This window comes from Heterodontus francisci, chromosome 19 (genome assembly GCF_036365525.1).
Source record: "Heterodontus francisci isolate sHetFra1 chromosome 19, sHetFra1.hap1, whole genome shotgun sequence".
Lineage (NCBI taxonomy): Eukaryota > Metazoa > Chordata > Chondrichthyes > Heterodontiformes > Heterodontidae > Heterodontus > Heterodontus francisci.
This window is the reverse complement of record NC_090389.1, coordinates 92,333,371-92,477,549: the sequence shown is the minus strand read 5'-3', so window position 1 is coordinate 92,477,549 and position 144,179 is coordinate 92,333,371. Positions and strand designations below refer to the sequence as shown.

At 49.7% G+C, this 144,179-nt stretch overlaps 3 protein-coding genes across 4 annotated transcripts; 2 read left to right on the top strand and 1 right to left on the bottom strand.

Moving 5' to 3' along the window:
* The first annotated feature begins 16,230 nt into the window (after positions 1–16,230).
* LOC137380308 (mitochondrial-processing peptidase subunit beta-like) lies at positions 16,231–63,283 on the top strand. Its single transcript, XM_068052226.1, has 13 exons — positions 16,231–16,338; positions 29,619–29,759; positions 30,934–31,020; positions 34,141–34,270; positions 36,024–36,222; positions 41,427–41,506; positions 43,380–43,495; positions 47,054–47,197; positions 48,168–48,328; positions 48,869–48,954; positions 54,145–54,233; positions 60,797–60,872; positions 62,981–63,283. The coding sequence occupies exons 1-13, from the start codon at positions 16,285–16,287 to the stop codon at positions 63,043–63,045; spliced, it is 1,428 nt and encodes a 475-aa protein (XP_067908327.1). The 5' UTR covers positions 16,231–16,284; the 3' UTR covers positions 63,046–63,283.
* A 7,482-nt stretch (positions 63,284–70,765) lies between these two features.
* ndufaf3 (NADH:ubiquinone oxidoreductase complex assembly factor) lies at positions 70,766–89,768 on the top strand. The gene is made up of 5 exons (XM_068052225.1): positions 70,766–70,882; positions 72,614–72,806; positions 82,000–82,066; positions 89,074–89,174; positions 89,600–89,768. Exons 1-5 carry the CDS (start codon positions 70,800–70,802, stop codon positions 89,696–89,698), a joined length of 543 nt encoding a protein of 180 aa, XP_067908326.1. The 5' UTR covers positions 70,766–70,799; the 3' UTR covers positions 89,699–89,768.
* A 1,246-nt stretch (positions 89,769–91,014) lies between these two features.
* On the bottom strand, positions 91,015–143,896 carry LOC137380306 (inosine-5'-monophosphate dehydrogenase 2). 2 transcript variants are annotated; one of them, XM_068052223.1, is made up of 14 exons: positions 143,670–143,896; positions 136,965–137,013; positions 134,483–134,584; positions 132,315–132,389; positions 128,431–128,637; positions 127,526–127,613; positions 125,494–125,693; positions 111,065–111,155; positions 109,133–109,228; positions 99,783–99,926; positions 93,411–93,555; positions 92,724–92,867; positions 92,477–92,560; positions 91,015–91,878 (listed from the first exon to the last, which is right to left on the bottom strand). In XM_068052223.1, the coding sequence occupies exons 1-14, from the start codon at positions 143,855–143,857 to the stop codon at positions 91,857–91,859; spliced, it is 1,635 nt and encodes a 544-aa protein (XP_067908324.1). In that variant the 5' UTR covers positions 143,858–143,896; the 3' UTR covers positions 91,015–91,856. The 2 variants fall into 2 exon arrangements, with proteins under 2 accessions (XP_067908324.1, XP_067908325.1); XM_068052224.1 differs by having other exon boundaries at positions 143,736–143,896.
* Between the last annotated feature and the right edge of the window lie 283 nt (positions 143,897–144,179).

Here is a 144,179-nt window from a genome sequence, read left to right as displayed (position 1 = left end):
TATGGGCCAAGTGCTGGAATATGGGATTAGAATAGTTGGGTGCTGTACGGCCGGCACAGACACGATGGGCCGAAGGGCCTGTTTCTGTGCTGGATAACTCTATGACTCTATAGATGAGATGGGGTCTGAGCAGAGCTATTTACAATGCTACACCTGCTCCAGGCAGCTTCTCACACCTCAGAATAAAAGAACCTTTTAAACAATCTCATTAAACATGAGATTGTGAAAGGCGTTATATTAATGCAAATACTGTGCCTGAGGCACAGTGTGGCTTTCGTACAGAGAGATCCACCATTGACATGCTGTTCTCCCTTCGTCAGATACAGGAGAAATGCCGCGAACAACAGATGCCCCTCGACATTGCTTTCATTGATCTCACCAAAGCCTTTGACCTCGTCAGCAGACGTGGTCTCTTCAGACTACTAGAAAAGATTGGATGTCCACCAAAGCTACTAAGTATCATCACCTCATTCCATGACAATATGAAAGGCACAATTCAACATGGTGGCTCCTCATCAGACCCCTTTCCTATCCTGAGTGGTGTGAAACAGGGCTGTGTTCTCGCACCCACACTTTTTGGGATTTTCTTCTCCCTGCTGCTTTCACATGCGTTCAAATCCTCTGAAGAAGGAATTTTCCTCCACACAAGATCAGGTGGCAGGTTGTTCAACACTGCCCGTCTAAGAGCGAAGTCCAAAGTACGGAAAGTCCTCATCAGAGAACTCCTCTTTGCTGACGATGCTGCTTTAACATCTCACACTGAAGAATGCCTGCAGAGTCTCATCGACAGGTTTGCGTCTGCCTGCAATGAATTTGGCCTAACCATCAGCCTCAAGAAAACGAACATCATGGGACAGGACGTCAGAAATGCTCCATCCATCAATATTGACGACCACGCTCTGGAAGTGGTTCAAGAGTTCACCTACCTAGGCTCAACTATCACCAGTAACCTGTCTCTAGATGCAGAAATCAACAAGCGCATGGGTAAGGCTTCCACTGCTATGTTCAGACTGGCCAAGAGAGTGTGGGAAAATGGCGCACTGACACGGAACACAAAAGTCCGAGTGTATCAGGCCTGTGTCCTCAGTACCTTGCTCTACGGCAGCGAGGCCTGGACAACGTATGCCAGCCAAGAGCGACGTCTCAATTCATTCCATCTTCGCTGCCTTCGGAGAATACTTGGCATCAGGTGGCAGGACTATATCTCCAACACAGAAGTCCTTGAAGCGGCCAACATCCCCAGCTTATACACACTACTGAGTCAGCGGCGCTTGAGATGGCTTGGCCATGTGAGCCGCATGGAAGATGGCAGGATCCCCAAAGACACATTGTACAGCGAGCTCGCCACTGGTATCAGACCCACCGGCCGTCCATGTCTCCGTTATAAAGACGTCTGCAAACGCGACATGAAATCGTGTGACATTGATCACAAGTCGTGGGAGTCAGTTGCCAGCATTCGCCAGAGCTGGCGGGCAGCCATAAAGACAGGGCTAAATTGTGGCGAGTCGAAGAGACTTAGTAGTTGGCAGGAAAAAAGACAGAGGCGCAAGGGGAGAGCCAACTGTGCAACAGCCCCAACAAACAAATTTCTCTGCAGCACCTGTGGAAGAGCCTGTTACTCCAGAATTGGCCTTTATAGCCACTCCAGGCGCTGCTTCACAAACCACTGACCACCTCCAGGCACGTATCCATTGTCTCTCGAGATAAGGAGGCCCAAAAGAAAGGAAAGAAAGAAAGATACTTTATTCCAGTTACTTTATACAAATCGCAGATACTTTCTCAGTAAATCTTTATTCAGTTTGATCTTCCAGTGAGTGCGTGAACTATTAATTGGTTCACTAGGAATGTGTTAACTCCTGCTGGGTGTGACAGAACAACACACCATTGTTCCAGAAGTAATCTATAATTACATGAGAGTCAAAGGATCAGCAGAGCTCCAACATCAGACAATCCAACTTTTGTTCCAAGGTACAGAAGTAATTGTTTTCCCTCATGCATTTTGGCGGCAATCCCAGGGCGTTGGCTGAAATTGCACAGGCCTTTTGGAATATTCTAGCAGGATATAGGTCAAGACAGGCTGTACCTCAAGAGTATCCCAGCGCAGAGGTGAACTACTGCTGTGGGGGAGGGTATAAACTAATTTGGCAGGGGAGGGGAACCAGGATGAAACATCAGAAAGGAGAAACAAGGTGCCGAGAGACAAACAGCATGAGAATAAAGAGTTCAGGAATAGGGGAGTTCAGAATGGGGGTGAATTTTTTTTATTCGTTCCTGGGATGTGGACGTCACTGGTTAGGCCAGCATTTATTGCCCTCCCCATCAGATCCTTCTTGCACGCCCGAAGTCTCGCCCCCTCCGCGCAATGCCCCCGCGGTGGCTGTGGTGGGGAAGAGACGGTCGCCCACCTCCTCCTGGAATGTGTCTTTGCAAAGCAGGTGTGGAAAGAGATGCAGTGGTTTTTGTCGAGGTTCATCCCAAGCAGCTCTGTAACACAGGAGTCTGTGCTCTACGGGCTGTTCCCAGGGACGCACACCAAGACAAACATCAACTGCTGCTGGAGGACTAAGAATTCGGTGAAAGACGCTCTTTGGTCTGCCCGAAACATGCTGGTCTTCCAGTGCAAAGAGTTGTCTGTGACCGAGTGTTGCAGACTGGCACATTCCAAGGTCCAGGACTACGTGCTGAGGGACGGACTAAAGCTTGGGGCAGCCGCATCAAAGGGTCAATGGGGAAAGACCACAGTGTAAGGTCCCCCCACCAAGCTGACCTGAGGGGCTGGATCCATGGGAAACCCCTCGAACTGTATCGGAAAATTTTCATTTGCTGTAAAATGTAAAAATGTTCATGGCATGACAAATGAAATGGAAGGGTTGTGAGGCAACTCATGATTGTAATGAAGCAAATGGACCGCCTTTACACTGTTTGTATTTTTGACTTGGTGCTGTCTGAAACTGTTTGGCAATGTATTTTTCACAGATTTTTATGAATAAAGTATATTTTGGGAAAAAAAAATTATTGCCCATCCCGAGTTGCCCTTGAGAAGGTGTTGGTGAGCTGCCTTCTTGAACCGCTGCAGTCCATGTGGGGTAGGTACACCCACAGTGCTGTTAGGAAGGGAGTTCCAGGATTTTGACCCAGTGACAGTGAAGGAACGGTGATATAGTTCCAAGTCAGGATGGTGTGTAACTTGGGGGGGAACTTGCAGGTGGTGGTGTTCCCATGTATTTGCTGCCCTTGACCTTCTAGGTGGTAAAGGCTGTGGGTTTGGAAGGTGCTGTCTAAGGAGCCTTGGTGCGTTGCTGCAGTGCATCTTGTAGATGGTACACACTGCTGCCACTGTGCGTTGGTGGTGGAGGGAGTGAATGTTTGTAGATGGGGTGCCAATCGAGCGGGCTGCTTTATCCCGGATGGTGTCGAGCTTCTTGAGTGTTGTTGGAGCTGCACCCATCCAGGCAAGTGAAGAGTATTCCATCACACTCCTGACTTGTACCTTGTAGATGGTGGACAGGCTTTGGGGAGTCAGGAGGTGAGTGACTCGCTGCAGGATTCCTAGCCTCTGACTTGCTCTTGCAGCCACGGTATTTATATGGCTACTCCAGTTCAGTTTCTGGTCAATGGTAGCCCCCAGGATGTTGATAGTGGGGGATTCAGCGATGGTAATGCCATTGAATGTCAAGGGGAGATGGTTAGATTCTCTCTTGTTGGAGATGGTCATTGCCTGGCACTTGTGTGGCGCAAATGTTACTTGCCACTTATCAGCCCAAGCCTGGATATTGTCCAGGTCTTGCTGCATTTCTACACAGACTGCTTCAGTATCTGATGAGTCACGAATGGTGCTGAACATTGTGCAATCATCCGTGAACATCCCCACTTCTGACCTTATGATTGAAGGAAGGTCATTGATGAAGCAGCTGAAGATGGTTGGGCCGAGGACACTACCCTGAGGAACTCCTGCAGTGATGTCCTGGAGCTCAGATGATTGACCTCCAACAACCACAATTATCTTCCTTTGTGCTCGGTATGATTCCAACCAGTGGAGAGTTTTCCCCTTGATTCCCATTGACTCCAGTTTTGCTAGGGCTCCTTGATGCCATACTCGATCAAATGCTGCCTTGACGTCAAGGGCAGTCACTCTCACCTCACCTCTTGAATTCAGCTCTTTTGTCCATGTTTGAACCAAGGCTATAATGAGGTCAGGAGCTGAGTGGCCCTGGCGGAACCCAAACTGAGCGTCACTGAGCAGGTTATTGCAAAGCAAGTGCTGCTTGATAACACTGTCGATGACGCCTTCCATCACTTTACTGGTGATTGAGAGTAGACTGATGGGGCGGTAATTGGCCGGGTTGGATTTGTCCTGTTTTTTTGTGTACAGGACATACCTGGGTAATTGTCCACATTGCCGAGTAGATGCCAGTGTTGTAGCTATACTGGAACAGCTTGGCTAGGGTCGTGGCAAGTTCTGGAGCACAGGTCTCCAGTACTATTGCCGGAATATTGTCAGGTCCCATAGCCTTTGCAGTATCTACCGTCTTCAGTCGTTTCTTGATATCATGCGGAGTGAATCGAATTGGCTGAAGTCTGGCATCTGTGATGCTGGGGACTTCAGGAGGAGGCCGAGATGGATCCTCAACTCGGCACTTCTGACTGAAGATTGTTGCAAATGCTTCAGCCTTATCTTTCACACTGATGTGCTGGGCTCCCCCATCATTGAGGATGGGGATATTTGTGGAACCACCTCCTCCAGTTAGTTGTTTAATTGTCCACCACCATTCATGGCTGGATGTGGCAGAACTGCAGAGCTTAGATCTGATCCGTTGGTTATGGGATCGCTTAACTTTGTCTATCGCATGCTGCTTACGCAGTTTGACATGCTAGTTGTCCTGTGTTGTAGCTTCACCAGGTTGACACCTCATTTTGAGGTATGCCTGGTGCTGCTCCTGGCATGCCCTCCTGCACTCTTCATTGAACCAGGGTTGGTCTCCTGGCTTGATGGTGATGGTAGAGTGGGGAATATGCCGGGCCATGAGGTTACAGATTGTGGTTGAGTACAATCCTGCTGCTGCTGATGGCCCACAGCGCCTCATGGATGCCCAGTTTTGCATTGCTAGATCTGTTTGAAATCTATCCCATTTAGCACGGTGATAGTGCCACACAACACGATAGACGGTATCCTCAATGTGAAGGCGGGATTTCGTCACCACAGGGACTGTGCGGTGGTCACTCCTATCAATACTGTCATGGACAGAAGCATCTGCGGCAGGCAAATTGGTGAGGACGAGGTCAAGTATGTTTTTCCATCTTGTTGATTCCCCCACCACCTGCTGCAGACCCAGTCTAGCAGCTATGTCCTTTAGTACTCGGCCAGCTCGGCGAGCAATGGTGCTACCGAGCCACTCTTGGTGATTTCATGGAGTCCGGAGTCGATGTTGAGGACTCCCAGGGTAACTCCCTCCCGACTGTATACCACTGTGCCACCACCTCTGCTGGGTTTGTCCTGCCAGTGGGACAGGACATACCCGGGGATGGTGATGACAGTGTCTGGGACATTTTCTGACAGGTCTGATTCCGTGAGTATGACTATGTCAGGCTGTTGCTTGACTAGTCTGTGGGACAGCTCTCCCAACTTTGGCACAAGCCCCCAGATGTTAGTAAGGAGGACTTTGCAGGGTCGACAGGGCTGGGTTTGCCATTGTCGTTTCCGGTGCCTAGGTCGATGCTGGGTGGTCCGTCCGGTTTCACTTTGTAGCAGTTTGATACAACTGAGTGGCTTGCTAGACCATTTCAGAGGGTATGTAAGAGTCAACCATATTGCTGTGGGTCTGGAGTCACACGTAGGCCAGACCAGGTAAGGACAGCAGATTTCCTTCTCTCAAGGACATTCGTGAGCCAGATGGATTTTTACGACAATTGACAATGGTTTCATGGCCATCATTAGATGGTCATCATTAAACTATCTTGTTAATTCCAGATTTTTATTAATTGAATTCAAATTCCACCTTCTGCTGTGGTGGGATTTGGACCCATGTCCCCAGAGCAATACCCTGGGTCTCTGGGTTACTAGTCCAGTGATAATACCACTACGCCACCGCCTCCCCTTTCAAAACAGGCTAAGGCAAGGTTAGAATACATGTGCATAAATGCATGGAGCATGACGAAGATAGTGAGGGAGCTGTGGGCCACATGGAGCTATGATCTTGTAGCAATAACAGTGAGCTGGCTCGACAAGGCCAGGAATGGGTACTTCATAATCCCCTTCTGAAATAGATTCAGGAGGAAGAAAGAAACTAAAGGAGAGGCGTTTCTGAAGAAGGGTCACTGACCTGAAACGTTAACTCTGCTTCTCTCTCCACAGATGCTGCCAGACCTGCTGAGTATTTCCAGCGTTTCTCGTTTTTATTTCAGATTTCCAGCATCTGCAGTATTTTGCTTTTATATAAAGGAGAGGCAGGACCAGTATAGATCAAATAAACTGTTACAGCCCTGGAAAGGGCTGATGTGCCTGAGGATTCAAAGATAGAATCTATCGAGCTAGAGTAAAGGAGCAGGATAGGAACTATTGGTGTATAATTGCAGTACAGGAGGGGTGACCTGACCTCTTACTCCATCCTGTCTGCAGCAGAAATGTGTCCATTTTTTGGAGTTTATTTCACCAGTTCATTTTAACAGTTCATGATTGCTCCAGTTCACTTTAGTTCATCACTGTTCCTTTCATGAGTGTGACATCACTGTTTCCTAAATGTTCCCCCACTGAAACACACTCCACTTGCCCAAAATGGGATTAGTTTGGACGGGTGCTTGATTAATTATTATAAAATATACAGTATTTATATAAAAAATATAAAATGATCACTGTCAGGAATCTAGTAGTACAGTCCTGACAGTGATCATTTTATATTTTTTATATAAATACTGTATATTTTATAATAATGAATCACTCAGGACCTTCCTGGTCTCTGCATCTCAGCTGCTCACTGCATAAACTTGCAGCAAGTATTTCAACCTGTAAAGCAGGAGTCTAGGTAATGTATAATTATATTTTCTGAGCCTTTGGGCAATTGCTGTGTTTATTTTAAGCAAAACAGACACTGGTACAGTGTGGCACAAACTGTCTGCACAAGTTGTCGAGCGAGGGAGCCGTGGTTTACTAAAGAAGTTGAAGAGCTTGTCAAGAGGAAGAAGAAGGCTTATGTTAGGATGAGACGTGAAGGCTCAGTTAGGGCGCTTGAGAGTTACAAGCTAGCCAGGAAGGATCAAAAGGGAGAGATAAGAAGAGCAAGGAGAGGACACGAGAAGTCATTGGCGGATAGGATCAAAGAAAACCCTAAGGCTTTCTATAGGTATATCAGGAATAAAAGAATGACTAGAGTTAGGTTAGGGCCAATCAAGGATAGTAGTGGGAAGTTGTGTGTGGAATCGGAGGAGATAGGGGAAGTGTTAAATGAATATTTTTCGTCAGTATTTACAGTAGAGAAAGAAAATGTTGTTGAGGAGAATACTGAGATACAGATTACTAGGCTAGATGGGATTGAGGTTCACAAGGAGGAGGTGTTAGCAATTTTGGAAAGTGTGAAAATAGATAAGTCCCCTGGGCCAGATGGGATTTATCCTAGGATTCTCTGGGAAGCCAGGGAGGAGATTGCAGAGCCTTTGTCCTTGATCTTTATGTCGTCATTGTCGACAGGAATAGTGCCGGAAGACTGGAGGATAGCAAATGTTGTCCCCTTGTTCAAGAAGGGGAGTAGAGACAGCCCTGGTAATTATAGACCTGTGAGCCTTACTTCGGTTGTGGGTAAAATGTTGGAAAAGGTTATAAGAGATAGGATTTATAATCATCTTGAAAAGAATAAGTTCATTAGAGATAGTCAGCACGGTTTTGTGAAGGGTAGGTCGTGCCTCACAAACCTTATTGAGTTTTTTGACAAGGTGACCAAACAGGTGGATGAGGGTAAAGCCGTGGATGTGGTCTATATGGATTTCAGTAAGGCGTTTGATAAAGTTCCCCACGGTAGGCTATTGCAGAAAATACAGAAGTATGGGATTGAAGGTGAATTAGTGCTTTGGATCAGAAATTGGCTAGCTGAAAGAAGACAGAGGGTGGTGGTTGATGGTAAATGTTCATCCTGGAGTATAGTTTCTAGTGGTGTACCGCAAGGATCTGTTTTGGGGCCACTGCTGTTTGTCATTTTTATAAATGACCTGGAAGAGGGTGTAGAAGGGTGGGTTAGTAAATTTGCGGATGACACGAAGGTCGGTGGAGTTGTGGATAGTGCCGAAGGATGTTGTAGGGTACAGAGGGACATAGATAGGCTGCAGAGCTGGGCTGAGAGATGGCAAATGGAGTTTAATGCGGAAAAGTGTGAGGTGATTCACTTTGGAAGGAGTAACAGGAATGCAGAGTACTGGGCTAATGGGAAGATTCTTGGTAGTGTAGATGAGCAGAGAGATCTTGGTGTCCAGGTACATAAATCCCTGAAAGTTGCCACCCAGGTTAATAGAGCTGTTAAGAAGGCATATGGTGTGTTAGCTTTTATTAGTAGGGGGATCGAGTTTCGGAGCCACGAGGTCATGCTGCAGCTGTACAAAACTCTGATGCGGCTGCACCTGGAGTATTGCGTGCAGTTCTGGTCACCGCATTATAGGAAGGATGTGGAAGCTTTGGAAAGGGTGCAGAGGAGATTTACTAGGATGTTGCCTGGTATGGAGGGATGGTCTTACGAGGAAAGGCTGAGGGACTTGAGGTTGTTTTCGTTAGAGAGAAGGAGGAGAAGATGTGACTTAATAGAGACATATAAGATAATCAGAGGGTTAGATAGGGTGGATAGTGAGAGTCTTTTTCCTCGGATGGTGATGGCAAACACGAGGGGACATAGCTTTAAGTTGAGGGGTGATAGATATAGGACAGATGTCAGAGGTAGTTTCTTTACACAGAGAGTAGTAGGGGCGTGGAACGCCCTGCCTGCAACAGTAGTAGACTCGCCAACTTTAAGGGCATTTAAGTGGTCATTGGATAGACATATGGATGAAAATGGAATAGTGTAGGTCAGATGGTTTCACAGGTCGGCGCAACATCGAGGGCTGAAGGGCCTGTACTGCGCTGTAATGTTCTATGTTCTAACTCCATGGGTTTCTGTTTAACTCGTGACCAAACAATCAATGACTTTGTGGCTCCAATCTTCATCTTTTTAAACAACTTTTCAAGTCCAATTACAGTCTTTGTTGCTTATCTGCACAAACTGAAAAAGTGAAAAGCGGATTCAGCATCGGAAGGCAGGTAAAGTGAACATTCCGTGGTCGGGTCGGATCGGGCTCAGGTCGGGTTGCACGCGGGAAAAAATGGAAGAACTCGGGCCGGGTCAGGCTCGGGTCCGACGTGGTTCTGTTGGGTCCGGGTCAGGTTTTTTCTTCCTGACCTGAGCAGGGCTTTATTTCCCACTTGTCCATAGCAGTGATCACAATATCATTTAGTTTAGAGTAGTAATGGAAAGGGACAAGGAATAATCAAAGGTAGTCATCTGGAAAAGGGCTAATTTCATGTTGAAAAGGGATCTGACCCAAATGGATCAGAATCGGAGACTGGTAGGTAAAACAGAAAGGAGATATTTCAGGTACAGACTAAACACATTTCCACAAGGGGAAAAGAGCTTCCAAAGCTAGAACTCCCTGGATGATTAATTATATAGTGATTAATATGAAACAGAAAAAGGAAGCTGATGATAACTGTCATACTATAATGCAGAACTAAGCTGAATACATATAGTTCAAAGCTGCTAATCTTAGGCAGGGTCCCTTCTCTTCCATGGCATTGATGGATCTCTTTTGTCAGCCCAGAATATAACCTTTATTAAAGCTTCTTATCAGAAACTTAGATTCTGTCATGTGACCATAGTGTCTTTTTCCAGTGTTCCCATAAATGGTTTCTGATGGTGAGGCCCTTGTTAGACAATAGAGTCCGGGTGACATTCATCCTCACCTCACCTTGATAAACTAGGGTTCTTCACACCCGTTCTTTGGATTTTGAGTTTGGAGACAATGACTGTACATGGCCTTTTTCAACCTCACGAAAGCCTTTGACTCCATCAATCGTAAGGGTTTATGGAGCGTCCTCCTCAAATTTGGCTGCCCTCAGCAATCTGTCACCATCCTTCGCCTACGACATGACATGCAAGCCATAATCTTTACCAATGGGACCACCACAGACCCTATCTCAGTGAAGACTGGCATCAAACAAGGTTGTGTCACCGCACCAACCCTCTTTACCTTCCTCGCCACAGTTTTTCACCTCATCTCCAGCAAGCTCCCCACAGGAGTGGAGATAACCTACAGGACGGATGGAAAATTATTCAACTTCTATCGTCTCCAGTCCAACACAAAGGTCACTCCAACGTCAGCCATTGAGTTTCAGTGCGCAGACGATGCTTGTGTATGTGCTCATTTGGAGACTGAGCTCCAAGTCATTGTTGACTCCTTTACTGAAGCATTTGAGAGAATCGGCCTTACTTTAAACATCTGGAAAGCTAAGGTCCTCTTCCAACCCACTCCCGCAGAACAACATCATCCTCTGTTGATCAGGATCCACAACAAGACCCTGGAAAACAGGGACCATTTTCCATTACTCAGGAGTCTCCTCTCAACAGACATAGGTGATGAAATCCACCACCAGCTTCAATGTGCCAGCTCTGCCTTCAGCCGACTGAGGAAGGCAGTATTCAAGGACTAGGACCTCAAACCCAGGACTAAGGTCATGGTCATGGTGTGCACCGGGCAGCAGTGATCCCCACGCTCCTATATGCTTCAGAGACTTGGACAATCTACAGTAGGCACCTCATGGCACTGGAGAAATACAACTAACTCTGTCTCCACAAAATCCTTCACACTCATTGGCAGGATAGGCAGTCTAATGTCAGCATCCTCTCCCAAACCAACATTCCCAGCATCGAGGTGCCAATCACCCAAAACCAGCTTCCCTGGGCCACGTCACTCACATGCCTGACACCCGGTTCCCGAAGCAACTGCTCTACTCTGAGCTTCGCCACAGCAAAAGACTCCCAGGAGGACAGAGGAAACGCTTTAGGACATTCTCAAGGCATCCCTGAGGAAATTCAACATTCCCACTGACTCTTGAGAGTCCCTGTCCCTTGACTACTCAAAGTGGAGAAGGAGCATTTGGGAAAGTACTGAGCACCTCATGAGATTTCGACAGGAGCATGTGGAAGCCAAGTCCAGGTAACGGAAGGAGCGCACAGCCTCCCAAGGAGCTCACTTATCCAACTCTTCAAACACCAGCTGCCACACATGTGGTAGAGTCTGCGGTTTGCACATCAGACTCTTTAGCCATGTTAGAACTCACTGAATAGTGCTGAGGGACTGCCTAACAAGAAGAAGAATGGAGGAGGTAATAGAGAAATTGGAGAGGATAAAAATAGAAGAGGTATTTAAAAGGCTGGCAGCGCACAAAGTAGAAAAGTCCAGATGGGATCCATCCCAGATTGCTGAGGGAAGTAAGGGTGGAAATGGTGGAGTAAAAACAAGAAATGCTGGAAATACTCAGCAGTTCTGAAGAAGGGACACTGACCTGAAACGTTAACTCTGCTTCTCTCGCCACAGATGCTGCCAGACCTGCTGAGTATTTCCAGCATTTCTTGTTTTTATTTCAGATTTCTAGCATCTGCAGTATTTTGCTTTTATGGAAATAGTGGAAGTTCTGGTAAAGGCCCGCTTGGGTATGCAATTGAAACCCGACCCGGGCCCGGCCCAACCCGACCACATCCAACCCGACCCGGGCCCGGCCCAACCCGACCACATCCAACCCGACCACATCCAACCTGATGTGGGCCCGGCCCAACCCGACCACATCCAACCCGACCCGGGCCCGGCCCAACCCGACCACATCCAACCCGACCACATCCAACCTGACCTGGGCCCGGCCCAACCCGACCACATCCAACCCAACCCGGGCCGGGTCCAACCCGAACACATCCAACCTGACCCGGGCCCGGCCCAACCCGACCACATCCAACCCAACCCGGGCCGGGTCCAACCCGACCACATACAACCTGACCTGGGCCCGGCCCAACCCGACCACATCCAACCCAACCCGGGCCAGGTCCAACCCGAACACATCTAACCTGACCCGGGCCCGGCCCAACCCGACCACATCCAATCCGACCCGGGCCCAGCCATAACCGACCACATCCAACCCGACCACATCCAACCCGACCCGGGCCCGGCCCAACCCGACAACATCCAACCCGACCCGGGCCCGGCCCAACCCGACCACATCCAACCTGACCCGGGCCCGGCCCAACCCGACCACATCCAATCCGACCCGGGCCCGGCCATAACCGACCACATCCAACCCGACCACATCCAACCCGAACACATCCAACCCGACCCGGGCCCGGCCCAACCTGACCACATCCAACCCGACCCGACCCCGGCCCAACCCGAACACATCCAACCCGACCCGAGCCCGGCCCAACCCGTCCACATCCAACCCGACCCGGGCCCAGCCCAACCCGTCCACATCCAACCCGACCCGGGCCCGGCCCAACCCGTCCACATCCAACTTGTCCACATCCAACCCGTCCACATCCAACCCGACCCGGGCCCGGCCCAACCCGTCCACATCCAACTTGTCCACATCCAACCCAACCCGGGTACGAGTCCTTTGATTTTTTTCCCATGCCCGACCCGAATACCGGAATGAAGTAAATTATTATTTTATTTTGTAGAGATACAGCATTGAAACAGGCCCTTCGGCCCACCGAGTCTGTGCTGACCATCAACCACCCATTTTTATACTAATCCTACACTAATTCCATATTCCTACCACATCCCCACCTGTCCCTATATTTCCCTACCACCTACCTATACTAGGGACAATTTATAATGGCCAATTTACCTATCAACCTGCAAGTCTTTTGGCATGTGGGAGGGAACCAGAGCACCCGGAGAAAACCCACGCAGACACAGGGAGAACTTGCAAACTCCACACAGGCAGTACCCAGAATTGAACCCGGGTCGCTGGAGCTGTGAGGCTGCGGTGCTAACCACTGCGCCATTATAGCAAAGAGATTGTGTTCTACCTTGGATGCAATGGAGACGCTCATTTGCTCACTGCAGACTAGTGTGGAGCCTGGATGCCTGTTTCTCACCTTGACGTCCTGGCTGTTCACATTTTGAAGCTTTCTTCCCTTTTGCTCCCTGAGCAAAAAGCAGCACTGTGTCTGACCCAACCCCGACCAGGCCCGAGACTGACCTGGCCCAAGACCGACACCGAGTTGGCCCAAGCCCCAGAACGACCCAGCCCAAGGCCGACCTGGCCCGAGACTGAATGCCGGACCCAGGAGAGACTCGGCCCGACATAAAATAGATCTTTAAAATGCCATGAGCAAATGCAGAAAATAATCAAAAAGGCTAATGGAATGCTAGCCTTTATATCTAGAGGATTGGAGTATAAAGACACAGAGGTTATGCAGCAGCTGTACAAAACCCTGGTTAGACCCCACTTTGAGTACTGTGAGCAGTTCTGGGCACCACACCTTAGCAAGGATATATTGGCCTTGGAGGGAATGCAACGTAGGTTTACAAGAATGATACCTGGACTACAGGGATTAAGTTACGAGGAGAGATTACACAAATTAGGCCTGTTTTTACTAGAATTTAGAAGGTTAAGAGGTGATCTGATCCAATTTACAGTAGAAAAAGAAAATGTTGCCGAGGAGAATACTGAGATACAGACGACTAGGCTAGATGGGATTGAGATTCACAAGGAGGAGGTGTTAGCAATTTTGGAAAGAGTGAAAATAGATAAGTCCCCTGGGCCAGATGGGATTTATCCTAGGATTCTCTGGGAAGCCAGGGAGGAGATTGCAGAGCTGTTGTCCTTGATCTTTATGTCGTCATTGTCGACAGGAATAGTGCCGGAAGACTGGAGGATAGCAAATGTTGTCCCCTTGTTCAAGAAGGGGAGTAGAGACAGCCCTGGTAATTATAGACCTGTGAGCCTTACTTCGGTTGTGGGTAAAATGTTGGAAAAGGTTATAAGAGACAGGATTTATAATCATCTTGAAAAGAATAAGTTCATTAGCGATAGTCTGCACGGTTTTGTGAAGGGTAGGTCGTGCCTCACAAACCTTATTGAGTTTTTTGAGAAGGTGACCAAACAGGTGGATGAGGGTAAAGCCGTGGATGTGGTGTATATGGATTTCAGTAAGGCGTTTGATAAGGTTCCCCACGGTAGGCTATTGCAGAAAATACGGAAGTATGGGGTTGAAGGTGATTTAGAGCTTTGGATCAGAAATTGGCTAGCTGAAAGAAGACAGAGGGTGGTGGTTGATGGCAAATGTTCATCCTGGAGTTTAGTTACTAGTGGTGTACCGCAAGGTTCTGTTTTGGGGCCACTGCTGTTTGTCATTTTTATAAACGACCTGGATGAGGGTGTAGAAGGGTGGGTTAGTAAATTTGCGGATGACACGAAGGTCGGTGGAGTTGTGGATAGTGTCGAAGGGTGTTGTAGGGTACAGAGGGACATAGATAGGCTGCAGAGCTGGGCTGAGAGATGGCAAATGGAGTTTAATGCGGAGAAGTGTGAGGTGATTCACTTTGGAAGGAGTAACAGGAATGCAGAGTACTGGGCTAATGGGAAGATTCTTGGTAGTGTAGATGAGCAGAGAGATCTTGGTATCCAGGTACATAAATCCCTGAAAGTTGCTACCCAGGTTAATAGGGCTGTTAAGAAGGCATATGGTGTGTTAGCCTTTATTAGTAGGGGGATCGAGTTTCGGAGCCACGAGGTCATGATGCAGCTGTACAAAACTCTGGTGAGGCCGCACCTGGAGTATTGCGTGCAGTTCTGGTCACCGCATTATAGGAAGGATGTGGAAGCTTTGGAAAGGGTGCAGAGGAGATTTACTAGGATGTTGCCTGGTATGGAGGGAAGGTCTTACGAGGAAAGGCTGAGGGACTTGGGGTTGTTTTCGTTAGAGAGAAGGAGGAGGAGAGGTGACTTAATAGAGACATACAAGATAATCAGAGGGTTAGATAGGGTGGATAGTGAGAGTCTTTTTCCTCGGATGAGGATGGCAAACACGAGGGGACATAGCTTTAAGTTGAGGGGTGAAAGATATAGGACAGATGTCAGAGGTAGTTTCTTTACGCAGAGAGTAGTAGGGGCGTGGAACGCCCTGCCTGCAACAGTAGTAGACTCGCCAACTTTAAGGGCATTTAAGTGGTCATTGGATAGACATATGGATGAAAATGGAATAGTGTAGGTCAGATGATCGGCGCAACATCGAGGGCCGAAGGGCCTGTACTGCGCTGTAATATTCTAATTCTAAAAAAAAAAGTCTTCAAGATATTAACAGGAAAAGACAGGCTAGATAAAGATAAACTATTTCCACTGGTTGGAGATTCTAAAACTAGGGGGCATAGTCTAAAAATTAGGACCAGACCGTTCAGGAGAGATGTTAGAAAGCACTTTTTCACGCAAAGGGTGGTAGAGGTTTGGAACTCTCTCCCACAAACAGCAGCTGAAGCTAGAACAGTTGTTAATTTTAAATCTGAGATAGATTTTTGTTAAGCAAAGATATTAAAGGATATTGGCCAAAGGCAGGTATATGGAGTTGGGCCGCAGAGCAGCCATGATCTCATTGAATGGCAGGACAGGCTCGAAGGGCTGAATGGCCTACTCCTGTTCCTATCTTCCTCTGACCGGAACCCAGTATGTGTCATCAGGTCTGGTTGGGTTCGGGTCAGATAGCCATGCTCTAGGTTCTGGCCACAATCTTCCTTGGGTATGGGGTGTTGCCAGAGGACTGGAGCTTTGTAAATATTGCACTTAAATTTTCATCCGAATGTTTTCTCGGTGGCGCTGTGGCCAGTGCAATGAAACCTCCGGTGCGGAGGGTGGAGCTGTGGCCGGTGCAATGAAACCTCCGGTGCGGTCGGTGGCGCTGTGGCCGGTGCAATGAAACCTCCGGTGCGGAGGGTGGAGCTGTGGCCGGTGCAATGAAACCTCCGGTGCGGTCGGTGGCGCTGTGGCCGGTGCAATGAAACCTCCGGTGCGGAGGGTGGAGCTGTGGCTGGTGCAGTGACACCTCCGGTGCGGTCGGTGGCGCTGTGGCCGGTGCAGTGACACCTCCGGTGCGGAGGATGGCGCTGTGGCCGGTGCATTGATACCGCCATTGCGGAGGGTGGCGCTGTGGTTGGTGAAGTGATACCGCCAGGACGGAGGGTGGCGCTGTGTTGGTGCGCGCGCATCCTCCCGCTGACTCAGGACGGACAATGGCGGCGGTGGCTGTTTATCGCGCGGGGACCGCGCTCCTTCGGGCCGGCAGAGTGAGTACCCGAGCTCAGGGCGGGAGGTGGGGAGCTGCGGCTGGGAGGTCAGCCGTTTCCGGAGCTTGCGGTCAGGATGAGAGTGAGGGGAAGCGGCCTGGCGGCAGATGCTGTGTCCGGACAGCGGGAAGGTCAAACGGACACGGAGCCCGTGAGGGGAGACCCCAACCCCCATCCCGTGAGGGGAGACCCCAACCCCCATCCCGTGAGGGGAGACCCCATCCCGTGAGGGGAGACCCCAACCCCCAACCCCCATCCCCTGAGGGGAGACCCCAGCCCGTGAGGGGAGACCCCAACCCTCATCCCCTGAGGGGAGACCCCAACCCGTGAGGGGAGACCCCAACCCGTGAGGGGAGACCCCAACCCGTGAGGGGAGACCCCATCCCCTGAGGGGAGACCCCAACCCCTGAGGGGAGACCCCAACCCCCATCCCGTGAGGGGAGACCCCAACCCCCAGCCCCCATCCCGTGAGGGGAGACCCCAGCCCCCATCCCCTGAGGGGAAACCCCAGCCCCCATCCCCTGAGGGGAGACCCCTGCCCCCATCCCCTGAGGGGAGACCCCTGCCCCCATCCCCTGAGGGGAGACCCCAGCCCCCATCCCCTGAGGGGAGACCCCAACCCCCAACCCCCATCCCCTGAGGGGAGACCCCAACCCCCATCCCCTGAGGGGAGACCCCAGCCCGTGAGGGGAGACCCCAACCCTCATCCCCTGAGGGGAGACCCCAACCCGTGAGGGGAGACCCCAACCCGTGAGGGGAGACCCCAACCCGTGAGGGGAGACCCCAACCCGTGAGGGGAGACCCCAACCCGTGAGGGGAGACCCCAACCCCTGAGGGGAGACCCCATCCCCTGAGGGGAGACCCCAACCCCTGAGGGGAGACCCCAACCCCCATCCCGTGAGGGGAGACCCCAACCCGTGAGGGGAGACCCCAACCCCCAGCCCCCATCCCGTGAGGGGAGACCCCAGCCCCCATCCCGTGAGGGGAGACCCCAGCCCCCATCCCCTGAGGGGAAACCCCATCCCCTGAGGGGAGACCCCTGCCCCCATCCCCTGAGGGGAGACCCCTGCCCCCATCCCCTGAGGGGAGACCCCTGCCCCCATCCCCTGAGGGGAGACCCCTGCCCCCATCCCCTGAGGGGAGACCCCAGCCCCCATCCCCTGAGGGGAGACCCCAGCCCCCATCCCCTGAGGGGAGACCCCAACCCCCAGCCCCCATCCCCTGAGGGGAGACCCCAGCCCCCATCCCCTGAGGGGAGACCCCAGCCCCCATCCCCTGAGGGGAGACCCCAGCCCCCATCCCCTGAGGGGAGACCCCAGCCCCCATCCCCTGAGGGGAGACCCCAGCCCCCATCCCCTGAGGGGAGACCCCATCCCGTGAGGGGAGACCCCATCCCGTGAGGGGAGACCCCAGCCCCCATTCCGTGAGGGGAGACCCCAGCCCCCATTCCCTGAGGGGCTCTATCACCCCTCAATTCCCCCTCCCCCGCCGCCCCCGCTCACATGTGAGCAAACTTGGACCTCATGGAATAAAAGGGATGGTCGCAACATGGATACAGAGTTGATTGAGAGACATGAAACAGAGAGTAATGGTTAATGGATGTTTATCAGGCTGGAGGAAGGTTTCTAGTGGAGTTCCCCAGGGATCAGTGTTGGGACCCTTGCTCTTCCTGATGTATATTAATGACCGAGACCTTGGTGTACAGGGCACAATTTCAAAGTTTGCAGATGATCTGAAACTTGGAAGCATTGTGAACTGTGAGCAGGATAGTGTAGAACTTCAAAAGGACATAAACAAGTTGGTGGAATGGGCAGACAGGTGGCAGATGAAGTTCAATGCAGAGAAATGTGAAGTGATTCATTTTTGTAGGAAGAACATGGAGAGACAATATAGAATAAAGGGTATAATTCTAAACGGGGTGCAGGAGCAGAGGGACCTAGGTGTAGAGCATGGCTACCCGAACCCGACCAGACCTGACGATGTGCCGGGTCCAGCATTCAGGGTCGGGCCGGGTCGGACACAGTGCTGCCTTTTGCTGAGGGAGGGAAAGGGAAGTAAGCCTCAAAATTTGAACAGCCAGGACATCAAGGTGGGAAATGTGCAGCCGGGCTCTGCACTAGTCTGCAGTGAGCAAATGAGCGTCTCCATTGCATCCAAGATAGAACACAATCTCTTTGATATAATTTACTTCATTCCGGATAATCGGATAGGGTCTGGGAAAAATCAAAGGACTCGGGGCCCAATTCGGGTTGGATGTGGTTGCGTCGGGTTTCAGTTGCATACCCGAGCAGGCCTTTACCTGGGTGTATATGTGCATAAGTCATTGAAGGTGACAGGACAGGTTGAGAGAGTGGTTAATAAAGCGTACAGTATCCTGGGTTTTATTAATAGGGGCATAGAGTACAAGAGCAAGGACGTTATGTTGAACTTGTGTAAGACACTTGTTCAGCCTCAGCTGGAGTATTGCGTCCTGTTCTGGGCACCGAACTTTAGGAAAGACGTGAGGGCATTGGAGAGAGTACAGAAAAGATTCACAAGAATGGTTCCAGTGATGAGGAACTTCAGTTATGAAGACAGATTGGAGAAGTTATGATAGTTTTCATTGAAGAGAAGGCTTAGCGGAGATTTGATAGAGGTATTCAAAATCATGAGTCTGGACAGAGTAAATAGGGGGAAACTGTTCCCACTCGTGAAAGGATAAAGAATGAGAGCGAACAGATTTAAAGTATTTGGTAAGAGAAGCAAAAGCGACATGTGGAAAAACTTTTTCATGTAGCGAGTCGTTAGGATCTGGAATGCACTGCCTGAGAGTGTGGTGGAGGCAGATTCAGTTGCTCTGCCGGCAGGGAAACCGCACTGCGTTTCTGGGTACGCTCGGTCTGCAAGTAAATGGAGTCTTTTAAGTATGACCCTAGTAAAGGCCTTCCCTGAGACGCTCAGGAGTGAGATGCCCCTGGAGTTGTTGCAGTCTCCTCTGTCACCTTTTTTTTTGTGTAGTGTCATGATTTTGGCATCACGCATCTCCTGTGGAACAGAGCCTACTTTCCAGCAGAGAAGGCGAAGGTCACAAAGGTGTGGCAATAGGGCGGCACAGTGGCGCAGTGGTTAGCACCGCCGCCTCACAGCTCCAACGACCCGGGTTCAATTATGGGCACTGCCTGTGTGGAGTTTGCAAGTTCTCCCTGTGTCTGTGTGGGTTTCCTCCGGGTGCTCCGGTTTCCTCCCACAAGCCAAAAGACTTGCAGGTTGGTAGGTAAATTGGCCATTATAAATTGCCCCTAGTATAGGTAGGTGGTAGGGAAATATAGGGACAGGTGGGGATGTGGTCGGAATATGGGATTAGTGTAGGATTAGTATAAATGGGTGGTTGATGGTCGGCACAGACTCGGTGGGCCGAAGGGCCTGTTTCAGTGCTGTATCTCTAAACTCTGAAATAGATGGGGGCATTCCGTGTTCGGCTGGGATTCCATTCTTGCCGGGTGTCCTCTGTTCGCTAGGTAGTCTATGGCCTTCTCGAGCTCCAGTGATGAGTTCTTTATCTAACTCGTTCATGTATCTCCCGTGCCTGTAACGTTCTCCTTGACTATAAGCATCAAGAAAACCGTGGTCATGGGACAAAGTGTTGCATCTCCGCCCTTGATCACACTAAATAACATCCCGTTTGAATTGGATAGCAGATTCTACTACCTTAGGTCCACGGTAACAGACAGTTGGTCCCTTGAAGCAGAGCTCGATACATGCATGGGAAAAGCAACTACCACCTTTGGCTGACTTACAAAACACACATGGGATAACACCAAGCTGACCCTTAGGACCAAGCTGATAGTTTATAAAGCCTGTGTTCTCAGCACCTTGCTGGATGTCTGTGAAACATGGGCGACCAGGAAAAGCAGCTCAATAATTTTCATCTTCGCTGTCTGGGGCACATTATTGGTATATCCTGGCAGGACAAAATCACAAATGCGACAGTCCTCTCAAAGGCAGAGCTCCCAAGTGTTGGCACTAATCAAACAGAGGCAGCTTCAGTGGATCGGAGATGTCCACAGGATGGAAGATGGTTGCATACCCAAGAACCTTATGTATGGTGAGGTAGCCAGGCCAGGCGATCAATGAGATGCCCAAAGCTCAGCTTCAAACATGTTTGCAAGCGTGACCTGAAGGCCCTAAATGTCGACTTTCACACCTGGGAGTCACTAGCTGCCGAAAGAGGGAAATGGTGACACATCCTGCCGACTGGTGTGCACTGCCATGACGACCAGTTGCTAGAGCAGCTTGGCGACAGGTGCCAACGTCAAATACAACAACTCAGTGTCACTTGGCAGCTTCACGTTTGTGGCAGAACCTGCCTCTCAAGGATTGGCCTTCACAGCCATCAGCAACAGTGCACCAAGAGAAGACACCCCACCTAAATAGATTGTTTGCTGCGTGTCCATCATCTTTCATAGATGGGAGGATGCCTGCCAACCAACCAATACTCCCCACTTGCCTGGATGGGTGCAGCTCCAACAACACTCAAGAAGCTTGACACCATACAGGACAAAGCAGCCCATCCATCACCTTCAACATTCACTCCCTCCACCAACAGCAACACAGTGGCAGCAGTGTGTACCATCTACAAGATGCACTGCAGCAACTCACCAAGGCTCCTTTGACAGCACCTTCCAAACCCGTGACCTCTACCTCCTGGAAGGCCAAGGTCAGCAGACACATGGGAACGCCACCACCTGCAAGCCACACACCATCCTGACTTGGAACTATATCGTCGTTCCTTCACTGTTGCTGGATCAAAATCCTGGAACTCCCTTCCTAACAGCACTGTGGGCGTACCTACCCCACATGGACTGCAGGGTTCAAGAAGGCAGCTCACCACCATCTTCTCAAGGGCATTGAGAATGAGTAATAAATACTGGCCTTGCCATGAACAAATGGGGGGGAAAAAGCTAGGGAGAAAGTTTAACTGCAGCTATACAAAATGCTGGTTACATTTTTTTTATTCGTTCCTGGGATGTGGGCGTCGCTGGCTAGGCCAGCATTTATTGCCCATCCCTAATTGCCCTTGAGAAGGTGGAGGTGAGCTGCCTTCTTGAACAGCTGCAGACCTTGGGGTGTGGGTACGCCAGCAATGCTGTTTGGAAGGGAGTTCCAGGATTTTGACTCGGCGACAGTGAAGGAACGGTGATATAGTTCCAAGTCAGGATAGTGTGTGACTTGGAGGGAAACTTGCAGGTGGTGGTGTTCCCATGTATTTGCTGCCCTTGACCTTCTAGGTGGTAGAGGTCACGGGTTTGGAAGGTGCTGTTGAAGGAGCCTTGGTGTGTTGCTGCAGTGCATCTTGTAAATGGTACACACTGCTGCCACTGTGTGCTGGTGGTGGAGGGGATGCCACTCAAGCGGACTGCTTTGCCCTGGATGGTGTCACAGAATCACAGAATAATACAGCGCAGAAGAGGCCCTTCGGCCCATCGAGTCTGCACCGATGCATTAAAGACACCTGACCTGTCTACCTAATCCCATTTGCCAGCACTTGGCCCATAGCGAATGTAATGACGTGCCAAGTGCTCATCCAGGTACTTTTTAAAGGATGTGAGGCAACCTGCCTCTACCACTCTCCCAGTCAGGGCATTCCAGACCGTCACCACCCTCTGGGTAAAAAAGTTCTTCCTCAAATCTTCCTTAAACCTCCCGCCCCTCACCTTAAACTTGTGACCCCTCGTAACTGACCCATCAACTAAGGGGAACAGCTGCTCCCTATCCACCTTGTCCATGCCCCTCATAATCTTGTACACCTCGATCAGGTCACCCCTCAGTATTCTCTGCTCCAGTGAAAACAACCCAAGCCTATCCAACCTCTCTTCATAGCTTAAATGTTCCATCCCAGGCAACATCCTGGTGAATCGCCTCTGCATCCCCTCCAATGCAATCACATCCCTCCTATAATGTGGTGACCAGAATTGCACACATTACTCCAGCTGTGGCCTTACCAAAGTTCTGTACAACTCCAACATGACCTCCCTGCTTTTGTAATCTATGCCTCGATTGATAAAGGCAAGTGTCCCATATGCCTTTTTCCCCACCCTATTAACCTGCCCTTCTGCCTTCAGAGATCTATGGACAAACACACCAAGGTCCCGTTGTTCCTCGGAACTTCCCAGTGTCAGGCCATTCATTGAATACTTCCGTGTCACATTACACCTTCCAAAGTGCATCACCCCATACTTTTCAGCGTTAAATGCCATCTGCCACTTTTCTGCCCATTTGACCATCCCGTCTATATCTTCCTGTAACCCAAGACACTCCACCTCACTGTTAACCACTCGGCCAATCTTTGTGTCATCTGCGAACTTATTGATCCTACCCCCCACATAGTCATTTATGTCATTAATATAAATGACAAACAATAGGGGACCCAGCACAGATCCCTGTGGTACGCCACTGGACACTGGCTTCCAGTCACTAAAACAGCCGTCAGTCAGCACTCTCTGTCTCCTACAGCCAAGCCAATTTTGAATCCACCTTATCAAGTTACCTTGTATCCCATGAGCTTCTTGAGTGTTGGAGCTGCATTCATCCAGGCAAGTGGAGAGTATTCCATCACACTCCTGACTTGTGCCTTGTAGATGGTGGACGGACTTTGGGGTGACATGAGGTGAGTTATTCACCAAAGGATTCCCAGCCTCTGACCTCTTGTAGCCACAATATTTATGTGACTGCTCCAATTCAGTTTCTGGTCAATGGTAATCCCCAGGATGTCGATAGTAGGGGGAACTCACCAATGGTAATGTCATTGAATGTCAAGGGAGATGGTTAGATTCTCTCTTGTTTCAGTTGGTCACTACCCGGCACTTGTATGTTGTGAATGTTACTTGCCACTTATCAGCCCAAGCCTGGATGTTGTCCAGATCTTGCTGCATTTCAACAAGGGCTGCTTCAGTATCTGCGGAGTCGTGAATGGTGATGAACATTGTGCAGTCTTCTGCGAACATCCCCACTTCTGACCTTATAATGAGGGAAGATGAAGCAGCTGAAGATGGTTGGGCCTAGGTCACTACCCTGAGATATGATTGAGGTATACAAAATTATGAGGGGCATTGATAGGTTAGGTAGGAAGAAACTTTTTCCCTTAGCGGAGAACAAAGAACAGTACAGCACAGGAACAGGCCATTCGGCCCTCCAAGCCTGCGCCGATCTTGATGCCTGCCTAAACTAAAACCTTCTGCACTTCTGGGGACCATATCCCTCTATTCCCATCCTATTCATGTATTTGTCAAGATGTCTCTTAAACGTCGCTACCGTACCTGCTTCCACCACCTCCCCCGGCAGCAAGTTCCAGGCACTCGGCACCCTCTGTGTAAAGAACTTGCCTCGCACATTCCCTCTAAACTTTGCCCCTCTCACCTTAAACCTATGTTCCCCAGTAACTGACTCTTCCACCCTGGGAAAAAGCTTCTGACTATCCACTCTGTCCATGCCATTCATAACTTTGTAAACCTCTATCATGTCGCCCCTCCACCTCCGTCGTTCCAGTGTAAACAATCCGAGTCTATCCAACCTCTCCTCATAGCTAATGCCCTCCAGACCAGGCAACATCCTGGTAAACCTCTTCTGTACCCTCTCCAAAGCCTCCACGTCCTTCTGGTAGGGTGGCGACCAGAATTGCACGCAATATTCTAAGTGTGGCCTAACTAAAGTTCTGTACAGCTGCAACATGACTTGCCAATTTTTATACTCTATGCCCCGACCGATGAAGGCAAGCATGCCGTATGCCTTCTTGACTACCTTATCCACCTGCGTTGCTGCTTTCAGTGACCTGTGGACCTGTATGCCCAGATCTCTCTGCCTGTCAATACTCCTAAGGGTTCTGCCATTTACTGTATACTTCCCACCTGCAATTAGACCTTCCAAAATGAATTACCTCACATTTGCCCGGATAAAACTCCATCTGTCATTTCTCCACCCAAGTCTCCAACCAATCTATATCCTGCTGTATCCTCTGACAATCCTCATCACTGTCCGCAACTCCGCCAACCTTTGTGTCGTCCGCAATCTTACTAATCAGACCAGCTACATTTTCCTCCAAATCATTTATATATACTACAAACAGCAAAGGTCCCAGCACTGATCCCTGTGGAACACCACTAGTCACATCCCTCCATTCAGAAAAGCACCCTTCCGTTGCTACCCTCTGTCTTCTATGACTGAGCCAGTTCTGTATCCATCTTGCCAGCTCCCCTTTGATCCCGTGTGACTTCACCTTTTGTACCAGTCTGCCATGAGGGACCTTGTCAAAGGCTTTACTGAAGTCCATATAGATTACATCCACTGCCCTTCCTTCATTAATCATCTTTGTCACTTCCTCAAAAAACTCAATCAAATTAGTGAGACACGACCTCCCCTTCACAAAACCATGCTGCCTCTCGCTAATTTCGTTTGTTTCCAAATGGGAGTAAATCCTGTCCTGAAGAATCCTCTCCAATAATTTCCCTACCACTGACGTAAGGCTCACCGTTCTATAATTTCCTGGATTATCCTTGCTACCCTTCTTAAACAAAGGAACAACATTGGCTATTCTCCAGCCCTCTGGGACCTCACCTGTAGCCAATGAGGATGCAAAGATTTCTGTCAAGGCCCCAGCAATTTCTTCCCTTGCCTCCCTCAGTATTCTGGGGTAGATCCCATCAGGCCCTGGGAACTTATCTACCTTAATGCTTTGCAAGACACCCAACACCACCTCCTTTTTGATAATGAGATGACTGAGACTATCTGCACTCCCTTCCCTCGGCTCATCATCCACCAAGTCCTTCTCTTTGGTGAATACTGACGCAAAGTACTCATTTAGTACCTCGCCCATTTCCTCTGGCTCCACACATAGATTCCCTTCTCTGTCCTTGAGTGGGCCAACCCTTTCCCTGGTTACCCTCTTGCTCTTTATAATACGTATAAAAAGCCTTGGGATTTTCCTTAATCCTGTTTGCCAATGACTTTTCATGACCCCTTTTAGCCCTCCTGGCTCCTTGCTTAAGTTCCTTCCTACTGTCTTTATATTCCTCAAGGGATTTGTCTGTTCCCAGCCTTCCAGCCCTTATGAATGCTTCCTTTTTCTTTTTGACTAGGCTCACAATATCCCGCATTATCCAAGGTTCCCGAAACTTGCCAAACTTATCCTTCTTCCTCACAGGAACATGCTGGTCCTGGATGCTAATCAACTGACATTTGAAAGACTCCCACATGTCAGATGTTGATTTACCCTCAAACAGCCGCTCCCAATCTAAATTCTTCAGTTCCTGCCTAATATTGTTATAATTAGCCTTCCCCCAATTTAGCGCCTTCACCCGAGGACTACTCTTATCCTTATCCACAAGTACCTTAAAACCTATGGAATTATGGTCACTGTTCCCGAAATGCTCCCCTACTGAAACTTCGACCACCTGGCCGGGTTCATTCCCCAATACCAGGTCCAGTATGGCCCCATCCCTAGTTGGACTATCTACGTATTGTTTCAAGAAGCCCTCCTGGATGCTCCTTACAAATTCTGCCCCATCCAAGTCCCTAGCACTAAGTGAGTCCCAGTCAATATAGGGTTCAATAACCAGGGGGCATAGATTTAAGGTAAGGTGCAGGAGGTTTAGAGTGGATTTGAGGAAAAAAATTTTCACCCAGAGGTGGTTGGAATCTGGAACACACTGCCTGAAGAGGTGGTAGAGGTAGGAACCCTGACAACATTTAAGAAATATTTAGATGAGCACTTGAAACGCCATAGCATACAAGGCTACAGGCCAAGTGCAGGAATATGGGATTAGAATAGTTGAGTGCTGCATGGCCGGCACAGACATGATGGGCCTGTTTATGTGCTGTAAACTCTATGACTCTAACTCCTGCAGTGATGTCCTGGGACTGAGATGATTGACCTCTAACAACCACAACCATCTTCCTTTGTGCTAGGTATGGCTCCAACCAGCGGAGAGTTTTCCCCCTGATTCCCATTGACTCCAGTTTTGCTAGGGCTCCTTGATGCCATACTCCGTCAAATGCTGCCTTGATGTCGAGGGCAGTCACTCTCACCTCACCTCTGGAGTTCTGCTCGTTTGTCCATGTTTGGACCAAGGCTGTAATGAGGTCAGGAGCCAAGTGGCCCTGGCGGAACCCAAACTGAGCATCACTGAGCAGGTTATTGCTGAGCAAGTGCTGCTTGATGGTACTGTCAATGACACCTTCCATCACTTTGATGAGCGAGAGTAGACTGATGAGGCGGTAATTGGCCAGGTTGGATTTGTCCTGCTTTTTGTGTACAGGACATACCTGGGCAGCTGTACTGGAGCAGCTTGGCTAGCGGTGTGAAACTAGCTCTGGAGCACAAGTCTTCAGCACAATTGCTGGAGGGTTGTCAGGGTCTATAGCCTTTGCAGTATCCAATGTCTTCAGCTGTTTCTCTATCATGTGGAGTGAATCAGATTGGCTGAAGACTGGCATCTGTGATGCTAGGGACCTCAGGAGGAGGCCAAGATGGATAATCCACTCGGCACCTCTGGCTGAAGATTGTTGCAAATGCTTCAGCCTTATCTTTCGCACTGATGTGCTGGGCTCCCCCGTCATTGAGGATGGGGATATTTGTGGAGCCGCCTCCTCTTGTCAGTTGTTTAATTGTCCACCACCATTCACAACTGGATGTGGCAGGACTGCAGAGCTTAGATCTGATCCGTCGGTTGTGGGATCGCTTAGCTCTGTCTTTTGCATCCTGCTTCCACTGTTTAGCATGCAAGTAGTCCTATTTTGTAGCTTCACCAGGCTGACACCTTATTTTGAAGTATGCCTGGTGCTGCTTCTGGCTCCATGGGCATGTTGGTGAGGGCCAGGTGGTCTGAAGATGCATGACTCAGCAGACATAACCCTTTAGGAACGATGTAGAGGAGATTTACTGGAATGGTACCAGGGATGAGTGATTTCAGTTATGTGGAGAGACTGGAGAAGCTGGGATTGTTCTCCTTAGAGCAAAGAAAGTTAAGGGGAGTTTTGACAGAGGTGTTCAAAATCATGAAGGGCTAAAACAGAGTAAATAAGGAGAAACTGTTTCCAGTGCAGGAGGTTGGTAACCAGAAAACAGATTTAAGGTAATTGGCAAAAGAACCAGAGGTTAAGGGGAGGTTTGATAGAGGTGTTAAAAATCATGAGGGTTTTTGTTAGAATAGATAGGGAGAAACTGTTTCCACAGGTAGGAGGGTCATAGATTTAAGGTAATTGGCAAAAAAGGGGGAGATGAGAATTTTTTTACACAGTGAGTTGTTGTGGTCTGAAATGTGCTGCTAGAAAGGGCAGTGGAAGCAGATTCAATAGTAACTTTCACCAGGGAGTTTGATAAATACTTGAAAAGGAGAAATTTGCAGGGCTATGGGGAAAGAGCAGGGAGTAGTGGGGCGAATTGGATAGCTCTTTCAAAGAGACAGCACAGGCACAATGGGCTAACCGGCCTCTGTGACCCCCGCAAAATGAGAATTGGAGCCTGGCAGGACTTGTGAGATGCAGATAAGGTCAAACAGAGAGTCAGACCCACAGCATCTGAAGAAACAAAGACCTGATAACAGGCGGTGAGAAAACTCAGGATAGTATTCTGAGAAAATCTTTCAGCAAGTCCGTGGTCCAAGAATTCCCCTCCCATATGTACACACACATATTGGACATTGGAGCCCAGTTACGTGCCTTTCCTGGGATATATGTTAATGTCACACAGATCATAGTGGTTTGCTGCAGTTTCACGCTGGTAGCACCAGCAAGATTGTCGGTGACGGCAGCAGTCACAGCTTTTGTATCCACAGGTTTGGAGATTGTGCTCTGAAGTCTGCAACAGAATAACTGGAACAAGCTGACCAGTGGGTTCTCTAGATTGAGGCCAATTAATTGCAGGATTTTATCCAGGAGCTCCAGGATTGGCCTGCTGAGTCACCTGAGACATACAAATCATGAACCCTGGCTGACGTCATCCTTGTTTTCGAGGGACCGATGACAACAAAAACTGGGCCTTGACTTTGATTCAGCCCTTGTAGGAAACCAGGGGCTGCAGAGTCTGAGAGAAATCAGGTGTAAACTAAGCAATTTCATTGGAAGAGGCTGTTTATAAAGCTAATCCTATAGCGAGGGGTTAGTGTGTATAGGGGGAGGTGCCTACTCATTGGTAGGATGCGGGCATCACTGGCTAGGCCAGCATTTTTTGCCTATCCCTAATTGCCCTTGAGAAGGTGGTGGTGAGCTGCCTTCTTGAACCACTGCAGTCCATGTGGGGTAGGTACACCCACAGTGCTGTTAGGAAGGGAGTTCCAGGATTTTGACCCAGCGACAGTGAAGGAACAGCGATATAGTTCCAAGTCAGGATGGTGTGTTACTTGGAGGGGAACTTGCAGGTGGTGATGTTCCCATGCATCTGCTATCCTTTTCCTTCTAGTGATAGAGGTCAAGGGTTTGGAAGGTGCTGTCTAAGGAACCTTGATGAGTTGCTGCAGTTCATCTTGTAGATGGTACACACTGCTGCCACTGTGCTTCGGTGGTGCAGGGAGTGAATGTTTGTAGATGGGGTGCCAATCAAGCGGGCTGCCTTGTCCTGGATGGTGTCGAGCTTCTTGAGTGTTGTTGGAGCTGCACCCATCCAGGCAAGTGGAGAGTATTCCATCACACTCCTGACTTGTGCCTTGTAGATGATGGACAGGCTTTGGGGAGTCAGGAGGTGAGTTACTCACCACAGGATTCCTAGCCTCTGACCTGCTCTTGTAGCCATGGTATTTATATGGCTACTCCAGTTCAACTTCTGGTCAATGGTAGCCCCTAGGATGTTGATAGTGGGGGATTCAGCAATCGTAATGCCATTGAATGTCAAGGGGAAATGATTAGATTTTCTCTTGGTGGAGATGGTCATTGCCTGGCACTTGTGTGGCTCAAATGCTACTCACCTCTTATCAGCACAAGCCTGGATATTGTCCAGGTCTTGCTGCATTTCTACACGGACTGCTTCAGTATCTGAGGATTCGCGAATAGTGCTGAACATTCTGCAATCATCAGCGAACATCCCCACTTCTGACCTTATGATTGAAGGAAGTTCACTGAAGCAGCTGAAGATGGTTGGGCCGAGGACACTACCCTGAGGAACTCCTGCAGTGATGTCCTGGGACTGAGATAATTGACCTCCAACAACCACAACCATCTTCCTTTGCGCTAGGTTAGTGTGTATAGGGGGAGGTGAGAGTGTATTTGGGGATAAGTCCATGTCGAGCTCACTGCTGAGTTTTTCCTCTGTTTAGCCGACTCTGGTTGAAGGCAGGCGTTTTCAGAGTGCTCTCTCCTATGCTCAGACCATCGCGAATATTCCGGAGACTAAGATCACAACACTGGACAATGGGGTGCGAGTTGCCACGGAGGAGTCTGACCATCCCACATGCACGGTGAGTGTAGTTGCTGCTGTCCCATTCTTCAATACTGTCTCCTGAAAGCACTGAGTTTCCTTGGGGTGCGGGGGTTGTGAGTGAGAGGGCGCTGTTCCTTGGAGGGTGTGTATGCCCCCCCAGAGGGGGGGGCAGGAGGGGTTGTGCTCCTCAGGAGGGGGGCGTATTGGGGGGTGGGGTTGTTGATTCTGTGGGTGGGTTAGTGGAGGGGTGGCAAATGGGGGTGGTGTTTCTAGTTGGGGTGTGTGGAGGGGAGGGTTGTTAATTCTATGGAGGGGGTGTCCTGTTCCTGTGGGGGGTTGTTGATTCTGTTGGGGGCGGGCGCTGTTATTGTCTAGGGTGTGGGGTGGTGTGAACCAGCTCTCCTGTGGCTCCTCCTCAAAGTTAAATTCATTTAATTATGCCACAGCAGAATTCTTTTTCCCTTTTCTGGACAATGTTTCCCTCCCTCCTGTCCTCTGCATGGTGCCAACTCCTCACTTGCACCGAGCTCCACAGGCCCCGCCACCCTCACAATCCCTTTCACAAATGTTTGGGAGTTCAGACAATGAATTTCAGTTTGACTGTGAAGGGCATCGCAGCTGACTGATGGATGCTAACCTCATCCGAGGCCCACGTGCTGCTGCGGGACAGTGGGCAGCAGCCTTGGCAAATTTTTATGAATAAAGTATATTTTGCGGGAATAAAGAGGCTCTGCCAGGCTCAGTGGGGAAAGGCCACTGTGTAAGGCCCTCCCTCCATAGTGAACCGAGTGGCTGGAAACTGTGTAGAACCCTTTCGGCTGTACGCACCAAAATATGTTTTCTGCTGTGTAATGCAAATGTACATGGCAATAAAATGGAATGGCAAGAGTTGTGAGACAACTCATGTTCTGTATTGAAGGAATCTGATCACTATTGTACTTTTAGAAATGTCAAATTTGAGCAGTTTTGTCATTTTTTTTTACAAATTTTTATGAAGTATATTTTTGGAAAAAAGAAGCTACCCTTCTCAGGCCAGAGACATGGTGATCACTGTCCTCCGCTGCAACCCTCCTGGCCTGTATGGCCAACAGCTCATTGTGCCTTCGCTGCAGCCTCTGAGCTCAGCTCAGCCAATGATGTTCCCAGTGTGATGGTGAGGCCCAGCTTTCCTGTTTCAGAATTGCTGCTCTCACTTTGCTATTCCTGTGTAGGTTGGTGCATGGATCGAGGTCGGAAGCCGCTATGAAAACGAGAAAAATAATGGCGTGTCAAACTTCCTGGAACATGTGATTCTGAAGGTATGATACAGGGTCCGAGTGCCTGCTCTGTGTGCTTGTACGAGAGAGAGACACACACACACAGGGTCCAAGTGCCTTCTGTGTTTGTGTGTGAGAGAGGGGTACACAGGGTCCTAGTGCCTGCTTAGTGTGTGTGTGTGAGATACACAGGGTCTGAGTGCCTGCTGAGTCTGTGTGCGTGAGAGAGAGAGATACACAGGATCCGAGTGCCTGCTCTTTGTGAGGGGTACACAGGGTCCTAGTGCCTGCTGCATGTGTGTGTGAAAATATTTAAATCAGCTGAAGTATTGTGCACAATTCTGGGCACTGTCGTGAAGGCGTTGGAAGGGGTGCATCTAGCAACAGTAGCTTTCGAAAGAGAATTGGATAAATACTTGAAGGAGAAACAATTGCAGAGATATGGGGGTGGGCGGGAAACTGGGACTAACTGTTCGAAAGAGCCAGTGCAGGCCTGATGGGCTGAATGGCCTCTTCCTGTGCTGCAAAATTCTATGATAATTGTTGTTCTAGCCATAGTCCCAAAGGACCACAGGCATCTCTCTCCATTAGAGAGAGACAGTGGTAATGTATAGCTTGAGAGGCATCACTCCTCAAGCAAGAACAAAGAACAGTACAGCACAGGAACAGGCCATTTGGCCCTCCAAGCCTGTGCCGATCTTGATGCCTGCCTAAACTAAAACCTTCTGCACTTCCGGGGTCCGTATCCCTCTATTCCCATCCTATTCATGTATTTGTCAAGATGCCGCTTAAACGTCTCTATGGTACCTGCTTCTACCACCTCCCCCGGCAACAAGTTCCAGGCACTCACCAGCCTCTGTGTAAAGAACTTGCCTCGCACATCCCCTCTAAACTTTACCCCTCTCACCTTAAACCTATGTCCCCTAGTAACTGTCTCTTCCACCCTGGGGAAAAAGCTTCTGAGTACCCACTCTGTCCATGCCGCTTATAACTTTGTAAACCTCTATCATGTCGCCCCTCCACCTCCGTCGTTCCAGTGAAAACAATCCGAGTCTATCCAACCTCTCCTCATAGCTAATGCCCTCCAGACCAGGCAACATCCTGGTAAACCTCTTCTGTACCCTCTCCAAAGCCTCCACGTCCTTCTGGTAGTGTGGCGACCAGAATTGCACGCAATATTCTAAGTGTGGCCTAACTAAAGTTCTGTACAGCTGCAGCATGACTTGCCAATTTTTATACTCTATGCCCCGACCGATGAAGGCAAGCATGCCGTATGCCTTCTTGACTACCTTATCCACCTGCGTTGCTGCTTTCAGTGACCTGTGGACCTGTATGCCCAGATCTCTCTGCCTGTCAATACTCCTAAGGGTTCTGCCATTTACTGTATACTTCCCACCTGCATTAGACCTTCCAAAATGCATTACCTCACATTTGTCCGGATTAAACTCCATCTGCCATTTCTCCGCCCAAGTCTCCAACCGATCTATATCCTGCTGTATCCTCTGACAATCCTCATCACTATCCGCAACTCCACCAACCTTTGTGTCGTCCGCAAACTTACTAATCAGACCAGCTACATTTTCCTCCAAATAATTTATATATACTACAAACAGCAAAGATCCCAGCACTGATCCCTGTGGAACACCACTAGTCACATCCCTCCATTCAGAAAAGCACCCTTCCACTGCTACCCTCTGTCTTCTGTGACTGAGCCAGTTCTGTATCCATCTTGCCAGCTCCCCTCTGATCCCGTGTGACTTCATCTTTTGTACCAGTCTGCCATGAGGGACCTGTCAAAGGCTTTACTGAAGTCCATATAGATAACATCCACTGCCCTTCCTTCATCAATCATCTTTGTCACTTCCTCAAAAAACTCAAATCAAATTAGTGAGACACGACCTCCCCTTCACAAAACCATGCTGCCTCTTGCTAATAAGTCCACTTGTTTCCAAATGGGAGTAAATCCTGTCCCGAAGAATCCTCTCTAATAATTTGCCTACCACTGATGTGAGGCTCACCGGCCTATAATTTCCTGGATTATCCTTGCTACCCTTCTTAAACAAAGGAACAACATTGGCTATTCTCCAGTCCTATGGGACCTCACCTGTAGCCAATGAGGATGCAAAGATTTCTGTCAAGGCCCCAGCAATTTCTTTGGAAAGAGATATCTGAAACAAAAACAAGAAATGCTGGAATCACTCAGCAGGTCTGGCAGCATCTGTGGAAAGAGAGTTCCGAAGAAGGGTCACTGACCCGAAACGTTACCCCTGCTTCTCTTTCCACAGATGCTGCCAGACCTGCTGAGTGATTCCAGCATTTCTTGTTTTTGTTTCAGATTTCCAGCATCCGCAGTATTTTGCTTTTATTTATCCCAGCAATTTCTTCCCTTGCCTCCCTCAGTATTCTGGGGTAGATCCCATCAGGCCCTGGGGAATTATCTACCTTAATGCTTTGCAAGACACCCAACACCTCCTCCTTTTTGATAATGAGATGACTGAGACTATCTACACTCCCTTCCCTAGGCTCATCATCCACCAAGTCCTTCTCTTTGGTGAATACTGATGCAAAGTACTCATTTAGCACCTTGCCCATTTCCTCTGGCTCCACTCATAGATTCCCTTCTCTGTCCTTGAGTGGGCCAACCCTTTCCCTAGTTACCCTCTTGCTCTTTATATACGTATAAAAAGCCTTGGGATTTTCCTTAATCCTGTTTGCCAATGACTTCTCATGACCCCTTTTAGCCCTCCTGACTCCTTGCTTAAGTTCCTTCCTACTGTCTTTATATTCCTCAAGGGATTCGTCTGTTGTGTGGGGCAAGGTGAGCAGGCAGGTCTGCATGAACTACCACAGCTGGTATGGGGTTTGAACCTGTGCTGTTGGCATCTTTCTGCATCACACTGTAGCTGCCTAGCCAACTGAGCTAACCGGTCCCCTAATAAATGTGAAAGTGCAGCATCAAGTGATACTCGGGCCTGAGTATGAGCTGTTTGTTGACCATATGTTGCTGATTGTGGTGTGTATAGTTTGTGTTTCGTGTCGGGCCAAGGAATGAATATTTGGGACACGAGCAACAGTGTTCAGGCCAAAAGGGTAAGAGGAATAGAATTGGAAATAAAATGTTTTGGAAACATACCTTGAAATGTTAAATCTTGCTGCTTTCAGGGAACAAAGAAGCATTCTCAGCCAGTCTTGGAGCAGGAGGTAGAGAGCTTAGGGGCTCACCTGAGTGCATACACCTCTCGCGAGCAGACTGCCTACTACATGAAATCATTGGCCAGGGATTTGCCAAAAGGTGCTGAACGCTGCCACAGTATTTTTAGGGATAAGCAGAATATTCCTGTGATGCTTTTATCTGTAAACTGGGATGTAGGATTTGTATTCTTAGTATAAACTCCATTTCCTTTGCCCAAAAGCTGGTGTGAATATATCACAAGACCTTGCAGCACAGAAGGAGGCCATTTGGCCTATTGTGCCTGTGCTGGCTCTTTGAAGGAGCTGTCCAGTTAATTCCTTTCCCATATTTAATTATGTGTATTCTTCGGCATTTTAACATGGCATTTTGCCCAAGATTCATTTGAAACATACAGAATATAATGGGACAGTTGAATGGTCAAATGCAACAGCAGTTAGCTGAAGTTTCCAGTTGTGATTTCTAGTCTATGCTGAGCTCACTGGCCTCATCCCCTCGGTCAGTGGCTCCACAGTCCCCTGGGATCGCATACCCTAGTTCTGTAAAAAATCTCAGTGAAAATGAACACGAGAGAGAATCGGGCCCAGCTATGCTTCCCTGACACCCCGTCCCCGACCCACCCGACATCCCTGACCCCCACCTACCCGATTACTACCCTTGAGGTCCGACTCCTTAACTTCCTCCCTATCTTCTGAAAATCTGACTGTAGGACCTCAATACCTGCTCTCTATTGTGTTGGTACTGACGTGTATCCAACTTCTGGCTCACTCTCTTCCCTTGCAGAATATTCTCCATGATGTACTATACCCTGGCACCAGGGAGGCAACACACCATGCAGGACCCATAACGGGTACATAAATGCCTATTGTCCCCCTGACTATGGAATCACCTATAACTATTGCATTTCTGCACCTGCTGCTCCCTTCTCCACAGTCCCATGCCCATTGGTGCCATGGTCTGGACTGCACTCCTTCAAAGTGTCATCACTCCAGCAGTCTTCAAAACTGAGTACTGGTTTGAGAGCGGCACACACCCTGAAAACTCCTGCATTCCTGCCTCTTCCTACTCTTCCAGATGGCCACCCACCTACTGTCCTGAACTTTCATTGCGTGTGGGGGTGACCACCTCCTAGAACGTACAATGCAGGAAACTCTCCTGCTCCTTGATGCGCCGCAGTGATTCCAGTTGTCCCCCAAACTTGGAAATCCTGAGCTCGAGCTGAAGCAGCTGGAGACACTTCCTACACGGACCCCCAAGACACGTGAAGTGTCCTGCAGATCAAAAATCTATCTAACTCAGCTTGAATATATTCAATGACCTAGCCTCCACTGCTCTCAATGCTAGAGAATTCCAAAGATTAGCGACCCTATGAGAGAAGAAATTGTAGATATATAGAGATACAGCACTGAAACAGGCCCTTCGGCCCACCGAGTCTGTGCCGACCATCAGCCACCCATTTTTATACTAATCCTACACTAATTCCATATTCCTACCACATCCCCACCTGTCCCTATATGTTTCCCTACCACCTACCTATACTAGGGGCAATTTATAATGGCCAATTTACCTATCAACCTGCAGGTCTTTGGCATGTGGGAGGAAACCGGAGCACCCGGAGGAAACCCATGCAGGCACAGGGAGAACTTGCAAACTCCACACAGGCAGTACCCAGAATTGAACCCGGGTCGCTGGAGCTGTGAGGCTGCGGTGCTAACCACTGCACCACTGTGCCGCCCATTTCCTGACTCTGTTAACCTGGTCATACTCTGCTAGTTACTGCCCCTGTTAAACTGCTTGTGTGCTGCTAGTTAAACAGGTCACACACTGGTTAAACTGATAAATTTCCCTTTCACAGCCGTGGAACTCCTCGGTGACCTGGTGCAGAACAGCTCGCTGTCAGAATCTGAAATAGAACGTGGGCGTACACTGATCCTGCGGGAGATGCAGGAGATGGAGAGCCGTCTTGAGGAGGTGGTGTTTGATTATCTTCATGCCACCGCTTTCCAGGGAACACCACTAGGCTATACTGTGGTGGGGTCTACTACGAACGTCAAGTGAGTGGTTCGGGTGAGAAAGAGGAATTTGCGTGAATATATGCCGCCTTTTGCATCCTTGGGACATCCCAAAGTACTTCACAGTAAATTTTGAAGTATAGTCACTGTTGTAATGTTAGGAAATCAGCAGCTCATTAGTATTCAGCAAGATCCCACAAACAGCAATGCGATAAATGACCAGCTAATCTACTTTTAATGTTGTTTACGGGAGAAACCATTGGCCTAGGACACTGGGCGCACTTCCTGCTCTGGTGTAGACTGACCCTGTGCTGTAGAATTCAGACTCGATGCTTCTCGCCTCCTCCATGTTACAGTGTCCTTAAAGTGGCTTCATATTTTAGTACACAATTCTGATTTGGCTGTTCGCTTTACGATGCTTTATTTTAATTAGCTGATGATTTGAATTTTTTATTCCAACGTTAGACTGAATCATCAGGAATGGAGTGGTGCACAGAAGAATTCAATCTGTGAGGAATGGCTGTAGGACACAAGACCCTCCACTGTCTTCCAGCTTGATAGCACTCGCTCCAACTTGTACCTAGTGCAAACTTTTCTTTCTCACTCTCGCTCCAGTTTTCTTCTCCGAGGTGTTGATCTGGCCATTCTCCATGTGTGAGGCCAGGCGGTGAGCATCAGCAGCAATGTTCCCTTTAAAATTTAGTTATGTGTGGCCCTTTAAATATTTTTGCACAGCTTTGCACACACGTTGTTTCTCACAGAACAAGGCCTGCGCAGTACCTTTTGGGCTTCTGCGCAACTGCACAATTTAGTGGGAGCATTAGTCAGCAGGCTATTCAGCCAGAGTGTATCGCAGTCTGAGGCTGTCCTTGTCTAATGCCCAGCAAGGCTGACTAGATTGAGCTGAGAGCAGGACTCCTGCCTGACTGCCCCTCCGTAACACATGGCACTGAGGCCAATTGGAGCATCTTTCCTACCTTGTGTGAGCACAGGAGTGTTGCGCTTCTGGCACTGATGTTGTAACCCAGAAACTTAGAATTCAGATCATACTGTGGCAATTTATGAGATTGATTTCAGCAATGTCAAAGCCCTGAATCTATATTGCAACCTTAACATAGAGAAACATTCCAAGATACTTCACAAGAGGCGTAATCAGACAAAAGTCTGATAACATGGACTGGCGTGCAGACAGGAACTATGAAGGTTGTCAGATTGCTGTACAAATGTAACTCCTGCCAGGGTCAGCAAGATGGTTTTTTAGACCAATACGTTGAGGAACCAACTCGAGAACAGGCTATCCTAGACTGGGTACTGTGCAATGAGAAAGGATTAATTCACAATCTTGTGTGGGGTCCCTTGGGGAGGAGCGACCATAACATGACAGAATTCTTCATTAAGATGGAGAGTGAAGTAGTTGAATCCGAAACTAGGGGCCTGAATCTAAATAATGGAAACTACGAAGTAGGAGGCATGAGTTGGCCATGGTAGATTGGGGAACTTTACTTAAAGGGTTGACTGTGGATAGGCAATGGATAATATGTAAAGAACGTGTGCACAAATTACAACAATTATTCATTCCTGTCTGGCGCAAAAATAAAACCAGAAAGGTGGCTCAACCATGGCTTACAAATGAAATTAGGGATAGTATTAGATCCAAAGAGGAGGCTTATAAAATTGCCAGAAAAAGCAGCAAGTCTGAGGATTGGGAGCAATTTAGAATTCAGCAAAGGAGGACAAAGGTTGATTCAGCGGGGGAAAATAGACTATGAGAGTAAGCTTGCGGGGAACATAAAAACTGACTGTAAAAGCTTCTATAAATATGTGAAGAGAAAAAGATTAGTGAAGACAAATGTAGGTCCCTTACAGTCAGAAACGGGGGAAATTATAATGGGGAACAAAGAAATGGCAGAACAATTAAACACATACTTTGGTTCAGTCTTCACAAAGGAGGACACATATAACCTCCCAGAAATGTTAGGGAACCAAGGGTCTAATGAGAGGGAGGAACTGAAAGAAATCAGTATTAGTTAAAAAAAAAATAGTGCAAGGGAAATTAATGGGGTTAATGGCTGACAAATCCCCAGGGCCTGATAATCTACCTCCCAGAGTACGAAAGGAAGTGGCCCTGGAAATAATGGATACATGGCTACATTGGTGGTCATCTTCCAAAATTCTATAGACTGAAGCAGTTCCTACAGATTGGAGAGTGGCAAATGTAACCCCACTGTTTAAAAAAGGAGGGAGAGAAAAAACAGGGAATTACAGACCAGTTCGCTTTATATCAGTCGTGGGGAAAATGCTAGAGTCCATTATAAAGGATGTGATAGCAGAACACCTGGAAAGCATAAACTGGATTAGACAAAGTCAGCATGGGTTTACGAAAGGGAAATCATACTTAACAAATCTACTGGAGTTTTTTGAGGATGTAACTAGTAGAATAGATAAGGGAGAACCAGTGGATGTGGTGTATTTGGATTTTTAGAAGGCTTTTGATAAGGTCACACATAAGATGTTAGTGTGCGAAATTAAAGCACATGGGATTGGGGGTAATATACTGGCATGGATTGAGAATTGTTGACAGACAGGAAACAGAGAGTAGGAATAAACAGGTCTTTTTCTGGGTGGCCGGCAGTGACTAGTGGGGTACTGCAGGGATCAGTGCTTGGGCCCCAGCTATTCACAATATATGTTAGTGACTTGGATGAGGGAACTAAATATAACATTTCCAAATTTGCAGACAACACAAAGCTGGGGGGGGCGGGGGGGGTGGCGGATGTGAGCTGTGAGGAGGACGCAAAGAGACTCCAATGTGATTTGGACAAGTTGGGTGAGTGGGCAAATGCATGGCAGATGCAGTATAACGTGGATAAATGTGAGGTTATCCACTTTGGTTGTAAAAACAGAAAGGCAGATTATTATCTGGTGTTGGATTGGGAAAGGGGGCGGTACAACGAGACCTGGGTGTCCTTGTACAACAGTCGCTGAAAGCAAGCAGTTAGGAAGGCGAATGGAATGTTGGCCTTCATTACAAGAGGATTTGAGTACAGGAGCAAGGATATCTTACTGCAATTACACAGGGCCTTGGTGAGACCACATCTGGAGTATTGTGTGCAGTTTTGGTCTCCTTATCTGAGGAAGGATGTTCTAGCCATGGAGGTAGTGCAAAGAAGATTTACTAGGCTGATTCCTGGGATGGTGGGATTGACGTATGAGGAGAGATTGAGTCGACTAGGCCTATATTCACTAGAGTTGAGAAGAATGAGAGGGGATCTCATAGAAACCTATAAAATTCTAACAGGACTAGATAGGCTAGATGCAGTGAGGATGTTCCCGATGAATGGGGAGTCCAGAACCAGGGGTCACAGTCTCAGTATACGGGATATGCCATTTAGAACAGAGATGAGGAGAAAATTTCTTCACTGAGGTGGTGAACCTGTGGAATTCTCTACCGCAGAAGGCAGTGGAGGCCAAGTCAGTAAATATATTCAAAGAGGTGATAGATATATTAATGCCAAAGGGATCAAGGGATATGGGGAGAAAGCAGGAACAGGGTACTGAATTAGACGGTCAGTTATGATCTTTTTTGAATGGCGGAGCAGGCCCAAATGGCCTATTCCTATTTTTCTATGTTTCTGCCTAGTCTGGCCTGTTTATGGTTCTGACAAGGCCTAGCAAACACTCAGGTGAGGGATCGAGCCTGGAGCTTCTCTGCTTTGTGTGGCTCAGCTGTTCACTTGACCAGATTGCTGAACCTCACGAATGTGGTGGGGGGAATTGGGGAAATGTTTGCTGCTCAATCGATAAAGATGCTGGGCAGGGTCCTTTTGTGATGAGGTCTGATATAGTGTTCATATTGCCTTGGAAGTTGTTGCATTTGATTTTAACTCGTGAATTTGATTCAACATTTGCATTGCAATAAAATGCCCTGATCAAAGAACAAAGAAAATTACAGCACAGGAACAGGCCCTTCGGCCCTCCAAGCCTGCGCCGATCCAGATCCTCTATCTAAACCTGTCGCCTATTTTCTAAGGGTCTGTATCTCTTTGCTTCCTGCCCATTCATGTATCTGTCTAGATACATCTTAAAAGATGCTATCGTGCCCGCGTCTACCACCTCCGCTGGCAACGCGTTCCAGGCACCCACCACCCTCTGCGTAAAGAACTTTCCACGCATATCCCCCCTAAACTTTTCCCCTCTCACTTTGAACTCATGACCCCTAGTAATTGAATCCCCCACTCTGGGGGAAAAAGCTTCTTGCTATCAACCCTGTCTCTACCTCTCATGATTTTGTACACCTCAATCAGGTCCCCCCTCAACCTCCGTCTTACTAATGAAAATAATCCTAATCTACTCAACCTCTCTTCATAGCTAGCGCCCTCCATACCAGGCAACATCCTGGTGAACCTCCTCTGCACCCTCTCCAAAGCATCCACATCCTTTTAGTAATGTGGCGACCAGAACTGTACGCAGTATTCCAAATGTGGCCGAACCAAAGTCTTATACAACTGTAACATGACCTGCCAACTCTTGTACTCAATACCCCGTCCGATGAAGGAAAGCATGCCGTATGCCTTCTTGACCACTCTATTTACCTGCGTTGCCACCTTCAGGGAACAATGGACCTGAACACCCAAATCTCTCTGTACATCAATTTTCCCCAGGACTTTTCCATTTACTGTATACTTCACTCTTGAATTGGATCTTCCAAAATGCATCACCTTGCATTTGCCCTGATTGAACTCCATCTGCCATTTCTCTGCCCAACTCTCCAGTCTATCTATATTCTGCTGTATTCTCTGACAGTCCCCTTCACTATCTGCTACTCCACCAATCTTAGTGTCGTCTGCAAACTTGCTAATCAGTCCACCTATACTTTCCTCCAAATCATTAATGTATATCACAAACAACAGTGGTCCCAGCACGGATCCCTGTGGAACACCACTGGTCACACGTCTCCATTTTGAGAAACTCCCTTCCACTGCTACTCTCTGTCTCCTGTTGCCCAGTCAAGTGAGGAGGAAAGGCTAAGACCCTGTTTGATGAGCGTGTCCAGCACAAAAATAGATCTAATGTCACCCCACCAACATGCTTGCATCCTATTGGCACAAACTTTCCAGTCTCCCAGTGCCATTAGAACAATCCTTTTGCCAAACTGAGGTTTTAATGTTTGCAACCTGCCTTTGAACATTCTGATTAACTGGGATGATTGTTTCTTTTGATTAATGCATTTTCTTTTTTCCGTTAAGGTCTCTGAGTCACAGCAATCTTGTAGAGTTTATGACCAATCATTACAAAGCTCCCCGGATAGTTGTGGCTGCATCAGGAGGTGAGAAGTAACCCCAGCTGGAGTATTGTGTCCAGTTCTGGGCAGCATCCTTCAGGAAGAATGTCAAGGCCTTAAAGAGGATACAGAGGAGATTCACTAGAATGGTACCAGGGATGTGGGGCTTCAGTTCCATGGAGAGACTGGAGAAGCTGGAATTGTTCTCCTTAAAGCAAAGAAGGTTAAGGGGCGATTTAATAGAGGCATTCAAGTTTATGAAGGATTTTGATAGAGTAAATAAGGAGAAATTCTTTCCGCTAGCAGGAGGGTTGGCAACCAGAGGACACAGATTTAAGATAATTGGCAAGAAAAGATTGTAAATTAGAATATTGTTTACACAGTGAGTTGTTGTGATCTGGAATGCGCTGCCTGAAAGGGCAGTGGAAGCAGATTCACTATAACTTTCAAAAGGAAATTGGATAAATACTTGAAGGGGAAAAGTTCACAGGGCTATGGGGGAAGAGCAGGGGGAGTGGGACTAATTGGATAGTTCTTTCAAAGAGATGGTGCAGGTATGATGGGCGGCACAGTGGCGCAGTGGTTAGCACCGCAGCCTCACAGCTCCAGCGACCCAGGTTCAATTCTGGGTACTGCCTGTGTGGAGTTTGCAAGTTCTCCCTGTGTCTGCGTGGGTTTCCTCCGGGTGCTCCGGTTTCCTCCCACATGCCAAAGACTTGCAGGTTGATATGTAAATTGGCCATTATAAATTGCCCCTAGTACAGGTAGGTGGTAGGGAAATATAGGGACAGGTGGGGATGTGGTAGGAATATGGGATTAGTGTAGGATTAGTATAAATGGGTGGTTGATGGTCGGCACAGACTCGGTGGGCCGAAGGGCCTGTTTCAGTGCTGTATCTCAAAATAAAATAAAATAAATCAAAAATAAATAAAATAAAAATATTCTCTAATTGTATAATTACAGTGTAAAGTGTGTTACGACCAAGGCGGGAGGAGTGCACTGTCTTTTCTAGTTCCACTTCTCCACAGGTCACAACATATATTTAAATATTTACCCAGTTATAGATACAGTCAGTCACTGACTCTATTCTTTATCCCAGATAAAATACACCAACCAGGTTTCGTTAATAACCAGTAATGAAGTAAAGCATTAACACAGAGTGAAATATGGAAGTTCCCTTTTACCTTAGCCCCTCACACACGCGCACACTGAAAAAATAGAGATTTTCTGTAAAGCTCTGTTACAAAAAAGGAGAAAAAGAATACTTTGTCCAAATACTTGCTAATTCTGGAAGAAAAAAGAGAAGATATGGTTTTGGTTTGGCATCCCAAATACGCGTAGATGGCTGTCACTGGGATCTTTCTAGACAGTTCTTTTCGGGCCAAGTTGAAAATCAGTTTGGCAGGCTTTCCAGGAGAAATGCAGCAACAGTTTCTCTATTTCTTACACTTGATTCTCAGAGATGGAAGAAGGTGCTGATGGTAACTGCTCATGGCTGATTTTCTCCAACTGACTGTTCAAAGTGAAACCAAAACAATATCTCGAGTCAAGCTCCTGACTCCTATAAATCGTGACCTGTCACTTCTCTGTAAACATCTTCCCCAAGTCAAAAAGCCCCAGCTGGGTATTTATCTGAAGACAGGTGACTTCCAGTAAATGTTGTTTTCAAACAAGACTTCTCTGTCCATTCAATAACCCCAGTGAAAACACCATCCATGGAATCCTTTTCAGTTTTCCCAAATAAAACAATGTTAATAACTCTAAAATACTAATCCTCAAAATAAATACTTAACAAAAAATATAGAAGCACCATCATAACAAGTGGGGAAATTGCAGGGCTTGTGAAGTAACTGGAGTGTGTGGGATAATTACGATATCTGTGGGGTAATTACAGTGTATGCTGTCCTATCCCACTCAGGTATTCGACATGATGAGGTGGTGGGATTTGCTCGCCAGCACTTTGGGGGAATTTCCTTCAAGTACAAGAATGACGTGATCCCAGTACTTGCCCCGTGCCGTTTCACAGGAAGTCAGGTTAGTATCGGTGTGCCTTGTGGTGTCACTAACCGGTTAGTCTACTCTTCCATTAGCCTGTAGGGTCATTTCTCCTGTTCCCTGCCTAGAGTTGTACTGAGCCCTATGGAACAGAAAGATCCCAGGTTCCATCTGCACGCTGTGCCACATTAGCTGATTTAAGCAGAGGCAACAGTTGGGGCATTGCATTTGACCCCTGCCCTGGTTGAGGGAAATGCCAGCTAGTGTAAACTTTTCGATGAAAGAGAATGCAGCTAAAGAGACAGGCCTAGGCGGTCAGACTGAGAATAAGGTGGAAGCCCTGTTAGTGGGGGTGAGATCTCTGGGGAAGGGGTAAGGAGAATAACTACAGACCCCCAATCGGGAAGTGGGGTTGGACCCAGAATCATCTTGTAAAAGTAGGGAAAGGTGCACAGAAATAAGTGTGGAGAGGGGAATGAGCTTGGATTGGTTACTGGGGAGAGGGTAGGGAGCTACAATTGGTTACTGAGGAGAGGGTGGGAATACAGGATTGGTTACTGGCAAGAGGATGAGGAGGAGCTGGGATTGGTTACTGGAGAGAGGGTGAGGAGCCAGGATTGGTGACTGGGTTGAAGGGGGTGGGTGGGGAGAGCTGGGATTGCTTTTTTTATTCATTCATGGGATGTGGGCATCACTGGCTAGGCCAGCATTTATTGCCCATCCCTAATTGCCCTTGAGAAGATGGTGGTGAGCTGCCTTCTTGAACCGCTGCAGTCCATGTGGGGTAGGTACACCCATAGTGCTGTTAGGAAGGGAGTTCCAGGATTTTGACCCAGCGACAGTGCAGGAACAGCAATATTGCTCCAAGTTAGGATGGTGTGTGACTTGGAGGGGAACTTGCAGGTTCCCATGCATTTGCTGCCCTTGTCCTTCGAGGTGGTAGAGGTCGCGGGTTTGGAAGGTGCTGTCGAAGGAGCCTTGGTGCATTGCTGCAGTGCATCTTGTAGATGGTACACACTGCTGCCACTGTGCATCGGTGGTGGAGGGAGTGAATGTTTGTGGATGGAGTGCCAATCAAGCGGGCTGCTTTGTCCTGGATGGTGTCGAACTTCTTGATTGTTGTTGGAGCTGCAGCCATCCAGGCAAGTGGAGAGTATTCCATCATACTCCTGACTTGTGCATTGTAGATTGTGGACAGGCTCTGGGCAGTCAGGAGGTGAGTTACTCACCGCAGAATTCCTAGCCACTGTATTTATATGGCTACTGCAGTTCAGTTTCTGGTCAATGGTAACCCCAGGATGTTGATAGTGGGGGATTCAGTGATTGTAATGCCATTGAATGTCAAGGGAGTTGGTTAGATTCTCGCTTGCTGGAGATGGTCATTGCCTGGCACTTGTGTGGTGCAAATGTTACTTGCCACTTATCAGCCCAAGCCTGGATATTGTCCATGTCTTGCTGCATTTCTACATGGACTGCTTCAGTATCTGAGGAGTCACAAATGGTGCTGAACATTGTGCGATCATCAGCGAACATCCCCACTTCTGACCTTATGATTGAAGGAAGGTCATTGATGACGCAGCTGAAGATGGTTGGGCCTAGGGCACTACCCTGAGGAACTGCTGCAGTGATGTCCTGGAGCTGAGATGATTGACCTCCAACAACCACAACCATCTTCTTTTGCGCCAGTGTGACTCCAGCCAGCAAAGAGTTTTCCCCCGATTCCCATTGACTCCAGTTTTGCTTGGGCTCCATGATGCCAGACTCAGTCAAATGCTGCCTTTATGTCAAGGGCAGTCACTCTCACCTCACCTCTGGAGTTCAACTCTTTTGTCCATGTTTAGACCAAGGCTATAATGAGGTCAGGCGCCGAGTGGTCCTGGCAGAACCCAAACTGAACATCATTAAGCAGGTTATTGCTGAACAAGTGTCACTTAATAACACTGTCGACGGCACCTTCCATCACTTTACTGATGATCAAGAGTAGACTGGTGGGGCGGTAATTGACTGGGTTGGATTTGTCCTGCTTTTTGTGTACAAGACATGGTTACTGGGGAGTGGGTGAGTCCAATTATTCTAGAATGGAAGAGCTTTAAGGGAATTAATAAATTGAATGTGTAATCTTTTTGGACATTGAGGCAAGACCCAGAATCAGAGAAACTGCCTCAGGCTGAAGGTGCACGGAGAGCGTGGGTTTATCAGCATTGGACAGAGGGTGGGGAATGTGTGGAAAGGACGATCCGAGCAGCTCTGAGTGAGACTGATGTACCGGAGAATTAGGCCAACATTGGGGGATTGGGTTTTCCCATCTCTCGGGTGTGCATGGTCACTTCTGCACCTGCACCTTACTCATTCTCACGGCTGGTAGTCATCCAATCCTTTCTGTACAATGTGGACTTTGGGTGAGGGTAGAATCAGGCTCACACTGATGATCTTCACATAGAAAATAGGAGCAGGAGCAGTCCATTCGGCCCTTCGAGCCTGCTCCACCATTCATTTTCACCATGGCTGATCATCCAACTCAGTAGCCTGTTCCGGCTTTCACCCCATACCCTTTGATCCTTTTAGACCAAAGAGCTATATCTAACTCCTTTTTGAAAACATACAATGTTTTGGCCTCAACTGCTCTCTGTGGTAGTGAATTCCACAGGCTCACCACTCTCTGGGTGAAGAAATTTCTCCTCATCTCATTCCTGAAAGGTCTGCCCCATATCCTTAGACTATGACCGCTGGTTCTGGACTCCACCACTGGAAACATCCTTCCTGCATCTACCCTGTCGAGTCCTGTTAGAATTTGATAGGTTTCTATGAGATCCCCCCTCACTCTTCTGAACTCCAGCGAATATAATCCTAACCGACTCAATCTCTCCTCATACGTCAGTCCTGTCATCCCAGGAATCAGTCTGGTAAACCTTCGCTGCACTCCCTCTATAGCAAGAACATCCTTCCTCAGGTAAGGAGACCAAAACTGCACACAATATTCCACGTGTGGCCTCACCAAGGCCCTGTATAAATGCAGCCAGACATTGCTGCTCCTGTACTCAAATCCTCTCGCTATGAAGGCCAACATACCATTTGCCCTTTTTACTGCCTGTTGCACCTGCATGCTTACCTTCAGCGACCGGTGTACGAGAACACCCAGGTATCACTGCATATTCCCCTCTCTCAGTTTATAGCCATTCAGATAATCTGCCTTCCTGTTTTTGCTACCAAAGTGGATAACCTCACATTTATCCACATTATACTGCATCTGCCATGCATTTGCCCACTCACTCACCCTGAAGCCTCTCTGCATCCTCCTCACAACTCACCCTCCCACCCAGTTTTGTGTCATCTGCAAATTTGGAGAAATTACATTTAGTTCCCTCATCTAAATCATTAATATATATTGTGAATAGCTGGGGTCATAGCACCAAACCACTAGTCACTGCCTGCCATTCGGAAAAAGACCCATTTATCCCTACTCTTTGTTTCCTGTCTACCAACCAATTTTCTATTTCACTCACAGTTGCATACCCACTGTCACCCTGGCAATAGCCAGGGGTTTTGGTGCATGAAGTTGAAAACTTTTTTTTGTGACGTCCTTTTCCTTGGTTTCAGATTCTTGTGCGGGATGATGCTATGCCGTTGGCACACATTGCGGTTGCTGTGGAGGGAGTTGGATCGTCCAATCCTGACATGGTCCCTCTCTTGATTGCCAGTACACTCATTGGAAACTGGGACCGCACGTACGGGGGCGGCGCGGTAAGTAGCTGTGTACAAATGAGTAAGTGGGAGCCTCTGCTTTGTTCCTGGAGCTGGCAGCAGGATGCACTTTGAAACCCAAAGTCAGCTGCTCGTCACATTGGTGGTCTTTCATTCCACAAGCATCATGGGGATGGGTAATCACAGCCACATCTTCTCCGACCTGTCACAAGTGAAGGAAAGTCTCAATTTTATAATTCTCATCTTTGTTTTTAAATCGCTCCAAGGGCTCACCTTTCCCTATCTCTGTAACCTTCAGTTTTACAACCCTCTGAGATATGCAATCATCTAATCCTGGCCTCTTGAGCATTCCTGATTTTAATTGCTCCATCATTGGCAGTTGTGCCCTTAGCTGTCTGGGCTCTAAGCTCTGGATTCCCTCCTAAACCTCTCCACTTCTCAAACTCACTCTCCTCTTTTATGATGCTCCTTAAAACATGCCTTTTTGACCAAGTTCTTAGTTACCTGTCCTAAATATCTCCTTAGGTGGCTTAGGATCAAGTTTTGTTTGAAAATGCTTCTGTAAAGCACCTTGGGATGTTTTACTACATCAAAGGTGCTATAAAAGTACAAGTTATTGCAGAGTGTGGAATAGTGTTTGTAAAGTCCCTGATGGATCCTTGGAACAGACACAGTTATTTGATAACTGAAACAGTCAGGCCGCCAATACTCTTGGTGGATAATTGACCAGCCAGCCTGGCTCACTAATAAAACCTGAGTGAACTCAGTATCTAACCCCCGTGCTGTACCTGTCCTGGGAGTGTTTGATGGGGACAGTGTAGAGGGAGCTTTACTATGTATCTAACCCCGTGCTGTACCTGTCCTGGGAGTGTTTGATGGGGACAGTGTAGAGGGAGCTTTACTATGTATCTAACCCCGTGCTGTACCTGTCCTGGGAGTGTTTGATGGGGACAGTGTAGGCAGCAAATAATTACAGTCTTTATTTATTCCTCCTTTTTTGTCTCTGCAGAATCAGTCGAGTCGCTTGGCCCAGATTTCAGTTGAGAATAAGCTGGGCCACAGTTTCCAGTCCTTCAATACATGTTACTCTGACACAGGGCTCTGGGGGATACACCTGGTGTGTGATGGGCTGAGCATTGAAGACATGCTGCATTTTGCCCAGGGAGAATGGTGAGTGTTCTGGCTTTGGGGTGTCTGGACCCTCCAGTAACCACTACTATAATCTGATAACCCAAAGTGCCATGAAAATTTAAAGTTATCCGATAGTTCAAATTAAGCATTCTAAATAATGGAATTGTGGGAATTTAGTGCTAAGAATTCAAATGATCAAATACAATCTACTCCTTGTAACATGTCTAATGTTTGGTTCTGTTACATTAACTGCAGGTTTACAGTTTATCCAGTGGCTCGCTGACTGATCCAGAGCCGATCTCTCAGCTTCATGCAGTCTCTGCATTGACTGATCTTGGCTGGGAGAGCTCTGGGAGTTCTGCAATTTGTGAGCAGGAAAAGCAGTCGAGGTTCCCTTCTGATTACTGACCGCTCACTTCTGCTGGGAAATGCGTCCGTGACTCGGACTCGGGCAAAATCAGGCTGAGTCCCATCCACCACCCCGATGGGAGCCAGAATCCTGAGTGGGGGCAGGGTTGCTGGGGGAAATTTTGTGTTTCCCCATTTCCATTTTGACTGTTACCTGTTGTTTCTGTTCAGGATGCGCCTCTGCACGAGTGTGACTGACAGCGAGGTGACCAGAGCCAAAAATACACTGAAGACACATTTAGTCGCACAGTTGGACGGTAAGATGATAATGGGAGAAATTATGAACAACAGGAGGCCATTCAGCCCTTCAACCCTCTTTCATCATTGTATTAGATCATGACTGATCAGTATTTTATCTCTATTTTGCAATTGTGTGCAGTTTTGGTCTCCTTATCTGAGGAAAGATGTTCTTGTTATAGAGGGAGTGCAGCGAAGGTTTACCAGACTGATTCCTGGGATGGCGGGACTGACGTATGAGGAGAGATTGAGTCAGTTAGGATTATATTCGCTGGAGTTCAGAAGAGTGAGGGGGGATCTCATAGAAACCTATCAAATTCTAACAGGACTTGACAGGGTAGATGCAGGAAGGATGTTCCTGATGGTGGGGGAGTCCAGAATCAGGGGTCATAGTCTAAGGATACGGGGTAAACCTTTCAGGACTGAGATGAGGAGAAATTTCTTCACCCAGAGAGAGAGTGGAATTCACTACCACAGAAAGCAGTTGAGGCCAAAACATTGTATGTTTTCAATAAGGAGTTAGATATAGCTCTTGGGGCAAAAGGGATCAAAGGAAATGGAGGGAAAGCGGGAACAGGTTACTGAGTTGGATGATCAGCCATGATCATAATGAATGGTGGAGCAGGTTCGAAGGGCTGAATGGCCTACTCCTCCTATTTCTTATCTTTCACCTTTGTTCAATATCCCTTAATGCCATAAACCTAACCAAAAACTAATCAGTCTTAGTCTTGAAAGCTCAAGTTGACCCCCAACCTCCACAACCTTTTTGAGGGAGGGAGTTCCAGATTTTCACTCCCCTTTGTGTGAAGAAGTGCTTCCTGACATCACCCCTGAATGGCCTAGTTCTAATTTTAAGCATCTGCTGCCTTGTTCTGGACTCTCTCCACCAGAGGAAATAGTTTCTCTCTACCTATCCTATCAAATCCTTTTAACACATCCATCAGTTCACCCTTAAACTTCAAAACTCAGAGGAATACAAGCCAGGAAAATATTCCTCTCAACTTTTTTAGTTGTGGTATCATTCTGGTGTATCTGCACTGCACCCTTCCAAGGCCAGTTTATGCTTCCCAAGGTCCATACGAGATTCTGCTGTATAGGTTGAGAATGTTTCTCCTTTATTACTAACTTGCAGGTAATTATGCTTATTTCTGTGACATATTTTGCACGATGAGCGCTCTCTCTCTCTTCCCCCACCCCCCCACTCTGCACAGTGCATGGTGAGTTCCTTATTCAGTGTGCCCGAGACATACAGGCAGGAATCATTAGAATGGTTACAACACAGAAGCAAGCCATTTGGCTCATCATGTCTGTGCCGGCTTTCTGCAAGAACAACTCAGCTCGTCCCACTCCCGTGCCCTTTCCTCGTAGCCCTACAAATTTGTTTCCTTCAGATAATTAGCGAATTCCCTTTTGAAAGCCATGATTGAATCTGCCTCCACCACACACTCAGGCAGTGCATTCCAGATCCTAAACACGCGCTGTGTAAAAACGTGTTTCCTCATGTCGCAGTTGCTTTTGCCAATCACCTTAAATTGGTGTCCTCTGGTTCTCGATACTTCAGCCAATGGGAACAGTTTCTCCCTATCTAGTCTGTCAGGACCCCTCATGATTTTAAATCACCTCTATCAAATCTTCTCTCAGCCTTCTCTATGTAGAACAGCCCCAGCTTCTCCAATCTATCCTCGTAACTGAAGTCTGTCATCCCCGGAATCATTCTCATGAATCTTATCAGCACCCTCTCCAAAGCCTTCACATCCTTCCTAAAGTGTGGTGCCCAGATTGGACACATTGCTCCAGTTGATGTCAAACCAGTGTTTTATAAAAGTTCCCCATAACTTCCTTATTTTTGTACTCTTTGCCTCTAAAGTCCAGGATCCCATATGCCTTTTTAACTGCTTTCTCAACCTGCCCTACTACCTTCAATGATTTATGTATATACCCCCAGGTCCCTCTGCTCCTGCACCACTTTAGAATTGTGCCCTTTATTTTACATTGTCTTTCCTCATTCTTCCGACCAAAATGTATCACTTCACATTTCATCTTCCATGTGTCTGCCCCATTCCACCAGCCTGCCTTAGTCCTCTTGCAGTCTATCACTATCCTCCTCACAGTTCACAATACTTCCTAGTTTTGTGTCATCTGCAAATTTTGAAATTGTGCTCTGCAAACCCATCATCATCTCAATCAAGAAAAGCAGTTGTCCCAACACCAAGCCCTGGGGAACCCCACCATATACCTTCCTCCAGTCTGAAAAACAACCATTCACCACTACTCACTGTTTCTTGTCACTGAGCCAGCTTCATATCCCTGCTGCTACTGTCCCTTTTATTCCATGGGCTTTAACTTTGCTGACAAGCCTGTTATGTGGCACTTTATCAAATGCCTTTTGGAAGTCCATGTACACCACATCAGCCACATTACTCTCATCAACTCCCTCTGTTACCTCATCAAAAAACTCAATCAAATTAGTTAAATATGATTTGCCCTTAACAAATCCGTGCTGGCTTTCCTTAATTAATTCACATTTGTCCAAGTGACAAATTATGATTTCGAAAAGCTTTCCCTCCCCTGAGGTTAAACTGACTGGCCTGTAGTTGCTGGGTTTATCTTTGCACCCTGTTTTGAACAAAGGTGTAACATTTCCAATTCTCGAGTCCACTGCCACCACCCCTGCATCTAAGGAGGATTGGAAGATTATGGCCAGTGCCATCCCAATTTCCACTCTTACTTCCCTCGGTACCTTCGGATACATCTGATCCAGTCCTGGTGACTTATCAACTTTAAGTACAGCCAGCCTTTCCAAAACATCCTCTTTATCAAGGTTTAGCCCATCCAGTGTCTCTACCTCCTTTCACTTTGGCAGCATCTTCCTTAGGAAAGATGGATGCAAAGTAGTTCAGCCATGCCCTCTGCCTCCATTTGTAAATTACCTTTTTGGTCCCTAATTGACCCCACTTCTCCGTTTACCACGTTTTTACTATTTATTTGCCTTTCAAAGACTTTTGGATTCCCTTTTATGTTGGCTTTCAGTCTCATCCCCTTCGCCCTATATTTTCTTCTCTCATTTCTTTTTTCACTTCCCCTCTGAGCTTTCTATATTCAGCCTGGTTCTCATTTGTATTATCCACCTGGCTTCTGACACACACCCTTTTTCTGCTTCATCTTACTCTCTATACAGGGAGATAGCATACAGGGAGCTCTGGCATTGTTTGTCCCACCTTTTGCCCTTGTGGGAATGTACCTCGACTTCACCCAAACCATCTCCTCTTTAAAGGCAGCGCATTGTTTCATTACAGTTTTGCCTGCCAATCTTTGATTCCAATTTACCTGGGCCAGATCCATTCACACACCATTGAAATTGGCCCTCCCCTAATTATCTTTACTCTAGATTGCTCCTTGTCATAGCTAACTTAAACCTTGTGATACTGTGGTTACTGTCCCCTAAATGTTCCCCGACTGACCCTTGATCCATTTGACCCACCTCATTCCCCAGAACCAGATCCAGCAATGCCTCCTTCCTCGTTGGTATGGAAACAGACTGATGTAGAAAATTCTCCTGAACTGACTTCAGAAACTCTTTCCCCCTCTCTGCCCTTTACACTCGGGTGGCACAGTGGCGCATTGGTTAGCACCGCAGCCTCACAGCTCCAGCGACCCGGGTTCAGTTCTGGGTACTGCCTGCGTGGAGTTTGCAAGTTCTCCCTGTGACCACGTGGGTTTTCTCCGGGTGCTCCGGTTTCCTCCCAAATGCCAAAGACTTGCAGGTTGATAGGTAAATTGGCCATTGTAAATTGCCCCTAGTGTAGGTAGGTGGTAGGGGAATTGTGGGGATGTGGTAGGTAATATGGGATTAATGTAGGATTAGTATAAAATGGGTGGTTGATGGTAGGCACAGACTCGATGGGCTGAAGGGGCTGTTTCAGTGCTGTAGCTCTCTATGACTATTACTATTCCAGGATTATTAAAGTCCTCCATTATAATTACCAGATAGTTCTTGCATCTCTCTATAATTTCTTTGCTAATTTGTTATCTTTCCCACTAGTTGGTGGCCTATAGAATACACCCAATAGTGTAATGATACCTGTATTGTTTCTTAACTCTGACCAAATAGATTCCGTCCTTGACCTCCTGTGTGCTTGTGCTATGTGTGGTTGCCAGTTTGTTCTGCATAAGCTGCACTCCATCGGACCTGCTGATTGGAGCATGCTAATTGGCCTCAGTGCCCCAGCTAATGGAGAAGTTCAGCCAGGGTTCCTGCGCCTTATTGGATGGTGGGGTGCAATAAACACAATTGGGCACAGCTGAGATTCCAATCCACTGACACTCGGGATTGAATTTTATGAGGCCTCCGGTGTCATGGTGGGAGGCCCGGAAAATTTCTTCCGGGAGAGGTCCACCATCACCCCCGATGCCGAGAAGGCCGCGCCGTATTTTACCGGCGGCGGTGAGGCCTTGGTGCAGCCCACCCGTCGCCAAGCAGTGGTGCCGCCTTTTCAGTCTCAAAATGAAGTTTAAAAAGATGCAAATCACCTTGTCTCGGCGGCCATGCCATGCCCATATTACGGGCACCAGCTGGAGGTCCAGTGTCTTTCCGAGGCGTGACATTGGGGTGGGGTTTGGGGGGGTGCACAGGGCAGTGAAATCTTCAGGTTGGGAGGGTTGTGGGAGCAGGGAAAAGCACACCGATTGGTTGTGGGATGGTGAAAAGGGGTTGAGGGTCAAATGTTCTGAAGGTGGGGAGGGGGTTAACGGTTAATTGAAAAATTGGTTTTCCGGGGTGTAGGTAATTTTATTTATTGAGAACTCATTGGGGGGTTGGACAGGGGATGCAAAGTTTGATTAAAATGTTATTTCTATTATTAGTGCGGCGGGATCTTTAAACATTTAAATTTACATGAAGGGGTTGAAACCCTTTAAAAATGGCGCCAGCCGCTGTTCCTCTATGTCATCAGGGGCGGCCGTTCCACCCCCTCCATTTAAAGGCCGCAACTCCCCCCTCGCGTGAAATATCGCGGGGGCTCAGCCACGGTACACCCGCGCCTGAAGTCCGCTGAGATCCGAGCGCACCGCTGCAATTTGCAGTGCGCTCATAAATTTCAGCCCTCACTGTCCAAACTAATCAAACTTTGCATCCCCTCTCCGACACAGTAAACAGCTGGTTAGATGGTGTAGCAGAGGGCACTGCTCACTGACATACACTTTGTTCACAGGCACCACACCAACATGTGCGGACATTGGGCGCCAGGTCCTCAGTTATGGCCGACGAATCTCATTGGCAGAGTGGAACGCCAGGATCGATGTATGTATGACTGCTGAATAATGATGTCCATTTCTCAGTAACCAGCTGGGCTGCAGCCAGTTATTAACAAATTAGAATTAGAACATTACAGCGCAGTACAGGCCCTTCGGCCCTCGATGTTGCGCCGACCTGTGAAACCATCTGACCTACACTATTCCATTTTCATCCATATGTCTATCCAATGACCACTTAAATGCCCTTAAAGTTGGCGAGTCTACTACTGTTGCAGGCAGGGCGTTCCACGCCCCTACTACTCTCTGAGTAAAGAAACTACCTCTCACATCTGTCCTATATCTATCACCCCTCAACTTAAAGCTATGTCCCCTCGTGTTTGCCATCACCATCCGAGGAAAAAGACTCTCACTATCCACCCTATCTAACACTCTGATTATCTTATATGTCTCTATTAAGTCACCTCTCCTCCTCCTCCTTTCCAACGAAAACAACCTCAAGTCCCTCAGCCTTTACTCGTAAGACCTTCCCTCCATACCAGGCAACATCCTAGTAAATCTCCTCTGCACCCTTTCCAAAGCTTCCACATCCTTCCTATAATGCGGTGACCAGAACTGCACGCAATACTCCAGGTGCGGCCTCACCAGAGTTTTGTACAGCTGCAGCATGACTTCGTGGCTCCGAAACTCGATTCCCGTACTAATAAAAGCTAACACACCATATGCCTTCTTAACAGCCCTATTAACCTGGGTAGCAACCTTCAGGGATTTATGTACCTGGACACCAAGATCTCTCTGCTCATCTACACTACCAAGAATCTTCCCATTAGCCCAGTACTCTGCATTCCTGTTACTCCTTCCAAAGTGAATCACCTCACACTTTTCCGCATTAAACTCCATTTGCCATCTCTCAGCCCAGCTCTGCAGCCTATCTATGTCCCTCTGTACCCTACAACATCCTTCGGCACTATCCACAACTCCACCGACCTTCATGTCATCCGCAAATTTACTAACCCACCCTTCTACACCCTCTTCCAGGTCATTTAGAAAAATGACAAACAGCAGTGGCCCCAAAACAGATCCTTGCGGTACACCACTAGTAACTAAACTCCAGGATGAACATTTGCCATCAACCACCACCCTCAGTCTTCTTTCAGCTAGCCAATTTCTGATCCAAAGCTCTAAATCACCTTCAACCCCATACTACCGTATTTTCTGCAATAGCCTACCGTGGGGAACCTTATCAAATGCCTTACTGAAATCACCACATCCACTGCTTTACCCTCATCCACCTGTTTGGTCACCTTCTCGAAAAACTCAATAAGGTTTGTGAGGCACGACCTACCCTTCACAAAACCGTGCTGACTATCGCTAATGAACTTATTCTTTTCAAGATGATTATAAATCCTATCTCTTATAACCTTTTCCAACATTTTACCCACAACCGAAGTAAGGCTCACAGGTCTATAATTACCAGGGCTGTCTCTACTCCCCTTCTTGAACAAGGGGACAACATTTGCTATCCTCCAGTCTTCCGGCACTATTCCTGTCGACAATGACGACATAAAGATCAAGGACAAAGGCTCTGCAATCTCCTCCCTGGCTTCCCAGAGAATCCTAGGATAAATCCCATCTGGCCCAGGGGACTTATCTATTTTCACACCTTCCAAAATTGCTAACACCTCCTCCTTGTGAACCTCAATCCCATCTAGCCTAGTCGTCTGAATCTCAGTATTCTCCTCGACGACATTTTCTTTCTCTACTGTAAATACTGACGAAAAATATTCATTTAACGCTTCCCCTATCTCCTCTGATTCCACACACAACTTCCCACTACTATCCTTGATTGGCCCTAATCTAACTCTAGTCATTCTTTTATTCCTGATATACCTGTAGAAAGCCTTAGGGTTTTCCTTGATCCTATCCGTCAGTGACTTCTCGTGTCCTCTCCTTGCTCTTCTTAGCTCTCCCTTTAGATCCTTCCTGGCTAGCTTGTAACTCTCAAGCGCCCTAACTGAGCCTTCACGTCTCATCCTAACATAAGCCGCCTTCTTCCTCTTGACAAGCGCTTCAACTTCTTTAGTAAACCACGGCTCCCTCGCTCGACAACTTCCTCCCTGCCTGACAGGTACATTCTTATCAAGGACACGCAGTAGCTGCTCCTTGAATAAGCTCCACATTTCAATAGTGCCCATCCCCTGCAGTTTCCTTCCCCATCCTACGCATCCTAAATCTTGCCTAATCGCATCATAATTTCCTTTCCCCCAGCTATAATTCTTGCCCTGCGGTATATACCTGTCCCTGCCCATCGCTAAGGTAAACCTAACCGAATTGTGATCACTATCACCAAAGTGCTCACCTACATCTAAATCTTAACACCTGGCCGGGTTCATTACCCAGTACCAAATCCAATGTGGCATCGCCCCTGGTTGGCCTGTCTACATACTGTGTCAGGAAACCCTCCTGCACACACTGGACAAAAACTAACCCATCTAAAGTACTCGAACTATAGTATTTCCAGTCAATATTTGGAAAGTTAAAGTCCCCCATAACAACTACCCTGTTACTCTCGCCCCTGTCGAGAATCATCTTCGCTATCCTTTCCTCTACATCTCTGGTACTATTCGGAGGTCTATAGAAAACTCCCAACAGGGTGACCTCTGCTCTCCTGTTTCTAACCTCGGCCCATACTACCTCAGTAGACGAGTCCTCAAACGTCCTTTCTGCCGCTGTAATACTCTCCTTGATTAACAATGCCACAGCCCCCCCCCCACCCCCCCTTTTACCATCTTCTCTTTTCTTACTGAAACATCTAAATCCCGGAACCTGCAACATCCATTCCTGCCCCTGCTCTGCCCATGTCTCCGAAATGGCCACAACATCGAGATCCCAGGTACCAGCCCATGCTGCAAGCTCACCCACCTTATTCCGGATGCTCCTGGCGTTGAAGTAGACACACTTTAAACCAAGTTCTTGCTTGACAGTGCCCTCTTGCGTCCTTGTAACCTTATCCCTGACCTCACTACTCTCAACATCCTGTACACTGGAACTACAATTTAGGTTCCCATTCCCCTGCTGAATTAGTTTAAACCCCCCCGAAGAGCACGAGCAAATCTCCCCCCCCCCCCCCCCCCCCGCCCCCCCAGGATATTGGTACCCCTCTGGTTCAGGTGAAGACCATCCTGTTTGTCGAGGTCCCACCTACCCCAGAAAGAGCCCCAATTATCCAGGAAACCAAAACCCTCCCTCCTACACCATCCCTGCAGCCACGTGTTCAACTCCTCTCTCTCCCTATTCCTCACTTCGCTAGCACGTGGCACGGGCAACAACCCAGAGATAACAACTCTGTTTGTTCTCGCTCTAAGCTTCCACCCTAGCTCCCTGAATTTCTGCCTTAAATCCCCATCTCTCTTCCTTCCTATGTCGTTGGTGCCTATGTGGTCCACGACTTGGGGCTGCTCCCCCTCCCCCTTAAGGATCTCAAAAACACGATCCGAGACATCACGAACCCTGGCACCTGGGAGGCAACACACCAACCGTGAGTCTCTCTCGTTCCCACAGAACCTCCTATCTGTTCCCCTAACTATGGAGTCCCCAATGACTAATGCTCTGCTCCTCTTCCCCCTTCCCTTCTGAGCAACAGGGACAGACTCTGTGCCAGAGACCTGCACCCCATTGCTTACCCCTGGTAAGTCGTCCCCCGCAACAGTATCCAAAACGGTATACCTGTTGTTGAGGGAAACGGCCACAGGGGATCCCTGCACTGCCTGCTGGTTCCCTCTCCTTCCCCTGACGGTAACCCATCTACCTACTTCTTTTACCTGAGGTGTGACTACCTCCCCTTAACTCCTCTCAATAAACCCCTCCGCCTCCCTAATGATCCGATGTTCATCCAGCTCCAGTTCCCTAATGCGGTTCTCGAGGAGCTGGAGTTGGGGAAAGACTTACCCAATCAGAGCCAGCAAATAGCATGTCGAGTAAAATGTCATGATGTCCTGAAATCAAAAATAGGGACTGTACCCCAGTGAGAGTCAGTGTGTGTGGAATTGTACCCCAGTGAGAGTCAGTGTGTGTGGAACTGTATCCCAGTGAGAGTCAGTGTGTGTGGAATTGTACCCCAGTGAGAGTCAGTGTGTGTGGAACTGCAACCCAGTGAGAGTCAGTGTGTGTGGAACTGTACCCCAGTGAGAGTCAGTGTGTGTGGAACTGCAACCCAGTGAGAGCCAGTGTGTGTGGAACTGCAACCCAGTGAGAGTCAGTGTGTGTGGAACTGCAACCCAGTGAGAGTCAGTGTGTGTGGAACTGCAACCCAGTGAGAGTCAGTGTGTGTGGAACTGCAACCCAGTGAGAGTCAGTGTGTGTGGAACTGTACCCCAGTGAGAGTCAGTGTGTGTGGAATTGTACCCCAGTGAGAGTCAGTGTGTGTGGAATTGTACCCCAGTGAGAGTCAGTGTGTGTGGAACTGTATCCCAGTGAGAGTCAGTGTGTGTGGAACTGTACCCCATTGAGAATCAGTGCGTGTGGAGCTGTACCCCAGTGAGAGTCAGTGTGTGTGGAACTGTACCCCAGTGAGAGTCAGTGTGTGTGGAATTGTACCCCAGTGAGAGTCGTTGTGTGTGGAACTGTACCCCAGTGAGAGTCAGTGTGTGTGGAGCTGTACCCCAGTGAGAGTCAGTGTGTGTGGAACTGTACCCCAGTGAGAGTCAGTGTGTGTGGAACTGTACCCCAGTGAGAGTCAGTGTGTGTGGAACTGTACCCCAGTGAGAGTCAGTGTGTGTGGAACTGTACCCCAGTAGAGTCAGTGCGTGTGGAACTGTACCCCAGTGAGAGTCAGTGGGTGTGGAAATGTACCCCAGTGAGAGTCAGTGTGTGTGGAACTGTACCCCAGTGAGAGTCCGTGTGTGCAACTGTACCCCAGTGAGAGTCAGTGCGTGTGGCACTGTACCCCATTGAGAGTCAGTGGGTGTGGAAATGTATCCCAGTGAGAGTCAGTGGTCAGTGCATGTGAAACTGTACCTCAGTGAGAGTCAGTGTGTGGAACTGTAGCCCAGTGAGAGTCAGTGTGTGTGGAACTGTATCCCAGTTAGAGTCAGTGCGTGTGGAACTGTACCCCAGTGACAGTCAGTGCGTGTGGAACTGTATCCCAGTGAGAGTCTGTGCAAGTGGAAATGTACCCCAGTGAGAGTCAGTGCGTGTGGAACTGTACCCCAGTGAGAGTCAGTGCGTGTGGAATTGTACCCCAGTGAGAGTCTGTGTGGAACTGTCGCCCAGTGAGAGTCAGTGTGTGTAGAACTGTACCCCAGTGAGAGTCAGTGTGTGTGGAACTGTACCCCAGTGAGAGTCAGTGTGTGTCGAACTGTAACCCAGTGAGAGTCAGTGTGTGTGGAACTGTACCCCAGTGAGAGTCAGTGTGTGTGGAACTGTAGCCCAGTGAGAGTCAGTGTGTGTGGAACTGTTTCCCAGTGAGAGTCACTGTGTGTGGAACTGTACCCCAGTGAGAGTCACTGTGTGTGGAACTGTACCCCAGTGAGAATCAGTGCGTGTGGAACTGTACCCCAGTGAGAATCAGTGCGTGTGGAACTGTATCCCAGTGCGAGTCAGTGGGTGTGGAACTGTCGCCCAGTGCGAGTCAGTGCGTGTGGAACTGGACCCCAGTGAGAGTCAGTGTGTGTGGAGCTGTATCCCAGTGAGAGTCAGTGTGTGGGGAACTGTATCCCAGTGAGAGTCAGTGCGTGTGGAACTGTATCCCAGTGAGAGTCTGTGCAAGTGGAAATGTACCCCAGTGAGAGTCAGTGCGTGTGGAACTGTACCCCAGTGAGAGTCAGTGCGTGTGGAATTGTACCCCAGTGAGAGTCTGTGTGGAACTGTCGCCCAGTGAGAGTCAGTGTGTGTAGAACTGTACCCCAGTGAGAGTCAGTGTGTGTGGAACTGTACCCCAGTGAGAGTCAGTGTGTGTCGAACTGTAACCCAGTGAGAGTCAGTGTGTGTGGAACTGTACCCCAGTGAGAGTCAGTGTGTGTGGAACTGTAGCCCAGTGAGAGTCAGTGTGTGTGGAACTGTTTCCCAGTGAGAGTCACTGTGTGTGGAACTGTACCCCAGTGAGAGTCACTGTGTGTGGAACTGTACCCCAGTGAGAGTCAGTGTGTGTGGAACTGTACCCCAGTGAGAGTCAGTGTGTGTGGAACTGTACCCCAGTGAGAGTCAGTGTGTGTGGAACTGTTCCCCAGTGAGAGTCAGTGTGTGTGGAACTGTACCCCAGTGAGAGTCAGTGTGTGTGGAACTGTACCCCAGTGAGAGTCAGTGTGTGTGGAACTGTACCCCAGTGAGAGTCAGTGTGTGTGGAACTGTACCCCAGTGAGAGTCAATGTGTGTGGAACTGTACCCCAGTGAGAGTCAGTGTGTGTGGAACTGTACCCCAGTGAGAGTCAGTGTGTGTGGAACTGTACCCCAGTGAGAGTCAGTGTGTGTGGAACTGTACCCCAGTGAGAGTTGCATCTTCAGTCGAGATTTAAGTGCTGCATCTAAGTTGGCCATTCTCATGCTGGGATTGTCCCTTCGCTCCCCCTTCTGTTCTATTCTGTGTAATTCTGATTGTGTCTTTTCCTGTCACAGGCTATTGACGCCCAAGTGCTGCGTGACGTTTGTACCCGTTACATCTACGACAAGTGTCCTGCCATTGCAGCAGTCGGTAAGTTAAATCCTTTCATTGAGCGGTTATTCCACGGTCACAGATCATCGCCCATGTGCTTTCGTGTTAGATTAGATTAGAGATACAGCACTGAAACAGGCCCTTCGGCCCACCGAGTCTGTGCCGACCATCAACCACCCATTTATACTAATCCTACACTAATCCCATATTCCTACCAAACATCCTGACCTGTCCCTATATTTCCCTACCACCTACCTATACTAGTGACAATTTATAATGGCCAATTTACCTATTAACCTGCAAGTCTTTTGGCTTGTGGGAGGAAACCGGAGCACCCGGAGAAAACCCACGCAGACACAGGGAGAACTTGCAAACTCCACACAGGCAGTACCCAGAATCGAACCCGGGTCCCTGGAGCTGTGAGGCTGCGGTGCTAACCACTGCGCCACTGTGCCGCCCTGTTTGTGTGTGTTGGTGTATTTGGTCGAGGAGGAGCTATGGTAAAGGGCCAGGTCCTCAAATGTTGAATGGCAGAGTATGTGTTTTAAAAGCTGGAGGAGTGTGGAGAGGAGCAACGATTACAAAGCATAAGTGATGGAAAATCCTGTGATCCAGGGCATGCTATGGGCATGGGAGAGTATCCTTTTACACAATCCCTGTATTCTGGAGTGATCCTGTACACATTCCCTTTATTCTGGAGCGATCCTATACACAGTCCCTGTATTCTGGAGTGATCCTGTACACAGTCCCTGTATTCTGGAGCGATCCTGTACACAGTCCCTGTATTCTGGAGCGATCCTGTACACAGTCCCTGTATTCTGGAGCGATCCTGTGCACATTCCCTGTATTCTGGAGCGATCCTATACACAGTCCCTGTATTCTGGAGTGATCCTGTGCACAGTCCCTGTATTCTGGAGTGATCCTGTGCACAGTCCCTGTATTCTGGAGTGATCCTGTGCACAGTCCCTGTATTCTGGAGTGATCCTGTGCACAGTCCCTGTATTCTGGAGTGATCCTGTGCACAGTCCCTGTATTCTGGAGTGATCCTGTGCACAGTCCCTGTATTCTGGAGTGATCCTGTGCACAGTCCCTGTATTCTGGAGTGATCCTGTGCACAGTCCCTGTATTCTGGAGTGATCCTGTGCACAGTCCCTGTATTCTGGAGCGATCCTGTGCACAGTCCCTGTATTCTGGAGCGATCCTGTGCACAGTCCCTGTATTCTGGAGCGATCCTGTACACAGTCCCTGTATTCTGAAGCGATACTGTACACAGTCCCTGTATTCTGGAGCGATCCTGTACACAGTCCCTGTATTCTGGAGCGATCCTGTACACAGTCCCTGTATTCTGGAGCGATCCTGTGCACAGTCCCTGTATTCTGGAGCGATCCTGTACACATTCCCTGTATTCTGGAGTGATCCTGTACACAGTCCCTGTATTCTGGAGCGATCCTGTACACATTCCCTGTATTCTGGAGTGATCCTGTACACAGTCCCTGTATTCTGGAGCGATCCTGTGCACATTCCCTGTATTCTGGAGCGATCCTGTACACAGTCCCTGTATTCTGGAGCGATCCTGTACACAGTCCCTGTATTCTGGAGCGATCCTGTGCACATTCCCTGTATTCTGGAGCGATCCTGTGCACATTCCCTGTATTCTGGAGCGATCCTGTACACAGTCCCTGTATTCTGGACTTGTTGCATTCAGGTGTATTTGTTTCAGGATTATTTGTTGAGTTTATTTTTACTGAAACATTCTTTCTCAAAGGCATCTGACTTGCTCTGGAAGAGGGTTAATGTCTCCTTGCTGGGGGCTGTGGTGTGGTGAACGGCCTGTCCCGGGCCGGGCAGTGAACGGGGGTTTTCCAGGCCGGTCGGTGGAGGCTCTTCTTTCCTCCTTCGTTGGTAACTCCTCTCTCATTCTTGCTTTTGCTCCATCAACAATGTGTGGGCGAATCTCGCATTCCCTATACAGGACTCAAACACAGAGGTTCCCAGTTCTTTCAGCGAGTGTCTGTAACTACAATTATAGAATGACAGCACAGTGACAATCCTGGGTCTCTGCTATTACCACTTATTGATACTCCCTTCCCTGCCAGTGGCACATTCTGTTTGTTCATTCACTGATTGATGTTTTCTGTCTCTGGCAGGTCCGATTGAGCAGTTACCAGATTATAACAGGATTCGGAGCGCCATGTACTGGCTTCGTCTGTGAGTCAGGTCCAGAAGCAATGACGATTGGGGAGTTCCTGCTTTGGGCCCTCTGTATCGGCAATGGGAGGGGGTGGGGCCAATCTCACCCACTCATTTTGTATTATTGGCTTTGTTCTGTATTTTGAAATGGTGGAAAACTTATTTGAAATGTGGAAGATTGATTAAACTGAGAATCTTAACCCAACTGTACAGAACATTAATCATGAAAAGTTCAATTAAAGCTGTCTGTCTAACTGAAAGTTGGGTTGTGCTGCATTGACCACAACAGAATTCATTACCAAAGCTTGATTTTTTTTTACTGGTGGGTGTTGTAAGGAAATTGATGTCTTCACGTTGGAGTTTAGCTATGAGGAAAGATTTGATCGGCTAGGGTTGTTTTCCTTAGAACAGCGGAGGCTGAGGGGTGATTTAATTGAGGTGTACAAAATTATGAGGGGCCTAGATAGAGTAGACAGGAAGGACCTGTTTCCCATAGTGGAGAGGTGAGTTACCAGGGGGCACAGATTTAAGGTGATTGGTAGAAGGATTAGAGGGGACATGAGGAAAAACTTTTTCACCAAGAGGGTGGTGGGGTCTGAAATTCACTGGCAGGAACGGTGGTGAAGGCAGAAACCCTCAATTCTTTTAAAAGGTACCTGGACCTGCACCTGAAGTGCTGTAACCAGCAAGGCTATGGACCAGGTGCTGGAAGGTGGCATTAGATTGGGCAGCTAGTTTTTTTCTGGTCGGCACGGATACGACAGGCTGAATGGCCTCCTTTGGTGCTGTAATTTTTCTATGGTTCTATGGAAGGTGCAGGGGAAAGCCCAATAGAATAATGCGACATAGACTCTGCAGCAGGACTGAGAGGGGTCCCTCACTGCATTTTCTAAACACAGTCTGCATTGGGGGGACTCTGGAAATGCCACAAACTTGCTGTTTAATCTCTGTGCAGAATGCATCCTGGATCAGTCATTGATTGGTTACAGCACAGAAGGAGGCCATTCAGCCTGTCGTGTCTGAAGGAGCAATTCACTCTTAACCTCAATATAAGGATAGGCATTGTAAATTTGAGATGTTGGAGGGCTAACAGTCAATATGGGTGAATGAATAGATGACGTGTGAGTCACAGAGTGATTTATGGCTGGGAAGGAGGTCATTCAGCCCATCATGTCCATGCCAGTTCTCCACGGAGCAATTCAGTCAGTCCCACTCCTCCGCTCAATCCCCATACCCCTGCGAGTTTAATTCCTTCAAATGCCCATCCAACTGCCTTTTGAAATGATTGTCTCTGCTTCCACCACCCTCGTGGGCAGCAGGTTGCAGGTCATTATCACTCACTACATAAACTTCTTCCTCGCATTCCTCCTGTATCTCTTGCACAAAACCTTTAATCTGTGTCCCCTGGTCCTTGTACAATCAAATAGGAACAGCTTTTCTTAGTCTACCTTATCTAAGCCTGTCATAATCTTGTACCCCTCTTTCAAATCTCCCCTCAATCTCCTTTGCTCCAAGAACAACCTCAACTTCTCTGAACTAACCTTGTAACTAAAATCCTCCATCCCTGGAACCATTCTGGTACATTTCTTCTGCATCCTGTCGAGGACCCTCACATCCTTCCTGAAGTGTGGTGACCAGAACTGGATGCAATACTCCAGCTGGGGCCTAACCAGAGCTTTCAAAGGTTCAGCATAACTTCCCTGCTTTTGTACACAATGCCTCTATTTATGCAGCCCAAAATCCCATATGCTTTACTAACCACTCTCTCAATATGTCCTGCCACCTTCAAAGATCGATGCACATACACCCCCAGGTCCCTCTGTTCCTGCACACTCTTTAGAACTATCATTAAGTATATATTGCCTCCCCCTACCCCTTCTGCCAAAATGCCACCTCACACTTATCAGTGTAAATTCCATCTGCCACTTGTCTGTCCTTTCCACTAGCCTATGTATGTCCTGTTGCAGGCGGTTCATATCATCCTCACTGTCTGCCAATCCTCCAAGTTTGGAATCATTGGAAAATTTTGAAATTCTACTCTGTATTCCAAGATCCAAATCATTTATATACAGCAAAAGAGCAGTGTCCTAGAACTGACTTGGGGGAACACCACTGTCTACCATCCTCCAGTCTGACAATCAACCATTTACCACAAGTCACTGTTTTCTGTCATTAAGCCAATTTTTTTTTTATCCAATTGGACACGGACATACCAATTAGGAGCAGGAGTAGGCCACTCGGCCCCTTGATCCTGCTGTGCCATTCAACAAGATCATGGCTGAACCATTTCACTTTCCTGCCTCCCCCCAATAACCTTCCACCCCCTTGCTTATCAAGAATCTCTCTAACTCTGTCTTAAAAATATTTAAAGACTTCCACTGCCTTGTGAAGAAGAGAATTCCAAAGACGCACGACCCTCTGTGGAAAAAAAAATTTGCATCTCTGTCTTAAATGGGCGAGCCCTTATTTTTAAACAGTGACCCCTAGTTATAGATTCTCCCTCAGGATCTTATATGTTTCAATCAAGTCGCCTCTTACTTTTCTGAATTCCAGCCGATACAAGCCTAGCCTGTCCAACCTTTCCTTGTAAGACAGCCCGCCCATTCCAGGTATTCGTCTAGTAAACCTTTTCTGAACTGCTTCCAATGTATTTACATCCTTCCTTAAATAAGGAGACCAGTACAGTACTCTAGATGTGGTCTCATCAATGTCCTGTGTAGCTGAAGCAAAACCTCCCTACTTTTGTATTCAATTCCCATCGCAATAAACGATAACATTCTATTAGCTTTCCTAATTACATGCTGTACCTGCATACTAACCTTTTGTGATTCATGCACTAGGACACCCAGATCCCTCTGCATATCAAAGCTCTGCAATCTTTCACCATTTAGATAATATGATTCTTTTTTATTCTTCCTGCCAAAATGGACAATTTCACATTTTCCCACATTCTACTCCATTTGCCAGATCTTTTCCCACTCACTTAACCTACCTTATATCCCTTTGTAGCCTCCTTATGTCCTCTTCACAGCTTTCTTTCCTCCTATTTTTTATGCCATCAGCTATTCTATCCCTGAGCCTCAATTTTGTTAACCAGCCTTTTATATGGTACCTTATCAAATGCTGTCTTAAAATTTATATAGACAACATGCACCATATTCCCTTTGTCAACCTTCTCTGTTACTTCATCAAAATATTCAATTAGATTAGTCGAGCATGATTTGCCTTTTACAAATCCACGCTGGCTATCCTGTTGATTTTTTTTTCCCATGATTATTGTTTCTAAAACTTTACCCACTGCTGTTGAATTGGCCTGTAGTTGCTAGAATAAAAACAAGAAATGCTGGAAACACTCAGCAGGTCTGGCAGCATCTGTGGAGAGAGAAGCAGAGTTAACCTTTCAGGTCAGTGACCCTTCTTTTGGGCCTCCTTATCTCGAGAGACAATGGATACGCGCCTGGAGGTGGTCAGTAGTTTGTGAAGCAGCGCCTGGAGTGGCTATAAAGGCCAATTCTGGAGTGACAGGCTCTTCCACAGGTGCTGCAGAGAAATTTGTTTGTTGGGGCTGTTGCACAGTTGGCTCTCCCCTTGCGCCTCTGTCTTTTTTCCTGCCAACTACTAAGTCTCTTCGACTCGCCACAATTTAGCCCTGTCTTTATGGCTGCCCGCCAGCTCTGGCGAATGCTGGCAACTGACTCCCACGACTTGTGATCAATGTCACACGATTTCATGTCGCGTTTGCAGACGTCTTTATAACGGAGACATGGACGGCCGGTGGGTCTGATACCAGTGGCAAGCTCGCTGTACAATGTGTCTTTGGGGATCCTGCCATCTTCCATGCGGCTCACATGGCCAAGCCATCTCAAGCGCCGCTGACTCAGTAGGGTGTATACGCTGGGGATGTTGGCCGCTTCAAGGACTTCTGTGTTGGAGATATAGTCCTGCCACCTGATGCCAAGTATTCTCCGAAGGCAGCGAAGATGGAATGAATTGAGACGTCGCTCTTGGCTGGCATACGTTGTCCAGGCCTCGCTGCCGTAGAGCAAGGTACTGAGGACACAGGCCTGATACACTCGGACTTTTGTGTTCCGTGTCAGTGAGCCATTTTCCCACACTCTCTTGGCCAGTCTGAACATAGCAGTGGAAGCCTTACCCATGCGCTTGTTGATTTCTGCATCTAGAGACAGGTTACTGGTGATAGTTGAGCCTAGGTAGGTGAACTCTTGAACCACTTCCAGAGCGTGGTCGCCAATATTGATGGATGGAGCATTTCTGACATCCTGCCCCATGATGTTCGTTTTCTTGAGGCTGATGGTTAGGCCAAATTCATTGCAGGCAGACGCAAACCTGTCGATGAGACTCTGCAGGCATTCTTCAGTGTGAGATGTTAAAGCAGCATCGTCAGCAAAGAGGAGTTCTCTGATGAGGACTTTCCGTACTTTGGACTTCGCTCTTAGACGGGCAAGGTTGAACAACCTGCCCCCTGATCTTGTGTGGAGGAAAATTCCTTCTTCAGAGGATTTGAACGCATGTGAAAGCAGCAGGGAGAAGAAAATCCCAAAAAGTGTGGGTGCGAGAACACAGCCCTGTTTCACACCACTCAGGATAGGAAAGGGCTCTGATGAGGAGCCACCATGTTGAATTGTGCCTTTCATATTGTCATGGAATGAGGTGATGATACTTAGTAGCTTTGGTGGACATCCGATCTTTTCTAGTAGTCTGAAGAGACCACGTCTGCTGACGAGGTCAAAGGCTTTGGTGAGATCAATGAAAGCAATGTAGAGGGGCATCTGTTGTTCACGGCATTTCTCCTGTATCTGACGAAGGGAGAACAGCATGTCAATAGTCGATCTCTCTGCACGAAAGCCACACTGTGCCTCAGGGTAGACGCGCTCGGCCAGCTTCTGGAGCCTGTTCAGAGCGACTCGAGCAAAGACTTTCCCCACTATGCTGAGCAGGGAGATTCCACGGTAGTTGTTGCAGTCACCGCGGTCACCTTTGTTTTTATAGAGGGTGATGATGTTGGCATCGCGCATGTCCTGGGGTACTGCTCCCTCGTCCCAGCACTGCTCCCTCGTCCCAGCACAGTCCCTTCAGAACTGGTAAATATTATAATGTAAAAGATTATAAGCAAGTAAAGTGGGGGTGGGGCAAGAGATAACAAAGGAGAAGGTGTAGATAGGACAAGGTGACAGAATAGCTGAGCAGAAGGTCATGGAACAAAGATATGTTCATGGTGTGTTGAAAGACAAAGCATTAGTACAGATAGGGTGTTAACAGACTGAACATTGAACAGCCGCAAGTATAAACATGAAAATTACAGTGGGTCAGCAAACTGAACAAATCAAGATGAAATAAAATAAACACAAAAGAATATATATATTTTTTTTTAAAGTAAAATGGGGGGCCCATCATGCTCTGAAATTATTGAACTCGATGTTCAGTCCGGCAGGCTGTAGTGTCTCAAATCGGTAAATGAGATGCTGTTCCTCGGGCTTGCGTTGATGTTCACTGGAACACTGCACCAATCCCAGGACAGAGATGTGAGCAGGGGGGAGTGTTGCTGGACCTATCCTAACACCCTTTCTTGAATAAGGGTGTCACATTTGCCACTCTCCAATCCTCTGGCATCTCCCTCATATCTAGGGAAGCTTGAAGCATTATGACGAGCCCTTCCGCTATCTGCATTCCCACCTCCTTTAGTAACCTGGGATGCAGGCCATCTGGACCCAGTGACTTATCCACCGTAATCATAGCCAGCCTTTCCAGTGCCTCCTCACTCTCAATATTTACCATTTGCATTGCCTCTACTCTCCACTTCGAGTCATAGAGTTATACAGCACAGAAACAGGCCCTTCAGCCCAATCGTGTCTGTTTCGGCCATACTGCACCCAACTATTCGAATCCCATTTTCCAGCACTTGGCCCGTAGCCTATTATGCTATGGTGTTTCAAGTGCTCATCTAAATACTTCTTAAATGTTGTGAGGGTTCCTCCCTCTCCCACCCCTTCAGGCAGTGTGTTCCAGATTCCAACCACCCTCTCGGTGAAAATTTTTTCATCAAATCCCCTCTAAACCTCCTGCCTCTTACCTTAAATCTGTGCCCCCTAGTTATTGACCCCTCTGCTAAGGGAAAAAGTCTCTTCCTATCTAACCTATCAATGCCCCTCATAATCTTGAATACCTCAATCATGTCTCCCCTCAGCCTTCTCTGCTCCAAGGAAAACAACCCTAGCCTTTTCAGTCTCTCTTCATAGCTGAAATGCTCCAGCCCAGGCAACATCCTGGTGAATCTCCTCTGCACCCTCTCCAGTGCAATCACATCCTTCCTATAGTGTGGTGACCAGAACTGTACACAGTACTCCAGCTGTGGCCTAACTAGCGTTTTATACAGCTCCATCATAACCTCCCTGCTCATATATTCTATGCCTTGGCTAATAAAGGCAAGTATCCCATATGCCTTCCGAACCACCTTATCTACCTGTGCTGCTGCCTTCAGTGATCTATGGACAAGTACACCAAGGTCCTTCTGGACTTCCTAGGGTCCTACCATCCATTGTATATTCCCTTGCCTTGTTAGTCCTCCCAAAGTGCATCACCTCACACTTCTCAGGATTAAACTCCATTTGCCACTGCTCTGTCCATCTATATCGTCCTGTAATCTAAGGTTTTCCTCCTCACTATTTACGACATCACCAATTTTCGTGTCATCTGCAAACATACTTATTGTACCTCCTGTATTCATCGCTAAATCATTAATGTACACTACAAACAGCAAGGGTCCCAGCACTGATCCCTGTGGTACACTACTGGGCACAGGCTTCCACTCGAAAAAACAACTAAACCCATTTTGCCAAATTGTCCTGGATCCCATGGGCTCTTACCTTCTTAACCAATCTCCCATGCGGGACCTTATCGAAAGCCTTACTAAAATCCATGTCGACTACATCAACTGCTTTACCCTCATCAACACATCTAGTCACCTCCTCGAAAAATTCAATCAAGTTAGTTAGACACGATCTCCCCCTGACAAAGCCATGCTGACTATCCCTGATTAATCCCTGCCTCTTCAAGAGGAGATTAATCCTGTCCTTCAGAATTTTTTCCAATATTTTCCCAACCACTGATGTTAGACTCACCGGCCTGTAACTGCCTGGTTTATCCCTACTACCTTCTTGAATAATGGTACCACATTCGCTGTTCTCCAGTCCTCTGGTACCTCTGCTGTGGCCAGGGAGGATTTGAAAATTTGTGACATCAAGCAGTCGTCTGCTATGAATCAGCTCATCTAAAACTCTGCTGCCTGTTACCTAATCCTGCAAGGAAGAGGAATCTGACAAAGCATCAATAGAAGCGGAGAGTAGAGGCAATGCAAATGGTAAAAATTGAGAGTGAGGAGGCACTGGGAAGGCTCGCTATGCTTATGGTAGATAAGTCACTGGGTCTGGATGGCCTGCATCTCAGGATGCTAAAGGAAGTGGGGATGGAGATAGCAGAAGGGTGGGATTGGAGATGGCCCTGATGAATGGGAACCATTTGTATGTCCCTGGCCTGGGGGAAGGAAGGGTGATTTAATGGGAGTGGAGTCAGGGGTGCAGGAGGTGAGCCTAATGGAGAGGTTAACACCTGGAGAGTGTTAATGTGGTTCTGGAAAATTGAGAGAGTGGGAGCTGCAGTTGAGGGGAGCGGCCACAGGGGGCGGCGAAGAGTGCAGAGCCGAACCCGAGGTCGCTCTTGTCATCAGCTCCTTGTCGCTGACCCCTGACCCTGATCGGAATGGCGACCGCGCTGTGCCGGGGTGTCCGGAGGCCCCGCGGTCTCGGTCTCGGGCTGACGGCGGCGGCGGCGGCCCGGCTCTGGTAAGGCGAGCAGCCCCGAGGCAGAGACGCGGCTTTTCCTCCTGGCACAACCGAGCGGCTGATCAGCGAGAAAGAACCTGCATTTCTAGAGCGCCTGTCACATCCTCAGACCGTCCCAAAGCTTCACAGTCAGTTTATACACAGCAAGATTCCACAATACATGACCAGAAATACCGCCCCCTCCGACAGTGCAGCACTCCCTCAGTACTGACCCTCCAACAGTGCAGCACTCCCTCAGTACTGACCCTCCAACAGTGCAGCACTCCCTCAGTACTGACCCTCTGACAGTGCAGCACTCCCTCAGTACTGACCCTCCGACAGTGCAGCACTCCCTCAGTACTGACCCTTCGACAGTGCAGAACTCCCTCAGTACTGACCCTCTGACAGTGCAGCACTCCCTCAGTACTGACCCTCCGACAGTGCAGCACTCCCTCAGTACTGACCCTCCGACAGTGCAGCACTCCCTCAGTACTGACCCTCTGACAGTGCAGCACTCCCTCAGTACTGACCCTCTGACAGTGCAGCACTCCCTCAGTACTGACCCTCTGACAGTGCAGCACTCCCTCAGTACTGACCCTCCGACGGTGCAGCACTCCCTCAGTACTGACCCTCCGACGGTGCAGCACTCCCTCAGTACTGACCCTCCGACAGTGCAGCACTCCCTCAGTACTGACCCTCTGACAGTGCAGCACTCCCGCAGTACTGACCCTCTGACAGTGCAGCACTCCCGCAGTACTGACCCTCCGACAGTGCAGCACTCCCTCAGTACTGACCCTCTGACAGTGCAGCACTCCCGCAGTACTGACCCTCCGACAGTGCAGCACTCCCTCAGTACTGACCCTCCGACGGTGCAGCACTCCCTCAGTACTGACCTTCCGACAGTGCAGCACTCCCTCAGTACTGACCCTCCGACAGTGCGGCACTCCCTCAGTACTGACCCTCTGACAGTGCAGCACTCCCTCAGTACTGACCCTCCGACAGTGCAGCACTCCCTCAGTACTGACCCTCCGACAGTGCGGCACTCCCTCAGTACTGACCCTCCGACAGTGCAGCACTCCCTCAGTACTGACCCTCCGACAGTGCAGCACTCCCTCAGTACTGACCCTCCGACAGTGCAGCGCTCCCTCAGTACTGACCCTCCGACAGTGTAGTGCTCCCTCAGTACTGACCCTCCGACAGTGCGGCACTCCCTCAGTACTGACCCTCCAACAGTGCGGCACTCCCTCAGTACTGACCCTCCGACAGTGCAGCACTCCCTCAGTACTGACCCTCCGACAGTGCAGCACTCCCTCAGTACTGACCCTCCGACTGCACCACTCTCCCTCAGTACTGACCCTCTGACATTCCGTCTTTCAGCAGAGGGCGATGGTAAAGAGCAAATAATTGGTGCACTTTAATTAACAAAAAGCAGAATGGAACAACTTGCATTTGTGTAGCGGCGTTAGCATAATTAAACATCTCAAAGCGCTTCGGACAGAATTTGAGACCTAACCACATATGGAGATATTGGGAAAGGTAATCAAAGGCTTGGTTAGAGTTAGGTTTTAAGGAGTGTCTTTAAGGTTTCGGGAGAGATCCACACTGCAGCGTTTCTTCAGTATTCTTGTGTCTCTACATAGAAAGTACCTTCAGCATGTGAGTGCAGACACTGATTGTGATGCAGCAGGTGAGGTTCTGATACGCAGGCGTGATTCAGCACCAAATTCCTCTGATTTGACGCTCCCTTTGCAGGCAGCCCTGTCGGGGTCACAAGATGACACCCTCAGACGATGAGCTGTATCAGCGGACCACAGTGAACACTCTGGAGCGAGAATCCCTCGACACCTTGTTCATCGACTGTTACAGCAAGCATGGCTTTACTATCAATGGAAACCGAGTCTTTGGCCCATGTGCGGTGATCCCACAGGCTCTACTTCAGTGGAATGTGAGTGTTCAGTCAGCTTCAAAGATATTTATTGGCTTTCATAGGAAATAAGTATACAATGATAATCATTATTAATACTAATTTCACACATACTAAACAGACTGCCAGTTCCCAGAGAATTCACACACAATTGTTACAGAGCAGCAGGAGACCCTTCGGCTGATTGTGCCTGCACTGACTCTCCGAATGAGCAATTCACCTAGTGCCACTCCCCTATCTTCTCCCTGTTACCAATCCTGAACGTGACAGGGTTAACAGCTGATCAGACTACCTCGATTTCACCCACCTTTGCTCTGCCTTTGTGAAAATCCATGTTTCCACATTACCTCATCCGATTTGCTGCAATGAACTTCAGTTTTAACAAGAATCAGTCCCCAGGTCTGCAGCTTGACGGAGCCGTCAATCAAGTCATTCCCATGAAAACAGTTACAGGGAGAAAAGGCACCTTCACAGGGGCATGACAGAGTTGTCCTCACAAGAGTCACTATCTGAAGGTACAACTTCTCGACTCGATGGTCAAAATGTGTCCATCAATAATTCACTGCTGAACAAACACAGCCAGTTTGTGACTTCTGCTGAATCTCTTTATCAGCTAAAACAGTGTGACTGGAATCCATTTTACTAACTGGACATTAGTAAATGACATTCACTAAGGCTAAAGTCAGTATAAAGATGTAGAATCATAAAATGGTTACAGCACAGGAGGCCATTCAGCCCATCGTATCTGTGCCAGCTCTCGGCAAGAACAACTCAGCCAGTCCCATCCCTGCCTTTTCCCATTGACCTGCAAGTTGTTTCTCTTCAGATAATTATCCAATTCTCTTATGAAAGCCTCGATTGAACCTGCCTCCACCACACTCTCAGACAGTGCATTCCAGATCCTAAACATTCACTGAATAGCAAAGTCTTTGACAAGGTCCCGCATGGCAGACTGGTGCAAAAGGTGCACGGGATCAGAGGTGAACTGGCAAGATGGATACAGAACTGGCTCAGTCATAGAAGACAGAGGGTAGCAGTGGATGGGTGTTTTTCTGAATGGAGGGATGTGACTAGTGGTGTTCCGCAGGGATCAGTGCTGGGACCTTTGCTGTTTGTAGTATATATAAATGATTTGGACGAAAATGTAGCTGGTCTGATTAGTAAGTTTGCAGACGACACAAAGGTTGGTGGAGTTGCAGATAATGATGAGTATTGTCAGAGGATACAGCAGGATATAGATCGGTTGGAGACATGGGCGGAGAAATGGCAGATGGAGTTTAATCCGGACAAATGTGAGGTAATGCATTTTGGAAGGTCTAATGCAGGTGGGAGGTATACAGTAAATGGCAGAACCCTTAGGAGTATTGACAGGCAGAGAGATCTGGGCATACAGGTCCACAGGTCACTGAAAGTGGCAGCGCAGGTGGATAAGGTAGTCAAGAAGGCATACGGCATGCTTGCCTTCATCGGTCGGGGCATAGAGTATAAAAATTGGCAAGTCATGTTGCAGCTGTACAGAACCTTAGTTAGGCCACACTTAGAATATTGCGTGCAATTCTGGTCGCCACACTACCAGAAGGACTTGGAGGCTTTGGAGAGGGTACAGAGGAGGTTTACCAGGATGTTGCCTGGTCTGGAGGGCATTAGCTTTGAGGAGAGGTTGGAAAAACCCGGATTGTTTTCACTGGAACGACGGAGGTGGAGGGGCGACATGATAGAGGTTTACAAAGTTATGAGCGGCATGGACAGAGTGGATAGTCAGAAGCTTTTTCCCAGGGTGGAAGAGTCAGTTACTAGGGGACATAGGTTTAAGGTGTGAGGGGCAAAGTTTAGAGGGGATGTGCGAGGCAAGTTTTTTACACAGAGGGTGGTGAGTGCCTGGAACTTGCTGCCAGGGGAGGTGGTGGAAGCAGATACGATAGCCACGTTTAAGAGACATCTTGACAAATATATGAATAGGAAGGGAATAGAGGGATATGGACCCCGGAAGTGCAGAAGGTGTTAGTTTAGGCAGGCATCAAGATCGGCGCAGGCTTGGATGGCCGAATGGCCTGTTCCTGTGCTGTACTGTTCTTTGTTCTTTGAATCTGCCTCCACCACACTCTCAGACAGTGCATTCCGGATCCTAAACACTCACTCAACCTGCCTCCACCACATTCTCAGACAGTGTATTCCAGATCCTAAACACACACTGAACCTGCCTCCACCACACTCTCAGACAGTGCATTCCAGATCCTAAACACTCACTGAACCTGCCTCCACCACACTCTCAGACAGTGCATTCCAGATCCTAAACACTCGCTGTGTGAAAAGTTTTTCCTCGTGTCACTGTTGCTTCTTTTGCCAATCACCTTAAATCTGTGACCTCTGGTTTTTGACCATTCCACCAATAGGAACAGTTTCTCACTCTCTACTCTGTCCGGACCCCTCATGATTTTGAACATCTCCATCAAATCTCCTCTTAATCTTCTCTTCTCTAAGGAGACCAGCTCCAGCTTCTCCAATCTATCCATGTAACTGAAGCCCCTCACCATTCTCATGAATCTTTTCTGCACCCTCTCCAATGCCTTCACATCCTTCCTAAAGTGTTGTGCCCAGAATTGGACACGGTACTCCATTTGAGGCAGAACCAGCGTTTTATAAAGGTTCTTCATAACTTCCTTGTTTTTGTACTTTGTGTCTCTATTTATAAAGTCCAGGATCCCATATGCCTTTTTAACCACTTTCTCAACCTGTCCTGCCACCTCCAATGATTTGTGCACCTATACCTCTAGGTCTCTCTGTTCCTGCACCCCCTTTTACAATTGTACCCTTTATTTTATATTGCCTTTCCTCGATCTTCCAACCAAAATGTATCAATTGACACTTCTCTCGGCCACCTGTCTGCCCATTCCATCAGCCTGTCTATATCCTCTGACAGTCTTATAACTATCACAGTACTTCCAAGTTTTGTGTCATCTGCAAATTTTGAAATATAGATCAAGAAAAGTAGGGGCCTCAACATCGATCCCTGGGGAATCCCACAATATACTTTCCTCCAGTCTGAAAAACAACCATTCACCACTACTTTCTGTTCCCTGTCACTCAGCTAATTTCACATCCATGCTGCAACTTTAATTCAATGGGCTTTAACTTTGCTGACAAGCCTGTTAAGTGGCACTTTATCAAATGCCTGTTGGCATACCATGTACTTCAACCACATTACCCTCATCAACCCTCTCTGTTACATAGAAAAATAGGAGTAGGCCATTCGGCCCTTCAAGCCTCCACTGCCATTCAATACAACCATGGCTGATCATCCAAACTCAGTACCCTGTTCCCACTTTCTCCCTGTATCCCTTGATCCCTTTAGCCCTAAGAACTATATCTAATGCTTTCTTGAATATATTTAATGATTTGGCCTCAACTGCTTTCTGTGGTAGAGAATTCCACAGGTTCACTACCCTCTGGGTGAAGAAATCCCTCCTCATCTCAGTCCTAAATGGCTTACCCCTTATCCTTAGACTGTGACCCCTGGTCCTGGACTCCCCCACCATCGGGAACATCCTTCCTGCATCTAGTCTGTCCAGTCCTGTTAGTCCTGGGGTGGCACAGTGGCGCAGTGGTTAGCACCACAGCCACACAGCTCCAGCGACCCGGGTTCGATTCTGGCTACTGCCTGTGTGGAGTTTGCAAGTTCTCCCTGTGACCGTGTGGGTTTCCTCCAGGTGCTCCAGTTTCCTACCACAGCCAAAGACTTGCAGGTTAATAGGTAAATTGGCCATTGTAAATTGCCCCTTGTGTAGGTTGATCATAGGAGAATAGTGGGGATATGGTAGGGAATATGGGATTAATGAAAGATTAGTATTAAAAAAAATGGGTGGTTGTTGGTCGGCACAGACTCGGTGGGCCGAAGGGCCTGTTTCAGTGCTGTATCTCTAAATAAAATAAATAAATAATTTTGTAGGTTTCTATGAGATCCCCTCTCAGTCTTCTAAACTCTAGCGGATACAAGCCTAATCGATCCAATCTCTCTTCATACGTCAGTCCTGCCATCCCAGGAATCAGTCTGGTGAACCTTCGCTGCACTCCCTCCATAGCAAGAACATCCTTCCTCAGATAAGGAGACTAAAACTACACACAATATTCCAGGTGTGGCCTCACCAAGGCCCTGTATAATTGCAGCAAGACATCCTTGCTCCTGTACTCGAATCCTCTCGCTATGAAGGCCATTTGCCTTCTTAACTGCCTGCTGCACCTGCATGCTTACTTTCAGTGACTGGTGTACGAGAACACCCAGGTCTCACTGCACCTCCCCCTTTCCCAATCTATCGCCGTTCAGATAATAATCTACCTTTCTATTTTTGCCACCAAAGTGGATAACCTCACATTTATCCACATTATACTGCATCTGCCATGTATTTGCCCACTCACTCAACCTGTCTAAATCACACTGGAGTTTCTCTGCATCCTCCTCACAGCTCACCCTCCCACCCAGCTTTGTGTCATCTGCAAACTTGGAAATATTACATTTAATTCCCTCATCTATATCATTAATATATATTGTGAATAGCTGGGGTCATAGCACTGATTCCTGTGGTACCCCACTAGTCACTGCCTGCCACCCGGAAAAAGACCTGTTTATTCCTACTCTTTGTTTCCTGTCTGCCAACCAGCTCTCTTCTCATGCCAGTACCTACCCTCAATCCCATGTGCTTTAATTTTGCACGCTAATCTCTTTATGTGGGACCTTATCGAAAGCCTTCTGAAAGTCCAAATACACCACATCCACTGGTTCTCCCTTATTTATTCTACTAGTTACATCTTCAAAATTTCCAGTAGATTTGTCAAGCATGATTTCCCTTTCATAAATCCATGTTGACTTTGTCTGATCCTGTCATTGTTTTCCAAGTGCTCTGCTATTACATCTTTTATAATGGACTCTAGCATTTTCCACACTACTGATGTCAGGCTAACCGGTCTATAATTCCCTGTTTTCTCTCTACCTCCTTCTTTAAATAGTGGGGTTATATTAGCTACCCTCCAATCCATTGGAACTGTTCCAGAGTCTACAGAATTTTGAAAAATGACCTGCAATGCATCTACTATTTCTAGGGCCACTTCTTTAAGTACTCTAGGATGTAGATTATCAGGCCCGGGGGATTTATCGGCCTTCAATCCCATCAATTTCCCTAACACCATTTCCCGACTAATACTGATTTCATACAGTTCCTCCCTCTCACTAGACCCTATGTTCCCCAACATTTCTGGGAGGTAAATTTGTGTCCTCCTTTATGAAGACAGAACCAAAGTATGTATTTAATTGGTCTGCCATTTCTTTGTTCCCCATTATAAATTCCCCCGTTTCTGAATGTAAAGGACCTACATTTGTCTTCACTAATCTTTTTCTCTTCACATATCTGTAGAAGCTTTTACAGTCAGTTTTTATGTTGTCTGCAAGCTTACTCTCATACTCTATTTTGCCCTTCTTAATCAATCCCTTTGTCCTCCTTTACTGAATTATAAACTGATCCCAATCCTCAGGTTTGCTGCTTGTTCTGGCCATTTTATATTTCTCCTCCTTGGACCTAATACTATCCCTAATTTTTTTTGTAAGCTACGGTTGAGCCACCCTTCCTGTTTTATTTTTGTGCCAGACAGGAATGAACAATTGTTGTAATTCATCCATGTGCTCTTTAAATGCTAGCCATTGCCTATCCACTGTCAACCCTTTAGGTAATGTTCCCCATTCTATCATAGCCAACTTGCGCCTCATACCTTCATAGTTTCCTTTATTTAGATTCAGGACCCTAGTCTCGGAACCAACTCTCTCACTCTCCATCTTAATGAAGAATTCTATCATGTTATGGTCACTCTTCCCCAAAGGACCCCGCACAAGAAGATTGTAAACTAATCCTTTCTCATTACACAATACCCAGTCTAGGATGGCCTGTTCTCTAGTTGGTTCCTCAACGTATTGGTCCAAAAAACCATCACATATGCACTCCAGGAATTCCTCCTCTACAGTATTATTGTTAATTTGGTTTGCCCAATCTATATGTGGGTTACAGCCACCCATAATTACAGTTACACTCTCATTGCATGCGTCTCTAATTTCCTGTTTAATGCCATCCTCTACATTACCACTGCTGTTTGAGGGTCTATATACAACCCCCACCAACGTTTTCTGCCCCTTGGTGTTTCTTAGCTCCACCCATACAGATTCCACATCAGGATTCTCTGAGCTAATATCCTTCCTCACTATTGTATTGATTTCCTCCTTTACTAACAACGCTACTCCACCTCCTTTCCCTTTTTGCCTGTCCTTCCTAAATATTGAATACCCTTGGATGTTTAGTTCACATCCTTGGTCACCCTGCAGCCATGTCTCCATAATCGCAACTATATCGTATCCATTTACATCTATTTGTGCGGTTAATTCGCTGACCTTATTGCGAATACTCCGCACATTGAGACTCAATGCCTTTAGGCTTATCTTTTTAACATTCTTAGTCATCTTACCATTATTTCGCACTATGGCCCTATTTGTTTCTTGCCCTTGATTTCTATGCCTTCCACTTTTGTCTTTTTGTTTCCTGTCTTTCATTTCTACCCTTGTTTCCTCCTCCTCAGTCTCCCCACTCAGGTTCCCATCCCCCGCCATTCTAGTTTAAATCCTCCCCAACAACACTCGCAAACGCCCCAGCGAGGACATCGGATCCAGTCCTGCCTGGTGTAACCCGTCCCGCTTGTACAGGTCCCACCTTCCCCAGAACCGGTCCCAATGTCCCAGGAATCTGTATCCCTCCCTCTTGCACCATTTCTCCAGCCATGCATTCATCTGGTCTATTCTCCTGTTCCTATACTCACTAACACGTGGCACAGGAAGTAATCCTGAGATTATTACCTTTGAGGTCCTGCTTTTTAATTTAGCTCCTAATTCCTTAAATTCATCTTGCAGGACCTCATCCCTTTTTCTACCTATGTCGTTGGTACCAACATGTACCACAACCACTGGCTGTTCACCCTCCCCCTTCAGGATGTCCTACAGCCACTCCGAGACATCCTTGACCCTAGCACCAGGGAGGTAACATACCATCCTGGAGTCTTGTTTGCGGCCACAGAAACGCCTGTCTGTTCCCCTTATAATTTGAATCTCCTTTCACTATGGCTCTTCCAGTTTCCACCCCCCCCCCCCCCCCCCCCACACTGTGAAGCAGAGCCCTCCGTGGTGCTACGAACTTGGCTTTCCCCTGGGAGGCCATCCCCCTCAACAGTATCCAAAGCGGTATATCTGTTTGAGAGGGGGATGGCCACAGGGGACTCCTGCACTACCTGCCTGTGCCTCCTACTCCACCTGGTGGTCACCCATCCCTTTTCTGCCTGTGCAGCCATTACCTGCGGTGAGACCACCTCACTAAACATGCTATCCATGACGTCCTCAGCATCACGGATGCTCCACAGTGAATCCACCCGCAGCTCCAGCTCCGTAATGCGGGTAGTCAGTAGCTGCAGATGGATACACGTCCTGCACACATGGTCATCAGGGACACGAAGCGCAGGAGGAGCAGAGCACGGGGCTGAGCTCTCCTGTCATGACTTACCTTTAGATTAATTAGTTACTCCCTTTAAAAAAATACTACTTACAGTAAGGGTCTTGTTCTACTCCAAACACAACCCACTACAATCTAAAGTCCTTAATAAATTTCACCAATTTAAAAAAAAACACTTTAGTAGTACTAACCTTAACACTTATAAGGTAGGTTTAAAAAAAGAACTGATTTTTTTAAAGCTATTTACAGGCACTAACAGCTGTTACTCACCAACCATGCAGCCTTGCAGTTTTCCTGTGATGTCACTGTTGACTTTTCTTTTTAAATCCGGCCCACCTGGACTGCTCTCCACTCCCACAAGGTAAGCGACTGGGCCTCAATCCTCGGGCTCAATTTATCCTCTTCTCTCGCTCGGCGTTCTTCCCACAGGTCCGCTCCTCTCCCGGAAGGTAAGTCATCAAAAAACGCAATCAAGTTTGTTAAACATGACTTTCCCTTAAGAAATTCATGCCGGCTTTCCTTAATTAATGCGCATTTTTCCAAGTGACTGTTAATTTTGTCCCAGATTATTGTTTCTAGAAGCTTTCCCACCACCGAGTTAAACAGACTGATCTGTAGTTGCTGGGTTTATCCTTACACCGTTTTTTGAACAAGGATGTAACATTTGCAATTCTCCACTCCTCTGGCACCACCCCTGTATCTAAGGAGGATTGGAAGATTATGGCCAGTGCCTTCCCAATTTCCACCCTTACTTCCTTCAGTATCCTCAAATACATCTGATCTGGTCCTGGTGAATTATCAACTTTAAGTACAGCCTCCTCTTGATCAATTTTTACCCCATCCAGTGTCTTAACTACCTCTTCCTTCCTTATGACTTTGGCCGCATCATCTTCCTTGGTAAAGACAGATGCAAAGTACTCATTTAGTACCTCAGCCAAGCCCCCTGCTTCCATATATAAATCTCCATTTAGATCCCTCATCAGCCCACTCCTCCTTTTACCTCTCTTTTACTATTTATTTGCCTAATTAACCTAATGTGTGCCAGTAGTTTATCTCAGCTTGGGTTAGTGTGTCTGGGAGCGTTACCGGTGACCTCACCCTCCCCAAGCTGAAATCAGTCAATGTTCTCCATTCATCCAGCCCTTACTCAGTGGGTAGGGTCAGTTACCGGCACAGTGGCGCAGTGGTTAGCACCGCAGCCTCACAGCTCCAGGGACCCGGGTTCGATTCCGGGTGCTGCCTGTGTGGAGTTTGCAAGTTTTCCCTGTGACTGCGTGGGTTTCCTCCGGGTGCTCCGGTTTCCACCCACAGCCAAAGACTTGCAGGTGATAGGTAAATTGGCCATTGTAAATTGCCCTGAGTACAGGTAGGTGGTAGGGAATATGGGATTACTGTAGGGTTAGTATAAATGGGTGGTTGTTGGTCAGCACAGACTCGGTGGGCCGAAGGGCCTGTTTCAGTGCTGTATCTCTAAATAAATAGAATAAATAAATGTTTGTTTCTGGCCTCAGACTTGAAGGCAGAGACTGTGTGAGCCAGTGTGGAGCTGGCTTGCTCACTGAATTGTTGCTCAGCAGACACTGGCTGAAGGGCAGAGAGGGGAATCGTGCTGCAAAAGAACAAGGTGAGAACTGGAGTGGGGAGTGGACAAATTAACATTCAAGTTTTTTTTCTCTGTCCAGGTTGGAAGTTACAAAGACATCAGTGAGGACAGCCTGGCTCTGTTTCACATATTGGAACCCAAAATAGGTGGGGAAATATTCTGTGTCTCACCATGTGCACAAAGACAGAACACTGGAGTGTAAAGCTTAAATTATCAGGACAGGTGATATAACTTTGGCTTGTATTCTCTTCAGTTTAGAAGACTGAAGGTTGTCGGGGCCCCTCACCCTGTTATGTTTATATGTGCTTTCTGTCAGGGCCCCTCACGAACATATGAATTAGGAGCAGGAGTAGGCCACTCGGCCCCTCAAGCCTGCTCCGCCATTCAATAAGTTCATGGCTGAACTGATTACTCCACATTTCCACCTACCCCTGATAACCCGCCACCCCCTTCCTCATCAAGAATCTATCTACCTCTGCCTTAAAAATATTCAAAGACTCTGCTTCCACCACCTTTTGAGGAAGAGAATTCCAAAGACTCACGACCCTCTGGGAGAAAGAATTTCTCCTCATCTCTGTCTTAAATGGGCGACCCCTTATTTTTAAACAGTGACTCCTAGTTTTAGATTCTCCCACAAGGGGAAACATAATTTCCACATCTACCCTGTCAAGACCCCTCAGGATCTTATATGTTTCAATCAAGTTGCCTCTTACTTTTCTAAATTCCAGCGGATACAAGCCTAGCCTGTCCAACCTTTGCTCAGAAGACAGCCCGCCCATTCCAGGTATTATTACGGCTATAAACTGAGTGAGGGTTCATACACGAGACCTGTTCTCATACACAAGTCGCTGAAGGTAAGCATGCAGGTGAAACAGGCGGTAAAAAAGGCAAATGGTATGTTGGCCTTCTTAGCAAGAGGATTCGACTACAGGAGCAGGGATGTCTTGCTGCAGTTATACAGGGCCTTGGTGAGATTTTTCTTTCTTCTTTGGCCTCCTTGTCTCGAGAGACAATGGGTAAGCGCCTGGAGGTGGTCAGTGGTTTGTGAAGCAGCGCCTGGAGTGGCTATAAAGGCCAATTCTAGAGTGACAGACTCTTCCACAGGTGCTGCAGATAAAATTAGTTGTCGGGGCTGTTACACAATTGGCTCTCCCCTTGCGCTTCTGACTTTTTTCCTGCCAACAGCTAAGCCTCTTTGACTCACCATTCTTTAGCCCCGCCTTTATGGCTGTCCGCCAGCTCTGACGATCACTGGCAACTGACTCCCACGACTTGTGGTCAGTGTCACAGGACTTCATGTCGCGTTTGCAGACGTCTTTAAAGCGGAGACATGGACGGCTGGTGGGTCTGATACCAGTGACGAGCTCACTGTACAATGTGTCCTTGGGGATCCTGCCATCTTCCATGCGGCTCACATGGCCAAGCCATCTCAAGCGCCGCTGGCTCAGTAGGATGTATATGCTGGGAATGTTGGCTGCCTCAAGGACTTCTGTGTTGGAGATACGGTCCTGCTACCTGATGCCAAGGATTCTCCGGAGGCAGCGAAGATGGAATGAATTGAGCCATCGCTCTTGGCTGACATACGTTGTCCAGGCCTCGCTGCCGTAGAGCAAGGTACTGAGGACACAGGCTTGATACACTCGGACTTTTGTGTTCTGTGTCAGTGCGCCATTTTCCCACACTCTCTTGGCCAGTCTGGACATAGCAGTGGAAGCCTTTCCCATGCGCTTGTTGATTTCTGCATCGAGAGACAGGTTACTGGTGATAGTTGAGCCTAGGTAGGTAAACTCTTGAACCACTTCCAGAGCGTGGTCGCCAATATTGATGGATGGAGCATTTCTGACGTCCTGTTCCATGATGTTCGTTTTCTTGAGGCTGATGGTTAGGCCAAATTCGTTGCAGGCAGCCGCAATCCTGTCGATGAGTCTCTGCAGACACTCTTCTGTGTGGGATGTTACTGCAGCATCGTCAGCAAAGAGGAGTTCCCTGATGAGGACCCTCCGTACTTTGGTCTTCGCTCTTAGACGGGCAAGGTTGAACAACCTGCCCCCTGATCTTGTGTGGAGGAAAATTCCTTCTTCTGCATGTGAGAGCAGCAGGGAGAAGAAGATCCCAAACAGTGTAGGTGCAAGAACACAGCCCTGTTTCACACCACTCAGGATAGGAAAGGGGTCTGATGAGGCACCGCTATGCTGAATTGTGCCTTTCATATTGTCATGGAATGAGGTGATGATATTTAGTAGCTTTGGTGGACATCCGATCTTTGCTAGTAGTTTGAAGAGACCACATCTGCTGACGAGGTCAAAGGCTTTGGTGAGATCTATGGCCGAATGGTCTACTCCTGCTCCTATTTTCTGTTTCTATGTATTAGTCTAGTAAATTTTCTCTGTATTGCCTCCAACATATTTACATCCTTCTTTAAATAAGGACACCCGTACTGTATACAGTACTCCAGATGTGGTCTCACCAATGCCCTGTTTAGCTGAAGCATAACCTCCCTACTTTTGTATTTAATTCCCCTCGCGATAAACGATAACATTCTATTAGCTTTCCTAATTACTTGCTGTACCTGCATACTAACCTTTTGCAATTCATGCACTAGGACACCCAGATCCCTCTGCATCTTGGAGCTCTGCAATCTCTCACCATTTAGATCATGTGCTTTTTTATTCTTCCTGCTAAAATGGACAATTTCACACTTTCCCACATTATATTCCATTTGCCCACTCACTTATCTATATCCCTTTGTAGCCCCCTTATGTCCTCTTCACAAGTTACTTTCCTAACTATCTTTGTGTCATCATCAAATTTAGCAACCATACCTTCGGTCCCTTCATCCAAGTCATTTATCTAAATTGTAAAAAGTTGAGGCCCCAGCACACGACTCGTTACATTTTGCCAACCAGAAAATGACCCATTTATGCCTACTCTCTGTTTCCTGTTTGCTAGCCAATCTTCTATCCATGCCAATATGTTACCCCCTACACCATGAGCTTTTATTTTCTGCAATAACCTTTGATGTGGCACCTTGTCAAATGCCTTCTGGAAATCTAAGTACAATACATCCACCGATTCACCTTTATTCGCAGCACATGTAACTCCCTCAAAGAACTCCAATAAATTGGTTAAACATGATTTCCCTTTCACAAATCCATGTTGACTCTGCCTGATTAGCTTGAATTTTTCTAAATGCCCTGCTATAATATCTTTAATAATAGCTTCTAACATTTTCCCTAAGACAGATGTTAAGCTAACTGGTCTGTAGTTTCCTTCTTTCTGTCTCCCTCCCTTTTTGAATAAAGCAGTTACATTCGCTATTTTCCAATCTAACGGAACCTTTCCTGTATTGATGAAATTTAGGAAAATTTAAACTAACACATCAACTATCTCATTAGCCACTTCTTTTAACATCCGAGGATGAAGTCCATCAGGACCCGGGGACAGCTCCAACAATTTGTTCAGTACCACTTCCCTGGTGATTGTAATTTTCTTGAGTTCCTCCGTCCTTCCATTTCCTGATTTACAGCTAATACTGGGATGTTACTTGTATCCTCAATAATGAAGACCAATGCAAATATCTGTTCAATTCATCTTCCATCTCCTTATTATCCATTATTAATTCCCCAGACTCACTTTCTATAGGACCAACGCTCACTTTGTTATCTTTTTAAAAAATATCATGGGTGGTACAGTGGTTAGCACCACAGCCTCACAGCTCCAGGGACCCGGGTTCGATTCTGGGTACTGCCTGTGCGGAGTTTGCATGTTCTCCCTGTGTCTGCGTGGGTTTTCGCCGGGTTCTCCGGTTTCATCCCACATCCAAAGACTTGCAGGTGATAGGTAAATTGGCCATTGTAAATTGCCCCTAGTGTTGGTAGGTGGTAGGAAATATGGGATTACTGTAGGGTTAGTATAAATGGGTGGTTGTTGGTCGACACAGACTCGGTGGGCCGAAGGGCCTGTTTCAGTGCTGTATCTCTAAATAAAAATAAATCTATAGTAACTCTTATCTGTCTTTATATTTCTAGCTAGCTTTCCTTCATACTCTAATTTTACCTTCCTGATAAATCTTTGTCATTCTTTGCTGTTTTTTATATTCTGTTCAATCTTCTGACCTGCCGCCCATCTTTGTGCAATTTCTTTAAATTTGATACTATCTTTAACTGTTTTAGTTAACTACAGATGCCGGGTCCCACCATTGGGAATTTTTCTCGTTGAAATGGATCTATTTTGAGTATTCTGAAATATCCCCTTAAATGTCTGCCACTGCATCTCTATTAACCTATCCTTTAACCTAATTTAACAGTTCATTTTAGCTAATTCTGCTTTCATGCCCTCATAATTGCCCTTATTTAAGTTTAAAATACCAGTCTTGGACCCACTCTTCTCTTCCTCAAACTGAGTGTAAAATTCAAGCATATTATGATCGCTGCTACCTAGGAGCGCCTTAACTATGAGGTCATTAATTAATCTTATCTTGTTGCACAATACCAAGTCTAGTCTAGCCTGCTCTCTGGTTGGCTCCAGAACGTATTGTTCAAAGAAATTATCCCAAAAACATTCTATGTACTGCTCATCTAGGCTACCTCTCCCCGTCTGATTTTTCCTGTCTATATGTAGGTTAAAATCCCCCATAATTATCGCTGTACCTTTCTGACAAGCTGCCATTATTTCTTCCTTTATATCCCATCCTACAGTGTGGTTAATGTTAGGTGGCCTGTACACCACTCCCACAAGTGACTTCTTGCCTTTATGATTTCTCATCTCTACCCAAACTGCTTCTACATCCTGGTTTCCTGAACTTAGGTCATCCCTCTCTATTGCGCTGCCATCATTAATTAACAGAGATACCCCTCCACCTTTTCCTCGCTTCCTGTCCTTCCTAAATGCCATGTACTCTTCAATATTCAGGTCCCAATCTATGCCATCCTGCAGCCATGTCTCTGTAATGGCTATCAGATCATACTTATTTATTTCTGTTTGTGCTCTTAGTTCATCTGTTTTGTTTCGAATGCTAAGTGCATTCAGGTGCAGCAGGCAGTCAGGAAGGCGAATGGTATGTTGGCCTTCATTGCAAGAGGATTTGAGTACAGGAGCAAGGATGTCTTACTGCAATTACACAGGGCCTTGGTGAGACCACATTTGGAATATTGTGTGCAGTTTTGGTCTCGCCATGGAGGGAGTGCAATGAAGATTTACTAGGCTAATTCCTGGGATGGCAGGATTGACGTATGAGAGAGATTGGGTCAACTAGGCCTATATTCAATAGAGTTTAGAAGAATGAGAGGGGATCTCATAGAAACCTATACAATTCTAACAGGACTAGACAGGCTAGATGCAGGGAGGATGTTCCCGATGGCTGGGGAGTCTAGAACCAGGGGTCACAGTATCAGGATACGGGGTATGCCATTTAAAACCGAGATGAGGAGAAGTTTCTTCACTCAGAGGGTGATGAACCTGTGGAATTCTCTACCGCAGAAGGCAGTGGAGGCCAAGTCATTACGTATATTCAAGAAGGAGATCGATACATTTCTTAATGCCAAAGGGATCAAGGGATATCAGGAGAAAGCGGGAACAGGGTACTGAATTGGACGATCAGCCATGATCTTTTTTGAGTGGTGGAGCAGGCCTGAAGGGCCGAATGGCCTACTCCTATTTTTCTATGTTAGATATAGAGCCTTTAGTTTTGTCCTTTTATTATTTTTGTAACCTCTAGCCTTATCTGTTGATTTACTTGTAGATTTGTATGCTCTGTCCCTTCCTGTCACAGTCTGTTTATTATTTCCCATATTAATACCTTTCTCCCTTGCCTTGTCTCTACTCCTTGATTTACCATATCTTCCCAAATTTGATCCCTTGCCCGCACTATTCAGTTTAAAACCCTCTCTAATTCCCTAGTTATGCAGCTTTCTAGAAGATTGGCCCCAGTATGGTTCAGGTGTAGACCATCCCAACAGAACACCCACCACTTTCCCCAGTACTGGTGCCCGTGCCCCACGAACTGGAACCCACTTCTACCACACCAGTCTTTGAGCCACGCATTAATTTTTCTAATCTTATTTGCCCTATGCCAATTTGCACGTGGCTCAGGTAATAATCCAGACATTATTACCTTTGAGGTTCTGCTTCTTAATTTGGTGCCTAGTTCCTCATACTGACTATGTAGAATCTCTTTCCTTGTCCAGCCTATGTCGTTGGTACCTACATGGACCACGACAACTGGATCCTCCCTCTCCTACTATAAGTTCCTCTCCAGCCCTGAGCAGATGTCCTGAACCCTGGCAACACAGGCTTCTGGACTCTCACTCGTTGCTGCAGAGAACAGTGTCAATCCCCCTAACTATACTGTCCTCTACTATCACTACATTCCTTTTTTCTCCCTCTACTTGAATGTCTTCCTGTACCATGGTGAGGTTGCTCATCCACCCTGCAGCCCTCACTCTCATCCAAACAAGCTGAAAACCTCAAACCTGTCGGACAAACGCTGAGGCTGTTGCCCTCTGGGTCCCCTTACCTGCCTCAGGGACACTCTCCTGTCCCTGCCCAAATCCGAAGACCCTATCCTAAGGCCTCCTGCTACAAAATGTCCAGGTAACTTTCTCCCTCCCTGATGTGTCGCAGTGTCTGCAGCTCGGACTCCAGTTCAATGACTATGAGTCGAAACTCCTCGAGCCGCAAACACTTACTGCAGACGTGTTTGCCCTGGATCACAGTGGCATCCAGGAGCTCCCACATACTGCAGCCGTGACATCACCTGTCCTGCCATCCTTAATGTGTTTTAATTAACTACTTAATTATTTATTTTCCTTTTTTAAAAGATATTTTATTAAGCTTACCACTAGTTACTTTACTATTATAAATGTTAGGATTAGAATGGACCTTAATCACTTACCAGATACTCACCAAACAGGTAGCTTCTTCCCAAACCAATTACCCAGCTGCTTGCCTGTGATGTCACACTTGATTTTCTTGACCAAGCTCTTTCCACTGAACAGAGGACCCGGTCCGATAGGATATAGGATCCAATCGGATAGAGGAGAGGATAGGATTTCGGGTAGTCTCTCCATGCTCTTTTCAATGAAGCCTCTCCCAGCACTGTGTATTCTGATGTGTTGCTCTTATTGCTGCACAGCTGACTTGTATTGTGTTGCAGAGATTCTGGTTTTGGGCCTGGGTGAGAGAAGCCAGAGGCTGGACCCCAAACTGTTAATGTTTATGAGGAGCAAGGGGATTGCTGTGGAGGTACAGGACACGGTGAGTGACTCAACACAAGTGAGAAGGGACATAACCACAGGGCACAAGAGTTAGTTGGAACTATTATCTGTTTTCTGCCTATTCATACAAGAGTGAAGCAAAATTATTTTCCCACTCCAGAGACACTGACTCTCACTGGGATTCATGGGCTCCCAAGTGCCTAGCTCATGTGTAGGGCGCGAAACTGCAGGAATGGAGACAGGGCCTAGTGGCTGCAGTATTGTAGAGCTGTAACACATGATTGTTGCTTCGATTCCTTTCTGTGTTGCGCTGAATTACTGATCTTGGCTGCCAGCCAGGAGGGAGGACTCAGTGGAGTTCTCATCACCAGGCCCCTGCTGAGGGGCTTCACTGGAACGCATGGAGCCCATCATCAGGCCTGAGATTTATCCCAGCTGCACTGACCACTGCTCTTCTCTCTACAGCCGAATGCCTGTGCGACCTATAACTTCTTGACGAGTGAGAAAAGGCGTGCAGCAGCTGCCCTGATCCCACCTCTCCATCTCTCTGGGGACCTGGAGTAAAACTCACAGCAACAGCAGTGTTTGAAGAGGCTTTATCAGATTGTACAGAATAATTAAACTATGTCAAGAAGCTGTTGAGGTTGGTTTGTGTTTCTCTGACTCGCCTTCCATATCTGATTCTGTTTTGAACGTCACACATCAATCAGTCAGGAGAAAGAACCATCAGGCCCTGTTCCTGTCTCTCCGTCTTGCTCCCTCCCAAGATGCTCTCCTCTCCTCTTCTAAAGCAGCTCTGAACAAACAGTCATCCTGTGCAGGGGCTGATCCCATCTTGCCATCAATACTTTCCTGTGGATTCAATCCTCAACCATTTCCAGGCTAAATAAAGACAATGGAGCAAGGAACAGAGACCGTGTTATTGAAGAGGGTTGGGAGGAGGCTTTACATGGAGCATTTTCACCAGCATGAACGAACTGAGCTAAATTATGTGTTTCAGTATTGGCTCACATTGTGAGACATTTCCTTTCATGGATTTGACAACTCGATAGTTCAAAGTAGCTGTCACCTGGCATACAAAAATCAACATTTGCTTTTACAGCGAGTCACTATATGCCAAAGGAGAAGCTGTGACTCTTCTGGAGAGAAATGGGTTCCTGTGGCAGAAGGACATTCTGAAGCTTCACTTCCTGTCCTTTGTATTCCAGCTCTCTCCAGATAAAGGCACTATTATAATGCTTTTAATAGTAGTGAAGGAGGCATTTTGGCCTATCGAGTCCATGCCAGCTCTCTGTAGAGCAATCCAATCAGTCCCATTCCCCCCCACACTCCATCCCCGAAGCTCTGCAAGTTTTTTCCTTTTGAAATCATTGATCGTTTCCACCACCCGTGGAGGCAGCAAGTTCCAGGTCATTACCACTCACCGTGTACAAAAGTTCTTCCTCACATCCTATCTAATACCTTCAACCTGTGTAGTCCTTGTGCCATCAGCTAATGGGCACAGCTTTTCTTTGTCGAACTTATCTAAACCTGTTATCATCTTGTACACCGCTATCAAATGTCTCCTTTGCTCCAAGAACAACCTCAGCTTCTCCGAATTAACCTTGTAACTAAAGTCCCCTCTGCACCTTCTCAAGGACCCCTACATCCTTCCTGAAGTGCGGTGACCACAACTGATGCAATACTTCAGTTGTGGCTTAACCAGAGCTACATAAAGGTTCATTAGTGTCTTTGATTACTCTTTATACTAAGCCATGGTGATCTGTGTTCATGTACCTATTCATTCATGAACCAAGTCAGAAGATTGCACGTTATTAGACTGTAGAAGCATCAGAACAGGGCTCTCCAGGGGGGTGGGGGAATGCTGGATAGGTCAGTGCCAGAGGAAAGCATTTCTTGTTTAATGGGAAGCTCATAGTTTTGCTCAAGGCCCCAAGGGTCTATGGCTCAGGCCCAAACTATTTCAAACACATTCTTTTTTAATACAATTTCAAACAGCGTCATTATCTGTACATTTAAAAAAAGCATGAACTTTTAGAGCTTCTTAAACCACCATCAGTAGCCTGTGTAAGCTAATGAATCACCAATTACACAACCAGAGATCCCATGTTTAAAATTTATGCTATTCATCTGTAAGCAATTTGAACCATTAATTATTCTGCAAACAAGGATCTTCCAGTTAAACAGCTTCACGGACACGTGTCCTGCTTAGATTGCATTTCAAAAAACACCCGTTCCATAACGTTCTGGAGAGTCACTGCTTGAGTAACTGTGACAGATGCAAAGGCACCAGTCATAGTCATAAACACAGTACATAAGCAATCTTGTAGCTGAGAACAGATACTCGGGCCATGTAGGGCTGGGGGAATCCAACATATAAACAGCTGCAGTGACACCAGCACTGACAAACTCAGTGACAAAGTGCTATGGTCAGTAGCAGCTTTGAGGTTTAAAGGTGCAGATATTACGGCAAACAATCTCATTCCATTTTAACAAAAATAAAACACATTTGGTGAAAGTATCTGCACAATGCAGCAATCCGAGACATCAGACACACAGAATCAAACAGCTACAGTGTGAATCCCAGAGTCCCACATCCTCTCATCCCGTTCGGATATTAGTTTGAAGCCGACAGAAGGCTGTAACAGGATGTTTGTAAATTTGGCCAGAAAAGATGGATGGCAAACAATCCTGGAGTAAGACTGGAATTCTTGGCCAGGATTCAGTAAAGTCTCTTCTCATATCTGGAAAAAAAGGAAGATGCAGGAAAATGACACGCTGTTCCCTGGATATTAAATGGCTCATTACTGTCCAGTCAGACAGCTGCACAGGTTTGGATAGAGAAAGGCAGTGGGGTTTCCTGGCTGCTTCTGTTCTGACCTGGGGTTTAAAAACATTTTAAAGAATTTGGGGTGTGGAAAGGAGACAGAGCAATGACTACACAGTACATATCCTGTCGGAGTCTGAGAGGAGAGAGAGAGCTGGTGTGGTACTGAGACACACACAGCATGTGTCACTGTCTGTGTCAGCTAAATATGAAGAATGATCACTTGGCAAAAGAGGAGAAAAACTCAGTAAAGAAAATTTGCCCAAATGATTTCAGTGGGAAATATTCAAATAGAATCCCAGTTCCACATCACCGAGCAGCCACATTCTGTACAATAGGATTGGCCGCAGGCTGTAATTGGTGTTTCTATAGAGTGTGTTAACACAGAAAAAACAGGTCAAAGCTCACAGACTCAAAAGGGAAATGGCCAGTACACTGAAGGAGGAGTTACCGGGAGAGGTGGCTACAAGCTCAGCAAGAAGATGGGCTTTAAGGAGAGGGGAAAGGATACTTACGAGTGCAGCCCATGAACACCGCCTTCCATCTGAGCACACAATGTCCTCTTTTCAAACTTTAGCTCTCCAGAATACATCATCGCCCTAAAAACAGCACAGAACAAAGTCAGTCACTGACACCAGATCACAGGGAGGAGAGAGCTGAGGGAGGGAGAGAGTGGAGGGGAGTAAAGACAAGATGGTGAGACAGAGGAGGACAGGAGAGAGGAGAGGAGAGGACAGGGAAAACGTGGAGTCATGCTCGTACCTGAGTAGTGTCAGACTTTTGGCCCCAATATCCTGGCAGCCATGTTGGATTCCAGCAATCAGATATGGAACAAACTTGTGGATGGAGCCCTTATCCTGAACAGCTCCAGACACACCCTGAGCCACTTTAATCTTATCCAACTCACTGGGAAGGAGGACAGAGTTACTTTGGGTCAGTAAATAGATGATTCCAGTTCAGACACAACAGTCCCCTTGTACTCCTGCAGTACGTGTACCCCAGCAACACCCAGCCCATCCAAACATCCTGTGAAGGAATGCTGTCCCGTATGGCTGCCTTCCCTAAAGGGCAAGTCATTCAGTTGGGTTTTTATAACAATGCAACAGTTGAGAGCCTTTTCTGCAGCAGTGCCAGAAAAATCACCAGATTTATTAAATCCATGCCCACAACCTGTTGCAGTCAGATTTGAACTATGGCCTCTCGATTTATGCTCCTGCACTAAACTCCTGCTCAACTCCCTCGTCCCTTGTGAGGATGTGTAAATTGGTACTGAGGCAATTATTGATGTAAATTTCTGGTTGCTCTAGGTGATGTCAAAGTTAGAAAAATGCTTTTTTTGTAAACTTGTTAAATTCAGTAACTTTGTGATGGAAATTTCAGAAGTTTATACAAACAGATTTACTGTAGATACATTGACACCTCCAAGATTTACACCTACACACAACTAACCTAAAGTAGCGGTTCTGACTCCCCACGTGCTTGTCCATTGCATCTAAGGAGCCCATTCCTCGATATTTCTTCAGCCTCACTCCATCTGTGAAGAAATACTCGCCAGGGGCTTCACTTGTGGCTGCGAGGAGAGATCCCATCATCACTGGGAGGCAGGAGGGAAGGATCAGCATTACAAACCAAAGCATTTCCACTCAATCACCATTTCCCTCCACAATTTCCCAAAAATCTTGCATTGCTATAGCACCTCTCATGACCTCATGTCCCACAGAAACATAGAAAATAAGAGCAGGAGTAGGCCATTCGGCCCTTCGAGCCTGCTCCGCCATTCATTATGATCACCCAACTCAGTAACCTGTTCCTGCTTTCCCCCCATACCTTTTGATCCCTTTCGACCCAAGAGCTATATCTAACTCCTTCTTGAAAACATACAATGTTTTGGCCTCAACTGCTTTCTGTGGTAGCAAATTCCACAGGCTCACCACTCTCTGGGTGAAGAAATTTCTCCTCAACTCAGTCCTGAAAGGTTTACCCTGTATCCTTAGACTATGACCCCTGGTTCTGGACTCCCCCACCATCGGGAACATCCTTCCTGCATCTACCTCTCCGGCTGTGCGGCGCTCCCTCAGTACTGACCCTCCGACAGTGCGGCGCTCCCTCAGTACTGACCCTCCGACAGTGCAACGCTCCCTCGGTACTGACCCTCCAACAGTGCGGCGCTCCCTCGGTACTGACCCTCCGACAGTGCAGCACTCCCTCAGTACTGACCCTCCAACAGTGCGGCGCTCCCTCAGTACTGACCCTCCGACAGTGCGGCGCTCCCTCAGTACTGACCCTCCGACAGTGCGGCGCTCCCTCAGTACTGACCCTCCGACAGTGAGGCGCTCCCTCAGTACTGACCCTCCGACAGTGCGGCGCTCCCTCAGTACTGACCCTCCGACAGTGCAGCGCTCCCTCAGTACTGACCCTCCGACAGTGCGGCGCTCCCTCAGTACTGACCCTCCGACAGTGCGGCGCTCCCTCAGTACTGACCCTCCGACAGTGCGGCGCTCCCTCAGTACTGACCCTCCGACAGTGCGGCGCTCCCTCAGTACTGACCCTCCGACAGTGCAGCACTCCCTCAGTACTGACCCTCTGACCATGCAGCACTCCCTCAGTACTGACCCTCCGACAGTGCGGCGCTCCCTCAGTACTGACCCTCCGACAGTGCGGCGCTCCCTCAGTACTGACCCTCCGACAGTGCGGCGCTCCCTCAGTACTGACCCTCCGACAGTGCGGCGCTCCCTCAGTACTGACCCTCCGACAGTGCGGCGCTCCCTCAGTACTGACCCTCCGACAGTGCAGCACTCCCTCAGTACTGACCCTCTGACAGTGCAGCACTCCCTCAGTACTGACCCTCCGACAGTGCAGCACTCCCTCAGTACTGACCCTCCGACAGTGCGGCGCTCCCTCAGTACTGACCCTCCGACAGTGCGGCGCTCCCTCAGTACTGACCCTCCGACAGTGCGGCGCTCCCTCAGTACTGACCCTCCGACAGTGCGGCGCTCCCTCAGTACTGACCCTCCGACAGTGCGGCGCTCCCTCAGTACTGACCCTCCGACAGTGCGGCGCTCCCTCAGTACTGACCCTCCGACAGTGCGGCACTCCCTCAGTACTGACCCTCCGACAGTGCGGCACTCCCTCAGTACTGACCCTCCGACAGTGCGGCGCTCCCTCAGTACTGACCCTCCGACAGTGCGGCGCTCCCTCAGTACTGACCCTCCGACAGTGCGGCGCTCCCTCAGTACTGACCCTCCGACAGTGCGGCGCTCCCTCAGTACTGACCCTCCGACAGTGCAGCACTCCCTCAGTACTGACCCTCTGACAGTGCAGCACTCCCTCAGTACTGACCCTCCGACAGTGCGGCACTCCCTCAGTACTGACCCTCCGACAGTGCGGCGCTCCCTCAGTACTGACCCTCCGACAGTGCGGCGCTCCCTCAGTACTGACCCTCCGACAGTGCGGCGCTCCCTCAGTACTGACCCTCCGACAGTGCGGCGCTCCCTCAGTACTGACCCTCCGACAGTGCGGCGCTCCCTCAGTACTGACCCTCCGACAGTGCAGCACTCCCTCAGTACTGACCCTCTGACCATGCAGCACTCCCTCAGTACTGACCCTCCGACAGTGCGGCGCTCCCTCAGTACTGACCCTCCGACAGTGCGGCGCTCCCTCAGTACTGACCCTCCGACAGTGCGGCGCTCCCTCAGTACTGACCCTCCGACAGTGCGGCGCTCCCTCAGTACTGACCCTCCGACAGTGCGGCGCTCCCTCAGTACTGACCCTCCGACAGTGCAGCACTCCCTCAGTACTGACCCTCCGACAGTGCAGCACTCCCTCAGTACTGACCCTCCGACAGTGCAGCACTCCCTCAGTACTGACCCTCCGACAGTGCAGCACTCCCTCAGTACTGACCCTCCGACAGTGCGGCGCTCCCACAGTACTGACCCTCCGACAGTGCAGCACTCCCTCAGTACTGACCCTCCGACAGTGCAGCACTCCCTCAGTACTGACCCTCCGACAGTGCGGCGCTCCCTCAGTACTGACCCTCCGACAGTGCGGCGCTCCCTCAGTACTGACCCTCCGACAGTGCAGCACTCCCTCAGTACTGACCCTCCGACAGTGCGGCGCTCCCTCAGTACTGACCCTCCGACAGTGCAGCACTCCCTCAGTACTGACCCTCCGACAGTGCGGCGCTCCCTCAGTACTGACCCTCCGACAGTGCAGCACTCCCTCAGTACTGACCCTCCGACAGTGCGGCGCTCCCTCAGTACTGACCCTCCGACAGTGCGGCGCTCCCTCAGTACTGACCCTCCGACAGTGCAGCACTCCCTCAGTACTGACCCTCCGACAGTGCGGCGCTCCCTCAGTACTGACCCTCCGACAGTGCAGCACTCCCTCAGTACTGACCCTCCGACAGTGCGGCGCTCCCTCAGTACTGACCCTCCGACAGTGCAGCACTCCCTCAGTACTGACCCTCCGACAGTGCAGCACTCCCTCAGTACTGACCCTCCGACAGTGCGGCGCTCCCTCAGTACTGACCCTCCGACAGTGCGGCGCTCCCTCAGTACTGACCCTCCGACAGTGCAGCACTCCCTCAGTACTGACCCTCCGACAGTGCGGCGCTCCCTCAGTACTGACCCTCCGACAGTGCAGCACTCCCTCAGTACTGACCCTCCGACAGTGCGGCGCTCCCTCAGTACTGACCCTCCGACAGTGCAGCACTCCCTCAGTACTGACCCTCCGACAGTACAGCACTCCCTCAGTACTGACCCTCCGACAGTGCAGCACTCCCTCAGTACTGACCCTCTGACAGTGCGGCGCTCCCTCAGTACTGACCCTCCGACAGTGCAGCACTCCCTCAGTACTGACCCTCCGACAGTACAGCACTCCCTCAGTACTGACCCTCTGACAGTGCGGCGCTCCCTCAGTACTGACCCTCCGACAGTGCGGCGCTCCCTCAGTACTGACCCTCCGACAGTGCGGCGCTCCCTCAGTACTGACCCTCCGACAGTGCAGCACTCCCTCAGTACTGACCCTCCGACAGTGCGGCGCTCCCTCAGTACTGACCCTCCGACAGTGCAGCACTCCCTCAGTACTGACCCTCCGACAGTGCGGCGCTCCCTCAGTACTGACCCTCCGACAGTGCAGCACTCCCTCAGTACTGACCCTCCGACAGTGCAGCACTCCCTCAGTACTGACCCTCCGACAGTGCGGCGCTCCCTCAGTACTGACCCTCCGACAGTGCGGCGCTCCCTCAGTACTGACCCTCCGACAGTGCAGCACTCCCTCAGTACTGACCCTCCGACAGTGCGGCGCTCCCTCAGTACTGACCCTCCGACAGTGCAGCACTCCCTCAGTACTGACCCTCCGACAGTGCGGCGCTCCCTCAGTACTGACCCTCCGACAGTGCAGCACTCCCTCAGTACTGACCCTCCGACAGTACAGCACTCCCTCAGTACTGACCCTCCGACAGTGCAGCACTCCCTCAGTACTGACCCTCTGACAGTGCGGCGCTCCCTCAGTACTGACCCTCCGACAGTGCAGCACTCCCTCAGTACTGACCCTCCGACAGTACAGCACTCCCTCAGTACTGACCCTCTGACAGTGCGGCGCTCCCTCAGTACTGACCCTCCGACAGTGCAGCACTCCCTCAGTACTGACCCTCCGACAGTACAGCACTCCCTCAGTACTGACCCTCTGACAGTGCGGCGCTCCCTCAGTACTGACCCTCCGACAGTGCAGCACTCCCTCAGTACTGACCCTCCGACAGTGCAGCACTCCCTCAGTACTGACCCTCCGACAGTGCAGCACTCCCTCAGTACTGACCCTCTGACAGTGCAGCACTCCCTCAGTACTGACCCTCCGACAGTGCGGCGCTCCCTCAGTACTGACCCTCTGACAGTGCAGCACTCCCTCAGTACTGACCCTCCGACAGTGCGGCGCTCCCTCAGTACTGACCCTCCGACAGTGCGGCGCTCCCTCAGTACTGACCCTCCGACAGTGCAGCACTCCCTCAGTACTGACCCTCCGACAGTGCGGCGCTCCCTCAGTACTGACCCTCCGACAGTGCAGCACTCCCTCAGTACTGACCCTCCGACAGTGCGGCGCTCCCTCAGTACTGACCCTCCGACAGTGCAGCACTCCCTCAGTACTGACCCTCCGACAGTGCAGCACTCCCTCAGTACTGACCCTCCGACAGTGCAGCACTCCCTCAGTACTGACCCTCTGACAGTGCAGCACTCCCTCAGTACTGACCCTCCGACAGTACAGCACTCCCTCAGTACTGACCCTCCGACAGTGCAGCGCTCCCTCAGTACTGACCCTCCGACAGTGCAGCGCTCCCTCAGTACTGACCCTCTGACAGTGCAGCGCTCCCTCAGTACTGACTCTCCGACAGTGCAGCTCTCCCTCAGTACTGACCCTCTGACAGTGCAGCATTCCCTCAGTACTGACCCTCTGACAGTGCAGCGCTCCCTCAGTACTGACCCTCTGACAGTGCAGCGCTCCCTCAGTACTGACCCTCTGACAGTGCAGCGCTCCCTCAGTACTGACCCTCCGACAGTGCGGCATTCCCTCAGTACTGACCCTCTGACAGTGCAGCGCTCCCTCAGTACTGACCCTCTGACAGTGCAGCGCTCCCTCAGTACTGACCCTCTGACAGTGCAGCATTCCCTCAGTACTGACCCTCTGACAGTGCAGCGCTCCCTCAGTACTGACCCTCTGACAGTGCAGCATTCCCTCAGTACTGACCCTCTGACAGTGCAGCGCTCCCTCAGTACTGACCCTCTGACAGTGCAGCGCTCCCTCAGTACTGACCCTCTGACAGTGCAGCATTCCCTCAGTACTGACCCTCTGACAGTGCAGCGCTCCCTCAGTACTGACCCTCTGACAGTGCAGCGCTCCCTCAGTACTGACCCTCTGACAGTGCAGCACTCCCTCAGTACTGACCCTCTGACAGTGCAGCATTCCCTCAGTACTGACCCTCTGACAGTGCAGCGCTCCCTCAGTACTGACCCTCTGACAGTGCAGCACTCCCTCAGTACTGACCCTCTGACAGTGCAGCACTCCCTCAGTACTGACCCTCTGACAGTGCAGCATTCCCTCAGTACTGACCCTCTGACAGTGCAGCGCTCCCTCAGTACTGACCCTCTGACAGTGCAGCACTCCCTCAGTACTGACCCTCCGACAGTGCAGCACTCCCTCAGTACTGACCCTCTGACAGTGCAGCACTCCCTCAGTACTGACCCTCCGACAGTGCAGCACTCCCTCAGTACTGACCCTCTGACAGTGCAGCATTCCCTCAGTACTGACCCTCTGACAGTGCAGCGCTCCCTCAGTACTGACCCTCTGACAGTGCAGCACTCCCTCAGTACTGACCCTCTGACAGTGCAGCACTCCCTCAGTACTGACCCTCTGACAGTGCAGCACTCCCTCAGTGCTGACCCTCTGACAGTGCAGTACTTGGAGTGCTGGTCTGGATTATGTGCTCTGAAGTTCTCAGAGGTGAGAGTGTGGTACCCACTGAGCCACATTTACATTTTGGCTCCTAAACTGGGAGACTGTTCCATAGGCACTGGCTTCCTGTTTCTCCAAGTACAGATGGCCTAATCAAAACGAGATATCAATGGCAAATTTCAATGGGGAATCACTGACTGATCGGGGCAGGAACTCCGGCCATGGTCCAGCTGCTGGTTCAGCAGAGATCAGTGAGTTAATACAGACAGGGACAGGGTCTTAGAGTTGGGCCCTTCCTGCTCTGTTTGATGGTGAACATATTCAGAGATAGCCAGAGTTTTGCCTCTTTTGCCACCCTGGAGTCAATAATTCACTCACCCGTCGATGCCCCCAGTGCCAAGGCCTTGGCAATGTGGCCAACGGTCTGAATCCCACCGTCTGCTATTACAGGGACTCCAAATCTCCTTGCGTACTCAGCAACCTTGTAAACCGCAGTGGCCTGAGGTCTCCCCACAGCCAGCACTGGAGCAAGGAATAAACAAGAGATCAATCAGTGTGAGGGGTCATGCACTTTGACCTGAGGCAGCTCAGATCAGCAACATTTTATGATTAGTTTAACTCATTCATGCTTGGCAAGGCTGTTTATTGCCCATCCCTACTTGTTCTCAGGCGTCGGTAGTGAGCCACCTTCTTGAACCACTGGTAATGTGCTTGATACAACGCAGTGTCTCATTGGGTCACTCCACAAAGCAGTTAAGAGTCACCCACATTGCCGTGGGTCTGGAGTCACATATAGGTCAGACCGGGTAAGGACAGCAGATTTCCTTCCCTAAAGGACATTACGGAACAAGCTGGGTTTTTGTTTTTTTACAACAATCTCAGCTTCATGGTCACTTTTACTGAGACCAGTTTTTTATTTCCAGATTTAAAAAAACTAAATTCAAACACATGTTCCCTGGATTATTACTGCAGTAATATTAACTGCTCTGTGCCTGCAACTCAGTTTACTGCAGAGTTAAACATTAGAAACACACAATTAATGGGAAAATACTGAGAGGTGTAGAGGAAGTGAGGGACCTTGGAGTGAATGTCCACAGATCCCTGAAGGTATCGACAGGTCGATAAGGTGGTTAAGAAGGCATATGGTATCCTTTCCTTTATTAGCCGAGGTATAGAATACAAGAGCAGGGAGGTTATGCTGGAACTGTATAACTCATTGGTTAGGCCACAACTTGAGTACTGTGTGCAGTTCTGGTCACCACATTACAGAAAGGATGAAATTGCACTAGAGAGGGTACAGAGGAGATTTATGAGGATGTTGCCAGGACTGGGAAAATGCAGCTATGAGGAAAGATTGGATAGGCTGGGGTTGTTCTCCTTGGAAGAGAGAAGGCTGAGGGGAGATCAGATTGAGATATACAAAATTGTGAGGGGCCTGGATAGAGTGGAGGTGAAGGGTCTATTCACCTTAGCAGAGAGGTCAGTGACAAGGGGCATAGATTTAAAGTGATTGGTAGAAAGATTAGAAAAGAGATGAGGAAAATCTTTTTCACCCAGAGGGTGGTGGGGGTCTGGAACTCACGGTCTGAAAGGGTAGTTGAGGCAGAAACCCTCAACTCATTCAAAAGGAGTCTGGATATGCACCTCAAGTGCCGTAACCTGCAAGGCTACGGACCAAATGCTGGAAGGTGAGATTAGGGTGGCTGGATCGTTTTTTGGCTGGCACAAACACGATGGGCCGAGTGGCCTCTCTTTGTGCCATAAACTTACTGTGATTTCTAAAAATAGTGTTTAATAGGTAAGAACAGTTGGCAGCTTCAGTTATTTGTTGTAATATTTCATGTTTGCTGCAAATTAAAACTGAACACATTTACAGTGATGAACCCAGTAATCTATATCTGCACCTCACTGACACTGCTCCGTGTGAGAGTCCGAGACCCTGTCTCACTGACACTGCTCCGTGTGAGAGTCCGAGACCCTGTCTCACTGACACTGCTCCGTGTGAGAGTCCGAGACCCTGTCTCACTGACACTGCTCCGTGTGAGAGTCCGAGACCCTGTCTCACTGACACTGCTCCGTGTGAGAGTCCGAGACCCTGTCTCACTGACACTGCTCCGTGTGAGAGTCCGAGACCCTGTCTCACTGACACTGCTCCGTGTGAGAGTCCGAGACCCTGTCTCACTGACACTGCTCCGTGTGAGAGTCCGAGACATGTCCGGAAGGACTGGAGTGTGGCAAATTTGACAGGGTTATTCAAAAAACGGTGTAAGGACATTCCTAGCAGTTAGGTTATCATTGGTGGATAATGTTTTAGAAACAATAATCAGGGTAAAAAAAAAAAAAATCAGACATTTGGAGAGGCTTGAGTTAATTAAGGATAGCCAGCACGGATTTGTAAAAGGCAGATCATGCTTGACGAATCAAATTGAATTTTTTGATGAGATAGCAGAGAAGGTGATCAAGGGAATGCAGTGGAATGCAGTTGTTTATATGGATTTTAAGAAAGTGTTTGATAAAGTACCACATAAAAGGCTGGTTCACAAAATTGAGGCTCATGGAATAGGAGGGTCAGTGTCCAATTAGATAAAAAATTGGCTTGAGAGAAAACAGTGAGTTGTAATAAATGGTTGTTTTTCAGACTGGAGGATGGTCGACAGCGGTGTTCCCCAAGGGTGAGTGCTGGAACCACTGCTTTTTTTTGCTATATTTAAAGGACTTGGATCTTGGAATAGAGTAGAATCTCAAAATTTGCCTATTACACCAAACCTGGAGGTGTGGCAAACAGTGAGGATGATATGAACCACCTGTAACAGGACATAGATAGGCTAGCAGAATGGGCAGAGAGATGGCAGATGGAATTTAATACAGACAAATGTGAGGTGATACATTTTGGCAGAAGGAATAGGGAGAGGCAATATATACTTAATGGCACAGTTCTAAATAGTGTGCAGGAACAGAGAGACCTGGGGGTGTATGTGCATCGATCTTTGAAGGTGACAGGACATATTGAGAGAGTGATTAGTAAAGCATATGGGATCCTGGGCTTCATAAATAGAGGTATTGAGGATAAAAGTAGGGAAGTTATGCTGAACCTTTCTCAAGCTCTGGTTAGGCCCGAACTAGAGTATTGCATCCAGTTCTGGTCACCCCACTTTAGGAAGGATGTGAGGGTCCTTGAGAGGGTGTAGAGGAGATTTATCAGAATGATTCCTGGGATGAGGGATTTTAGTTACAGGGTTAGGTTGGAAAAGCTGGGTTTGTTCCCTTTAGAACAAAGGAGATTGAGGGGAGATTTAATAGGAGTGTACAAGATTATATAAGGTAGACAAGGAAAAACTGTTCCCATTAACAAATGGTACAAGGACTCGGGGACACAGGTTGAAAGCTTTGGGTGACAGATGCAGGGGGAATATGAGGAAGAACTTTTTTATGCAGTGGGTGGTAATGACCTGGAACTCGCTGCACACGAGGGTGGTGGAAGCGGAGACAATTAATGACTCCAAGAGGAAGCTGGATGGCCATCCGAGAGAAGCAGAATTGCAGGGATGGAGCATGGGAGTGAGACTGACCAGAGTGCCCCACGGAGAGATGGCATGAACTCAATGGGCTGAATGGCCTCCTCCTGTGCTGTAAATGATTCTATAACTCTATGCTCAGTATGTGACCCCTAGACCCTGTCTCACTTATACCAGGATTCACCTCCCAGGACCGTGTCCAGCTGAACAGGGCTATGATTGGTCTCGCTGGTTCTTTAAGGTGGTCCCAAAATTCCCAATTGAGAAGAGCGCCAAATATCACCACAAATTGTTTACATGAAAATTCTTTGATTATTAAAGCATGTCTGGGTTATAACGCAGCTCCAGAAATAACCACAACATGCTTTGTGATCCCACACAGCAATCGGGTGACAGACTGTCGATGGACTGGAAATTTTAGATACGGAATCTGGAGCAGTAGCGCCAGGAATTTCAAGCAGGCGACAGTGAACCAGACACACAGTCAGATGCTCACACAAACCAGTCAGTCACTGCAACACATGCGAAACAACATTCCCAGGGCAGGTACAGCACGGGGTTAGATACAGAGTAAAGCTCCCTCTACACTGTCCCCTATCAAACATTCCCAGGGCAGGTACAGCACAGGGTTAGATACAGAATAAAGCTCCCTCTACACTGTCCCCATCAAACACTCCCAGAACAGTCCACAGTAGGTGTGACATCACAGAATCATAGAATAGTTACAACACAGGAGGCCGCCATTTGGCCCATCATGTCTGTGCTGGCTCTCTGAAAGCACAATTATCTAGTGCCACTTCCCCATAACCCTGTACATTCTTCCTTTTCAGATAACAATCCAATTCCCTCTTGAATGTCTCGATTGAACCTGCCTCCACCACACTCTCAGGCAATACATTCCAGATCCTAAACACTCACTGAACCTGCCTCCACCACACTCTCAGACAGTGCATTCCAGATCCAAAACACTCACTGTCGCTGTTGCTTCTTTTGCCAACTACCTTAAATCTGTGCCCTCTTATTCTCGATCCCTCCACCAATGGGAACAGTTTCTCTCTCTCTACTCTGTCCAGACCCCTCATGTTTTGAACACCTCCATCAAATCTCCTCTCGACCTTCTCTTCTCCAAGGAAAACAGTCTCAACTTCTCCAATCTATATATGTAACTGTAGTTCCTCATCCCAGAAAACAATCTTGTGAATCTTTTTTGTACTCTATGCAATGCCTTTTCATCTTTCCAAAAGTGCGGCACCCAGAACTGGACACAATGTTCTAGTTGAGGCTGAACCAGTGTTTTATACAAGTTGAACATAACTTCCTTGCTCTTGTACTCTATGTCCTGATTAATAAAGCCCAGGATACTGAATGCTTTATTAACCGCTCTCTCAACCTGTCCTGAACCTTCAATGGTTTATGCACATATACACCCAGGTCCCTCTCTCTGGCACCCACTTTAGACATGTACCCTTTATTCTATATTGTCTCTCCATATTCTTCATACCAAAAAAAACACTTCCCACTTCTCTGCATTGAACTTCATCTGCCACCTGTCTGCCCATTCCACCAACTTGTCTATGTCCTATTGAAGTTCTACACTGTCCTCGCAGTTCACAATGTTTCCAAGTTTCATACCATCCACAAATTTTGAAATTGTGCCCCGTACACCAAGGTCTAGGTCATTAATATATATCAGGAAAAGCAAGGGTCCCAACACTGACCCCCGGGGAACTCCACAACAAACCTTCCTCCAGCCCAAAAAACATCCATTAACCATTACTCTCTGCTTCCTGTCTATCCGCCAATTCCGTATCTATGTTGTTACTGTCCCTTTTATTCCATGAGCTATAACTTTGCTCCCAAGTCTGTTGTGTGGCACTGTATCAAATCTCTTTTGAAAGTCCATGTACACCACATCAACTCCACAGCACTGTCCTCATCAACCCTATGTTACCTCCTCAAAAAACTGAAGCAACTTAGTTAAACACAATTTGCCCTTCAAAATCCATGCTGGCTGGCTTTCTTTAAATAACCTACATTTGCCCAAAAAGCTATTAATTTTGTCCTGAATTATCATTTCTAGAAGTTTTCTCACCGCTGAAGTTAAACTGACTGGCCTGTAGTTGCTGGGCTTATCTTTACACCCTTTTTTGAACAAGGGTGTACCATTTGCAATTCTCCTGTCCTCTGGCACCACCCCCGAGTCTAAGGAAGATTGGAAAATTACGGCCAGTGTCTCTGCAATTTCCACTCTCATTTCAGTTTAAGCCCAGCCAGCGCTTCTCCCTAGGATTACCAGATAGATTAGAGGTAAGGGCCGTGTAGACCTGTGACAGTTTCCTCAATGCACTGGGGTGGGACTACGCAAACCCTTTTCAAATTACAAGCATACAGGCAGCAGATGGGAGAGTTCTGAACCCAGGCCCCACTTGTGAAATGTCAGTGAGTCATAAACCTCAGCCACATTCACTGCACATAGATCAGAGCGGACAAGAGAATAAGATGTATAAAGGTGCTCATTGCTGAAATACTCCAACCAGTGTGAAACTGGGCTAGGCAAAGCAAGATACCAGCAGAGCAAATAGGCTTCAGCATCCCTGGCCTGAGCATGAGTACACAAGCATCTACACTCTGACGAGGGAATGTGCATGAGTGCACATCATTGAGGATAGAACGGACTATGAGATTTCACTCACAGGCAGGCAACCTACACTCTAGCCCGGTGAGAGTCAGTGCGTGTGGAACTGCACCCCGGTGAGAGTCAGTGCGTGTGGAACTGCACCCCGGTGAGAGTCAGTGCGTGTGGAACTGCACCCCGGTGAGAGTCAGTGCGTGTGGAACTGCACCCCGGTGAGAGTCAGTGCGTGTGGAACTGCACCCCGGTGAGAGTCAGTGCGTGTGGAACTGCACCCCGGTGAGAGTCAGTGCGTGTGGAACTGCACCCCGGTGAGAGTCAGTGCGTGTGGAACTGCACCCCGGTGAGAGTCAGTGCGTGTGGAACTGCACCCCGGTGAGAGTCAGTGCGTGTGGAACTGCACCCCGGTGAGAGTCAGTGTGTGTGGAACTGTACCCCAGACAGAGTCTGGTACGAGAACTAGTTGGGGAGGAAATTGTGGCTCACTCAATGAGTCTGGTCTCAGGTCACCAGCCCTCGCTGACAATATCAGACTGATCAGCAGCTGCAGACACTGAGTCAGAGAAGTTAGTCTCAACAGAACCACAGTCACGAAAACCGTATTGAGCACAAACTGATTTCTCTCGGCCGCTGGATCAGGCAGTGGGGGAGGGGTGGGACAACAAATAAAAGCAAATGGTCAGAGCACAACCAATCACGTTCAGCCTGTAACACAACAGGGTTGGAAAAAAACTTACTAAAAGAGCCTGAGACGGTAGATGGGAGTTTGGGGCTGAGTGACCTAAAGTCTGGAGGAATCTTGGGTGCTGCTGAAGATCAGACAGAGAGAGACAGATGGAGATTATAGCAGAAAGCCATGTAACACCAGGGTGAGCGAGATGGGAGCAGAGCTGGAGGGAGAGGAGAGAGCAGCTCTGACATACCAGAAACAGTACACAATCTAATCATCCCAACACTTATCAAACTGCTGTGCTCACTGCCCTCTGAACTCTTGTCCAATAACCCCTCCCTGCACACTCCCTCCTCCTTGTGCTGAAATCCAGACCCATCGCACCTCCTTCCAGTCAAACTCAGCGATTCATAACTCGCTGCAGAAAGTAAGTTCTCAGGCAGCACCTCTGGCTCTTTTGCCAATTACCTGAAAACTCTGTCCCTCTGGTTACTGACCCTCCTGCCACTGGAAATAGTTTCTCCTTATTTACTCTATCAAAACCCTTCATGACTCTGAATACCTCTATTAAATCCCCCTTAACCTTCTCTGCTCTAAACAGAACAATCCCAGTTTCTCCAGTCTCTCCACATTAACTGAATTCCCTCATCCCCAGTACCATTCCAGTAAATCTCCTCTGCACCCTCTCCAAGGCCTTGACATCCTTCCTAAAGTGTGCTGCCCAGAATTGAACACAATCCTCCAGCTGCGACTGAACCAGTGTTCTATAAAGTTTTAGCACAACTTCCTTGCTTTTGTACTCTGTGACTCTGTTTATAAAACCAAGGACCCCATATGCCTTATGAACTGCTTCATCAAACTTTCAATAATATAATATATAAATGATTTGGAGGAAAATGTAGCTGGTCTGATTAGTAAGTTTGCGGACGACACAAAGGTTGGTGGAGTTGCGGATAATGATGAGGATTGTCAGAGGATACAGCAGGATATAGATCGGTTGGAGACTTGGAGAAATGGCAGATGGAGTTTAATCCGGACAAATGTGAGGTAATGCATTTTGGAAGATCTAATGCAGGTGGGAAGTATACAGTAAATGGCAGAACCCTTAGGAGTATTGACAGGCAGAGAGATCTGGACCTCCAGGTCCACAGGTCACTGGAAGTGGCAACGCAGGTGGATAAGGTAGCCAAGAAGGCATACGACATGCTTGCCTTCATCAGTCGGGGCATAGAGTATAAAAATTGGCAAGTCATGTTGCAGCTGTACAGAACCTTAGTTAGGCCACACTTAGAATATTACGTGCAATTCTGGTCGCCACACTACCAGAAGGACGTGGAGGCTTTGGAGAGGGTACAGAGGAGGTTTACCAGGATGTTGCCTGGTCTGGAGGGCATTAGCTATGAGGAGAGGTTGGATAAACTCGGATTGTTTTCACTGGAACGACGGAGGTGGAGGGGCGACATGATAAAGGTTTACAAAGTTATGAGCGGCATGGACAGAGTGGATAGTCAGAAGCTTTTTCCCAGGGTGGAAGAGTCAGTTACTAGGGGACATAGGTTTAAGGTGAGAGGGGCAAAGTTTAGAGGGGATGTGCGAGGCAAGTTCTTTACACAGAGGGTGGTGAGTGCCTGGAACTTGCTGCCAGGGGAGGTGGTGGAAGCAGATACGACAGCAACGTTTAAAAGACATCTTGACAAATATATGTATAGGAAGGGAATAGAGGGATATGGGCCCCGGAAGTGCAGAAGGTGTTAGTTTAGGCAGGCATCAAGATCGGCGCAGGCTTGGAGGGCCGAATGGCCTGTTCCTGTGCTGTTCTTTGTGCACATATACCCCCAGGTGCCTCTGCTCCTGCACCTCCTTTAGAATTGTTACCTTTATTTTATATTGTCTTTCCCTGTTCTATCTAACAAATGTATCACTTCAAACTTCTCTGCCTTAAATTTCATCTGCCACTTGTCTGCCCATTCCACCAGCCTGTCTATGTCCTCTTGAAGTCTATCACCATCCTCCTCACTGTTTAGTACATTTCCCAGTTTTGTCTCATTACGTGGTTCAGCAGTTAAGAGAAACCCTGAGTGAAATATTCAGGTCCTGTCAGTCGCAGTCGCACCCACCCCCAATCCCACCACACCACCCCAGGCAGCTGCTGCTTCACTCCTCCCACGAGCAGTGATGTGGACGGTCAGGAAAGAACACATTTTCTGAATCTGTCGTCAGATAAACTCCAAAGTCAGTGAGAAAACATGAAAATTCTCACGCTGCACTTTTTCAAGCTCGATTGAAACCTCAAAGGGAGAGAAAATAAAAATGGCATTAAATCTGTGGAGCCTGATATAAACTAACATCACCCCAAATGTTACATGGGAGGACCGTGAAAATGCCACCTGTCAAAACCAGCCCAAAGTTAATGACCAACACATCACAGCATGAAGTAAAGAGCTTACAGGGAGCGGGGCAGGGCAGGGTGATCAAGAGAATCCTGGTCTCAATCTGTTGGAGGCAATTCAATGAACCACACTTTGCAAAATTAGAAATAAATCACAAGACTTTAGGAAATCTGCCAACTGGAGAATTAGTGGAGAAAGAAATTATAAACATGAAGTTCAAAATGTGGGCAGTGTCTGACCTGGTGTAAAGCCTCATGTGCATAGAACAGGAACTGGGACAAGGTCCTGTCCAGGTACAAACCAGGAGCGCAGCTGGGCAATCCCCTACACCAAACATTGGAACAGCCCCACAAGCACAGGAGGATCCCAGGGCAGGGTTACCCAGAGCAGAAAATAAGATAAGTAGATCCCAACCCCACGAGCACTCTGATTGGCTGCTGCGGGCACCCCCCCCACTACCCTTCCCCACTCCAGGCTCCTCCTCCCTACCCCCACTCCTGACCCCTCCCCGGGCTTGTTACCTTCCTGTGTAATGCAGATAGAGCCGCTTCCCATTCCAACCCTCAGAGCATCCACTCCTGCATCAATCAGATTCTTCGTCTGTGCTGCAGTCACAACTGTGGAGAAGGGAGGACATCGAAAGAAGAAAATGGTCAGTTTTACCAGAAAAGACAAAAAGGTCAATCATTTGCCTTGGACAGGGAGTACAAGTGATTTACAAGAATGGGATCAAGGATGCGGACTTTAGTTATGTGGAGAGACTGCATTAACTAAGATTGTTCTCCTCAGGGCAGGGAAGGTTTGGAGGAAATTTAATCGCATCAGCCTTGGCTCCAAGGGCAACACACTCACCGAGTCAGAAGTTGGTGGGATTAAGTTCAGAGACTTGAGCACAAAAACTCAGTTGACGATCCAGTGAAGTACAGAGGAAGTGCAGCACTGTCAGAGGTGCCGTCTTTTGGATGAGATGTTACATCAACCAAGAACCAAGAAAATTACATCACAGGAACAGGCCCTTCGGCCCTCCAAGCCTGCACCGATCCAGATCCTCTTTCTAAACATGTCGCCTATTTTCTAAGGGTCTGTATCTCTTTGCTTCCTGCCCATTCATGTATCTGTCTAGATACATCTTAAAAGACGCTATCGTGCCCGCGTCTACCACCTCCGCTGGCAACGCATTCCAGGCACCCACCACCCTCTGCGTAAAGAACTTTCCACGCATATCCCCCCTAAATTTTTCCCCTCTCACTTTGAACTCGTGACCCCTAGTAATTGAATCCCCCACTCTGGGAAAAAGCTTCTTGCTATCCACCCTGTCTATACCTCTCATGATTTTGTACACCTCAATCAGGTCCACCCTCAACCTCCGTCTTTCTAATGAAAATAATCCTAATCTAGAATAATCAAGATCTGTTACACCCTCAGGTGGATGTAAAAGATCCCATGACACTTCTTTGAAGGAGAGCAGGGTGTCCTGGTCAATACTCATCCTTCAACCAATATAACAAAAACAGATATCCTGATCGGTACCACATTGTTGTTCATGGGAACTTGCTGTGCACAAACTGGCTGCCATGACTACACTTCGAAAGTACTTCACTGATTCTAAAGTGCTTGGGAAATCGGGAAGTCATGAAATGCACTGTAGAAAAGCAAAATCAAACTTTCATTCTTTCTGAAGTTTTTTTAAATTCATTCGTGGGATGTGGGCATCGCTGGCCAGGCCAGCATTTATTCCCCATCCCTAACTACCCTTGAGAAGGTGGTGGTGAGCTGCCTTCTTGAACCGCTGCAGTCCATGTGGGGTAGGTACACCCACAGTGCTGTTAGGAAGGGACTTCCAGGATTTTGACCCAGTGACAGTGAAGGAATTGTGATATAGTTTGAAATCAGGATGGTGTGTGACTTGGAAGGGAACTTGCAGGTGGTGATGTTCCCATGCATCTGCTGCCCTTGTCCTTGCAGGTGGTAGAGGTCGCGGGTTTTCGACAGAGTTGACAGCAAGCGCCCTTCCAGTGGCAGGAGAGTCGGTAACCAGAGGACACAGATGTAAAATAATTGGCAAAAGTATCAGAAGGGGAGATGAGATTTTTTTTTTCACAGTGAGTTGTTGTGATCTGGAACGCGCTGCCTGAAAGGGCAGTGGAAGCAGATTCAATAGTAACTTTCAAAAGAGAATTGGATAAATATTTGAAAAAGTAAATTTTGCAAGGCTATGGGCAAAGAGCAGGGGGAGTGGGATTAATTGGATAGCTTCATCAAAGAGCCAGCACAGGCACACTGAATGGCCTCCTAGTGCACTGTAAGGTTCAATGATATTACACAAACTGGGCACATAAATCACAACACCGAGCACATATCACTGAGGGAAGTTTCAGACATGTGATAAGCTGTTGCAATTCATCAACAGTAATGGATGGCCATACCCTGCAATAATTATTCAGATCAATTACCGTTCCCACCAATGACTTGGAGCTCCGGGTACTTGTCCTTGATGTGTTCAATCATCTCAATTTGAAAGATGGAATTCCCTTGAGAGGAATCCTGTGGACAGGCGGGGAGGTGGGGGGGGGGGGGGGGGGGGGAAGAGAAGTGGGGGAGGGGGGGGGGGGGGGGGGGGAAGAGAAGTGGTGGGTGTGGGGGGGAAGAGAAGTGGTGGGTGTGGGGGGGGGAGAGAAGTGGTGGGTGGGGGGGGGGGAAGAGAAGTGGTGGGTGGGGGGGGGGGGGAAGAGAAGTGGTGGGTGGGGGGGGGGGGAAGAGAAGTGGTGGGTGGGGGGGGGGGGGGGGAGAGAGAAGTGGTGGGTGTGGGGGGAGGGGGGGGGAGAGAAGTGGTGGGTGTGGGGGGGGAGAAGTGGTGGGTGTGGGGGGGGGGGAGGAGAAGTGGTGGGTGTGGTGGGGGGGGGAGAGAAGTGGTGGGTGTGGTGGGGGGGGGGGGGGGGAGAAGTGGTGGGTGTGGGGGGGGAGGAGAAGTGGTGGGTGTGGTGGGGGGGGAGGAGAAGTGGTGGGTGTTGGGGGGGGGGGGGGGGAGAGAGAAGTGGTGGGTGTGGGGGGGGGGGAGAGAAGTGGTGGGTGTGGGGGGGGGGAGAGAAGTGGTGGGTGTGGGGGGGGAAAGAGAAGTGTGGGGGGGGGGGGGAGAGAAGTGGTGGGTGTGGGGGGGGGGGGGGGGAGAGAAGTGGTGGGTGTGGGGGGGGGGGGGAGAGAAGTGGTGGGTGTGGGGGGGGGGGGAGAAGTGGTGGGTGTGGGGGGGGGGGGGAGGAGAAGTGGTGGGTGTGGTGGGGGGGGGAGGAGAAGTGGTGGGTGTGGTGGGGGGGGGAGGAGAAGTGGTGGGTGTGGTGGGGGGGGGGAGAGAAGTGGTGGGTGTGGGGGGGGGGGGGGAGAGAAGTGGTGGGTGTGGGGGGGGGGGGGGAGAGAGAAGTGGTGGGTGTGGGGGGGGGGGAAGAGAAGTGGTGGGTGTGGGGGGGGGGGGGGGGAGAGAAGTGGTGGGTGTGGGGGGGGGGGAAGAGAAGTGGTGGGTGTGGGGGGGGGGGGGGGAAGAGAAGTGGTGGGTGTGGGGGGGGGGGGGGGGGGGAGAGAAGTGGTGGGTGTGGGGGGGGGGAGAGAAGTGGTGGGTGTGGGGGGGGGGGGGGGAGAGAAGTGGTGGGTGTGGGGGGGGGGGGGGAGAGAAGTGGTGGGTGTGGGGGAGAGAAGTGGTGGGTGTGGGGGGGGGTGGGGGAGAGAAGTGGTGGGTGTGGGGGGGGGGAGAGAGAAGTGGTGGGTGTGGGTGTGGGGGGGGGGGGGGAGAGAAGTGGTGGGTGTGGGTGTGGGGGGGGGGGGGGGAGAGAAGTGGTGGGTGTGGGTGTGGGGGGGGGGGGGAGAGAAGTGGTGGGTGTGGGTGTGGGTGTGGGGGGGGGGGGGGGAGAGAAGCGGTGGGTGGGGGGGGGGGGGGAGAAGCGGTGGGTGGGGGGGGGGGGGAGAAGCAGTGGGTGGGGGGGGGGAGAAGCGGTGGGTGGGGGGGGGGGGAGAAGCGGTGGGTGGGGGGGGGTGGGGGGAGAAGCGGTGGGTGGGGGGGGGTGGGGGGAGAAGCGGTGGGTGGGGGGGTGGGGGGAGAAGCGGTGGGTGGGGGGGGGAGGAGAAGCGGTGGGTGGGTGGGGGAGGGGGGGAGAGAAGCGGTGGGGGGGGGGGGGAGAGAAGCGGTGGGGGGGGGGGGAGAGAAGCGGTGGGGGGGGGGGGGGAGAGAAGCGGTGGGTGGGTGGGGGGGGGGAGAGAAGCGGTGGGTGGGGTGGGGGGGGGGGAGAGAAGCGGTGGGTGGGGTGGGGGGGGGGGAGAGAAGCGGTGGGTGGGGTGGGGGGGGGGGGAGAAGCGGTGGGTGGGGTGGGGGGGGGGAGAAGCGGTGGGTGGGATGGGGGGGGAGAGAAGCGGTGGGTGGGGTGGGGGGGGGAGAGAAGCGGTGGGTGGGGTGGGGGGGGGAGAGAAGCGGTGGGTGGGGTGGGGGGGGGGAAGAAGCGGTGGGTGGGGTGGGGGGGGGGAGAAGCGGTGGGTGGGGGGAGAGAAGCGGTGGGTGGGGTGGGGGGGGGAAGAAGCGGTGGGTGGGGTGGGGGGGGGAAGAAGCGGTGGGTGGGGTGGGGGGGGGGAAGAAGCGGTGGGTGGGGTGGGGGGGGGAGAAGCGGTGGGTGGGGTGGGGGGGGGAGAAGCGGTGGGTGGGGGAGAAGCGGTGGGTGGGTGGGGGGGGGGGGGAAGAGAAGCGGTGGGGGGGGGAGAGAAGCGGTGGGTGGGGTGGGGGGGGAAGAAGCGGTGGGGGGGAGAAGCGGTGGGTGGGGGGGGAGAAGCGGTGGGTGGGGGGGGAGAAGCGGTGGGTGGGGTGGGGGGGGGGGGGAGAAGCGGTGGGTGGGGGGGGAGAAGCGGTGGGTGGGGTGGGGGGGGGGAGAAGCGGTGGGTGGGGTGGGGGGGGGGGAGAAGCGGTGGGTGGGGTGGGGGGGGGGGAGAAGCGGTGGGTGGGTGGGGGGGAGAGAAGCGGTGGGTGGGGGGGGGGTGGTGAGAGAAGTGGGGGGGGGGGGGGTGGTGAGAGAAGTGGGGGGGGGGGTGGTGAGAGAAGTGGGGGGGGGGTGGTGAGAGAAGTGGGGGGGGGGGTGGTGAGAGAAGTGGGGGGGGGGGTGGTGAGAGAAGTGGGGGGGGGGTGGTGAGAGAAGTGGGGGGGGGGGTGGTGAGAGAAGTGGGGGGGGGGGTGGTGAGAGAAGTGGGGGGGGGTGGTGAGAGAAGTGGGGGGGGGGGTGGTGAGAGAAGTGGGGGGGGGTGGTGAGAGAAGTGGGGGGGGGGGTGGTGAGAGAAGTGGGGGGGGGGTGGGGGGGGGGAGAGAAGCGGTGGGTGGGGTGGGGGGGGGGGAGAAGCGGTGGGTGGGGCGGGGGGGGGAGAAGCGGTGGGTGGGGGGGGAGAGAAGCGGTGGGTGGGGTGGGGGGGAGAAGCGGTGGGTGGGGGGGAGAAGCGGTGGGTGGGGGGGAGAAGCGGTGGGTGGGGGGGAGAAGCGGTGGGTGGGGTGGGGGGGAGAGAAGCGGTGGGTGGGTGGGGGGGAGAGAAGCGGTGGGTGGGTGGGGGGGAGAGAAGCGGTGGGTGGGGTGGGGGGGGGAGAAGCGGTGGGTGGGTGGGGGGGAGAGAAGCGGTGGGTGGGGGGGTGGTGGTGAGAGAAGTGGGGGGGGGTGGTGAGAGAAGTGGGGGGGGGTGGTGAGAGAAGTGGGGGGGGGTGGTGAGAGAAGTGGGGGGGGGTGGTGAGAGAAGTGGGGGGGGGTGGTGAGAGAAGTGGGGGGGGGTGGTGAGAGAAGTGGGGGGGGGTGGTGAGAGAAGTGGGGGGGGGTGGTGAGAGAAGTGGGGGGGGGTGGTGAGAGAAGTGGGGGGGGGTGGTGAGAGAAGTGGGGGGGGGTGGTGAGAGAAGTGGGGGGGGGTGGTGAGAGAAGTGGGGGGGGGTGGTGAGAGAAGTGGGGGGGGGTGGTGAGAGAAGTGGGGGGGGGGTGGTGAGAGAAGTGGGGGGGGGTGGTGAGAGAAGTGGGGGGGGTGGTGAGAGAAGTGGGGGGGGTGGTGAGAGAAGTGGGGGGGGTGGTGAGAGAAGTGGGGGGGGGTGGTGAGAGAAGTGGGGGGGGGTGGTGAGAGAAGTGGGGGGGGGGTGGTGAGAGAAGTGGGGGGGGGGGTGGTGAGAGAAGTGGGGGGGGGGTGGTGAGAGAAGTGGGGGGGGGGTGGTGAGAGAAGTGGGGGGGGGGGTGGTGAGAGAAGTGGGGGGGGGGGTGGTGAGAGAAGTGGGGGGGGGGGTGGTGAGAGAAGTGGGGGGGGGGGTGGTGAGAGAAGTGGGGGGGGGGGTGGTGAGAGAAGTGGGGGGGGGGGGTGAGAGAAGTGGGGGGGGGGGTGGTGAGAGAAGTGGGGGGGGGGGGTGGTGAGAGAAGTGGGGGGGGGGGGGTGGTGAGAGAAGTGGGGGGGGGGGTGGTGAGAGAAGTGGGGGGGGGGGGTGGTGAGAGAAGTGGGGGGGGGGGTGGTGAGAGAAGTGGGGGGGGGGTGGTGAGAGAAGTGGGGGGGGGGTGGTGAGAGAAGTGGGGGGGGGGGTAAGAGAAGCGGTGGGGGAGGGGGGGGGGGAAGAGAAGCGGTGGGGGGGTGGAGAGAAGTGGTAGGTGGGGGGGGGGGGGGGGGAAAGAGAGAGGGAGGAGGGAGAGAGAGACAGGTACAGCAAACACATGAGGATAGAGCAGAGAAAGCAGCAATGTATTAGATGCAGGACCGAATGACTTTTCTTCACCCACCCCCCGAAGACACTGACTCTCACTGGGGTACAGTGTTTTTTTAGTTTAAGGTACAACACTGAAACAGGCCCTTCGGCCCACCAAGTCTGTGCCGACCATCAACCACCCATTTACATAAATCTGACACTAATTCCATATTCCTACCACATCCCCACCTGTTCCTATATTCCCCTACCACCGACCTATACTAGGGGTAATTTATAATGGCCAAGTTACCTTCTTTCTTTTGGGCCTCCTTATCTCGAGAGAGAATGGATACGCGCCAGGAGGTGGTCAGTGGTTTGTGAAGCAGCGCTTGGAGTGGCTATAAAGGCCAATTCTGGAGTGACAGGCTCTTCCACAGGTGCTGCAGAGAAATTTGTTTGTCGGGGCTGTTGCACAGTTGGCTCTCCCCTTGCGCCTCTGTCTTTTTTCCTGCCAACTACTAAGTCTCTTCGACTCGCCACAATTTAGCCCTGTCTTTATGGCTGCCCGCCAGCTCTGGCGAATGCTGGCAACTGACTCCCACGACTTGTGATCAATGTCACAGGATTTCATGTCGCGTTTGCAGACGTCTTTATAGCGGAGACATGGACGGCCGGTGGGTCTGATACCAGTGGCGAGCTCGCTGTACAATGTGTCTTTGGGGATCCTGCCATCTTCCATGCGGCTCACATGGCCAACCAGCAACCAGCAAGTCTTTGGCATGTGGGAGGAAACCTACACAGTACCTACCCAGAATTGAACCCGGGTCGCTGGAGCTGTGAGGCTGCGGTGCTAACCACTGCGCCACTGTGCCGCCCGTCTCTGCAAGAGCAACTCGGTTAGTTCAACTCCCCTGCCTTTCCCATAGCCCTGTAATTTTATTCTCTTCAGATTCTTAACCTTTTGAAAGCCTTGATTGAATCTGCCTCCACCACACTCAAGCAGTGCATTCCAGTTCCACACACACTGACCCTCACTGGGGGACAGTCCCACACACACTGACCCACACTGGGGGACAGTCCCACACACACTGACCCACACTGGGGGACAGTCCCACACACACTGACCCACACTGGGGGACAGTCCCACACACACTGACCCACACTGGGGGACAGTCCCACACACACTGACCCACACTGGGGGACAGTCCCACACACACTGACCCACACTGGGGGACAGTCCCACACACACTGACCCACACTGGGGGACAGTCCCACACACACTGACCCACACTGGGGGACAGTCCCACACACACTGACCCACACTGGGGGACAGTCCCACACACACTGACCCACACTGGGGGACAGTCCCACACACACTGACCCACACTGGGGGACAGTCCCACACACACTGACCCTCACTGGGGGGCAGTCCCACACACACTGACCCTCACTGGGGGACAGTCCCACACACACTGACCCTCACTGGGGGACAGTCCCACACACACTGACCCTCACTGGGGGACAGTCCCACACACACTGACCCTCACTGGGGGACAGTCCCACACACAGTGACCCTCACTGGGGGACAGTCCCACACACAGTGACCCTCACTGGGGGGCAGTCCCACACACAGTGACCCTCACTGGGGGGCAGTCCCACACACAGTGACCCTCACTGGGGGGCAGTCCCACACACAGTGACCCTCACTGGGGGGCAGTCCCACACACAGTGACCCTCACTGGGGGGCAGTCCCACACACAGTGACCCTCACTGGGGGGCAGTCCCACACACAGTGACTGACTGGGGTGCAGTTCCACACACAGTGACTCTCACTGGGGTGCAGTTCCACACACAGTGACTCTCACTGGGGTGCAGTTCCGCACACAGTGACTCTCACTGGGGTGCAGTTCCGCACACAGTGACTCTCACTGGGGTGCAGTTCCGCACACAGTGACTCTCACTGGGGTGCAGTTCCGCACACAGTGACTCTCACTGGGGTGCAGTTCCGCACACAGTGACTCTCACTGGGGTGCAGTCCCGCACACACTGACTCTCACTGGGGGGCAGTCCCGCACACACTGACCCTCACTGGGGGGCAGTCCCGCACACACTGACCCTCACTGGGGGACAGTCCCGCACACACTGACCCTCACTGGGGGACAGTCCCGCACACACTGACCCTCACTGGGGGACAGTCCCGCACACACTGACCCTCACTGGGGGACAGTCCCGCACACACTGACCCTCACTGGGGGACAGTCCCGCACACACTGACCCTCACTGGGGGACAGTCCCGCACACACTGACCCTCACTGGGGGACAGTCCCGCACACACTGACCCTCACTGGGGGACAGTCCCGCACACACTGACCCTCACTGGGGGACAGTCCCGCACACACTGACCCTCACTGGGGGACAGTCCCGCACACACTGACCCTCACTGGGGGACAGTCCCGCACACACTGACCCTCACTGGGGGACAGTCCCGCACACACTGACCCTCACTGGGGGACAGTCCCGCACACACTGACCCTCACTGGGGGACAGTCCCGCACACACTGACCCTCACTGGGGGACAGTCCCGCACACACTGACCCTCACTGGGGGACAGTCCCGCACACACTGACCCTCACTGGGGGACAGTCCCGCACACACTGACCCTCACTGGGGGACAGTCCCGCACACACTGACCCTCACTGGGGGACAGTCCCGCACACACTGACCCTCACTGGGGGACAGTCCCGCACACACTGACCCTCACTGGGGGACAGTCCCGCACACACTGACCCTCACTGGGGGACAGTCCCGCACACACTGACCCTCACTGGGGGACAGTCCCGCACACACTGACCCTCACTGGGGGACAGTCCCGCACACACTGACCCTCACTGGGGGACAGTCCCGCACACACTGACCCTCACTGGGGGACAGTCCCGCACACACTGACCCTCACTGGGGGACAGTCCCGCACACACTGACCCTCACTGGGGGACAGTCCCGCACACACTGACCCTCACTGGGGGACAGTCCCGCACACACTGACCCTCACTGGGGGACAGTCCCGCACACACTGACCCTCACTGGGGGACAGTCCCGCACACACTGACCCTCACTGGGGGACAGTCCCGCACACACTGACCCTCACTGGGGGACAGTCCCGCACACACTGACCCTCACTGGGGGACAGTCCCGCACACACTGACCCTCACTGGGGGACAGTCCCGCACACACTGACCCTCACTGGGGGACAGTCCCGCACACACTGACCCTCACTGGGGGACAGTCCCGCACACACTGACCCTCACTGGGGGACAGTCCCGCACACACTGACCCTCACTGGGGGACAGTCCCGCACACACTGACCCTCACTGGGGGACAGTCCCGCACACACTGACCCTCACTGGGGGACAGTCCCGCACACACTGACCCTCACTGGGGGACAGTCCCGCACACACTGACCCTCACTGGGGGACAGTCCCGCACACACTGACCCTCACTGGGGGACAGTCCCGCACACACTGACCCTCACTGGGGGACAGTCCCGCACACACTGACCCTCACTGGGGGACAGTCCCGCACACACTGACCCTCACTGGGGGACAGTCCCGCACACACTGACCCTCACTGGGGGACAGTCCCGCACACACTGACCCTCACTGGGGGACAGTCCCGCACACACTGACCCTCACTGGGGGACAGTCCCGCACACACTGACCCTCACTGGGGGACAGTCCCGCACACACTGACCCTCACTGGGGGACAGTCCCGCACACACTGACCCTCACTGGGGGACAGTCCCGCACACACTGACCCTCACTGGGGGACAGTCCCGCACACACTGACCCTCACTGGGGGACAGTCCCGCACACACTGACCCTCACTGGGGGACAGTCCCGCACACACTGACCCTCACTGGGGGACAGTCCCGCACACACTGACCCTCACTGGGGGACAGTCCCGCACACACTGACCCTCACTGGGGGACAGTCCCGCACACACTGACCCTCACTGGGGGACAGTCCCGCACACACTGACCCTCACTGGGGGACAGTCCCGCACACACTGACCCTCACTGGGGGACAGTCCCGCACACACTGACCCTCACTGGGGGACAGTCCCGCACACACTGACCCTCACTGGGGGACAGTCCCGCACACACTGACCCTCACTGGGGGACAGTCCCGCACACACTGACCCTCACTGGGGGACAGTCCCGCACACACTGACCCTCACTGGGGGACAGTCCCGCACACACTGACCCTCACTGGGGGACAGTCCCGCACACACTGACCCTCACTGGGGGACAGTCCCGCACACACTGACCCTCACTGGGGGACAGTCCCGCACACACTGACCCTCACTGGGGGACAGTCCCGCACACACTGACCCTCACTGGGGGACAGTCCCGCACACACTGACCCTCACTGGGGGACAGTCCCGCACACACTGACCCTCACTGGGGGACAGTCCCGCACACACTGACCCTCACTGGGGGACAGTCCCGCACACACTGACCCTCACTGGGGGACAGTCCCGCACACACTGACCCTCACTGGGGGACAGTCCCGCACACACTGACCCTCACTGGGGGACAGTCCCGCACACACTGACCCTCACTGGGGGACAGTCCCGCACACACTGACCCTCACTGGGGGACAGTCCCGCACACACTGACCCTCACTGGGGGACAGTCCCGCACACACTGACCCTCACTGGGGGACAGTCCCGCACACACTGACCCTCACTGGGGGACAGTCCCGCACACACTGACCCTCACTGGGGGACAGTCCCGCACACACTGACCCTCACTGGGGGACAGTCCCGCACACACTGACCCTCACTGGGGGACAGTCCCGCACACACTGACCCTCACTGGGGGACAGTCCCGCACACACTGACCCTCACTGGGGGACAGTCCCGCACACACTGACCCTCACTGGGGGACAGTCCCGCACACACTGACCCTCACTGGGGGACAGTCCCGCACACACTGACCCTCACTGGGGGACAGTCCCGCACACACTGACCCTCACTGGGGGACAGTCCCGCACACACTGACCCTCACTGGGGGACAGTCCCGCACACACTGACCCTCACTGGGGGACAGTCCCGCACACACTGACCCTCACTGGGGGACAGTCCCGCACACACTGACCCTCACTGGGGGACAGTCCCGCACACACTGACCCTCACTGGGGGACAGTCCCGCACACACTGACCCTCACTGGGGGACAGTCCCGCACACACTGACCCTCACTGGGGGACAGTCCCGCACACACTGACCCTCACTGGGGGACAGTCCCGCACACACTGACCCTCACTGGGGGACAGTCCCGCACACACTGACCCTCACTGGGGGACAGTCCCGCACACACTGACCCTCACTGGGGGACAGTCCCGCACACACTGACCCTCACTGGGGGACAGTCCCGCACACACTGACCCTCACTGGGGGACAGTCCCACACACACTGACCCTCACTGGGGGACAGTCCCACACACACTGACCCTCACTGGGGGACAGTCCCACACACACTGACCCTCACTGGGGGACAGTCCCACACACACTGACTCTCACTGGGGGACAGTCCCACACACACTGACCCTCACTGGGGGACAGTCCCACACACACTGACCCTCACTGGGGGACAGTCCCACACACACTGACCCTCACTGGGGGACAGTCCCACACACACTGACCCTCACTGGGGGACAGTCCCACACACACTGACCCTCACTGGGGGACAGTCCCACACACACTGACCCTCACTGGGGGACAGTCCCACACACACTGACCCTCACTGGGGGACAGTCCCACACACACTGACCCTCACTGGGGGACAGTCCCACACACAGTGACTCTCACTCGGGTGCAGTTCCACACACACTGACTCTCACTGGGGTGCAGTTCCACACACACTGACTCTCACTGGGGTACAGTCCCACACACACTGACTCTCACTGGGGTACAGTCCCACACACACTGACTCTCACTGGGGTACAGTCCCACATACATTGACTCAGTGGGGTACAGTTCCGCACACACTGACTCTCACTGGGGTCCAGTTGCACACACTGACTCTCACTGGGGTCCAGTTCCCCGCACACTGACTCTCACTGGGGTACAGTCCCGCACACACTGACTCTCACTGGGGTACAGTCCCACACACACTGACTCTCACTGGGGTACAGTCCCACACACACTGACTCTCACTGGGGTACAGTCCCACACACACTGACTCTCACTGGGGTACAGTCCCACACACACTGACTCTCACTGGGGTACAGTCCCACACACACTGACTCTCACTGGGGTACAGTCCCACACACACTGACTTTCACTGGGGTCCAGTTCCACACACAGTGACACTCACTGGGGTACAGTTCATCATACACTGACACTCACTGGGGTACAGTTCATCATACACTGACTCTCACTGGGGTACAGTTCCACACACACTGACTCTCACTGGGGTACAGTTCCACACACACTGACTCTCACTGGGGTCCAGTTCCACACACACTGACTCTCACTGGGGTCCAGCAGTTCCACACACACTGACTCTCACTGGGGTCCAGCAGTTCCACACACAGTGACACTCACTGGGGTACAGTTCCACACACACTGACTCTCACTGGGGTCCAGCAGTTCCACACACAGTGACACTCACTGGGGTACAGTTCCACACACACTGACTCTCACTGGGGTCCAGCAGTTCCACACACACCGACTCTCACTGGGGTCCAGTGCCACACACACCGACTCTCACTGGGGTCCAGTGCCACACACACCGACTCTCACTGGGGTCCAGTGCCACACACACCGACTCTCACTGGGGTCCAGTGCCACACACACCGACTCTCACTGGGGTCCAGTGCCACACACACCGACTCTCACTGGGGTCCAGTGCCACACACACCGACTCTCACTGGGGTCCAGTGCCACACACACCGACTCTCACTGGGGTCCAGTGCCACACACACCGACTCTCACTGGGGTCCAGTGCCACACACACCGACTCTCACTGGGGTCCAGTGCCACACACACCGACTCTCACTGGGGTCCAGTGCCACACACACCGACTCTCACTGGGGTCCAGTGCCACACACACCGACTCTCACTGGGGTCCAGTGCCACACACACCGACTCTCACTGGGGTCCAGTGCCACACACACCGACTCTCACTGGGGTCCAGTGCCACACACACCGACTCTCACTGGGGTCCAGTTGCACACACACTGACTTTCACTGGGGTCCAGTTGCACACACACTGACTCTCACTGGGGTCCAGTTGCACACACACTGACTTTCACTGGGGTCCAGTTGCACACACACCGACTCTCACTGGGGTCCAGTTCCACACACACTGACTTTCACTGGGGTCCAGTTCCACACACACTGACTTTCACTGGGGTCCAGTTCCACACACAGTGACACTCACTGGGATACAGTTCCACACACACTGACTCTCACTGGGGTACAGTTCCACACACACTGACTCTCACTGGGGTACAGTTCCACACACACTGACTCTCACTGGGGTACAGTTCCACACACACTGACTCTCACTGGGGTCCAGCAGTTCCACACACAGTGACACTCACTGGGGTACAGTTCCACACACACTGACACTCACTGGGGTACAGTTCCACACACACTGACTCTCACTGGGGTCCAGCAGTTCCACACACACCGACTCTCACTGGGGTCCAGTGCCACACACACCGACTCTCACTGGGGTCCAGTGCCACACACACTGACTCTCACTGGGGTCCAGTTGCACACACACTGACTCTCACTGGGGTCCAGTTGCACACACACTGACTCTCACTGGGGTACAGTTCCACACACACTGACTCTCACTGGGGTACAGTTCCACACATACTGACTCTCACTGGGGTACAGTTCCACACACACTGACTCTCACTGGGGTACAGTTCCACACACACACTGACTCTCACTGGGGTACAGTTCCACACACACACTGACTCTCACTGGGGTACAGTTCCACACACACACTGACTCTCACTGGGGTACAGTTCCACACACACACTGACTCTCACTGGGGTACAGTTCCACACACACACTGACTCTCACTGGGGTACAGTTCCACACACACACTGACTCTCACTGGGGTACAGTTCCACACACACACTGACTCTCACTGGGGTACAGTTCCACACACACTGACTCTCACTGGGGTACAGTTCTACAGAGCAGACAAGGGCGTATTGGTAATGTCACTTGGCTCATAATCCCAGTAGCCCAGGCTAATGCTCTGGGAACACCTGTTTGAATCCCAGCATGGCAGATGGTAAAATGTAAATAAAAAAATGTCGAATTCAAAAATTAATCTTCAGGTGACCAGGAAACGCACTGTGAAGTGCTATAAAACCTATCCAGCTCACTAATGTCCTTTAGGGAAGCAAATCCGCTGTCCTTACCTGGTCTGGCCTACATGTGACTGCAGACACACAGCGATGTGTTTGTCTCTCCAATGCTCTCTGAAATGGCCGAGCAAGACACTCAGTTCCAGGGCAATTAGGGATAGGCAACAAATGCTGGTCTAGCCAGTGACGCCGTCATCCCATGAACAAATAAAAAAAAACGTAGCAAGAAATGCTGGAAATACTCAGCAGGTCTGGCAGTATCTGTGGAGAGAGAAGCAGAGTTAACGTTTCAGGTCAGTGACCCTTCTTCAGAACTAGCAGATATTCGAAATGTGAAAGGTTTTAAGCAAGTAAAGCGGGGGTGGGGCAAGAGATAACAAAGGAGAAGGTGTAGCTAGGACAAGGTCACAGAATAGCTGACCAGAAGGTCATGGAGCAAAGGCAAACAATATGTTAATGGTGTGTTGAAAGACAAAGCATTAGTACAGATAGGATGTTAACGGACTGAATATTGAACAGCTGCAAGTACAAACATGAAAAAAACAGTGGGTAGACAAACTGAACAAACTAAGATAAAATAAAATAAACCCCAATGGAGAGGAGATCACATTGTGAGCAGTGAATACAGTATACTACAATGAAAGTACAAGAAGTAAATCACTGCTGCACCTGAAAGGAGTGTTGGGGGCCTGGGATAGTGAGGACAGAGGAGGTAAATGGGCAGGTATTACACCTCCTGCGATTGCTGGGGAAGGTGCCGTGGGAAGGGGATGAGGTGGTGGGGGTAATGGAGGAGTGGACCAGGGTGTCGCAGAGGGAACAATCACTTTGGAATGCTTACAGGGGAAGGGAGGGGAAGATGCATTTGGTAGCCCCCCATTTTACTTTTATTTTCAGTTTTTGTTTTTTTCTCCTTTTTTATATATATTCATTTGTGTTTATTTTATTCCATCTTAGTTTGTTCAGTTTGCTTACCCACTGTTTTTTTCATGTTTGTACTTGTGGCTGTTCAATTTTCAGTCCGTTAACACCCTCTCTGTACTAATGCTTTGTCTTTCAAGACACCATTAACATATTGTTTGCCTTTGCTCCATGACCTTCTGGTCAGCTATTCTGTGACCTTGTACTATCTACACCTTCTCCTTTGTTATTTCTTGCCCCACCCCCGCTTTACTTGCTTAAAACCTTTCACATTTCTAATATTTACCAGTTCTGAAGAAAGGTCACTGACCTGAAACGTTAACTCTGCTTCTCTCTCCACAGATGCTGCCAGACCTGCTGAGTATTTCCAGCATTTCTTGTTTTTATTTCAGATTTCCAGCATCCGCAGTATTTTGCTTTTATTTTAGTGAATACAAAAACACTGACTCTCACTGGGATACAGTTCCACTGACATTTCTAGTCTTTGTTAATGTCAAGCCCTGTCCAGCAACTCAAATCATCCGTCTTTTGGACAAGATATTAACCCCTCTCAGGTGGATATAAAAGATCCAGCGGCCACTACGGATGAGCAGGAGGGGAGTTCTCTCAAGTGTCCTGGGCAATCCTTATCCTCAAACTACATCACTAAAACAGAGCATCTGATGATTATCTCATTGCAATTTGTGGGACCTTGGTGTGCACAAATTGGCTGCTACGTTGCCTATCACAATGACTACACTTAAAAAATTTTTCATTGGCTGGGAAGCACTTTGGGACTTTGAGGTTGTCAAAGGCGCTATGGAAATGCAAGACTTCCTTTCAGATATTCGGACAAGTCCTGCTTTCTTTGCAGGCATTGACACACCAGAGTGGATTCAGAGTAGCAGTGATTGGTGCAAGAGAAACTCACCAGGACCACAGCATCCACACCGGCCTGGACCAGGAGGTCAAGCCGGTATCTGTCATCAGCATGAGTGCCAATTGCAGCTCCGCACAGCAGCTGCTTCCTGGAGTCTTTCGATGCCAGTGGGTAATCCCGATTCTTCTTCAGGTCAGTGCGGGCGATAATGGCCACCAGCTGATCATTATCATTCACGATGGGCAGTTTCCCTGAGGGAGACAGACAGAGACAGGGTCAGAGTGACAGTGAGGGGTCAGGTGGGGCACGGTTCAGCAGACTGCAGGGACGGGGGATATTTACCAGTAGCTCCCAGATCAGCCTCACCGTAATCTGCTACTGAACTGAGTGACAGTTGTCAATCAAAATTAGCATCCACAACAGCAGGAAGCTGCGAGTTACTGAATCTCAAACATTACAGCACATAAAGGGCCATTCAGCCTATCATATCAATGCTACCTCTTCAAATGGAGCAATCTCCTGAAAACCCATTGTCCAGTTCACTAAACTAATCAGCCAGGAATAACTCACCTCCCTATTAGCCCCAGTTTCAAATTGTATGGAGTTCACCTTTTGTAGAAACCAGTAAATCCCCCCCAATCCCCTCGCTGCATTCTGACCAGCTCTCCCCAACCGCCAATCCCCTCGCTGCATTCTGACCAGCTCTCCCCAACCGCCAATCCCCTCGCTGCATTCTGACCAGCTCTCCCCAACCGCCAATCCCCTCGCTGCATTCTGACCAGCTCTCCCCAACCGCCAATCCCCTCGCTGCATTCGGTACAGCTCTCCCCAACCGCCAATCCCCTCGCTGCATTCTGATCAGCTCTCCCCAACCGCCAATCCCCTCACTGCAATCTGCTGATCCCTCTTCCCCCATGGGCCATTCTTCAAGGGAGGGGGGGGGGGGGGGGGGGGGGGGACAGAGGGAGAGCGGCCGACAGAGGGAGAGAGGGAGAGCGGCCGACAGAGGGAGAGAGGCCGACAGAGGGAGAGAGGGAGAGCGGCCGACAGAGGGAGAGAGGGAGAGCGGCCGACAGAGGGAGAGAGGGAGAGCGGCCGACAGAGGGAGAGAGGGAGAGCGGCCGACAGAGGGAGAGAGGGAGAGCGGCCGACAGAGGGAGAGAGGGAGAGCGGCCGACAGAGGGAGAGAGGGAGAGCGGCCGACAGAGGGAGAGCGGCCGACAGAGGGAGAGAGGGAGAGCGGCCGACAGAGGGAGAGAGGCCGACAGAGGGAGAGAGGGAGAGAGGCCGACAGAGGGAGAGAGGGAGAGCGGCCGACAGAGGGAGAGCGGCCGACAGAGGGAGAGCGGCCGACAGAGGGAGAGCGACCGACAGAGAGAGAGAGGGAGAGCGACCGACAGAGAGAGAGAGGGAGAGCGACCGACAGAGAGAGAGAGGGAGAGCGACCGACAGAGAGAGAGAGGGAGAGCGACCGACAGAGAGAGAGAGGGAGAGCGACCGACAGAGAGAGAGAGGGAGAGCGACCGACAGAGAGAGAGAGGGAGAGCGACCGACAGAGAGAGAGAGGGAGAGCGACCGACAGAGAGAGAGAGGGAGAGCGACCGACAGAGAGAGAGAGGGAGAGCGACCGACAGAGAGAGAGAGGGAGAGCGACCGACAGAGAGAGAGAGGGAGAGCGACCGACAGAGAGAGAGAGGGAGAGCGACCGACAGAGAGAGAGAGGGAGAGCGACCGACAGAGAGAGAGAGGGAGAGCGACCGACAGAGAGAGAGAGGGAGAGCGACCGACAGAGAGAGAGAGGGAGAGCGACCGACAGAGAGAGAGAGGGAGAGCGACCGACAGAGAGAGAGAGGGAGAGCGACCGACAGAGAGAGAGAGGGAGAGCGACCGACAGAGAGAGAGAGGGAGAGCGACCGACAGAGAGAGAGAGGGAGAGCGACCGACAGACAGAGACAGAGGGGGAGATCTCAGCGCCAGAGTGGCGCAGCAAGAGAGAGAGAGAGATTTTCTTGTGACCCCTTTCCAGCAACTGTGAGTTACTGCTTCAATTTGTTCTCCCTGGTTCCCATGCTGCTCCATTTACCTTTCTTGCTGCGCTGGAGTATCTCGTTTGCCTCTTTCAAAGTGACAGCAGCCGGTGCAACCACCAAATCCTCCCTCTTCGTCATCACCTGGTGCAGAGACAGGGAAACAGTGAACACAGTCTGAGCTTCAGCGTAACGTATGACTGAACAAAGTATAGAGTCCCGGGAAAGGAGCTCAGAACTCAGCCATTTCAAGCTGAGGCCTGACACTCAGAAGGAGGGGAAGGTCCAGAGACAGAGGTGAGGGGGGTGGAGGCACCAAAGGGTGGGCATCGGTGGTGGGGGGGGGGGTGTGGTGTGAGGTGTCGGGGACGGGGAGGCGGTGACATCGGGGCCGGGGACAGTTGCAGCTGAATGATGAAACAGATTATTTCACCGATATGAAGTGGGTTCCTCAGCTCATATTTACTCCACTTCCCTGATGGCACAGGCTCTGAGGACTGTTCTGTGGGCTCTGACCCATTTGCTTCTCCCTCAAGGTCCCATTGTCATTTCTGAATCTGGGCCGTGTCTTTTCCACTGTCTGTTAATCTCATTTCAATCAGAATTAGTTGCACTACCACCCATCCTCACCCTGGCTACAGGGAGTTGAGCTGTTGCAGTGAGTACACTGTCTCTGTGCAGGAGGCCTCTACTCCAGTAAACACCGTATTTCTGCACTCAGCCTAACACCCAAACTGTATGGGTAGATCATGTGAAGAACACTGCAGCTTCCCATGACTGTTTCAAGCCACATGGTCACTGGCTATTGGTCACAGTGAGTCTGAACCACGCACTGAGAACCTGCAGCTCACAGCAATATTCACAGACCAGACCTGCTGCATCGTGAACAGGAGACGACATATTTACACTAGATTCAGGCGGTAACACTTACAACCTGGAATAGGTTGCACACTGACCCTACCTCAGCCAGGTGATGGTCACGCTCCTTTTCCGTCAGGAAGTCGATGTCACGAGAGGAAATGATGCCCATCAGTTTCCCACCCAGCTTCCCAGTGTCTGTGATGGGAATGCCACAGAATCCATGGCGAGCTTTTGCTTCAAACACGTCCCGTACCTTTTCTGAGGGGCTCATGACAACGGGATCGGTGATGAACCCCTGCTCGTATTTCTGAAAAAATTTTAAAACACAGACACAAATCGTGAGGAGAGAAACAAAGGGGGATGGCAACAACAATTACATTGTTTTCCAATATTACCCTGTGGTTATGACACAGCAGGTCAGAGGAAGCAGGAGGAGAGTTTCCAGGGAAAGCTGAGTGACTGGTAATGGAAACACCATTCCCTTTACTAGCCAGTACGAAACAGAAACTTAGGAACAGTTACAGAAACTCGAATGGGATGGTTTAAACAAGCTTGGCAGGGGGATGGGAATCTGAGCGCAGTCTTAGATAGGACATTTTCAGGGCAGGGAACTGGAGGCAGAAAATTAGTGAATGGCTCAGATAGACAGAATATGCAAAGGTTAAAAAGTGTGCAGCACAAGAATTTGGCAGTGTTAAAGGGTATTTATTTAAATGCAAGGAGTATAGTAAATAAAGCCAATGAGCTGAGGGCACAGATATCGTTGCTATAACGGAAACTTGGCATAAAGAAGGGCAAGAATGGCAGCTCAACATCCTTGGATAGAGTGTTTTCAGGCAGGATAGAGAGGGGGATAAAAAAGGAGGGGGTGTAGCATTATTGGTTAAGGAATCAATAACACCTTTGAGGAGGGATGATATGCTAAATGAATCATCAAATGAGGCCATACGGGTGGAGCTCAGAAATTTAAAAAAGAGCAGCCACACTACTAGGAGTGTACTATAGACCCCCAAATAGTGAGAGAGAGATAGAACAAATATGTAGGCAAATTTTTGAGTGCAAAAACAATAGGGCAGTAATAGTTGGGGATTTCAACTTCCCCAATATCAACTGGGATACAGTGTGAAGGGTAGAGGGCACAAAATTCTTGAACTGCATGCAAGAGAACCTTTTTAGCTAGCATGTAACAAGCCCAACGAGAGGGGGCACAATTCTAGATTTAGTCTTTGGTAATGAAGCTGGGCAAGTGGGTGACCATTTTGGAGATAGTGATCATAATACAGTTAATTTTAGCATAATCATGGAAAAGGACAAAGATAAAACAGGAGTAAAAGTTCTAAATTGGGGGAAGGCAAATTCTACAAAACTGAGGTGACCTGGTGAAAGTGGACTGGACACAACTACTTGAAGGAAAATCAGTGGCAAACAAGTGGGAGGCATTGAAAAGCGAGATACTACAGGCACAGTGTAGCCATATCCCCACAAAGATAAAGGGTGGTACTGCCAAATCTAGAGCCCCCTGGTTATCTAGAAGCTTACTGGTTAAGTTAAAGCAGAAAAAGAAAGCTTATGACTATCACAAAAAACTTAATACTTCAGAAAGCCAAGAGGAGTATAGAAAGTGCAAAGGTGAAGTAAAAAAGGAAATTAGAAAAGCAAAGAGAGGACATGAAAAATTATTGGCAGGTAAAATCAAGGAAACCCAAAGATGTTTTATCAGTACATTAAGAGCAAGAGGATAACTAAAGAAAGGGTACAGCCAATCAGAGATGTGCAAGGGAACTTATGCATGGATGCAGAAGATGTGGGCAGGGTTCTTAATGAGTTTTTTGTCTCTGTCTACACAAAGGAGGGGGTTGATGTAGACTTTGAAGTTAAAGAGGAGGAATGTGAAATATTAGATACGATGAGCATAATGAGAGAGGAAGTACTAGAGGGTCTGACATCCTTGAAAGTGGATAAATCACCAGGGCCGGATGGATTGCATCCCAGATTGTTAAAGGAAGCCAGGGAGGAAATAGGGGATGCTCTGAGGATCATCTTTAAATCCTCATTAGATACAGGCCAGGTACCAGAGGATTGAAGGTCTGCGAACGTTGTACCATTGTTTAAAAAGGGTGTGAGGGATCGGCCAAATAATAATGGGCTGGTCAGTCTGGCCTCGGTGGTGGGTAAATTATTAGAATCAATTTTGAAAGATAGGATAAACTGCCACTTAGAAAGGCACGGATTAATCAGGGATAGTCAGCATGGATTTGTTAAGGGAAGGTCATCGCTTACTAGAATTAGAACATTACAGCGCAGTTACTAACTTGATTAAGTTTTTTGAGGAAGTAACAAGGAGGATTGATGAGGGTAGTGCAGTGGATGTGGTCTACATGGATTTTAGTGAGGCATTTGATAAGGTCCCACATGGCAGACTGGTCAGTAAAATGAAAGCCCATGGGATACTGGGGAATGTGCAAGTTGGATCCAGAATTGGCTCAGTGACTGAAAACAAAGGGTAGTAGTCGACAGATGCATTTGTGAATGGAAAGCAGCTTCTAGTGGCATTCCACAGGGCTCAGTGGTGGGTCCCTTGCTGTTTGTGGTATATATTAATGATTTGGACTTAAATGTGGGAGGCATGATTGGGAAATTTGCCGATGACACAAAAACTGGCCGTGTAGTTGATAGTGAAGAGGATAGCTGTAGATTCCAGAATGATATCAATGGTTTGGTTGAGTGGCAGGAAAGTGGCAAATGGAATTCAATCCAGAGAAGTGTGAGGTAATGCATTTGGGGAGGGCAAATAAAGCGAAGGAATACACAATAAACGGGAGGATATTGAGAGGGGTAGAGGAAGTGAGAGACCTTGGAGTGCATGTCCACAGGTCCCTGAAGATGGCAGGACAGGTAGATAGAGTGGTGAAGAAGGCATATGGAATGCTTTCCTTTATTGACTGAGGTATAGAATTCAAAAGCAGGGATGTAATGCTGGAACTGTATAAAATGCTGGTTAGGTCACACCTGGAGTATTGTGTACAATAGGTCACCACATTACAGGAAGGTCATAATTGCTCTGGAGCGAGTACAGAGGAGATTTACAAGAATGTTACCAGGGTTTGAAAGTTGCAGCTATGAGGAAAGATTGGATCGGCTAGGATTGTTTTCCTTAGAACAGAGGAGGCTGAGGGGTGACTTAATTGAGGTGTACAACGTTATGAAGGGCCTAGATAGAGTAGACAGGAAGGACCTGTTTTCCCTAGCAGAGAGGTCAATTACTGGGGGCACAGATTTAAGGTGATTGGTAGAAGGATCAGAGGGGACATGAGGAAAAACCTTTTCACCCAGAGGGTGGTGGGTGTCTGGAATTCACTGTCAGGAACGGTGGTGGAGGCAGAAACCCTCAACTCATGTAAAAGGTACCTGGACCGGCACCTGAAGTGCTGTAATTGGCAAGAATATGGACCAAGTGCTGGAAGGTGGGATTAGATTGGGTGGCTAGTTTCTTCGGCTGGCACAGACACAACGGGCTGAATGGCCTCCTTCTGTGCCGTAATTTTTCTATGGTTCTAGAAAACACCCCCACCTCACTGCCTCCCAACCCTGCCCCCTAACCCTGCCTCCATCTGCTCTATGATTCGACAAAGACCATTTCTCTCCAGTTAACACACCGGATTCTCTCCTGATCCCATGGACACTGCCTGCTTCACTGTCCTTGCCTGGATTATTAAGAACATAAGAAATAGGAGTAGGCCACTTGGCCCCTCGAGCCTGCTCCGCCATTCAATACTATTTGAGCCCTTCGCCCCAGAAAGCTATTGCCCCAGATCTTTCTGTCAATCCCTCGCTGATGTCAGTTCACTGTCAAGTCTCCTGCTCGCTAAAGAAAGGAAACAAAACGTCCTGAATTTTTCCTCAGAACTGAAACTCCTGAATTCAGGAATTGCCTTGTTAGCCCAATGGAGGGGAATCACATTCAGCAGACATTGGAGTCTGTACCTTAACTTTGCGCACTTCATTTGCCTGGAACTCTGGAGTACAGTTATGGTGGATGAATCCAATTCCTCCCATCAGCTGTAGTTTAAAGAGAAAATAACAGCAGTTAGCAACAATACTACTCACACACACTTGGAATATGAACCATCCACAGGGTGAGGGAGGGGAGGAGTTTACACAGCCCTCACCAACAATATTAAAATCACTGACTAATCACTGGAGCCTCTCAATTTGAAAAAGAGAATGCAATTCACTGGCAGATTGCAGACTGCAGTGAGACACGAACAGATCACGACACGACAGGTGGAAAATGGCCCCTTGGTTGGGGGGGCGTGGAAGAATGCGCCCAGGAACTGCCACCCAAGTGAGAGGGGCTGCAGCGTTTGGGAGGTGAGTGGAGACAAGTGGGTAAAAGACGGATGGGCTCCTGTGATGTCTCAGGTCAGTAAACGTAAGTGAGTTAGCAAGGTGCACAGATCAAATATGTCAAGTTCCATTTCTGACCTGTGTTAACCTCAGCCAGAGTTACAGTTGGGTCACAACTGGATATAGTTCTTCAGTGAATGGGAGTGGGGAAAATTCCCCGTCAGCCCAGGCTCTGGCTCCTGGTCATTGCTTGGTTGTGAGAAAGATAGTGAGGACAGGACAGTAAGAACCACCCTCCTCAGGATCAAACACCTGACTGACCCTCACCCTATAGGATGGTGCACGGAGAACAGCCACTTGGGTGGGATATTAAAAAGCAGCAAAGACAATGAACCAATCACAGGCAAAGGTCGAGAACCCCGGGACTGCAAGTGAGAAAGTAAAAGGTCAGGGAATAATAAAAGGCTGGAACAGCCTCCCTGAGATGGGCTGGAAGCTGAACCATGGGAGGAAGCACATGCAGCTGTGATTAATTGATTTGCTGCAGACGTGTGACCATCAGGCTGCGAGTGCCATTGTCAGAAGCAGCCGTAGCTGCAGACCAAGCGTGTTGGAAAACACCACCACCCAGGAAGGTGGAGGTTTGCTTCAAATCAACATCCAGGACATAGAGAAAATAACTTTTTTTTTAAAAATTCCTACAACTAATAGTAATCTCATGTCTGCTGACACTTCCTGTGTACATTTTCGCAGTACAAATTCTCACGGCCAGATCTATAATGGATTTTCAATCTAAACCCAACGGTTCAATGAGAAATGCATCTGAATGAGTTGGGGATGTCTGATACCAACAGATGCACAAAACTGTTTTGCTGGATCTTTCTCTCTCTCCTGTTTGCAGTCTCTTACTCTCCTTCGTAGCCTCACCTTAACAGCCCACCTGGAAATGGCAGAGTGGGGCAACAGACTCCAAACCAGTGATCAGGGCAGGGATTTTATTCAGACAATGGGATCTCGACCTCCAGCAAAAGCACCACGAGAACGCTGCATCGCCCCTTTTGTAGGAGGCCTACCAAATCTAGTGCCAATTAGGCGACGGAAGTTCTGCCCTCAGACAGCTGCTGACCAAAGGCCAGCAGCTCTTTAACTGAGCAGCACCATTGTAGAGGCAGTGACTGCTGCCAGTGTAGTACCCACGCGAGGCCCAGGAGCAGCACTGCACCAAGGCCACAGGTAGGTCAGGGCGGGAGTCGCAGGTCCCCTCCCTTCCTGATGCTGGGTCCCTCATTCAGGCATGAAGTGCCTTTCTTGCTGTGCTTCCTGAGCAGCGACAGGCCCGCCCGCCTCTGGCTAATTGCAGCAGGATGAGGCTCTTAATTGGGCATTATTGCTCACTTATAAGGGTCTCAATTGGTGCCAGGGCGGGAAGGCCATTCACAGGCCTTCCCGCTGCGGACGTAATTTCAGCGGAGCTGGGAAGGTGGCAAAATCTCTCCCACCTCCAAACCCGCCATAGGGTACAGTGTAAAATTCCTCCCCGGACAGCGCTCAGGAGCAGGAATACTGGCTGATTTCCCCTCAACACTCTTGCTAAAAGCAGCTAACAGCACGGAGCAGGGATTCAGAAAAGTTTCCAGCAATAGAAATATTCAGTTACATTGGTGTCTGCAACAGATTCAGAAGCATCACACCCCGAAATGTGAAAGCAGTAATTAGTCCTCGTGAATTGTCAGCATCACATACTAGAATATTGTCAACAGACGTCTCTGGGTATGGGTCGAATGTTACAAAATGATTTTACTTACTGCCATAGCTATAGCCATGTTAGCCTCGGTCACTGTGTCCATCGGAGAGGAGACCAGAGGTGTCTTTAATGTGATCTTCTTGGTAAGGGCTGAGGTGAGATCCTACACAGAGACAGAGAGGTCAGCAATTGCCATGCTGGATTGTCAGATGGGCCCAGACAGTTGAGTTACTTTCAATTAAAACCTCCCCCGCCAACGTCCAGTGATTTTCAATGAAGTTCAAAGCAGCCAAGATTGTCACAAACCCGTGAACTTGCAACATACCTCAACCGCCCCCCCCCACACTGTGCCAAAAATACAGCAACCCCCTCCCCACACACACACAGCACTAAAAATACTACTTACTGCTGGAAACACTTACCTGTCAATTAGAAAGTAGGGTCAGCAGTTAGCATCTCAAAAACAACTGACAATCAGGTCACCAAACACATGGAAATGCAGTGACTAGTGTGTGGACAAACTAGAACCCGAATTAAAATAAAATTAAACTAGAACTAGCAGTTCAACACCAGTTGCAACTCCTCAGATACTGAAGCAGTCCGTGCCCACGTGCAGCAAGACGTGGACAACAGAAAGGCTTGGGCTGATAAGTGGCAAGTAACATCCGTGCCAGGCAATGACCATCTCCAATAAGAGAGAATCTAACCATCTCCCCATGACATTCAACGCATTACGATTGCTGAATCCCCCACTATCAATATCCTGGGGGGCTAGCATTGACAAGAAACTGGACTGGTGTAGCCATATAAATACCATGGCTACAAGAGCAGGTCAGAGGCTAGGAATCCTGTGGCGAGTAACTCACCTCCTGACTCCCCAAAGCCTGTCCACCATCTACAAGGCACAAATCAGGAGTGTGATGGAATACTCTCCACTTGCCTGGATGGGCGCAGCTCCAACAACACTCAAGAAGCTCGACACCATCCAGAACAAAGCAGCCCGCTTGATTGGCACCCCATATACAAACATTCACTCCCTCCATCTCCGACGCACAGTGGCAGCAGTGTGTACCATCGACAAGCAGCACTGCAGCAATGCACCAAGGCTCCTTCGACAGCACCTTCCAAACCCTCGACCTCTACCACCAAGAAGGTCAAGGGCAGCAAATACATGGGAACACCACCACCTGCAAGTTCCCCTCCAAGTCACACACCATCCTGACTTGGAACTATATCACCATTCCTTCACTGTCGCTGGGTCAAAATCCTGGAACTCCCTTCCTAACAGCACTGTGGGTATACCTACCCCACATAGACTGCAGAGGTTCAAGAAGGCAGCTCACCATCACCTTCTCAAGGGCAATTAGGGATGGGCAATAATGCAATAAAGTGAACTAGGAATAATCAAGAACTAAACTCAAACTTTCGCGGCGGACTGTTCCTATTCACGTGACTCTGAGAAATGGTAAAAATGTCTGATAGAGGAAAAGTGAGTATAAAGTAGGGAGTGGGTGGTGCCCTTGAAGGATCAAACTGGAGAACCTATTCCAAATGGAATTACCCTCGCAGGATCAGTGAGCTGAGCTGTTCCAAGCAGCATGTTATCAGATGGCCCAGGATAGCACTCCATGCAATGGTTATACTCCCACCAAACAGTCCCAAATGCCAGCTTCAAAGGAGCCACTTCCTAGTCTGATCTCAAGATCAGAACCTCTCACAGAAATCCTGTGAAAACATCTGAGCCACAGACAACTGTCCTTCCTCACACCACAGCGACAGTCAGTGTACAACTAAGAGGTGAGCAGCTTTTAATCCTCATTAAACACACACCTCACATGCATTACAATCTTCAAAAATTGTTTTATAAAGCATCGAAAATCCAGGGCTTTGAGAGGCATAGGGAGTACAAAAGGAAGTTATGATGAAACTTCATAAAACACTGGTTAAACCCCAGCTGCAGGATTGTGTCCAATTCTGGGCACCACACTTTAGGAAGGATGTCAAGGCCTTGGAGAGGGTGGAGAGGAGATTCACTGGAATGGTACCGGGGATGAGGGATTTCAGTTAATGTGAAGGGACTGGAGAAACGGGGATTCTTCTCCTTAGATCAGAGAAAGTTAAGGGAAGTGACAGAGGTGCTCAAAATCATGAAGGGCTAAAACAGAGTAAATAAGGAGAAACGGTTTCCAGTGCAGAAGGTTGGTAACCAGAAAACAGATTTAAGGTAATTGGCAAAAGAATCAGAGGAAAGATGGAGAGAATTTGTTTCATGCAGTGAATTGTTGTGATCTGGAACATGCTGCCTGAAAGGGTGGTAGAAGCAGATTCAATAATAACTTTCAAAAGGGAATTGGAGAAATACTTGAATGAGAAAAATTTGCAGGGCTGTGGGGAAAGAGCAGGGGGAGGAGGAGTAATTCGATAGCTCTCAAGAGCCAGCACAGACATGATGGGCTGAACGGCCTCCTTCTGTGCTGCAAGATTGTATCCATAAAGGCAACCAATGTTTCTCCTTTTCCAGCAGCTTCAATCTTAATACTCACCACTTGGTCAGAGGTGAAATCAATGTACCCGGGCAAGATGAGGAAATCACTGAAAGAGATCAAGACAGTAACATCAGCAACACTTAAACAGCTACTTAATCCAGGTTCAAAATCATCTCCAACAGCCACTCAAAGTTTCACATGAGCATTCCCTGCAGCAATAGCCGCTGAGCGGTGATGGATTGGTTTAAATGTGGTGTTGAGGTAGAACACAGGCTACAGCCGGGATTGAATCCACCAGGCAGCTTTGCTGTGATTGTTCTGGGGGACAGCAGACTGACCAAGCACTTGTACAGATCCGCCTTCTTCTGTGCTGTACATTCAGCCCATGAGCCCATGCTGGTGTTTCTGCTCGACACGAGCCTCCTCCCCACCCCCTCTTCATCTCACCTTATCAGAATCCTTCTATTCCTTTCTCCCTCGTGTTTATCCAGCTTCCCCTTCCAACGCATCGATACTATTCACCTCAACCACTCCCTGTGGTAGTGAGTTCCACATTCTCACCACTCTCTGGGTAAAGAAGTTTTTCCTGAATTCCCTATTGGATTTATTAGTGACCAACACATTTATATTTATTTTTATAGCCCCCAAGTTTTGGTCTTCCCCAAAAGTGGAAACACATCTCTCCATCTGCCCTTTCATGATTTTTAAGATCTGTATCAGGTCACCGAGCCTTCTCTTTTCTGGAGAAAAGAGCCCCCAGTCTGTTCAATCTTCCCTGATGATTATAACCTCAAGTTCTGGTATCACCCTTGTAAATCCTTTTTTGCACCTTCTCTAGTTCCGCCATATCCTTTTTTATAATATTGAGACCAGAACTGTTCAGAGTAACTCCAGTGTGATCTAACCAAGATTCTATACATGTTTAACAGAATTGCTCTGCTTTTCAATTCTATTCCTCTAGATGAACCCCAGTGCTTTGTTTGCATTTTTGTGTCACAACTTTAAATAATTTGAGTATCTGAACCACCATCTGTTCCTCTACCCCATTTAGACTCTTACTTTCTGAGGAAGAGATCCATCAGACACCCTTTCCCCTTACTCCACTGCTAGTGAAATGACCACCCACTGGGGGGGCCCAATCAAACTGAGCACAATCAGCACTGGTCCCTGTGGGAGTTTAGTAATGGAGTGTGGGCCACCCATGTCAGCATTGCTGGGTACACACTATTATGGGATTATCAGCCAGGCTACGACAGAGCCCTCAGTCCTGTGACATATCCCGTGCAATCTCACTGCATCAATTATCAATGCACAGAAACAGTTTTCAGCCTTAACTGAAATTAATCAAATTCAACCAGCTCCTGCACAATTCCATTTCCCATTAACACTCTTTTGATGCTGATTATTAAACTGGATCATAGTCAATTGAATAATCATCTCAGCATGACCAAAATATGCAGTTCGATGGAATTTCCCTGTCGAATCTGTCACCGGCGTGCCTACACCACTCTCAGCCCCCAACCCTGTGAGGCACAGACAAGGAAGCAGATTCTACAGGGACTGGCTTCCCTCCAGCTGGAGTATCAGCAAGCTATTCGACTGTGGGGGGCTGAGCATCATCATGTGCACCGTCAGGCAGTGACCAGCCCGACTGATTCAGTCTCCACCACCTGAGCCTGAGGCTGAGCCTTGCTCTCACAGCCTCCCGTGCAATTTTTAAACCCCAATTGATATTCAAAGCTGACGGAGCTGTGCAGCTGCTCAGTGGAAGAGACAGATACTCAGCCTTACCTACATACAGCTTCAGGAACCAGAGTCTGTAACTTAGCGCAGGCACTGGGTGCTCTGTCCCTCCTCCCAGCACCTGGATTGGGCTCCAAACCCACTGACACCTTCACCTCGGTCATTCTCAGTTGGTATTATAAAAACTGACCGCACTAGGAAGCTGGGCCCGAGCAGTCTGAGGCATTGGGAGAGGTTAGGGCAACAGCATTTGGGAGCAGTGGGCTCCAACACACACAACATTCCCCGACAGTACTGGGAGGGGAGGGTGGGGGCGGGGTGCGGTCACAGACTCCCCGGTTACTGAACTGCCCAGACAGGAGCTGCTTTATTAATGTAAGTGCCCTGATCGGGAGTTGGTCAGGAGACAGACCGGGGAATGACGCTCCAATCAATTCTCTACATTGTAAAGTAATTGAATTAAATGTAGTTAAGTCATACTGCGAGTGCAAACACAAGATTCTATTTAGTAGTTTTCAATCTTCTCAACCAGAACTTTTCCTCCCCATTCTCTAACAGGCAGAATTACAACATACCATGACCACACTCAAACCAACGTGCATTTATATAGAGCCTTTCAATTCCTCAGGACACCTCTGAGCTCTTAACAACTAATGGGATCACCCCTGAAGTGTATTCAAGTGACAGCCAATTTGTACACAGCAAGATCCCACAAACATCAAATAAATTACCAATTAGACTTTTACAATGTTTGGCATCTAAATAGTGGCCACAGGACCTTTTACATCCTAAAGATGGCCCCTCCAACAGCGCAGTGCTCCCTCGGTACTGCCCCTCCAACAGCGCAGTGCTCCCTCGGTACTGCCCCTCCAAGAGCGCGACACTCCCTCAGTACTGCCCCTCCGACACTGCGACGCTCCCTCGATACTGCCCCTCTGACAGTGCGACGCTCCCTCGATACTGCCCCTCCGACAGTGCGACACTCCCTCAGTACTGCCCCTCCGACAGTGCGACACTCCCTCAGTACTGCCCTTCCGACAGTGCGACACTCCCTCAGTACTGCCCTTCCGACAGTGCGACACTCCCTCAGTACTGCCCTTCCGACAGTGCGACACTCCCTCAGTACTGCCCTTCCGACAGTGCGACACTCCCTCGACACTGCCCCTCCGACAGTGCGACACTCCCTCGGTACTGACCCTCCGACAGTGCGACACTCCCTCGGTACTGCCCCTCCGACAGCACAGCACTCCCTCAGTTCTACCCTGAAATGTCAACCTTGATCACGAGCTCAAGTCTCTGGGGTGAGACTTGAACCTAGACTCTTCTGACTATTCAACTCTGAAGTGCTGAACCTATAGGGGTGGATGGGTCTGGAAGAGAAGAGAAATGGGCAAATCAGCTGAGCTCAAGTGCCCTCCTCACCAAGCTTCCACACACAGTTCAACCAGATCCCTGGGTCTGTAGCTGGACGTGTGCTGAACTAACCCAGAGACACGGAGTCTAATTGCTGTGCCCCCCAATGCAGTCACCACTGTTGTCACTAATTCACTGACAGATGAGGAATAGTCAGCAACATTCCTGAGGAAGCTTGGCTATAGCCATATCATGGTTTTGTACAGAAATGGGGCAATTTAAATAAGGGCATGAAATCAGAGCTAGCTAAAGTGAACTGGCAAATTAGATTAAGGTCAATAGAGATGCAGTGGCAGACATTTAAGGAATATTTCAGAATAATTCAAATAGAGTCATAGAGTTATACTGCACAGAAAGAGGCCCTTCATTCCAATGAGAAAGAAAAATTCCACTATACGTGGTTAACTAAAACAGTTAAAGGTTGTATCAAACTTGAAGGAAAAGCCGATAATTGCGCAAAGATGGGAGGCAAGTCAAAAGATTGGACAGAATATAAAAAGCAGTAAAGAATGACGAATAAGATTAATAAGGAGGGAAAAATTAGAGTACGAGAGAAAGCCAGCTAGAAATATAAAGACAGATAGTAAGAGTTTCTATAGATATTTTTTTAAAAAGAAAAAAAGAGTCAACAAAGTGAGCGTTGGTCCTAAAGAGAGCCTGGGGACATTAATAATGGATAATAAGGAGATGGCAGATGAATTGAACAGATATTTTGCATCGGTCTTCACTATTGAGGATACAAGTAACATCCCAGTATTAGCTGCAAGTCAGGAAATGGAAGGGAGGGAGGAACTCAAGAAAATTACAATCACCCGGGAAGTGGTACTGAACAAATTGTTGGAGCTGCGGGCTGAGAAGTCCCCGGTTCTGATGGACTTCATCCCAGGATGTTAAAAAGTGGCTGGTGAGATAGTTGATGCGGTAGTTTTAATTTTCCAAAATTCCCTAGATTCGGAGAAGATTCTGTTAAATTGGAATATAGCGAATGTAACTCCTTTATTCAAAAAGGGAGGGAGACAGAAAGCAGGAAACTACAGACCAGTTAGCTTAACATCTGTCTTAGGGAAAATGTTAGAAGCTATTATTAAAGATGTTATAGCAGGGCACTTAGAAAAATTCACGGTAATCAGGCAGAGTCAATGTGATTTTATGAAAGAGAAATGGTGTTCAACCAATTTAATGGAGCTCTTTGAAGTAACATGTGCTGTGGATAAAGGGGAACCGGTGGATGTATTGTACATGGATTTCCAGAAGGCATTTGATAAGGTGTCACATCAAAGGTTATTGCGGAAAATAAAAGTTCATGATATAGGGGTTAACATATTGGCATGGATAGAAGATTGGCTAGCTAACAGGAAACAGAGTAGGCATAAATGGGTCATTTTCTGATTGGCAAGATGTAACGAGTCATGTGCCACAGGAATCCGTGCTGGGGCCTCAACTTTTTACAATTTATTTCAATGACTTAGATGAAGGGACTGAAGGTATGGTTGCTAAATTTGCTGATGACACAAAGATAGGTAAGAAAGTAACTTGTGAAGAGGACATAAGGGGGCTACAAAGGGATATAGATAGGTTAAGTGAGTAAGACCTGGCAAATGGAGTATAATGTGGGAAAGTGTGAATTTGTCCACTTTGGCAGGAAGAATAAAAATTAAAGCAAAATATTGCAGCTGCTGGAAATCTGAAATAAAAACAGAAGGTCCTGGAAGTACACATCAGGTCTGGCAGCATCAGTGGAGAGAGAAATAGAGTTAACGTTTCAGGTCTGTGACCTTTCATCGGTTAACTCTGTATCTCTCTCTCTCCACAGATACTGCCAGACCTGCTGAGTATTTCGAGAATAAAAAAGCATATTATCTAAATTATGAGAGATTGTAGAGCTCTGAGATGCAGAAGGATCTGGGTGTCCTAGTGCATGAATCACAAAAGGTTAGTATGCAGGTACAGCAAGTAATTAGGAAAGCTAATAGAATGTTATCGTTTATTGCGAGGGGAATTGAATACAAAAGTAGGGAGGTTATGCTTCAGTTATACAGGGCATTGGTGAGATCACATCTGGAGTAGTGTAAAAATAAGGGGTCGCCCATTTAAGACAGAGATAAGGAGAAATGTTTTCTCTGAGTCTTTGGAATTCTCTTCCTCAAAAGGCGGTGGAAGCAGAGTCTGAATATTTTTAAAGCAGAGGTAGATAGATTCTTAATAAGCAAGGGGGTGAAAGGTTATCAAGGGTAGGTGGAAATGTGGAGTAATCAGTTTAGCCATGAACTTATTGAATGGCAGGGCAGGCTCGAGGGGCCGAATGACCTACTCCTGATACTAAATTGTATGATAGTTGCATGGTCACCATTACTGAGATGAGCTTTTTATGCCTGATTCCAAAGTGAGAGACTCCGTCCGCGACCGAGTGAATCTCTGTTCAAACTAACAGCTGAGAAAATAGAAACCACTTCACACAGGAGTTTCAGCCCAAACAGCCTCCCCCCCTCCCTCACACACTCCCCCTCCCCCCCTCCCTCACACACTCCCCCTCCCCCCCCTCCCCTCCCCCCCCTCCCTCACACACTCCCCCTCCCCCCCTCACTCCCCCTCCTCACTCACCCTCCCTCCCTCACACACTCCCCCTCCCCCCCTCCCCCACACACTCCCCCTCCCCCCCTCCCTCACACACTCCCCCTCCCCCCTCCCTCACACACTCCCCCTCCCCCCTCCCTCACACACTCCCCCTCCCCCCTCCCTCACACACTCCCCCTCCCCCCCTCCCTCACACACTCCCCCTCCCCCCCCCCCTCACACACTCCCCCTCCCCCCCCCCCTCACACACTCCCCCTCCCCCCCCCCCTCACACACTCCCCCTCCCCCCCCCCCTCACACACTCCCCCTCCCTCACACACTCCCCCCCCCCCTCCCTCACACACTGCCCCTCCCCCCCCTCCCTCACACACTCCCCCTCCCCCCCCTCCCTCACACACTCCCCCTCCCTCACACACTGCCCCTCCCCCCCCTCCCTCACACACTCCCCCTCCCCCCCCTCCCTCACACACTCCCCCTCCCCCCCCTCCCTCACACACTCCCCCTCCCCCCCCTCCCTCACACACTCCCCCTCCCCCCCCTCCCTCACACACTCCCCCTCCCCCCCTCCCCTCCTCACTCACCCTCCCTCCCTCACACACTCCCCCTCCCCCCCTCCCCCACACACTCCCCCTCCCCCCCTCCCTCACACACTCCCCCTCCCCCCCTCACTCCCCCTCCCCCCCCTCCCTCACACACTCCCCCTCCCCTCCACTCACTCCCCCTCCCCTCCTCACTCACCCTCCCTCCCTCACACACTCCCCCTCCCCCCCTCCCCCCCACACTCCCCCTCCCCTCCCCCCCTCACACACTCCCCCTCACTCCCCCCCTCCCCTCCTCACTCACCCTCCCTCCCTCACACACTCCCCCTCCCCCCCTCCCCCACACACTCCCCCTCCCCCCCTCCCTCACACACTCCCCCTCCCCCCCTCTCCCCCCCCCTCCCTCACACACTCCCCCTCCCCTCCTCACTCACTCCCCCTCCCCTCCTCACTCACTCCTCCTCCCTCACTCCCTCCCCCAGCCCGGACTCACTTGTAGGTCAACCCCTCTCCGGCCCCAAACAGTTGCTGGCCGCTCTGCCCGTCCTCTGGGACGTACCCGGTGCCGCCGCTGATGAGATACTCGGCGCGGGGGCCGGGGGGAGGCCGGGCACTGGCCTGCGAGGAGCAGCCGCTCTCCGGGCTCTGGGAGCCGGACTCGACAGACCGCCGCTCCGACATGACAGCAGCACGCGTCTCCGGCCGGATATCCGGCAATTAACTGCGTCCGCTCGCCGGCCGGATATCCGGCGATTCACTCTCTCTATTCGCAATGTTTCCTCTTTTTTTTAGGGACTTTCTTTATTGCAGCCTCTCCCCTCCTCCCCCCATCCCTCCTCCCCCCTCCCCCCTCCCCCCATCCCTCCTCCCCCCTCCCCCCATCCCTCCTCCCCCCTCCCCCCTCCCCCCATCCCTCCTCCCCCCTCCCCCCTCCCCCCATCCCTCCTCCCCCCTCCCCCCATCCCTCCTCCCCCCTCCCCCCATCCCTCCTCCCCCCTCCCCC

Excerpts from the sequence above, each read along its gene's own strand:
- LOC137380306 (XM_068052223.1), bottom strand. The coding sequence starts at position 143,857 with ATGTCGGAGCGGCGGTCTGTCGAGTCCGGCTCCCAGAGCCCGGAGAGC. Across the intron at positions 125,694-127,525 it reads ACTCCAGCGCAGCAAGAAAG|GGAAACTGCCCATCGTGAAT; the intron begins GTAAATGGAGCA and ends TGTCTCCCTCAG. Across the intron at positions 93,556-99,782 it reads GGCACTGGGGGCATCGACGG|TGATGATGGGATCTCTCCTC; the intron begins GTGAGTGAATTA and ends CCTGCCTCCCAG.
- LOC137380308 (XM_068052226.1), top strand. The coding sequence starts at position 16,285 with ATGGCGGCGGTGGCTGTTTATCGCGCGGGGACCGCGCTCCTTCGGGCC. Across the intron at positions 16,339-29,618 it reads CGCTCCTTCGGGCCGGCAGA|CCGACTCTGGTTGAAGGCAG; the intron begins GTGAGTACCCGA and ends TCCTCTGTTTAG. Across the intron at positions 47,198-48,167 it reads GCACGTACGGGGGCGGCGCG|AATCAGTCGAGTCGCTTGGC; the intron begins GTAAGTAGCTGT and ends TTGTCTCTGCAG.
- ndufaf3 (XM_068052225.1), top strand. The coding sequence starts at position 70,800 with ATGGCGACCGCGCTGTGCCGGGGTGTCCGGAGGCCCCGCGGTCTCGGT. Across the intron at positions 72,807-81,999 it reads AGGCTCTACTTCAGTGGAAT|GTTGGAAGTTACAAAGACAT; the intron begins GTGAGTGTTCAG and ends TTCTCTGTCCAG. Across the intron at positions 89,175-89,599 it reads CTGTGGAGGTACAGGACACG|CCGAATGCCTGTGCGACCTA; the intron begins GTGAGTGACTCA and ends TTCTCTCTACAG.